Here is a 142,127-nt window from a genome sequence, read left to right on the forward strand (position 1 = left end):
AGCGGCGTCGGCGTCGCTCTACACGGCACTCAGAGGTTAGTGATAACGTTCTGTTGCCACTGAAACGCCCTGGATGTAGTGAGGGCGAGGGCCTTGGAAAGACAATTAAGGTCTCGGAGATGGAGACACAATTTACCTGTACTGTTAACTCTGTCACCCCCCCATGCACCTCATCACGGTCTGTTTTCTCGGGGGCCAGTGAAGAAGCTGCCTTTTCCATGCCTCTGACTGCTAATGTTGAAGGTGTTACTCCTGTGCCCACGTTGTGTTTTGACAACAAAGCTAAACTTTCTGGTGTTGGGCACGCTATTCTTGGGGAAGACACACTGCCATCACCGAACTGTGAAACCGACACTGCCAAACCGACCATAGACTCTTCAGTCCTGAGAATTAAACCAAGTGATGTACTGTTAAACCCTGGTATTACGTATGAGCAGGATGAGGGGGACATTAGCGAAAAAGGATGTACTAATGATTCTGCACACCCAGAACCTCCATCTTCCACTGAGAGGGCTTCTTTTAAGACCGCTAGGGCATTTGGGGCCTTATTTAAGACCGTGTCTCAGCCCCTGCTGTCTGTTAACCGCAAATCAAGTGAGAAAGCTTCTGATCTGACCAGTAGTAAGACTGTATTGCCCTTGGCTAGCACCCCCATTTCCGAGTCAGTTTACTTTGTTCCCGAGTCAAACAACAAATGTTCTGTTTATAAAACTAGACCAGCGAAAGAAGAAATGTCCAGTGTTGATCATGAAAATGTCTGTTATGATCCTGTGCTGATCGGTCCCCATGTTCCTCACTCTGCTGATGGTTTGACCAGAGTGAGTGCTTTGGAGCCCGACATCAGCGACTGCTTTTCTACACCAGTCCATTGGGCCGGGACGATTATTATGGGTCTGCCAGGTTTCCCTATGTCTGTGAATGACATTGCAATTTCCGTTAATACAACACTGAAGGACTGTTTAAGTTATGCTCCCGCATTATCCAATGACAAGGCTGAATTTCATGTTTCAAAGGCTGTCGGGGGGGAGCGCCATGCTAGCCATTACAACCCAGCTAGCCCTTTAACTGCACCCCTGGGCCAGGACCTTTTGACAGCAGTTAATGAACTGGCCGATCTAAAGACAATTCAGCCGGATGGCTCAGAGCCAGCCCACTATGTTTTCTGTGCAAAGCCAGGTCCATGTGCATTCCACTCACTAGCCTTCCACAGCCGATTAGTGTGTGTGTGGCTGAACCCCCCCTTAACTCAGTCTCGCCTACGGGGGGCTTAGACTCCAATAAGCGTAGTTATTTCCTATGTGACTGCCAAATTATTATGTTAAAATCATCTGCACATAGTCCTGGTTGTTTTATGTGGGTTCATGAATCATGTCTTGGCCTTAAGAATCATGCTTCCTGGGACAGTATAACTATCACTTGTGTCACTGAGCCAACTTATTTCAGGTCTGAAATGTTGTTTGAATCATGCTCCAAGACAGAAGATGTGTTTAGCTCCCCAAGAAGGGCAACTAAGGACAATTTGGACTATGTTAAGGGCTTAGAGACTTTAAGGTCTTTGTCTGTTGTTGCTCCTCTGCTTGCACCTGACAAAGTCAATATCTGGAACTTTGTGCTCACTCCCAGGGTGGCTGTGGCGTTGCCTGACCTCTCACCTGCGTCTGATCTCCAGGTAGAGGCAGGGGTCACCCAGCCAGCACCTGAGCTAGTTCTCACCACTGGGGTCAGGGCAGCCGTAGGTCAGCCATATCCTGCACCTGCATCTGCACCTCAGGTGGGAATGGCTGCCGTCCGGTTTGTTCCTACACCCAGGTTGGTTCCCAAGGTTATGCCAGTCAGTGCACAGCTGAGCTCCGCACCCAGCCTAGGCACTCGGGTGGGAGCGGTTGACACTCTGCAGGCGCCTGCACCAACTGATGCTTCCATTATAGGCCCCAGGGTCTCATCACCGCCACAATGGCCTCATGCCTCGTCCGCTGGAGGGCCCGAGGAGCCCGTTCAGCCTCACGCCACGTCAGCTGGAGGGCCCGAGGAGCCCGTTCAGCCTCACGCCACGTCAGCTGGAGGGTCCGAGGAGCCCGTTCAGCCTCCTGTCTCCGCTGGAGGGTCCGAGGGGCCCGTTCAGCCTCCTGTCTCCGCTGGAGGGCCCGAGGGGCCCGTCCGGCCTCATGCCACCGCTGGAGGGCCCGAGCCGCCCGTCCAGCACCATGCCACGTCTGCTGGGGGGCCCGAGCCGCCCATCCAGCCACCTTCTGCTTCTGCTCCTCCTGGTCCAGCTCCAGCCTGTGCTTCGTCTGCTGCAGCTCCAGCCTGTGCTTCGTCTGCTGCAGCTCCAGCCTGTGCTTCGTCTGCTGCAGCTCCAGCCTGTGCTTCGTCTGCTGCAGCTCCAGCCTGTGCTTCGTCTGCTGCAGCTCCAGCCTGTGCTTTGTCCGGCCCAGCCTCAGAGTCTTCGTCCTCGTCTGGCCCAGCCTCAGCCTCTGCAGCGACACCTGGTCCGGCCCCCGCATCGCCATCGTCTGGTCCTGCCTCGACTGGTCCTGTGCCCACCAGGCCATGGCCAGCACGCCTGAGACTGGAGAGCCGCCGCTGCCTTCCGCGCGGTCGGCCCCCTGAACTGCTCCGTCGTCTCCTTCGCCGCCGCCGCTGCCTTCCGCGCGGCCGGCCTCCGGACCAGCTCTGTCACCTGTGCCACCCGCCTGGTCGGCCCCCCGACCGTGTGACCCGTGAACTCTTGTGCCTGTGGGCTCTGGGTCGGCCCCCTGAACCTTATTTGGACTATAGTCATGTGCTCCTGTGTTTTCTGTTGTTTGTTTTTGTTTCCCGTTCTGGTCCCTCCGTCCTGGTCCCCCGCCTCCCGCCCTGGGTGGGTTGTTTTCTGTTTTTGTTTTGTTTCTCGGGTTTGGGCTGTCGGGAGCCAGCCCTTTAGGGGGGGGTGATGTCATGGTCCTGGGCCATGTGGGCCCAGTATTCTTAGTTTTCATGTATTTTTGTATTTTGTTCTTTATTTAGGCCATGCTTCCTGGGTTGATCTGTTACGTTGTTCCTTATGTGTTTTCCCTTCGTGACTCTTACCCCCTGTGTGCCCCTCTGTGTATTTATGAGCCCTCGTCTCTCTTTGTGTTTTATTCTATGTTTTCCCCAGCCCGTTATGTCTGCGTTCTCCCCGTGCTCTCTCTCCTCCTGTTTGAACCTCTGTGTACTTCCTGTTTTACTTTGCCCATCTCCCATCAGTGTTACGTTCACTCCTGCCGTGTCTTGTTATGATTATCAGTGTCACCTGTGTTCCCCGTGTGCATCCACTTCCCCTGATCATCCCTCATGTGTATTTAGTCTCTGTGTTTCATACAGTCTGTGTCGCGTCGTCTGTGTTCCCACCCTCCATGTTTCCATGCCCGGTCTGTTGTATTCATAGCCTTACCTTAGTTCATTCCCAGTTTAGGTTTCTGTTTAGTTATTGCTTTTGAGCTGCCCTTATTCTTGTTTGTTTCTCTTGCGTTACCAGCCACAATAAAAGGCTCGCTTTTGTTTAAAGTTTACTCCCGTGTCACTCGTGTCCGCACCTGAGTCCTCCACGCACTCTCCACACGGTCTGTCACAGCGGACCGTGACAATCTGCTTCTTTCTCCTCAACAATTAATCTTTACAGTCTGATCTGGAGCTTCAAGGACCTCTCTGCTCCTGACTCTGTGCTGCTTTCATTCACATTTAAACCTTCTTCATCAAACCATCAACACTTCCGTGTGTGAGGAGTCGTCAATCTGTTTAAACACCGAAAGACAATTTAAAGATTCACAGAGTTATGCTGAAAATGACAAATTTAACAAACTACAAAACTGTGACTGAAAACAAACTAAAATCTGTTAGAGGTGCTCTGAAAGTTTTATATTTACAGTTTTTATAAAACTTAGAAAATAAACTTTGTCTCTGTTAGACTTACTCATTCTTTGCACCTCAAAACCACAAAAATCACTAGGATCAGCACGAAGCAGACAACTACCACAGCAATGATCAGTCCTGTCCAGACTTTACCTGAAGATGCAACAGACAGTTAGAGCAGCACAGACACAGAAAAACATGATTCAATGTTTATATTGTGTCAAAAGTAGCACGGTGTGATTATAGAGTGACGACCCAAATGCAGGACTGAAAGATCAGGCTAAACTTAACAGCAACTTTAATGCTGGAAGTCCTGAACTCATACAAACTTAGGCATGAATTTATAAACATAATAAAAAAAAAACTAGAAAAGCCACTACACTGAAAACACTGGATCAGCTGACCCAGGACTGTGACATGGTGTTTATGAAAAGTAGCTTCGTAATATATATTTTTTAATGAGCAATCACAGGGTTCGATTTAGTCTCCCTCCCAGCAACCAGAAAACTGAACATTGTCTCATGTTTATAGATTTTTTTTTTTATCAAACCCAGTGTGCACTGTGGACTAAGGCTGTAGTTAATAGATATATTTTTGTGTTGTTTACATTATGATTTATTACTAATCTGTTTCTGACATGAATCAGTTCCACTTCTTTCACCTCTCATCTCTCTGTGAGTAAAAACTGTGTTTTTTTTTCACCTTGAAGAGAACCATCAGGACATCTGCATGAGCACATCTGTCTCTGACTTAACTCTGTTCAGTGAGCAGCAGCACTTTCACCTCAACTATATACAGACTCAGTTTCACAGACGTGGATTAATCATAGTGCTCCTTTTAGTCTGGAACCAGGATTAATCCATGTCTGAGAAACTGTTTTACCTTCTTGTAAAAAAAATACAGCTGTGAATTTTGGTCTGCATTATGTAGTTAATCTGTACTCTACATAACAACATATAATCATAGTGTTTTTAAAAGTTATAAAGAATTCACTCTTTTCTTCACCTGTAACTTTGGTCTTTTTATTCGCATCTGGTGTTTGAATAATTGTGGGTTGAGTTGTTTCTGTCGCCTGTGGTTCTGATATAAAAACAAAATACACATATACATCAATAATAAGTAATAATACAGTGAAACAAAGTGACTTAGTAGTCTCACAAATGGAGCTGCACATTCATGATAACATGTGTGTATAGTCAGCATAATCAGCTTAGTAGAAAAGTGCATGAGTGCAAAAACAGTTTTGTGAAGAAACAGCAAAGTTGTTTGGTCAAAAATCCAAAAAGACATCTCAGGAGGAGAGCCACTCCACAGTTGAGCTCTGAGGGCTTTCATGGTACGCTTACAATATAAAGGTGTTTCCAGAGCCACTCATGGAAATGAGCAGGACCCACAACTGAAGTCATGGCAAAAATATGTGCCACCAAACAATGAATATGAATTATTTATATTTTTATGGGAATGAATTAATTTAAAGTTTATTCTCTAGACATATTAAAGTTGATGTGAAATTATTTTAAAACCAATTTGCCCTGATGTTGTGTTTGATCCATTTATACTTTTAGATTTGCGTCACATAAAATTCAAGTCAGTAACATTAGATAATGTTAAAATCTCCAACTTTACAGCAGAAATAAAAATGCTGACATACTGGTACAAACGCTTACTTTATAACAACTCTGTAGCTTGTATCTTATATTAATTACTGACAGCTAATTACCATTTGGTTTATGTTTTTTTGCCATTCTAAAAAACTAAATGTAAGATTTACAGATATCTTTTTATGTTTGGAGTCAACCTTGATCTTCTTTAACAGCTCACAGTGATCACATGTGTATAAATGAATTGTCTTACCAGAGACGGTGACTCTGCAGCTGTTGTAGCCGCGGCCATAACCTGTGTCCACCTCACACAGGTACAGACCCGAGTCCTCAGTCCTGAGTCTGGACAGCTGGAGTCTGATTCGTCCTTCTCTGAGGGCGTCTTTGTCACTCTGGACTCGTCCTGAAAACTCTTCATCCTCTTCATCCTCTGAGAACTCGACACCATCATGGAGAAAATAAAGAGTCCAGTATTTCTGATCAGTTATCAGGCTACAGCGGATCTTCAGTGCTGAGAGGGACGTGTCTGGTTTGGTGGTGAACGTCCACTCCAGTGTGATGTTGTGGTTCTCCTCTGCCTGATAGCTCTGTGTCACATCCACTACAAATGATCCTGTTGAGGAGACAGAGAGGAGCAGACACACTCACAACTTTATACAACATCAGAACTCCTTTCACAGTGAGTCAGAGGCAACGCTGACAAAAATCACTGCTGTGTTGGTTGATTTGTTCAAAAAGATAAAACACACATCTACAAATTACAAAATAAACAACAACAATCTGATGAAGTTCGGCTGTGACAAACATGGAAACAATGATTTTTCCTCAGCATGAAGGAAATAATGAAACCATCAGAGAGCTGTGCTGCAGGACGCCTTTATTAAGGCTGTGCCATTAATAGAGTTCATTATTAGTTACTTATTAAAACAAGATCAACTAAATAAAACAATTATTGTGTCTCATTGTTCTGAGATCAGTTTCTGTATTTCAGGCTCTCTAAAAGTCCAGATTCAGTCCCTGACATACTGTGGCAGCATCAACTGACTTCATTTATTTTGATTTTGTTTTTTAAATTCAAATTAAAGTTCAAGAAAATCTGATTAAACAAACTGAGAAGTTACTTAAAGTTTAATGTTAAGCCACCTGTTAGACAATTGACCATCAACTAATAACACAGATGTTACATTTATCAGCCCAGTTTGGAGCAGTGGCGTGTCTAGAAAATTTTTGTTGGGGGGGCCAGGTAGGGGCACAGATTTGGAGAAGGGTGGCAGATGTAATTGGCAGATAATGTTTAAAACAAATTCTACCAAGCATTAACCATAATTCAATAATCCTGTAAACCTAATAACCGAATGCGCTTTTAACTCTTATTAGAATGAGATTTTAACCACTACGGTGCAAAGTTTTTAGATACTGCGTTGATAAAGTACAAGAGATACAATCAGTGCTTTGTCAGTGTTTACTCAGCATTCAAGGACATCAATATTTGCATAGTATTTTTACTGCCATGTAGTGCACATATGTTTTGGGCAAAAACAGTTTTTAATATTAAAATACGAACATTTGTAACAAACAATTGACAAATTAGCCAATGCCAATGCAAAACTTTATCTGCCTGTTAAAAAAAGAAGATAATCTTCTCACAAACTGGTGATTTTGAAACAGGAAAAAAGTGGAGAAACAACTGAAAAGACTTACATTTGAATAAAACCTGAAAGCAAGTAAATACTTTCTCTGCTGCCTTATGGTAAACATCTATACATTTTACGTCAGATAAAAACTTTGGTTGTAAGATTCAGATAATTATTTAAGTTTTAAGAATAACTCCAGCTTTGTGTCTTTTTCCATTCTAGCTAAAGTTCGGGACAAACTGCGTCTCTTCTCAGCTCAATACGAAACGTGTAATATTTTCTCTGAATGAGGGACCATTCCATTTTTTAAGGAGCCGTTGGCAACTCTACTAATTAACCTTATGAATAAAATAAAGTTCACTATCAGTAACATCATAGCACCCACCCAGCTGTATAAAAACTCCGTCAAGCTGGCTAGAACGCAGTATGAGTTATTGCAACTGACAGTAAAAAGTCAGCACAACGAAAATAAACTGCACCTAAACCTGGTTTATATCTGACCCAGATAGACTGCAGGTCATAACTTCTTACCTGAAGTTCAGTTCACCTGACACTCGGACTGGCGGCTGCCTCGGGGCTCTCCTCCTCCTGCCTCCCCTTCCCTCATCCACCTGCTGGCCTCTGTGGAAGCTCCGCCACAGCCACCACCAAACAACTGAGTTATTTCTACACATCGACCTGCATCTGGCCAATCCACCACCTCTCATTGTTCATGCCATTACAAAAAAAATAAAAAATAAGTCAAATAAGCCCGATGGCCAGTCCAGCTATGTTAACCTGCAACCAAATCTGCAGCTCCATACAGCAATGTTACGACTTAGATGATATCTTATAACTCATAACTCTTATGTTAGCTGCCCTCAGCAGCAAACTGTCTGAAATATTCCACGGCTGCGATAATTCTTTAAGTGTTATTTTTTCCTTGGTTTTCTAATTTCACCGAAGTTTACTAAACTCAACAAACTTAATATTACTTACCGGGACATTTATTCTGTCCTCATTTTCTTTCACCGAAAAATTGTTTCCTGCAGTGACGTCTTTCGTGCTTGGCTCTCCTACCTTTGCTAACATGATGCACATAGCGCAGAAGCGATGCTGCATTCACTTACACTCGGATATCTGAGCTTCACCGTGAAAACATAATCGTACATTTGATATTTGATTGAATTTTATTGTTTTGCCTTTGGGGTGGCACCTGGGGTGGCCAGTCTGGTTGGGGGGGTGGCCTGTGCCCCCCCAGGCCACCCCGCTGGACACGCCATTGGTTTGGAGACACAGAGACTCTGAAGTTTAAGGATTGTCCTGCTGGAGAAAAAAAAACTACTGCTGTAGTTTAACATAGTCATGAGGTGTTTGCTGACATCTAGTGGTCCTATTGTGAACTCCTTGTTGCAACTGCCTTGTGCGTTATGCTGCACCCTCACTGCACCTTATCTTAGCTGTTAACCTGACAGTGTCTCCTTGGTGATTTTGAAAAGTGGATGGTTGTTAAATTCCATGTGAACATTAGAAAGTAATATTGGAAAAATATCTCTCAGCATTACATACCAGTTAAATACAAAATGAAGTCAAAGTAGAGTCTGATAGAAACAGCTTTATTTACCTTTAATGAAACTGAAGCAGAGAATGGGGTGGCTGTAGCTCAGGTGGCAGAGCAGGTCAGCCACTAATCAGAAGGTCGGTGGTTCGATCCCAGGCTGCATCCTGGCTGCATGCCAAATATCCTTGGGCAAGATACTAACCCCATGTTTGCCTACTGGTGGTGGTCAGAGGGCCCGGTGGCGCCTGTGTCCGGCAGCCTCGCCTCTGTCAGGGCAGCTGTGGCTACAATGTAGCTTGCTATCGCCAGTGTGTGAATGTGTGTGTGAATGGGTGGATGACTGAATGTAGTGTAAAGCGCTTTGGGGTCCTATGGACTAGAAAAGCGCTATACAAATGCAGGCCATTTACCAGAATGAAAATCCAGAGGGAAACAGAGGGAAACCCCTCCATGGAGTAAAAACACGCCAGGCAAATGTCCAAACACCCTCATAAAAGTGCATCCGTGTCAGTCTGCAAACGGAAGAGGACAAGATCTCGAGCCGATTGGCTAAAAAAAAAAATAATAATTTATCCTATTGGCCAAACACTGAGTGCTTGGATGGACTCTGTACTCGCTGTACTCCTTAAATGCAGATATTCTTATTTGAATGCACCATGTACATCTATCACTGCTTTTACATCACTGCTAATAATAACTGTAATTATAGTCATAATAATATATCTGTATTTCTAAATGACACACTAAAGAGGAGTAATGTTATATAAATGATGAATTAACACGTTTTAATACCTTATTTATGCTTAATAGTGTGGCATTAATAAAAAGTGCAACCATTGTTTTTAATATATCTAAAAGAAAATCAGGACTCGTACCTCTGAGTTTCTGTCCCATTAATCAAATGGATGATTTCTCAATGACAATGACAATGAGAGGAGGAAGTGAACCCACAAGGTACCTACTTAAGACAACACATGTCATCAGTTTGTCTAAAATAAAGATGTGCTTCATCTCTCATCAGTTCAGCAGCTTTTTCAAACATGAATTTATCAGATTTAAAACAGACAGAGGTGATTTAAAGTAGGAAGCAGTGGACGTTGCTGTGATGGTGGAAGAATCAATCTGAGAATGGAAGTGATACCATTTCTATAAAATCCTCGACACTCACAGTGCTGCTTCATTTTAAGATCTGCAGATGAACAAGAACCTGATTTATATGGGTGTATAGAGTGGAGCAATGTCAACAACCCAACAAATTTTGGCTTACATCTGAAACCATTAGGTCAACTTACAGCCACCCCAACAACTGGGGTGGCTGTAGCTCAGGTGGCAGAGCAGGTCAGCCACTAACCAGTTGGTCGGTGGTTCGATCCTAGGCTGCTCCAGTCAGCATGCCAAATATCCTTGGGTAAGATACTAACCCCATGTTGTTCTCCGATGCATCCATCGGAGTGTGACTGTATGTGAATGGTAGACTACTTAGGTCAGAAAAAAGTGCTTGTGTGATTTGGTGAATGAATTAGTTGTATAAAGCACTTTGAGTGCTCAGACAGAATAGAAAATATAAGAACAAGTCCATTTACTTAATGATTTATTGATGGAAGTTTGACACTCACCACTCAAAGTGTTTCCAACCACAATTTAGATTTTATCTTCATGCAGCACTTTAATCTGAACACTTCAAGCACTTTAGCTTGAAGTGTTCAGATCCAAATTAGAATAACTGATGAACCTAAGAAGGACATCTTCAAAGAGGAAGCTCCACACAGAAAGAGCTGGGATTTTTTTTTCTTTTCTTCGGCCTGTCCCATTTGGTTTTTTAGCCATCAGAATTGTTGTCTGAAGACCAACAAGGATACCCAATGGATTTACTTTGCCAAATGGATCATCGTGGCATTGCCGTATTGGTCCATTTGGTCGATCTTTGTTTTTATTATTTATTATATTTTATTTTCAGATGTTACAGACGGGACAGACATGAGTGAGGGATAGGAAAGGGAGAAAGAAAGAGGAAGGAAAAGAAAAACAGAAGGGGAGAGGGACAGTGAGAAAGGGGGGGAGAAAAAAAAATAAAAATCTCCTGGATCACCTGTTGAGAGAAGAATAGAAAACAAGCAAAAAAGACAAAAAAACAAAACAAAGCAACATACTAAACACAACACTATCGCATTAATCTAGCTAAGTGTAAACAGCAGTAAATACTAAATATTCAATGTTGTTGTGCAGCACGCAGGACAGATGTGCTTCGAAGTAGCAGCCAAGAAAGGTGTAATTTAAGTCTACGAGCAGTGAACACCTGTGTGCATACCTGTGTGGATCAGCGCGCTTGTATTCCAAAGGTTTCTCCATGTAACGATCTGCTAGGGAGTGTGGGGGGGCCACAGCCCCGTCCTCCAGGGTGTGAAGCAGGTATGGAGGAGATCAAAACTCCAGACATCCAGAGGCCCCCAGAACACAAGAGACCATGGAAGACCAACAGAGGGGCAGCCGCGCCACTGTTCCAGTAAGAGCTGAGGAGTGTCCCAGATGAGGGCTCACTCAGCAGCCGCGGAGCAGAAGCCAGGGGGAGTTGCAGTGACGCGCCCGTGAGCTCCGCCGGCCGCCAGCTGTGCCTGAGTGACCGAGCCCCAGGCCGAGAGGCCGGGGGCACCCCACCTCCGAAGGGGCCCGAGCGAGCCCCAGGCTCCAGGCCCCGATAAGCGGCCGCCAAGGAGTGAGCCGGTGTGTACCTGGACGCCCACCCCCAGACACAAAGAACCACCAACGCACCGACACCTGAGGGAGTCCGCCACTGGCAGGGGAAGTGGTGGTGGGTGGAGATAGGCCTCCAAACCTTGGAGGGCCTGAGGTGTCCCCAGAGAGGTGGCGTCTGATACCCAACCTGACATATAGACACAGACATACAGGCACACACAGATACAAACATCCATTCCCCCCCTCATGCTCTCATATGCACTTACTCCACACTCAACCAATGTGGAGACAGACATAAAGAGACGCTGTACACATGATCACAGTCCCCAAGCGTACTCTACAAACCAGGTCTAGGTACCCTTGCCCCTGGAGGGGGGAACTGCACCCAGACCCAGGTGGTGTTACCCTTTTCCCTGCGGTGGGGAGAGGCAGACCACCCCGACTCCGCAGCAGCAGGGAGGCCCCACACTCCAGACCGCAGTCGGACGGCCAACTCCTCCTCCTAGCCCTCCCGCTCCAACAGGCCGCAGAGAATGGGGGTGGGAGAAGACTCCAAACCTCCCTCCACCCGCTCATTGTAGTGTTGATGCATGTGTGTTCTAAGGTGCAATTAAAACCCAGGAGGGCATGGAGCTACCTGCCAAGGAGCAGCAGGTAAGCGCATAGTCCCTCCTGATAGCCCTCAATGTCTACGTGTATTTAACATTGAGAGCTGGGCAACAACGCCAGGGGTGAGGTGTACACCCTGATGGTAATTTGGACTCCGTGATTGTGCCCACCCCCAAGACCCTATATGTATGTGTAATGAGAGTGTGAATAATGTGAATGTCTAAGTTGTGGGATAAAATTGAGGCAGAGGCAGCCAGAAGGGGAAGGGGGGTAGCCTCCTCTGCACCCTGGTGACATACCCCTACTCCAAGGCCCTGCATGTGTGGGTGGTTGTGATGGAGCGGTAAGAGGGAGGCAGCTGGAGATGGGGAGGGAAGGAAGGGAGGGGCAGGTAACCCCTCCCTGGGGCCAGCTCCCCCGCTGACCCCAGTAGGCACTCCCACACTCCGTGACCCGCCAGGTAAAGGGGGCCCAGGCCCATCCAGACCGGGGCCCAGTGCAGCAGCGCCTCCCGGCCCCACAGAGCCCGGGACAGTCCACCCAACCCCACCACAGAGAAAACTGTACCCACCCCACCATCCACTCATCTTCCAGACTACATAAGACAGTAAACGCCCAGGCTGAGATCTTCCTCCACCTCCAGAGCTGGGATTTTAACCAGCAACCTTTTTGCTGTGAGGCAACAAGCTGACCGCTAAGCGTCAAATCAACATATGGACCATCATGGTGACTATTTTCTGATTTTACTGTCTAGTAAATAAACTTTGGGCAAAAAGGAATGATAGTAACATCAGCTCACTTATTGTATTTAAATAAATAAATTCAAGCTCGTGCCCAACTCCTATTTTAAAGTCATTAAAGATGAATGTAGTAGATGAACTGTAGAGTTCAAAGAAATCATTAAAACCCATGCAAAATACAGGGTTAAAAAAATCCCTTTTCATCATCTAAAGCTATAGCCTATTCTTGTCACAACGGCGCGCTTTGATGCTGTTTTGTTTGCGATGAACTTGCGTCTCATGCACAGGAAGTGTTACCTGTCTCTTCCTGTGAGATCTAATGGCGGTTAAGTGTGTCGGAGCGCAACAGGAAAATACCTCAGTATGCAGTGCTACAAACCAGTTAATGACACCAAATTGTTTTACATATAAATGCTAATAAACTACTCTTTTATTAGGCCCCGAACTCTGACCACAAAGGGAAAACGTCTGTCGAATTATTTGTGTTGGAAAATCCCAGTGAGTCACATGCCTTTGTTAGCTACCTGTTAAGTTTAGATAATGAATTTTACTATCCGAATAAGCTCAGAAACCTCTGGAAAAAGGCCAATCTGGAGCTATGAGAATATAGTGTGTTGTTTTACGTATCTTGTTCTTCTTTACAGTGTGGTATAAGTGCGGTATATGTTCTAAGCTAAGGATGTTTTACTGCCGGTGTGATGCTAGCTGTATATCCCGATATCACAATCGGGGAGGTATTCAAATATAAGTACTAGCTCTGTTTATATTAGAATGGTTCAGTCTTAATAGAAACAAGCATATTTCAGGTTTTAATAGTATTTGTACTGTGAATTAAGTTACATTTGCTTGTTAACACACAGACATGAAACTCTTATTTTTAGATCAGACTGAACTTTTACTTCCATTTCACTTGATAAGTATTAACAAATAAACCTCAATGAAGGCATTAAACGATGACAAAGAACAGTTGCTCCTTTTGAATGCAGAACTTGTCTGAGAAAAAACGCGTTTAAGTTTTTCATTGTCAAAGTTACTGACAGCTGTCATCAATATGAGGGCATCGCAACATAAACCTGTTTACCTTGAAGCATCCAGACCATGAAAGCTGAACACGAGAGACAGTCCGAATGAAACAATGTAAGAGACGAATGGTACCACCCACCTGTTAAAATAAAAAAATAATCATGAAAACTATTTGTATGTTTTTTTCTTGTGACTTTCAGTGTGTTTCATCTTCTGTTTTGTCATCAAACTGCAGGCAGCCTGTCCAGTATATAGATATTTATTGCAAAATAACAGCATATGATACTGTTCTCACTTTTTAGTGTGACCTCTGTTTCTGAACATGCAGAGCTTCTCCATATCAAAGCTGTAGAAGTCACTTTAACATTCATGCAGGACTGCAGAGAGTGATCACTCAGGAAATAGTGCTGCTTGGACTTCATGCAGTTCATGTCTGATAAAACAGCTCACATAGGTATTTGGATCCAAGGATGGACTTGACTCTGAACTTTGGGACTTTCAAAAACCTTTCTGTGCACACAAATGTCTTCAACTACATGTAACATCTCCCTCGCTCACACACAACACGCTGATAGCTTTGCACAGATGCTCAAATGCTTAGTGTGAAACAAATGTGTGCAAATCATTTGATGAATTAATCACAGTTGTGGATCATATCGTACGCATTTGCAACCCTTTGAGACATATTTCTCTCCATACGAAAAGCAGACATGTTTGTGTTCACTTTAATATCAGAATGGCAGATTTACCACACCACAGCTAAATCCGGGAACAGAGAAATGACCCAGATATCATCAGATCTGATGCCTGTTAACAGAAGTATGTTCAGACCTCAGAGCTGTGAAGCAAGAGTCTGAAGCAGTTGGGAAAAAATGTGGTTGGGAAAAGAGAAGTGAATGTGCGTACGGTTGTGCATTCTGATATGGTCATGATCTGTGTGTGTGACAAAGACAAAAAAGGGGTAGATGTGAACATAAACCTAAACATGCTGCTAGCAGTCTGATAGATATTAAGAGTTTATTGTTTATTACTTTTTGTCATTGCCATTGAACCATTGCTTCACTTCTCTTATTTGTTTAAGTGTTATGGTGCAGTCATGTTTGTTCTGAGCTGATTAGAAAAAGGTCCACCCGGCATTTGTTAATTTTTATATATGTCACCTAAATTCAATGAGTAAATAAAATCAAAACACACATTTTATTTTTAGTTTTCTGAGTTATGGAATAATTTAGTTCTGTATATTTTGCTTCAAATGACAAGACTATATTTTACTTATTTTTTAATGTTCAATAGTTCTACAAACTTTCTAAAGGTCTTTAAAGCTTTGTTGGACATGTTGGCTGCTTTTTCACTCAGTTTTCTGTTCTTGTACCTGACCATTATCAGAGGAATGTTGTTTGTTTGTTAAACCACTGAAACGGCCAATAAAGCATTCATTCAATTCAATTCAATTCAACAATGACCTCTAACTGACTCAACCATAAAAACTGTACTCAAGAGATTAACCACAGTTTTTATCCACAATACATTTTTTTTAATCGTCGCTTTGTTGTGTAGGTGTTAGAGACCAAGACGATTCTTTTTATTAATCTTGTCACATTGGTTCAGTCAATACTCTGTTTTTAAAAAATGTTCAAAAGGGGCTGTTTAAAAACAGCTTGATTGACGACTGATCATTGTCTGTGTCAGGGTTCCTGGGTCGGTGACCCAGTGTTTTCAGTTTTGTTCATGTTCAGTTTATTTTGCCACTTCCATGTTCTCACTTCCTGCTTTTCCTGTGTCAGCTCGTCTTGTGTCATTAGCCAGATTATGTTCAGCTGTGTACTCACCGGTCTCTCATTATCATCCTCATCAGTCTGTGTATTTAAGCCCTCTGTTTCTACTCGTTCACTGTCGTGTCATTGATGTTATCGTTTCCGCCTGCGTTCAGTCAGTCAGTCAGCCATTCAGTCAGACCTTTGTTCGTTCGTTCATTCATTCATTCATTCATTCATTCAGTCAGCCAGCCGTCCAGCCAGCCATTTCCTGCCTCTGTTCTGTTTGTTCACTCCATCGGCAATAAACATCCACCTTCACCTACCTACCTTTGAGTCCAGCATTTGGGTCCTCCTTCTCTCATCCACGACACTACTCCTGACAGTCTGCAAAAGACAAAACACAGTAAGAGATGGACATCTTATTGTAAATGTTATATCTTTGTTGTCTTTAGAAGTTCTTTTGGCACATAACTGTGAGAATGTTCAATGTGGCCACATTATCTCAGTGAGGAGCTACTTCATAGTAGATGTGAGGAAAAATCCAAGAAATCTGAGAAGTCACCATGTTAATAAAGAAGAAGGAGCAAGGTGATGAGTTTTTCCCATGAAGATGTTGATTCAAGATTCAACAAGTTTAGTGTCATATACACCACAAAACACAAGTGGTTACACATGGCAATGAAGTTCTTACTTTACAAGTAAGAATTACTTTCCCTTCATACAACAAAAAAACAACTAACTAAAATAAAGAATAAACTTAATTTTGAGCACAGAAAATAATAAATAAAGTAAAAAAGATGCTTATGTATGTAACTTATGTGTGGGTGTAGTCAGAGTTTAAAGTTCAAGTAGTTGCAACAGTGTCACAGTGGTAATATAATAAAACATAACATAATATAATAGTTTATGTTGTATTATGTTGTATATAAATAAACAAAATTGCAGATTTACAGGTTAAAGATAATCACAGTTTGATAATAAGTCAGTGATTCAGTAGCCTGACGGCCTGTGGATAGAAGCTGTTTTTTTTAGTGTGGTTGACGTTGCTTTCACACTCCTGTGGTGTTTGCTGGACGCAGTCATAGGTGAAGAGGGTGTACAGGAGTGGACTGAGCACACAGCCTTGGACAGTCCCTGTGCTCATTATCTTTGTACCTGATGTCCTTGTACCAACTCTGACTGCCTAAGGTCTGCCTGTGAGGAAGTGCAGGACCCAGTGACAGAGGGAGGTGTAAGTCCAAGAGTGGAAAGCTTTCCCACTAGTCTGTTTGGGATGACAGTGTTGAGTGCTGAACAGTAGTCTATATACAGCATTTGAAAATAGGTGTCCTTATTTTCAACGTGTGAGAGTATGGTAAGAAGCTACATTTCCGAAAGAATGCAAAAGCATTGACATATATTTTTCCTTCCTACGATAGCCCGACGGGCAGGGCAGAGATAGATTTTGGTAGCCCGACTGGAAAAATCGCTAGCCCCAGGACTTCGGGCTAGCGATATTGCGAGCCCTGTATCTGATTGAGGAATCACTCATCTTTGGAAAAGAGAGTTTATTACAGAGAAATGTCTCTTTCCAAAATAAAAGCTATACTATTCGCTTCTTCTGGGCTATATTCTCAGCAGCATATTAAACATATCAGGTGGCCATAAGGAGAATCATGTGCTAACGGCTGTCTAAATGACTCTGGTAAAGTTTGTAGCATGCGTGCTTGTTGTTTTCGTCTGCTTCCACTTGTCTTTGCACGATGATGATGTCAGCGTAAATGTGCAGCCATATTCGTTGTGTTCCCACTAGTGCTTTCAGGTTAATCTCGTTGAAATGACGTTAACGCCATAACGAGGCAAATCTCCGTTAACGAGCTACCCCTGATCGCCCCGTGCGTGGGGCTAGACGGCCAACACGTTAACGAGCTAACTGCACTAACACACTAGTTCCCACCCATGTAATTGAGCATTGCGTGGCACATCCAACATACTGTTTTACTTTAGTCCATGAAGCGCTTACCTTCAGGGTCATATGTCACATGAAAACCAAAATAATTCCAAACGCCAGATCTGAATGAGGGTGGGGGAGGTTCAATTTGCCATGTTGCAAGGAGAGCTTAACGTCTGCCTCGCTAGCTTGACCTGCGCTCCTCCTTCTGACGATGCTGTCTGTGTTGAGCACTCAGTGGATCTGCGCTCGACAGTGCAGCCTAGGCGGAGTAGTCGAACGCAGATTCACTGAGCGCTCAACACAGACAGCATCGTCAGAAGGAAAGTTGATAAAATAAATTACAATTGTTGTATTGTTCAATACATATGCGTACCGAACCGAAAGCACTGTATCGAACGGTTCAGTATCGATACGAATATCGTTGCACCCCTAATTTCTACTTGTAAATTATTTATGAATTACACCTGATTCTTGGACAGATCTACAAGCAGCAACACTCACAACTGGTTGTAGAAAAAAAAGGTTTCAAGTGCAAAAAGCAACTTGTTTTGATGACCAACAAGGGAGAAGTGGTACGATTATATAAACACTAAGAAAATAAATTCAGTCAAATTCAGTTTGATTTATAGAGCACTGATTTTAAAACAACAGATATCAAAAAAGAGATCAACAAATAAAAACAACAATAAATACAAGGTGAGAAGACATCACTCAGTCAAACTTAAAAGCAGAGGAATAAAAATGATTTCTTTTTTTGTTTTTACAATTTATAAAACAGGCACTGAGGGGTCATAACTGAAAAAGTCATTTTGGCCATTCAGTCGAATCTTTGAAATGACTCGTGCCACCTTTTTTCACTTTCCAGCAGCCCCTGTGTTGATGTTACTGTCTGGTTGTCATTAAAGAGAGTTATGTCCTTATTTTCTTCTTCTGTCTGTTCACTTCCATCGTTCATGTGGTCTACAAATACAAATAAATGACAGAGTTACCATTCATATAAATATTTACTTGGACATCGTTTGCTGTAATCTTGTAATTAAGTGTAAAAAGTAATGATCAGAAATATGAATAGAATAACATGAAAACAGTATTATTTCATTTTCTTTTTCACTTAAATAACAAACACATGTGTGTAAAATTATAATGAGGTTTTGAGTCAGTTTTAAATATAGTCCTCGATGGGGCTCCTCTTCAGTAATTTTTCCTTTTGTTTTTGATTCCTTACAATAGATTTCCTTGTAAAACACCTTCCTCCATTACTCTTGTACATTTGCTGAAATCATGGTTCTTTTCCCCACAGGAAATAACTTGTGATGCAAACAGTGATTTAAATAACAGTGTTTAAAAAAGGTCATTTCGCAGGAATAGAAATGCATTAAGCCTTAATCAGAGCCTGGTTTAACTGCAGCAATAAAGATGTACACCTATTCAGTATATTATAAAATATGTTGACTACATCATTTTAAATTTGAAAACACAGAGTAGTATTAATGTAAATCAGAAAATGAATCATCGACACTTCAATTTTACCATCAAAGTTTAAAGGGTTGAAAGGATTTTCCAGCATTTTTCAGTACAGAAGAAATCCCCATAAAAATGTTAAGGTTTTTAAATATGTGCTAATGAGGAAGCTGCATTAAACAGTGTCACAGGAATTTGATGTTCTCATTTAAAGTTTGACAAAGTGAATAAAAGGGAAATCGAATCTTACATAAAAACAAAATTGTCAAATGTCCAGCACCTGTACATATAGATGTATCTGATGCAAGATAAATTGATTAAGAACCAGTTTTCTTTTGTTTCAACTTCAATACAACAGGAATACTCAGCAAGCAAACAACCACTACAGCAGGACTGATACAGTGAACAGTGGATATGGTTTATATTGTCTAACAAGATTTAAAAAAATTTACAACTGGTCACAAGTTATTTCAAAGTAGAAAAAAAAAAAACAGGCAAAAAAGTTGTTTTTTTTCCTTACGTGATCAAGGAACTGACCTCACAGCCCATTGTTCATTCAGTTGGCTGGTTTCAGTCATTATGCAAATGTACTGTTTATAAGAGGGGTCCCCAATCCCAGTTCACGAGTGTTAGTCGTGTCCAAATTCATGGGCTGCAGAGGAACCCACCCAATGGATTAATAAAGTTTTATTTTATCTAATCTAATAACTTTAATCTCAGCCAAACCGATTTTCTCACGAACAAATAAAACACTGAAAAAAGCCAAACAATAACATTTTAGGTTGTCTAAGTGACTTATATATCACGTTTAACCTGAGTAGCGAAAGTCCGCAGTGATCTGAAAATGATGTACCGGGAGTTGTGCCGTTCTCAGCCGCATCAGTGACCCTCGAGCTCCCGGCAAGCTATTGAGCTGGTGGGTAGCAGACGTCTCTGAAAACGTCGAAGGACTTTTGCAAATATGTGATATCTTGATAAACCAAGCAGATATTTCAAGTTTACACACCCACATTCTCGCCTGTTAAAAGTTTATTTTGTGACCCAGAAAGATTAATAACAGTAATTTTAAAACTTGCCGGAAACTGGAGTTTGGCTATGAATTCTAGGATATGGTGGGCTACGAAGGACACACCTGACCCATCCTTCAAATTCGGGGAAAAGGAGGATGCATTTGTCGGCTGCATTCTACGAATTTGGACAGCGTCGCTGTGACGTAATCGGTCTACAAATGTGCCCTCAGGAGGATGCAGCCCATGAATTTGGACACGACCGTTGAGAAGGTAATTTATCTATTTAAATCAGCTGTGATGGATCAGGGACACATCTAAAACCTGGAGGGACACCGACCCTCGTGGACTGGGATTGGGGACCTCTGGTTTATAAGATTGGGGAAACCTGCAGTCAGCTGAGACTGAAGAAGTCACTTGGATGAGTGATGAAACGTTTCTCCCACAAAACGCTACGTTCAGATGAACAGAATCAACTATTTGGGATTTAGTTACCTGGATAATTGAGCACGCATCAAGACTTACATGTGAGTCATTATTACCTGGAACATGTATGTGTGTCTCTGTGCTCTGGTTGGTGTTCCTCTGTTCCTCTGTATCAAATGACATATCAATTTACTTATACACTTTACACATGTGATTGTGATCACTTATTGCAGATAATATTGACAATAACTAAAAATAAATTTCTGACTCACCACTTTGCTTTTGCTTCAGTTTCCATGTAACAAATGCCACTATAATACACACCAAGAAAGCTGCTCCAACAGTAATAATTAATGTGGCATCTCTGATGTCTTCACCTTAAAGGACAAAATCAACCAACCATATTGTGGATTAGAGGAAGTGTGTGTGATTTTACTGCTAGAGGGAAAAATGAATGTGACAAACTAATGTCAAAATAATGACATAGTTTGTGAATGTGAGTCATTATTACCTGGAACATGTATGTGTGTCTCTCTGCTCTGGTTGGTGTTCCTCTGTTGGACTCTGCAGGTGATGTTGTTGTTATGTCTCTTCTCCACAGTCACTCTGCTGCTGACAGTATAGAGGTCATCAGGACCTCTGAGGGTCTCTGCAGGTCCAGCAGAGAGGAGGTTTCCCTCACCGTCCAACCACAGCAGCTCAGGCTCTGGATACCAGCCTGCAGACTCACACTGTAACACCACCCTGCTGCTGACATTTGACATCACCTTTATGATGGGTGTAGATGCTGAAGCTGATGAAGGGGGAAGAAGGAATTGTAAACATCTTTCCACTGATTATAAAGCTTCTTTATATTTTAAATCAGGTTTGTTTAAATGTTTAGACTCACCAACAGTGAGAACAATGGAAGCTTCTTCACGTATCCAGGGAATGAAGCATCTGTACGTTCCTTCATCAGAGAGTTTCACTTTGAATATTTTAAGCGAGACGTTTCCTTTGATCAGTTCATCCACAAAGACTCGTGTACGAAAGTGATAAGATGGATTTTGGTTCTCAAACACCAGCCACATCTGGGTCCAGACCAGGTTTGATCCAGTTCACAGTCTCAGAATTAGCATCAACAGCAAGTTTAAGCTGACATGGAAGAACAACATCATCACCCAGCATGGCTACAACCTGAGATGGACACACCAGATGAGATTTTCCTGCAAAGAAACATAAGAAAACGGTAGAAGTAGATGATATTGTTACGTGAATATTCTTTGTTACAAAGCAACAACAACAACAACAACAACAACAAAAAAGAAGATTCCCTCAGCTGTTTGTTAAAGTCTTGTTTCCTGTCTGGGATCACATGGACAACATGATAGTTTGCATATGTCTGTGAAGGTTCTCAGTCATCCAGGTCATCGTAGTCAAAGGAGCTTGCAAAGAAAAGCGTCTGGACTTCTTTAAGTTGCTTGAAGACGTTTCACCTCTCATCCGAGAAGCTTCTTCAGTTCTAAGGTCAAATGGTGGAGAGTCCCAGATATAAACCTAGTGGGAGTATCCCCCCACAGAGGGACAAAAGGACCCCCTGATGATCCTCTAATCGCCTGAGCCAAGGTGTGAAATTGGGTGTGGGACCCAATCAGCCAGAGTTTCGGGTGTGTTCATTGTGAAACCTGGCCCCACCTTGTCATGTGAATTCCTGAGGTCAGATGGCCCAGGATGTGAGTGGGCGTTAAGGCGTCTGGGAAGGGATCTCAAAACTGGATTATAGATGGCAGAGAGTTGGTGTCGTAAACCCCCGCCTCTGTTCAAAGATGGTCGCTCACAGTGGACATAGATGGCTTCTTTCACTCCTCTTTCAAACCATCTGTCCTCTCTGTCCAAAATGTGAACATTGGCATCCTCGAAAGAGTGTCCTTTATCCTTAAGATGCAGATGGACTGCTGAGTCTTGTCCTGTGGAGGTGGCTCTTCTGTGTTGTGCCATGCGCTTGTGAAGTGGCTGTTTGGTCTCTCCAATGTAGAGGTCTGAGCATTCCTCGCTGCACTGTACAGCATACACCACGTTGTTAAGTTTGTGTTTTGGCGTTTTGTCTTTCGGGTGAACCAGTTTCTGTCTGAGTGTGTTGCTGGGTCTGAAATACACTGGGATGTCATGCTTGGAGAAAACTCTCCTGAGTTTTTCTGATACACCGGCTACATAGGGGATGACAATGTTGTTGCGTCTGTCTTTCTTATCCTCCCTCGCTGGTGTCTGGTCTTCTTTTCTGTGCCTCTTTGCTGACTTTAAAAACGCCCATTTAGGATAGCCGCACGTTTTGAGTGCTTCCTTTACATGTGTGTGTTCCTTCTTTTTTCCTTCAGGTTGAGAGGGAACATGTTCTGCCCGGTGGTGTAGGGTCCTAATTACTCCAAGTTTGTGTTCCAGAGGGTGATGGGAGTCAAAAAGGAGGTACTGGTCCGTGTGTGTGGGCTTCCGGTAAATTTCAATGTTGAGTTTGCCATTCTCTTCAATGTGCACAGCGCAGTCCAGGAAAGGCAAACAGTTATCCTTTGTGTCTTCCCTGGTGAACTTGATGTTTTTATCCACAGCGTTAATGTGCGCAGTGAAGGATTCCACTTCTTGTGTCTTGATTTTGACCCAGGTGTCGTCCACATATCTGTACCAGTGGCTGGGTACTCTTCCTTTGAAAGAGCCAAGAGCCTTCCTTTCCACTTCCTCCATGTAAAGGTTGGCTACAATAGGTGACACGGGGGAGCCCATGGCACAGCCATGTTTTTGTCTGTAAAAGCCTTCATTGTACTTGAAATATGTAGTGGTGAGGCAGAGGTCTAACAGTGTGCAGATCTGATCGGGTGTGAAGTTGGTCCTGTCCTCCAAGGAGCTGTCTTCTTGTAATCGTTTTCTGACCGTCTCCACGGCCTCCGTGGTGGGTATGCAAGTGAAGAGAGAGACTACATCAAAGGACACCATGGTTTCATCTGGATCCAGGGTAAGTTTCTGAACCTTTTCGGTGAAGTCAGTGGAGTTCTTGATGTGGTGTGGGGTGTTCCCCACGAGAGGCGCAAGGATGGTAGCAAGGTGTTTTGCAATGTTATACGTGGCCGAGTTTATGCTACTGACTATGGGTCTGAGTGGGACAGCTTCCTTGTGGATCTTCGGAAGTCCATAGATGCAGGGTATGGCATCTCCTGGGTAAAGGCGGTGATATGTAAGGCGGTCAATAATTTTGTCCTTTTCAAAGTCTTGAAGGCAAGCTATAACTTTCTTTTTGTAGCTGCTTGTGGGGTCTCGCTTTAGGGCTTCGTAGGTATTGTCGTCACTGAGGAGAGTAGTGATCTTTGCATGGTAATCTGTAGTGTTTAGGACCACGGTGCATCTTCCCTTATCAGCTGGTAAAACAGTGATGTTGTGGTCTTTGCTCAGGGAAGCAACGGCCTTCTTTTCCTGTATTGTGAGGTTGGATGGAGGGACTTTGGCACTGGAGAGCGTGGCTGAGACTTTCATCCTGATTTGCTCTGCTTCTGTCTGTGATAATTTATTAATCCGTATGGCAGATTCCGTGGCTGTGATGAGGTCCACTATGGGCAACTGTTGTGGAGAGATGGCAAAATTGAGTCCTTTGGCTAATACTCTCTTTTCAGGTTCAGTGAGATTCCTGTCTGAAAAGTTCTTCACCCATTTCTCCTGACTGACTTCAGGTGTGTTTTCTTCTCTGGGTTGTGTAGATTCAGGATGAGTAGTGTGTGTTTTTGAAAGCAAGGTGTGAAATTTCCTGTCTTTCTTTTCCTTTAGAGTGTTGGGCCCGCTGAGCCTTGTCCACAAACTTGTAAACCTCTTCTAAGATTGGAGAGGGTAGAAGGATTTCCAGTTCTTGCAGGGTCTGGCTGATCTTGATCTGGAGGGCATCTATGGTGAAATGGACCTGTCTTATCCTTTCACTTAAAAGGTGATTTTGTGCTCTCTGTAGAATCAAGTCTGCTCTGTATCCCCTGACAGTGGATCCAAGGCGCAGGCTCTTAGGAACAACTCTGCTTTGTCTACATCTTAGGTTGAAACGGAGATGGTTCCTATAATCCGCTAGTTTCCTTGATTCCCTTTCATACTCCCGCACCAGTTGAAGGGTGTTCCTCCCAAAATGTACGGCAATATGTCTGTGAAGGTTCTCAGTCATCCAGGTCATCGTAGTCAAAGGAGCTTGCAAAGAAAAGCATCTGGACTTCTTTAAGTTGCTTGAAGACGTTTCACCTCTCATCCGAGAAGCTTCTTCAGTTCTAAGGTCAAATGGTGGAGAGTCCCAGATATAAACCTAGTGGGAGTGACTCTCCACCATTTGACCTTAGAACTGAAGAAGCTTCTCGGATGCAGGTATCAGGCTTGTGATGTTCTCTTTTATTTTGAAGTGGACAGAATCTACCTTGACTGAGACTACCTTGAAAAAGCCTTGACTGCATTTTTAAATCAATAGCTGCATATAACACAGAACAAACACACATCTACAAACTACAATAACAACAACAACAATCTGATGAAGTTCTGCTGTGACAAACATGAAACAATGATTTTTCCTCAGAATGAAGGAAATAATGAAACCATCAGAGAGCTTTGCTGCTGGGCGCCTTTATTAAAGTCGTGCCATTAATGGAGTTCATTATTAGTTACTTATTAAAACAAGATCAACTATTAAAGTGTGTTTCATTTTTCTGAGATCAGTTTCTGGTTCAGTTCTGGTTCAGTTTTTCAACCTTCCAAAACGTCCAGATTCACTCTCTGACATACTGTGGCAGCTTCAACAGACTTCATTTATTTAATGATTTTGTTCTTTGAATTCAAATTAAAGTTCACAAATGACGAAACAGGAAGTACTGTTTATAGTTTCATCAGGATTTTCCCTTCTGCTGCTCTATGCACAATGAGAGAGTTCACAATCTTCAATGTGTCCCAAAGAGAATTAAAGGGAACTTAAACTGTTTGTAATGATGGTCACGGGAAACTTGGTGGAATCTTACACTCTGTCCCCTCGGTGATTATTAAAGACAAATAGACGGTTTATAAATTACATGTGAGCATTAAAAAGTCACATTGGAAATATTTTTAACATGTGAAACTGGATCAACACATACAGTTTAGTTATCAGTTAAATATAATTATTTAAAGTGAACTAAAAGTAGAGTCTCACAGAAACAGATTTATTTACCTTTGACTAAAACGAAACAGAGGATAAAAATCCACAGAGAAACAGAGTAAGAAGCCCACGATGCACACAGAGGATGGACGAGAGCAAAATCACAGTCTGAAGAGTGAAACATCTTGATTTGGCTGGTTTCTGTCTCCTCTTCACAATCAGCCTGCAGACATAATAACTCCATGAAATCTCAACACACACATATAAAACTTGTGTTTTTAGATTAGACTGAACTTTTACTTTGATTATACGATCATACTTGATTTTTACTGAAAATAAACCACAGTAAAGGCGTTAAATTTAAAAGAAAGAAGTCACTCATTTTAAGCTACAATTTCAAACAGTTTCAAAAAGTTCACAGTGAATTTAATTAATTTACCAACATGTGAATCAAATCTAGTTGATCAGCTGTGATAGTCTATAATCGACACAGCTGCTAATGTGACTGAGAGTGATTCTAAATAAAAGCTGTTTACCTTGAAAGCAGAAGAGCGAGTTTAAGGACACGACACAGATCAGTACAAGAACATAATGAGTGTGGGACGGAGCTTTGACTCTGGTACCAACCTGCAGTTTGTTGTTGAATTCCTCCACCTTCAACTGGGAATTGAGTGGTTTGAAAGTGAAACTGAGCAGAGTAATTTTGTCATTCTTTTCGTCAGCTGATGTGCAATGTCATGAAAAACAACTCGAGTTTAAAACATGAACTAATGATGACTATTTGATTATTCTGGGGGTTTTTTTGTTGCAAAGGTTTGTGGTTGGTAAAAACACTCATTGGTAACTTAAACTGAGATGAAAGTTAGTTTAATAGATCGAGCGGTTTGAAAGTGAGACTGGGCAGAGTCTACATTTCCTCTTTGCATTAGCCTTTTCACAATGTCATGAAAAACAACTAGTTAAATACAGGAACTAATGACTGCTTGGTTGTTCTTTTTTTTAAAATGGTGCTTCTTTGTTTAAGGTTTGTTGTGGTAAAAACACTCTTTTGAAACTTGAACTGAAAGCAAAGTGAATCACATCACAAATGATAAAAAACTTGTTTGGTCATTAATGATTTGTCTCTGGTTGAATGTCTGAATATAAAACATATAGATCTTAAACTATGATTTTATTTGTTGATTTTTCATGTGTCTTAAAACCTAACCATATTTGATTCTCAGCACTTTAAAGAAAAGCTTCATTGTTGGATTAACTGTTAGTCTGCTGGGTCACTGAAGCAGAAACTGACTTTCTGGACTTTTGTTTCAACCACATGAAACTACAGAAACATTTTTTTTTTTTACTAAACTTTATTGTGATGTTTTACTGTCTCGCTAAAGTCTGCAGAGTTCTGCCTGTATGATGTTTTTATGGTGAACATCAGCATCATTGTGTTTTTGTTCAAACTGCAGCTGACTTTGTTATTAAATATTTTTGTTTAAAACGTTATTGCAACAGATTAGAGGTTAAAATTGAAGAGCAGCACTCACTACAGTAACAGAGACTTTAGTCCATGAGCTCCTTGGTCTTGCTGACGTTTAGGAAGAGATTGTTCTCCTGACACCAATTCTCCAGGTTCGCAATCTCCTCAAGGTAGGGGAGGGGAGCCATAGCCCTGTCCCTGAGGACATGAAGCAGGTATGGAGGAGATCCAGGCCCCAGACATCCAGAGGCCCCAGAGTACGAGAACCCAAGGAGGACCACCAAACGGTAACCATGCCACCCTCCTGGGAAGAGCCCCAGATGAGGGGTTACCCAGGAACCACCGAGCAGAGGTCAGAGGGGTTTGCAGTGACATGCCTGCGGGCTCTGCCAGCAGCCAGCTGTGCCAGAGTGAATTTCATAATGCTGGATTAATCAAGGGCTCTTGGTAGTTTCCCTTATCTTCAGAGTCCAAGGAACAAATGGCCTTGTCATTCTGCTTGTTCAGAGCCCCTCACCACTTTCCACATCTCATGGACCAGGTGCTGCATTACCATTTTAAAAAGCATTTTGAAAATCAGTTTATTAAATTGGAATTCGAAAATGAATTTACAAATGCAGAATTTATTCTACAATTAATTATTAAGCACAGAATTCTTTCCATTTCGATGTGCGTGGCTCTTGTGGTCCTCCATATTGTTGATCACATTGGTCTCCTTTAGTCAAAAAACCATGTGTTTTGAAAATGTCAGTGAAATGACCATGTCCCAATTAAAAGTAAAAGCAAAACCTTTTAAGAATGGCTCAGACATAAATATGAGGGGTGGGGCTATGTGCTAAGTGTTGTTGTTATTTCACCATGGTGACAATAGTGTTGAATTCTCCTGTTTCCAGGAAACAAAAACAAACAAATACACACACCTTCATAAGTCACCAAGGTGTATGCTAAACTGATCCCCACCTCACTGAGTGACATTCCTGAACTTTTCTGAAATAATGTTTTTGTCATTACAGACTTCAGGTTTGGAGTCTGGGTAGTGGCTTCCCTGTTTTTACTTCCTGGTTTATTTGTGACTCCGCCTTCTGTTTCTTATGCAGTTATGCTCCACGTCTTTGTCTTGATGTCTTTTTGGCTCCTTCTGTCAATTTAACTGAGGCTCCTGTTTGTGCTTCTTCTTTTGTGCATTTGTTGTTTTCTGGCCTTCTACACTTCTAAAATCTCACTTGTTCTTTGTTCGACCTGCCTCCAGTGATTTGGGTCCTCCAAATTTTATTAATAGATCTAATAGCCTGTAGATTGCATGTCTGTAATTGCTCACCCAGCTACTCTTGTCTTCTTGTCTGGATGTTGATGTGTTGGGAAAAATCTACAGGTCTTATCTCTTGATTCAGAGCATGGGAATGCACAGCCATGCACATCCATGACAAAAACATGATGTGCTTTCTTCCACACCTGAGCAACAGGTGAACACATCAAAATATTTGTTTCCTTTTCAGTGTGCCAGTGTGCCGTCCATACACTGCATTAACATGTTTCTCTCTAAATTCTTTAAAACTGATTTGATGGCGCTGACTCTGAAGTTGTAACATGTCGATATTAGAGAAGAGTTTAGGTCTGAATGATTTTTATTGTGACCGTTTTTAATGACTGTCTCGGAAGACACACAAACTTAACACTTTTCTAATGTTTTCAGTGCTCACATGTGTTAAAAAACATTGCATGATGGTTCTTTTTCCTAAAGATTTGTTTCATACAGAATGACTCATCCTCACACACCAGTGCAAAGAACTTGATGAAGAAGGTCTGAGCATGAGGATCTTCTCATTCAGTTTGAGGACTGAAGTTAACAGGTGGACATCTTATGTTGTCCTAATGGAGCTAAAGGCCAGTTTCCCTGAAACCTTAAGAGAACGAATACACAGAGCTGCTGTCTCAATACCTCATTTCTCCAACTTATCAACCTGAACTATCTTCAGACCGTTTTTTTTTTGTTTGTTTTTTTACTGCATATTGCACTTTTAGTCTCATCCAAGCTCAAAGATTTGACATTTTGTAAACACACTCTTTCGTTGTCAATAACAGAGGTGTCAGAGTGTTATATCATTATGTTGTTACCATGTTACATGTAGGGAAGACCAGGGATAGTTGTAACATTTTTGACATTTCTGTCTGTAAATTGGAGCTCTTTTAAGGTAGTGGATTCAAAATGTAATGCAAAGTATTTACATGTCTCAGCTATTAAATAGTGCAGCTATTTTCTCTGCAGCACAATTACCCATTGCATGGTATGGTCTCAAACACAAAGAGTGAAAGGTTACAATTAACCCCATAGTCTGGGTTAGTTGTAACATATCCTGGGGTGAAATGTAACACAATGAAATAGGGGTACTAACAAAACATTAACATGTAATCTTTGTTTATTCAACACATGAATGCACTTACATCCATTTATGTAGCTGTGTGTGTGTGTGACAGAATGCAGAAATCTAACTGTTGAACATATTCCAACCTCCCAAAAAAGACAAATTATGGAATTTCTGCAACTGAATATTTCATTAATTTTGGCTGGTCTTCCTTGAGTTTGGCCTCATTGGATCAGTGGGCATTATAACCTACAACTCTTGCACCAATTTTGAACATAACAATGAAGCTGAAAAAATGTAGTTGTTCACCAGCATCGCAATTCCATTAGTTTTTGTCATGGCTTACCTTGGTGTGGTTTGCAAAGTGCTTCAGAAAGATGAGGAAATCTGTTTCTTGCACCCATCCTGATTTATTTCCACTACCAGTACTTCCTACTGGTCCATCTCTGACACAGTGGTCTGCATAATGTATGTGTGGGAACACAAACAGTGGAGGAATTGTGTTGCCAATGGCATTAACTGCATATACAAATGCGACCAGTGAACCTCTCTCTGCTGATGTCGTTCACAAACTTGTTTAATATAAGTTAAAGTAATAGTGTGGTAAGTTGTAACATCTGCATTATTGTTACAACTAACCCAGACTGTTGCTGTTACAACTGACCCAGACTCCTATAGCCATGAACTAGCTAACATTACAGCCAACAGCTAAAACATTAGCACTAAAGACTTACACAGAATATATCCCCATAGACATACAAATAACACAATTTAGGTTTGATGAGTTTAACTGCAAAGCAGATGATGCTATTAGAAATTGAAAAAAAGTAGAAAAACTTACTTTTTGGCATACAAATTACTTTATTTCGTGTTAAATTGTGTTTGACAAAATGTGCTGATTTTTCACATGTGATAGCAGAACTGAGTTGGGCATGCACAGGATGAGTCACATCATTTGAAACTTAGCCCTGATTGGAGAAATTGGAAGTGTTACAACTGACCCACGTTACAACTATCCCCGGTCTCCCCTACTAATTTATTTGCTACTAAAATGTTTTGTTTTCAGTTTTTCAGTTTTTTTTTCAAATGATTCTGTGTTAGGAAGTTCTGTGAGAAATGGCTCGTCGTGTCAGCATCGCCCAGTCTTGTTTTGACAAAGTAGCTGAAACTGGTTGAACAGGATCAAACAAATCCCTGTTGTGTGTGTATATCTGTTACAGATGGTTAGACTATACTTCATATAAGTCATGCAGTACAAAAATAAAATTTCAAGAGGTTTTAACACCACTAACTGAAACAAGTCACCAGCATGTGAACAGTTTAAACATTAGCCTAATAAAGATAAATAGACAGTCTGGGTTACATAAAGTGATGTAAAATATTTCTACATCTTATTTTTTTGGCTCACAAAGAAGTAGCTCCACTGTGGTCTACACAACTTCAATGAAAGCAGGTGAAATGTGGACAAACAGGCATTCTTGAAACAGCACCTTCATTCCTTAATCATCTATTTGTCCTCTGTCCCCTTCTGGCTGCCTCTGCCTCAATTTTATCCCACAACTTAGACATTCACATTACTCACACTCTCATTACACATACAGGATCTTGGGGGTGGGCACGATACACGGAGTCCAAAGTACCATCAGGGTGTACACCCCACCCCTGGCATCGTTGCCCACCTCTCAATTTTAAATACACGTAGACATTGAGGGCTAGCAGGAGGGACCATGCGCTTACCTGCTGCTCTCTGGCAGGTAGCTCCATGCCCTCCTGGGTTTTAAATGCACCTTAGAACACACATACACCAACACTACAATGAGCGGGTGGAGGGAGGTTTGGAGTCTTCTCTCACCCCCATTCTCTGCGACCTGCTGGAGCAGGGGGGCTAGGACTAGGAGGAGGAGTTGGCCGTCCGACTGCGGTCTGGAGTGTGGAGCCTTCCTGCTGCTGCGGAGTCGGGGCGGTCTGCCTCCCCCCACCGCAGGGAAAAGGGAAACACCACCTGGGTCTGGGTGCAGTTCCCCCCTCCAGGGGCGGGGGCACCTAGACCCGGTTTGTAGAGTACGCTTGGGGAGTGTGATCGTGTGTACAACGTCTCTTTATGTCTGTCTCCACGTTGGTTGAGTGTGGAGTAAGTGCATATGAGAGCATGAGGGTGGGAATGGATGTTTGTATCTGTGTGTGCCTGTATGTCTGTGTCTATATGTCAGGTTGGGTGTCAGGCGCCACCTCTCTGGGGACATCTCAGCCCCTCCAAGGTTTGGAGGCCTATCTCCCCCTACCACCACTTCCCCTGCCAGTGGCGGACCCCCTCAGACATCGGTGCGTTGGTGGTTCTTTGTGTCCGGAGATGGGCGTCCAGGTACACACCGGCTCACTCCTTGGCGGCCGCTTATCGGGGCCTGGAGCCTGGGGCTCGCTCGGGCCACACTCAGAAAAATTATGGTTCTTAAATGGTTCTTCAGATGTCTTCATGGTTCTTTAAAGAACCATCATACGTCAAAGAACCTTTTTATTTTGTGGATGGTTCTTCAGCTATTACAAATGGTTCTTTAAAGAACAAAAGGTTCTTCATCCTTAGCTATCTGAGTTTGTTGGTGTAAAATGGCATAAATAATATTCACTTTAATGAGGGTTTAAATTATACTGTGTGTTTTGTTTGTGTGCGGGGGGGGGGGGGGGGGGGGGGGGGGGGCAGATGGTGGGATACTGAATATTCAAATTAAAGTTAGAAACACTTGCTTAAAAATATTCTGATGGCAGGGGTGGGTGCCAAAGCCTGAAGACCCCCAGCACCCACCCTGCAAACCCACTGATCACAAATAATGTGGTAACAGAATATAGAATTTATTATTAAGCCGTTTATGAATATGGTGAATTTATAAATTAACAATCCATTCGGGGGATATTAGACAGATTCAGATACTGATCTATATCAGATCTCTCTCTCTCTCTCTCTCTCTTGCTCTCTCTCTCTCTCTCTTGCTCTCTCTCTCTCTCGCGCTCTCTCTCTCTCTCGCGCTCTCTCTCTCTCTCTCTCTCTCTCTCTCTCTCTCTATATATATATATATATATATATATATATATATATATCATAATGATAATACTAGTTACTGTGAACTTTACAAACCACCCAGCAGTATGTAAAGTCAAATTATAAAATAATATAAGTAAATAATAATTGCACATGTGATCTGAGTACTTGTTTATCACTGCGCAATTTATTATTATATGTGTCAAGCCAAATAAATGACAGGGAGAGAGAGAGACGTTAGAACACGTAGTACAACCAAAGGGGGGGGGGGCAACTGTAGGGATGCGCATGCGCACACAGATCGCGCGAGCCTTGAACTTTCTAACGGAAAGAAAACTTTCTCTCGGACGTTGCCAGTGGATAACAGTCTTCAGTACCTGCTGGTCTTTAAAGGATTCTGGATTCCTGGACTGTTGGAAAAGGTAAAACATTTTCATAAAACCTTTTTATTGTTTTGTTTTTGTTACTCGTCATTGTAGCTTGCTGTTAATGTTGTGCTAAGTAATGGTTAGATACGTTAGCCTTTGACGTTAACGCAGTTTAGTATCTGGTATAAAGAACTGTTTTCCTAACAAAACCACTGTTACAATTAAGTGAAGGTGCTCCCAATTAATTTGGCCTGGAAAAATATGTGGCTATATTGCGTGCTGCGTACATAAACTAATGTCAGCTAGACAGATATTAAAATTAATAATATGGTTAAAGTCACCAAAATGGCGCCTGAAGCCTGTTGTGTGAGCTCTGTGTCTGGTCTAGAAACTCAGAAATTCAGTAGCCTGTACTTTGAATTGTGGAGTAGCTGTATAAAATACAGCAATGCATAAGTGTTTTGAATAAACAGAAATGTGACACATGAGAAGTTGTCTTTGACTGTTACTGTATAACTTATTTTCAGAGTAGTTGACAAATTATGCTCCAGTCATTTGATGTTACCAAGATAATGTCCGTTTTTATTATAGTTAAATTTTTTTTATGTACATTTCATTTATCCAACATCATATATTAGGCAAAAAAGAGGTCATTATACTAACAAGACCAGATAATCGAAAGCATAAAATAATCAATATTTATCTGAAGAAGGCTTAAAAGTTAGAATAAACGGTGGTATAGTGGTTAGCGCTGCTGCCTCACAGCTAGAAAGACTCTGTTCAATTCCCGGGGTCAACCGGGTGCCTTTTTGTGTGGAGTTTGCATGTTCTCCCTGTTTCTGTGTGGGTTTCCACCCACAATCCAAACATACATATCTGAATGACGACCCTGCCATGGACTGGCAACCTGTCCAGGGTCTACCCCGCCTAAAAAAAACAGCTGGGATAGGCTCCAGCACCCCTCCGATCCTTATGATGATAAAGCGGCTTGGAAAATGAATGAATAAAAAATAAATAAGTTTTTGATGTCACAGAATAAAACAATGTAATGGCATTTTGTTTTGTTTTAACAGATCATGGCTCAGCAGTGGACTGTTGGAGAAGTATCTCTTTGGCTTGGGGAAAATGAAGTGGCAGATTATCAACAGGTCTTTGTAGGTGAGCATTTCTATGGATGTGCCATATCAGTGTCCACAGTGCTCCACAAGAAAACCAACATATGAAAAACTGCTGAAACATCAACAGATATACCATGAAAGTGAATGTGGATTCTTCATTGTCTGCAGACTAGAAGACTGTCCCAGAAAGTTTTTGTCTGTGAAATCTTTGAAAAATCACACAAGGAAGAAACATAAATATCAGAAACAAGGATTAGAGTCTGCCCCAGACTGTGACCCTGTCATCCAGGAAACTGTTGAATTTCCCCAATCATCTGAACGAACTCTGAGTGAACTTGTAGAGAACTTTACAGAGACTGTGAGAAAACAACTGGCATTGTTTTCCTTGAATCTTCAAGAGAAAAGTATTGTAAATAGAAAAGTTCAAACATTTGTTCTTATTGAAGTAGAGTCACTTTTCAAGTATTTTATTGAAAACTATAGGGAGATATTTTCTAAATGTTTGCAGACTCTTAATTTTGATATATCAAGTTTCCATTATATTGATGACAATAGTTTGGTAGAACATTGCTTCAGTGCAGTCAGCAACACATATCAACTATTGAACCTGTTGAATGTATCCTGGGGATAGATCCTTTTACTGGGAAACAGGACACTTTTCAGTATATGCCACTTCTAAAAGTCTTAGAATTAATATGTAATGATCCTAACATTTTAAGACAAATTTTTAGGCCAGAATCCCGTGCTCCTGAAACCTTAACAGATTTTAGTGATGGGAAAATTTACAAAGAAAGTGATTTTTTTAACACAGACAACCCACATTTGAGAATTCAGTTGTACAGTGATGAATTTGAAGTTGCTAATCCATTAGGATCAAAGAAACGTCTACATAAAGTGTCTGCATTTTATTTTACTTTGGGAAATATTCCACCAAAAGACAGATCTGTTTTAAGACATATTCATCTGTTGATACTTGTCAAACATAGATTGGTGAAAACATATGGATTTGAGAAAATATTAGAACCATTAATTTGTGACCTACAGGTTTTGCAAGAACGTGGATTACGATTAAAATTTGAAGACAGACAGTACTGCATCAAAGGTGGTCTGGCCACAATATCTGCAGACAACCTAACCTCTCACACACTTGCAGGTTTTAGCTGCTCATTCAGTAATGGTAGAATATGCAGGTTTTGTATGTGTCATTACAAGGACCTGTCTAGGATCATTAGTGAGGGAGATTGTGTTCTTAGAACAAAGACTGTTCATGCATACCATCTGCAATGTGTTGAAGATGACCCCCACTGTAGGTCAGTGTATGGTGTAACTGGCCCATGTGCCTTCAACAAGCTGTCATATTTTGATACCACAAATGCATTCCCACCTGATGTAATACATGATTTTCTTGAGGGGGTCATTCCTCTTGTTTTGAAGTCTGTTGTAAAAGCCTTGCACGAGGACAAAACCGTTACTATCCAAGAGGTGAATGACAGCATAAGGACTTTTAGTTTTGGACAGAATGACTGCACCTCCAAACCTGCTCTAATATCTGAGAAGGTAGCACTGGATGGAAATATCTCTGGAACTGCTGTTGAGAAATGGACATTATTTAGGACTCTGCCTTTCGTCATAGGCTCCAGGATTGAAAAGGGTAACAAGTTTTGGCAGCTTTATCTTTTGGTTCGAGAAATAGGAGAGATTATTCTTGCTCCAACCATCAGCACTGACTGGATTAGTAATCTACATGAACTGATCACTTACTTTTTGACAGATTTCATCAATCTGTTTCCTGGTGTGTTTACACCCAAGCTGCATTTTCTGCTACATTATCCTCAGCTCATCCTTGATTATGGGTCACTCCGCTCTCATTGGTGCATGAGGTTTGAAGCCAGACATCAATATTTCAAGACAGTAGCAAGAATCACCAATAACTATATTAATATTTGTCAGACTTTGGCAAAGAGGAATCAGCTTCGTCAATGCTGGGAGTGGCAGCCTGAACGGATCATCAGGAGCGATCATACACAAGCAGCAGTTAATAACTTATCACTTCAAGAACTTCCAGTGAACTTGCAGATTTGTTTGCAAAACTTGGAGACAGCCGTTACTGTGGATGAGAAACTCTGGACAAGTAAATGCATCATTTTAAACTCTGTAAAATATGCAGTTGGAGATTTCTTCATTTTGGAACTTGTGCATGCAGAGCAAATTCCACTGTTTGTGAAAATAGTCCTGATTGTGTATATCAGGGCCAACTGGTTTCTTGTTGGAAGACTTTTCACAACACTGGAGTTTATAAGACACCTTCAATCATACCACATCAGAGAGACTGATGATCTGTTGATATTCAAGCCTGGGGATGAGGTAGACTTTCATGCTTTGGACGCATACAGATGTGATGGTCAAGACTTCATTACACTGATCCACCGACCTTTTAAGGCAGTCCATACCAAAGTTAGGTAAGATACATCCTAAACCATGACTTTTTAGTTAGGAGTTGTCAACCACTGTTAAAATGATTTTAACCACTTTTTGGCTATTCCACAGGTCTGTCATCATCTATAGTCACTAATGAACTCATAGCTGTTTTTTTAGTAATGTTTTATAATATTTTTATTCTTTATCTTCGACATGCTCATTTCTGTTTTGATCGTGTCTTATTGTTTTTCTGTGCCACAGACAATGAAATCGATGGATCGACACTTCTGCAGATGACTGAAAGAATGAGTGAGCGTCTTTTTCCAAAAGTGAAAGACCAAGTGAAATTTTTGTCTGCTGTAGAGAAGCTGAAAGAGTGAGTCTTAAGTTGACTGGTTGATTCACTGAATTGTACATTCATACAATCCAGTGTTTCCCCTCCCCTAGGTTTATGGTGTTGGAGGGTGGGGGGCAAGGGGTTGACGCAAGCCCTGTTCTGTTTCTCCAGCGTTGATGTGCATCACACACCCATTTACTTTCAAATTGAAATGTCACAGCCACTCTTACTCTCTGTTATGATTCTGTTTCTGTAGTTCAGCAGCTGTTATTGTACGTTTTAAATATGCGGATATTCCTGATGCAGGACACAAGGACACGTATATTCATGTCTTGTGACAAACTCTAAACATACTTCTTACTTCTTCTTGCAGTGGAAGGCAACACAAAGAAAAGCATACTGTGTCAGCACTCCAACCTATGTTTAACTGCAAAGTGCAGTTTCCTCCAGCTGTGCTCACTGCGTTGACCAATAAAGATGCAGCACTAAAGTCACCCACCAAGAACAGACTCAAAAACATGCTTATTCAAGCACTGTTTGACCACTTGAGTAATGAGACAATGTAAGTCTATATATAATTAAGATTTGATCCATTTAAAATACAGTATGTACATCAGAATTTAAGTTCATCATTCAAAATTTGCAGGTATCCCTCTCATGTGCAGTATGTAGACCTTCTGAGGACTGTCCTTCTGAGTTTTCCTTTTTTGAAGGAGAGTTATGGCTCTGGATATGTAAGTATTCCTGAAAAGCAAACATTGATACAATTGTCCAACAAATTGTCTTTGAATTGCCCAATTATTGGCTAATGAGTGTAACATGCTAACATTTTCATTGCTACATATTCAGAGGTTATCTGTTCCCTTGTGGCCACTACAATACAAGTATTAGTATTGTGATTTTTGAGGCAGATGTCGTGCAGTATGGTCAAACAATAAATAAAATATCAATTGCTCTTTTAAATTAATTGTTTCATTTCTCTGTGAATTCTCAAGTGAATGGTGTGAAATTCAGCATTATATTAGCTCTGTTTGCCTTTGTATCAGGATAGTGTAGTTTTTGTATTTAAAAAATTTAATTTGAAAATAGGGCAGGGATAGCTCAGTAGGTAGTGTGGTTATCCCATGATCGGAAGGTCGGGGGTTTGAATCAACTGAACGGCTACCCTGAGGTACCCTTGAGCAAGGTACCGTCCCTACACACTGCTCCCCAGGCGCCTGATTAGTGGCTGCCCACTGCTTCACTGAGTGAATGGGTTAAATGCAAAGAGAGAAATTTCCCTGTGGGGATCAATAAAGTATACATTATTATTAAAAGGTAGAGGTATTAACATATAGACTGAAAGATCATGACGAGTATGCTTGTAGGACATATTGCCATTAATACTTTATCTACCTTTTATAGTGTATTTAGCCAATCTAAAGTGCTCCAAACCTTTATATCATGTGTTCGATCAACTCCTAAGAGTTAAAGAAGAGATCTGTAAATAGGAACTAATTAGGTTATGACATGATTACAGCAAACCTACCAGCTTTATGTCACTCAAAGTTTTCTGGTAAATGTCTTGCATAAAGGGAGGACCTAGTTGCACCTATTTATGAATAATTAGTTACATTTTTATCATTTGTAGGATGCTCTGCATGAGTCTCTCAGGAACAAGTTTAAAAAGGAAAGAAGACCACTAGTAGACGTAGAGGAAATTGAAAAAAGGAGACAGAAATACTCAGTTCCAAATTCAGGAAGAAAAAGATCATCAGATATCCAGCCCTGTATCCTTTTGAAAAAGTTAAATATGCTCAATGTTTGTTTGCCATTTTAAATTGTACATAAAAGTTAAAAGTATTGTTTATTTGTTTTTTCTCTCAATATTTGCTAAACTTTTTAATAACCAGGATATCAATCCTCTTGACGATGGGGAGGATGAAAGGAGCACCGACCAACATGTATCAGTGATTAAGCAAGAGTGCCAAAAAACTAGGCCAAATGTGGATGTCATTCAAACGCACCTCAGGAAAATACAGAAGTACAGAACACACTACATTCTTCAGCATACTACTGAAGAGGTTCTACAAGAATTCCCATGTCTCACTATCCCTGTTGTGGTGAGTGTTTTATCAAAAACTGCAGCAAAAAACAACAATAACAATAGTGCACAGCAAAAACACGAATATGTACTGATGTGCTGCACATTTATACAGACTTCTAATAATCATGTACCTACAGGACAGGCAAAGTGACTGACTCAGCAGATTTCATGAGTAATAAAAGTACACTAACAGAACACTAACAGAAATTGCCACATTGACTATGTCTTTCTCTTTGGTTTTATTTTCATGCTACAGGATAATTTTGGACTAATCTGATGCCAATGATAGTTTTTTGGGAAGAATAGTCTAAACATCCCTTTTGCACAGCAATGTGTACTTGAGAATTAAAGTAAACAAATGCAAAATTATAATTTCTTCTCTAATGATAATTGATGTGTGAAATAATGATTGTTCTGGTTTGCTATATAATGGTATATATTATGGTACAAAGCTAATATGTATATGTTTATCCTTTATTTTAGCTTCTTGAAGAGGCTTCCATGTTACTTAAAACTGATGTGGACAAAAAAGTAATCCGAGGATTCAGTAAGTTGGCAGCGAAGCTTGTGTCAATAGCCCCAAACAGCAACCTTAAAAGCCTCTGCTTAAAATCTGTTGATGAGAGCCAGACAGACACTGAAAGAAAAGGTGAGGGCACTTGGCAATAATGAGCAAAAACATTTTTAACTCCTATCTCAGATACCACTTTTTAAGGTTTCACATACAGCACATTAGTAAACACAGTGTCCCTTACAACAGCGGTCCCCAACCCCCGGGCCTCGGACTGGTACCGGTCCGTGAGTCGTTTGGTACCGGGCCGCGAGAGTTGAGGCTCAGGTGTGAAATGTATAGTTTTTCAGGGTTTTTATCGGTTTTCAGCGTTATTTTGTTATTGTTTTTATCGTTTACTCGGTTTTCCTGGGTCTTTTCACGTGTGTTATGAATAAATTTTCTTTTTTTCGGTACCGGTACTAGTTTTATTTTGTTGTATTTATCCGCGACACCTTAAAGGCCAGTCCATGAAAATATTGTCAGGCATAAACCGGTCCGTGGCGCAAAAAAGGTTGGGGACCGCTGCTTTACAATATCCACAGACTGACATTTCTCCTGTCTCGTCTCTGCAATGATGTACTTTAAGATTTAACTGATATACCCTCGATGCTATATGTAGCATCGTTACATATGTAGAGTCGTTACTATACAGTTCCACCAGTTCTTTGAAGGAGAGTAGGTGTGGATTTCATCAAAAAAACGATTAATTACACCATTATTCGAATAAGTCAAGGAAATACTCTATGAAGATTTTCAGTCATTCACACAATGTTTATCCCAAAAAATGTTCAGTGGCAGCTAGACTTGCTTTGCAAGTTCTTTAGGACTCAAATTATTTAAAGCTAGCAACTTACAGAACTGAACAACATTCTGGGGGTTTTGTATAAATGCTTAACATTTACACTGAATTACACTGAAAAGTTAATTAGGTATACATTTACTGCACTAATGCTTATGTTCTGCAAGACATTCAACTCCTGATAAAGGCACTCATATGGCCTTTACACCTTTGTATTAACAAAATTGGCCAGAAAATACTTACATATTTCTCTTTATTTTTCAGGTCAGATGGTAAACACAGCTGTTCTTCTCCTGCCATCTATTTTCAAAGAAAATGCCTCTCATCTCTTCGTCATAAATAAGGTAAATTTATATATTTTTTGGTATGGTGAGAGGGGGGGGGGGGTCTTGAACAAATCCAGTATTTTACAGGAGTTTTATACTTTCATTGGGACAGCTGTTGTTTATACTTATTTAAACTATACTCCTCATTTCAAGAATTTAATTTCTGTTTCAGGATCCACACAGCCCGATACCTACAATCGTACTCAGCAGCAGTGACGGCAAGCCCTTGAGTGATTCAACTGAGGTCAATGTCCAGATGGATGGACAAAAAAGGATTCTGGACAGTGGGGAAATGGACATTTCATTGGCGATGGGTATTGTCTTCTCCCTGTACCATGTCTACAATGTTGCCTATCCAAGTGAACTAAAAAAGACATTTTGCTTTTTGGAGGCATTTGTTCTCAACTTGGGAACTCTGACTACACCTGTACCAGTAGCTGTGCAAAGAGTGGCAAATGCATTAAATATCTCATAGATTGCCAGCATAGTGCAGGTGAGAGACTGAAATTATCCCAGTGTGGACTAACAAAGGACCATGAGTCTCACATTAAACTTAACTTACATAACTTAAGGCTGCAGTTCATTGATAATTTAAATAAAAAGATTGTTCTTGAAATAGTTTTACTGAAAATGCAAACATGCTGATGAAAATGTGTTGTTTAATTGTCTGTTATGAAAGTATTGCTATTTCTAATGTAAAAATTGTTGTTTTATCTATAGTATAATATTTATATGTATTTATAGTAAAGATATTTAATTATTACTGTTTAAATGACTTATATGCTATTATTAGTAGTGGTGTTGTGCTTAGCATTAAAATGTCTTTTTCTGTAATACAAAGTGCCAATAAACCATTAATATATGTCTATGTGCTTGTATTTATTTTACCCTACTCAAATTCAATTTATGATACATTTTATTTTGAAAGATTTAAAATGGTTCTTTAAAGAACCACTCAAAAAAGGTTCTTTAAAATGGTTCTTTTAAAGAACCATTTGAAGGATCTTTTTAAAAATGGTTCTTTGAAGAACCATTTCTTTCAGTGGTTCATTGAAGAACCTTTAAAGGTGCCCCAAAGAACCATTTCTTGATGGTTCTTTGGGGCACCTTTGAAGGTTCTTCAATGAACCACTGAAAGAAATGGTTCTTCAAAGAACTTTTGTTTGAAAGGTTCTTTGTGGCACCAAAAAAGGTTCTTCTATGGCATCAGTCTAAAGAACCACTTTTAATTCCAGTTGGCACCTTTATTTTTCTGAGTGTAGATTGAAAAAGGAAAAGCAGTATTCAGCAGTCGCCTCCTTGTTCTGACACACACAACTAAACTATTGACTACACTACACACTAACTACACAAGATTTGCGCTAAACGTCGCAAATCTCTCACATCTCAACCAGGGGCGGAGCGTGGGGGTGGCTTACGGGGCTTAAGCCCGGGTTGTTTTGTCAGAAGCCCGGGGTATTTTGGAGTGCAATTTTTTCATAGTTAGATGCCTGGCTGACAACTGTATAAAACAAAAAGTACACACAATATTCGAAGCACATAGTGCACACTGTGGGAATTTACGACTGTGCGTGAATCCCCCCCTGATATTGGTATGATCCGAGCTCAGGCACTAAGCGACTGAGCGAGGGGGTGGGGCAGCTGCTGCCCGTCAGTGCGCTGTTGGAGAGACGGAGCCAGCCATACTAAGGAGAGCTTAAGTTTGACCAGGTACCAAAGCAAATCATTCGTACCGTACAAATAATGTAAATATGACGGTGCATCACGAAAGATTGATATCAAACTGATCACTTGACCAATATTATTTTACTTGCTCTTCAAGTGAATCAACAAATGGCGAAATGAAAAGCCGAACAAATGCTATTTTTTTTTTAGAGATTCTTAGCTTACGTGTGTTTATTTCATATTTTCAGTTCTTACCCTCCCCGACTAAATCGGTTTCAGTTATGTACTGAAATATAAGAATGGACATTAGAGGGTTCTTTCAAAGAAAAACTCAGGTAAATGTTATTTTATATATTATGCTTTGTATGTTGTTCAGTATATTTCTATGCAAAACAAGAGGGATTTCAGTACACAGCAGGATATTCACATTTGTAACCAGATATTTACACTTTAGGGAGAAAACATAAAACATTTTTACTGTACAACATCAATTTAGAGTAAACTTTTGTTTTAGATAAATATTGAAATATCTTTTGAATTAGTTAAATGTCAGAATAAAGAGAAACAGAGCTGTCTATTTTTTATCACTTTCATCAAATTTAGGAGTACATGTACACTAAGTTTATTGTTAATTAATAAGAAAACTCCAGACGATTCCATTCTGAGCTGAAGAAGCTTCTGATAGGTTAGTAGAGTCCATGTGAGTAAACAGGTGGCACAGCTGTGGATGCATATAAGGCAAAACACAGAGCCTGTTTCTGTGACATGGGAAAATCAAGAGATGTCAACCAAAACACCAGGAAAAGAATTGTGGAGCTCCATAAGTGTGGCTCAATTTTGAATACAATTTGGTGCCATTTACAATTAAGAAATACAGATAGTTTCTCTCTTTACTCTTAAAGTTAACAAATATGTTTTTTATATTTATCAATCTAAAAAAATAAACATTTAGTCTGACTTGATGTTACAATTAAAAAGTGTTTGTGTTTTTATCTGAAGAGTTTGTAAATATCTGTATATTTGATGATTGTCAGCACAAAGAGGGAGAGAGGAACAGAGAGGGAGAGAGAGGAACAGAGAGGGAGAGGAGAATGAGGACAGAACAGAGATGAACAAGAGCAGGTGAGACACACATGTTAGTCAAATGTTTGTTTACCAAAAGTATCACCGTATCACAGGTACTCATGTATCTCATACCTAGTGTTTCTTTTTAGGTTTGTTATTTTTCAAATTCTATATTTATTAAGTTATGCAGGCTTGTTTGCACAACAAGGCTAAATAATTATATAAACCTTTCTCAATCTAAATATTGTACTTTGGTAAAATTAAAAAATAAATGTAGTGCAGGTCTATGATGATTTTTAGTGCTACTATCATCTAGTTCTGATTCTGGTTCTGTCTTGGTTAAGTCCCAAGTAGTCCTGATTTTGAACTGTTGTAGTCCTGTTTTAATTCAGGATCAGTTCTGGGTCTGGTTGAATTGGGGTTTAGTCCTCGTGTCTTGATACAGCCCTGATTTTGTTCTGCCTTGCTGCTTAATTAAAAAACTAGTTTAAGGTGTTCTGCACATGTGATATATATTTTTCCCTATATGAAGTCATTCTTTTTTGAACAAAACTCAAAACAGAGCCTATTAATCTTTCAGTCATTTCCCCCCCCCAAGGGAAAAAAAAATCCCACATGCATACTATCCTTTTGGGCTAAGCCCCGGGTGTTTCAAATGTCTGGCTCCGCCTCTGATCTCAACCATCGCATTATTGGCTGGACTAGGATAAGGTGGCATCGTTCTAAGCAGCCAGTCACTTACTGACTAGCACTGCAAAACAAAATTGTTAAAGTTTTAATATTAATTTCAATTCAGGTTAGATTTTTTTTTTTTTGCGCAACGCAGATTTTCTGTGCGCAGAGACCGTGCCAGCAGCAGTGAGCAATTGCGCACGCGCGCAGCTTAGAGGGAACATTGCTCGTTACCGTATCTGGATATTTGAAGACTAACAGGTCATTCATACATACATCCAGTGAGATCGAGGCAGGAGCACAGACAACCTCAGGTTTGATTAATTAATCCACGGACTCCGTGTTCTGTGCACCATGTCTGTCTTCTATTGTGGACTGTGGACTTCTATTCTGTGCTCGGCTTTCAGCGTGTGGACTCTGGCTGGAGGTAAACGTTACTGTCAGCTCACAGCTGTGTGTTCTTCTTCTCCGTGTCGCTGTGAGTGATGACAGTTATCAGTGAGTTACTTTGACACGGAAAGAAGTTTCAACGAGATGATTTAAGCAGGCTCTCCTTTGCGATGAGCGGCTTTACCCCGTTTAAGCGCTCACAGAGGATTAATTATAACGGACAACACTGAACAGGCTGAAAGTGTGAGTGTGAACGTGGTGTCTCTGTTAATACTGCAGGGCCGCGCGTGATTAAAGTGTAATAGAAGACACGTGCTATACTTTGCTGTTTGGCACCAACATCTGACAGGTGTGGAGATCTCCCGGTAAACGTTAAAACCGTCCGCTGAAAAAAAAGAGAGACTTAGAAGCCGCATCTGGCCGTATCCATCCATCCACCCATCCCATATCTATGGAAGCCCGTTACCACCACTAAGGAAAAAAAGGATCTATAACTCGAGTTATTTTCTCGAAATGTTGAGAAAAGTAACTCGAAATTTCGATTTTAGATACTTGATTTTTGGGTTGTTTTTGTTTGTTTGTTTGATTTTTTTTTTATTGCAAACGGGCTTCAATACGTATCCGTCCCATGAGTCAGTCAGTGAGTCACGGAGAATTGTTGTAAAGTATTTCATCAGTTAATCAGCTCAGAATTGATGTGACTGAACAAAAGGACGTTGTGACATTTAATAATAACAACTCATTTGTTTTAAATGATTAGATGACATTTGGACTTTCCAAATATAAGCAGCTCTGGTGATTTTGGTGACTTTGTTGTTTATCTGCCATGTAGATCATGTTTGAATAACCACCAATAATCAGTTATTGCCTGATATACGCAGACATCCATTTGTGTTAATCGGTTAGGCTTCTACCCTGCTGTGCTACACATCCTCCACAAAGACAGGTTATGAGTTAAATGTGAAAACAGCTCTGTTTTTTACTTTTAAACGCTCTCTGCTTCTTGCTGTTTCTTCATCTCGTCTTGTAACTCTTAGTACCCCAAAGACTGAAGAAATGGAAGAAGACAAAGGTGATTCTGTTTAAACTGGAGCTGAAACAAACAAAAAACCTTTGCCTTTCCTTGTCATGTCTAACGGTTGACATGTCTCTGGCCTGGGAGGGTTATCATGAGCATTTGATTAACAAATTAATGAAATTAAAGCCGCAGTGTTGAACAGTTTTGAAGAAGGAAATCCAACTTTTTTCATGTGTTAAACCAGTTTTGTTACTTGTGGCTTCCTTCAAAAACTTGATGGATGCTTTTGTTTTTGAAGAGGTGATAAAGAATAGAAGTTCAACGAAATTGACAGAACTCAGAAACTCGACCTGTTTATTTGCATGGTTAATCCCTAAAGGGCCGTCTCTCTAAAGAGGACTCACTAAAACTAAGAAATACTCATTGGTTATGTCTGAAATCTCTCAAACGTATAGTGAGTGTTATGGGCCAGAGAAATTTACTTTCTTGAAGTCTTTCGAAGATAGAAATGGCAGAACCTGACTTTATTGACCTTGTATTCCAGTTTCTTCACGTATAAAAGCTGACAGAGTCCCACATATTGAACCTTCAGTGGTGTTGTGACCTATGATGATGTGTAATGTCACTGTCACCCTGTGATCATATGGGTCCTTATGGACACATGAGCTGAGGTTTATACACAACCTCAGCCCATGTGAACTCTGAACTGAGGTTTACCAGGTCCCAGGCTCCTTAATTCCACTGACTCAGCATCACTTATTAGAACTAAACAAGGCTTTAGGGTGAAACAAATCTCCCATGAGTTCTCTGTTGGTTTTGGAAACATTGAGGAGGACTTGTTTCATTCAATAATTTAGTCCCAGAAACACCTCTGCAGTAACACCACAAAGACTCATGGGCCTGTTCATGATGTTCAGGTCTTCAGTGTGTAACTTTATAGAGTTATACACTGACGATCTGAGGATCTGTGGAAGTTCTGCAGGAGTTCAGGAGAATTAATTTTCCATCTGTTTCCAGGTGAGGTTCTGGTGATCGGTTCAAATCTTCCAATCATCGCTGCTCCGGGTGATGATGTCATCCTGCCGTGTCACCTGGAGCCCACGTTCGATGTCCAGGGTCTGACGGTGGAGTGGTCCAAACCCGACCTGAAGCCCGACCCGTCGGACCGGCTGAGCCGAGTGGAGTACGTTCACCTGTACAGGGACAGGCAGGAGGTCCCCGACATGAAGATGGCCTCGTACTTCAGGAGGACGGAGCTGTTCATGGACGACATGAAACACGGGAACATTTCACTGAAGATCCTGAACGTGTCGGAGGAAGACAACGGCAGATACAGATGTTTCATCCCCAAGCTGCAGAGCAGAGTGAAAGCTGCTGTTGTTGAACTTGTAGTCGGTGAGAAGATTTGTTTTGGCGATGTTTGTGGTTCCAAACTCAAATTTTTATTAACAATTTATGACTCTTATGTTTTTTTGTGTCTTTTAGACCCAAACTACGGGAAAATCTCATTGACAGAGACACCACTGCATCCCAGAAACGTCCAAACTCCAGATCCTGAGGACACGACTCAGAGAAACAGTGAGAAAAAAAATCCAGATTTATCTCTGCATCATTTCTGTTTTGGTGACGTTTTTGGTCCATTTGTGGTGACCTTTTTTCACCTCAGCAGGTCGGTCCAGGGTCGCTGTGCTGATCTCCATCATCATCACTGTTTCTTTACTTGTAGTCGCTGCACTTGCTGCTTATTTCTCTCGCCATCACACAAAAGGTACATCAGAAACAAACACAAACATTTTTTTGCTTCTTGTGCCGTCAGACTGACTCATTATTAAACTTCTTTTAATAGAAGCATTCGGGGGACCAGGGGATCCAAAGTCATAACAATTACTAGTGCTTTGCACAAAGGATTGTTGGTGTTAATGGAGTGGAGAGCGTTGGTTTATCTTTTCTGGATCCTGACAATTTGGTTGGGGATTCAAACAAGCAGCCACAGGAAGACACTTCAGTCCAGCAGCACTGAGATCATCACAAGGTCACTTTTACAAAAGTGTTTAACAACTATCAGATAAAACACAGAGTGAATGCTACACAGTATCTACACAGTAAATAAATGAAAGACGTTACATGTACGTTATTATTATCATAAATAGAATGAGAGCACGAAGCTCTGCTGAGGAAAGTATTTACTTAAAAAAAAAAAGTTTTCTATTTTGTATGTGTTCGTTTTGTTTTCTTTGTTTGTTTGTACTTTATGAAGTTTGCAAAGCAGTAAATATGTGATAATAATCTGACAGATGTTTACTTTGATTGCACAAACATTATGTAGGAGTCATGGATGAATAACAGGTATTTATTTGTAAATAACTGACTATATAAAACTTGAGCTGATTATTTAATTTTACACTATAGTATATTTCTGACTAACTGGGCAGCTTACCATCTTTCTCTGGGGTCAACTTAAAAAAGCTTTTATTTGGTATAGAAATTCACAGTTAACCTCGCTGATGTGAAGCATGCACTTGACCATAGATGGAGAGATGGTGTCTTTGATTTTTAAATGTTTGTCTTGACATTTGTTCTACTTATTTTTTATGAACTTTAGTGTGTTTCTTTTATTTGTCTTTAATGTTTAAAATCACCTTCTTCCTGCTCTTTGTAAACTTTGTTTTTAAAGTGTGTTATAAATAAATTATTCCGTGCCTCATATATATTTATTTATTTATTTATTTATCATTTCTGTGTGTTGTTTCCTGTTTGCATTTTATGAAGTTTTCAAACTGTTTGATTAGATGAAAGTTTGTATTTTTGTGAATTATTTTGTGTTTCACAGATATTAAAATGCTCTACAGAGTTTTATTATTCTTAGCTCAGTCTGATGCAGTCATCTCTTACTGCTTTACACACATACACACACTCTTACTCCTTTATGTCTCAATTAATGTCATGTATGATGAAGTTTTCATTAGTCTCATGTTTCTGACAGTTTGATGGGAAACATGCACGTGAGGAGCTACCTGGATTTAATTTGCCAGATCTGGTACGCCTCGTCTTGCTCCTTCTCACAAACTAGGTTTCTGGGCCTCATACAAAAACACTCTTAAGCCTCTAAAATAAAAACTAAAACTACATAAAAAAAGTGACATTTTAGTTAACTAAAATAAAATCTAAAAATTGTCAGAAAATGCAAAACTATAATAACTCTTATAGCCATCTCCAGGACTGTTTTTGTTTTGTTCCACTTAACACAGGTGCAGACTCGAGTCCTCAGTCCTGTATGTCACTGAATTTGTCAGAGACTGTGGTGGCAGACGATGGAATTGCAGGCGAGAAGTAGGACCCAAATGCAGGACTCTTGTGGTGAACAGTGAATTTATTTATAAAGTGCACAATGAATCACTATTTACAAGTTCCAGGCACTGGGGTGGCGTGGCGCTTCCACTCTGAATCCCACACAGTGCAAGTGTCCATAAAAAGTGAATAGTGAAAACAGCAAACTCCTACCAATACCTAGTGAAGACAAAACACATTGATGACTAGACGATCCTTACTTTAGCGAGGGTTTTCTAAAATAGCAGACCGCGGCTGTACTGACAAGTCAGAAGGAAGAATCGGCACCGACTGGAGCTCAGCCACACTCTTAAATAAGGCGCTGATGACGAGTGGCAGGTGTGGCTTCCTCCAGCGCAGGAACACTTGCAGGATCACGATCTGGCAACCCAAAACATCTGGGAGCATGGACACAAATACACACACAGGGAGACGGTTGAAAAAAACAACCAAAAGACTACACTCAGAAAAAAAGCATATTTATCCTGAAAGTACAAGTCACAGTGATTTAGTGGTCATTAAAATGTGTTCAGAACTGCTGATGGTTCATCTCAGACGCACGATATGATATCCTCGTGTTGGTGTTGTTGGCACATAGATGATGACACACTGCTCTCCCCTTGTGACTGCCGTCAGCAGCAGTTATGCAGTTTATGGTAATTTCATGGGTGTAAGTTACAATAAATACATTAAAGTACTTTCTTTTTAATAAATCATATTTAATGTATACATTTTTGGTTTAACAACAGACATTTAAAGGTTTTACAGAATGTTTCCAGGGTGGAACCAATGTTCAGTCTGTTGTTTGAGGTTGACAATATTTTCATTTACACGTCACACTCGGTAGAGAGCAGCATGCTTTCCTTTCTCAGTTGGTGGTAGAGCTATGTAGACGCATGCAAAGAAGTTTCCCGGCTATGGGGAAAGAGTGTGCACTGCGAGATGTGTTTTCATTAACCCCTTCAAGTTCATGCGGCCAATGAGGTTTGCAATTTGTGTTTTATATGTTAGTAGAAAAATTAGATGTTTGTTTGTGACAGAACTGTCAAGTTTATGTTGGTCATTGTAAAGGTCAAATTGTGAATGTTTTTTATGTTGTTGAATAATATGCTTTATTGTTTATTCTCTATGATAACAACTTATTGTGAAAACTGATCACTCTATGTTGTTTGCACAGTTCAAATGGCATGGTTGGTGCCACTTGTGTCCATTAAATGCAGTAAAAGTCAAGAATGCCTTGAGTCCGTTTTTCAACTTTGAGGAAGCTGACTTTATAATTTGAAAGTATTGGTACTGGTGTTGGCAATACTGTAGTTAATCAGTATTGAGTCGATACCAAAAGTTCGAGGATCACACAGCGTTGCTCAGAACTCTTCATCGTCACCATCATGAAGACCATGAAGAGTTGAGAGTTAATGATCGTTATTCAGGCTACAGACGATCCGCAGTGACATCTTGAACTTAGCTGATTTGTTCGTGAACCCGTGTTAAGTGTTCACATAGTAGACCCACACAGGGTCTCAGATGGATACGTTGATGCAATGCATCATGGGAGTTGTTGTTAATTCCTCCACCAAAACAGTCTTAAAGTAAAAAAAATAATAATAAAAAAATAGAAGTAAAAAAGTAACTTTTACTTTAAGAATCAGTGACTTACAAATAACATCCCTTCAAATTTGCTTGTGTCTAGACACGTAGGTGTGGGTAAATCCAGAGCCTGTCTGCACACTCACAACGTTACACCGATAAAAAGAAATGCTGAGTTCTGACTTCATATCAGGATCTGTTAAAGTTTTTTTTTAGCTAACCATAGCGCAGTGAAACACATCGCATATTCAGATGATTTAAATCATTTCACAGAAGAAGGATCAACACATCAGCGGAGACGTTCAGAGGGACTTTCAGCTGATTCAAAATGAATCCAAAGACAGTGAGATTAAAGATTAAATCATAGTAAAAATAAATAAATAAAATATAATCAACACAGTATTTTCAGAGGGGTCAGAGCGCTGAGAGAACAATCATGGCAGACAAACAGATGACCAAAGCAAATACAGCAGTATTTTGTCTTTCAGTATCATAAGAGGCACAGCAGTATTTTAGTTTTATGGTTTTATTTTGTTCGCTTTATCTTCTCCTGCAGCATGAGTTAGCATCAATGTTCTGAGTCATCAAAGTCATGAAGCTTGTGACAAACACCTGTTTTATCTGCCAGCTGAATCTAAAAATAATCACGGGGTAAACCGCGGGGATTTATGGGAGTTTTTGAAGACTTTGGAAACTTTATTTTTTCCCCTTCATCAAGTTACAGTTAAATATTATTGTTTGTTATAGATCATGTTTTTTTCTAATATTTCCGTGGTCCGAGCTTTTCTATAGCAATGAGTAATTATTGTTAACAACAAAGAACAACTGATCTGGTGATCATGTTGTTTGATAACGAACGTTAACGGGTCAAGGCTCCAGGTGTTTCCAGATGTTTCTGGATGTTTCACGTTTGGAGTTCCTGATTTAAAAATTCTGGCATTAAATTGCTAGAGTCAAAAACATGTTTATCTGCGATCATGAGCGCAGTGAGTTTACTGATAGACACGATGAATTGTAAGATTTATTTATTTATTCATTCATATATAAACGAATATCACCAGTTAGCCTGACCACCTGTTAAATCGCGCAAACACTGTGAAGGACAGAAATATGTTCAGCAGCGGAGCAAGTCAGCTGTTGCTGTATTCAACCAATCACAGACGAGTGATGCGGGAATTTAAAGCCAGTCTCGCTTTGACTGAGCAGGAGGCAGAAACACAGACCTGACTGACTCAGTCCGTGCTCTCTCTGCGATGTCTGTGTGCAGCCCGCTCTCTGCCTCGCTGTGGACTTTTATCCTGTGCTCGGCTTTCAGCGTGTGGACTCCGGTTCGAGGTAAACGTTACTGTCAGCTCACAGCTGTGGTTTCTTCTCTGTGTCGCTGTGAGCAAAGACAGTTATCAGTGACTTACTGACACGGAAAGAAGTTTAAACGAGATGATTCAGGTTCGCCCCTGTGATTTGCGGCTTCCCCCCGTTAATATAGCAGGTGGACTGTGTGAGTGTGAACTTGTCAGACTGCTGCTTCTGTTAATGCAGCAGAATTAAAAAATAAATAAATAAATATGTTTAAAAAATATAATAGAGCGTTTTTGTTTCTGACTAACACACAGGATGAAGTCTGTATTGTACTGAGCTGGTGTTCTATCATCACTGAGTGGAAACGACTTCATTTAGAGGGTGTATGAGGAGGATGTGAAGGGTGGAGTAAAAACAGATGATTAGAGTTGGGTTTAAAGGTTTGGGTGGAGCACTGAAGGTTTTATTAACACTCAGTTATTGTTTTTTTTTTTAATCACTGCTCTGTTACAGGTTATCTGAGGCAGAGTCACTGAGCCTAGCATGAAGTAGAACAACACAGCTTTAGTGTACTAAAGTAAGAGAGCTCTGACTGTAAGTGAAACATGCTCTACAGTCTGGTTCAAGCTGAACAAGCTGATTTGATAATAAATCAAACGAGGAGCTTTGACTTTAATAACTCATCTTATAAGACTAACCAAACTAATCAGATGCTCTGGTCATGATTCAGCAGCTAGCAATGCCATGTGTGAGTGACTCACAGGAACTTCTGCTCTCTAATCTCATCCATACATACAGTTTTAACTGATGTGTCTGCAGGAAAGGCGTCCGGTGTCAAAATCTGAGTCAGACCAAATATGTGGATCCATCTTGGAAATAAGCAGCTGAGTCTAGTTTCTAGACTTCATGTGTCTGCAGATCACAGGCAATTATTGCTGAGCAGCACGTGTATGTAGGGTTCGTTATATAGTTACAGAAACACATCCTCCACATTATGAGTCATTGTGAAAAACTGACAGAAGACAGATCTTCTGCTGTTTTGTTGGTTTGCTGTAAGACCACGTCCTGCTGATCCAGTTATCAACATGCTGCAGCTTCATCTCATGATCTTCTTAAACTCTGGGTAGTTCAAAGACTGTCACTGTGACACGAAGCAATGAAAAGAAGTCATGATGACTCAATCAGAAATCTGAATCTGATTAATTAGCACAAAATACTCCATGTCGTTGCTTTCAGTGCCTTTTGCTTTTCTTTGTCTCATCTGATAATCAGCTGAACGTCTCTGAGTTGTGAACATTAGTAAACTGAGCCTCGTCTGCATTTCCTTTAAACAGATTATCAGGCGTGTGTGTGTGTGTGTGTGTGTGTGTGTGTGTGTGTGTGTGTGTGTGTGTGTGTGTGTGTGTGTGTGTGTGTGTGTGTGCGCGCCTCAAAAATCTGACTTGTACCTAAAATGTTCAGTGTGACTAGAAATGTTTTATAGAAACACATTTCTAGTCATGAGGGTCTGTGGGAGTTCAAAGGGTTTAACTTTTTAATTTTCCATCTGTTTCCAGGTGAGGTTCTGGTGATCGGTTCAAATCTTCCAATCATCGCCGCGCCAGGTGATGATGTCATCCTGCCGTGTCACCTGGAGCCCATGTTCGATGTCCAGGGTCTGACGGTGGAGTGGTCCAAACCCGACCTGAAGCCCGACCCGTCGGACCGGCTGAGCCGAGTGGAGTACGTTCACCTGTACAGGGACAGGCAGGAGGTCCCCGACATGAAGATGGCCTCGTACTTCAGGAGGACGGAGCTGTTCATGGACGACATGAAACACGGGAACATTTCACTGAAGATCCTGAACGTGTCGGAGGAAGACAACGGCAGATACAGATGTTTCATCCCCAAGCTGCAGAGCAGAGTGAAAGCTGCTGTTGTTGAACTTGTAGTCGGTGAGAAGATTTGTTTGGGTTTTTTTTTAGCCATTTTCAAAGTTTCAGCCTCATTTTACAAACAGACGCTGACTATGTGTCTCTTTTAGATCCAAATGTCTCTGAAACCTCGACGATGGACATGCTGCTGCTTCCTAGAAACCTCCAAACTCCTGATCCTCAAGATGTGACTCAGAGAAATGGTGAGAAAACACTCCAACTGTTCTCTGCATTGTTTCTATTTTTGTGAAGTTTTTTTTCTAAACTGTATGTTTGTTTTGACCTTGTTCATTTCTACATCAGTAGGTCGTTCCAGGGTCTTTGTGGACGTCGCTTTCATGGCCTTAATATCAGTTGCTGCTTTTGCAGCATATTTTTCCCATCGCCTGGTTCAGAAACAAAAAGTGAGAACCAAACACAAACATGTTGTTGCTTCTTGTGCCCTCAGACTGACTCATTATTTAACTTCTTTTAACAGAAACATCGAGAGGATGAAGGGACCCAAAGCCAGCTATGACAGTCTTGCTGTATTTCTTAAGAGGCTGATGATAATATTTCATGAAGCATTAAAATTTATCTTTACAGGATCTTCACAGCAGACTTGTTAATAATTTCACCTCCTCACTGCGTACGACTCTGGATACTGTAGCTCCTGTGAGCTGATTTATCTTTGACCTGTTTACAGGTCAAAGATAAATCAACTCAAGACCTGCTGCAGGCTCATCTCATCAGTGAAAATAAGGGCAGTACGACTCTTGCACAGAGAACAGAGCCGGCAGCACCTGCTGCACATGAGGGAAGTTCACATGCAAAGACCACAGTGTTCATTTTCAGCTCTGCTCCACCAGCTCCCCCTGGTGGTTGGGGAACATACTGCCGGTTGGGCACAGTAATAACAGGAACTATTTATACTGTTTGTACGGTGCATAAAACAGTTACATATTTATGTAAACGTATTTATTTATATAAAAACTGAATTAAGCTGGACAGGCTGTGGTTAGTTTTTTAATAAAAATACACATTTGGCCTAAATTCACTGCTCTTGTATTGAAGTTTGTGTCACAGTGGGAGGCGGGTCACATATTGGCCTTAACACTTATATGACTGGGTAGCATTAGCAATTTACAGCCAGCAGATTCTTTTGTTTGTTTGTTTTCTTTCCCTCAAAAAAGGGATGGTGTGATAAAACGTTTTTTCAAGCCTTTACTTGGTATTTACTACAAAATATGTGTTGTTTTAATTGTTTGTTAATTTTCCCCAATTTCTTATTTTGTTTGAATTCACTGTTTTGCTTTTGTCTGTAGAAACACTTTGCGTTTTCTACCTCCACATAGTATTAGTATTAGTTACGCAAACCAAACAAGAAATGCAACAAGACATTTGTAATCTCTTTGTAAACCGGTGATTCATTGTTGTGACATCCCTCCTTTTGATATATACTTATATATACATGTACTTTATTTATTTTTTTTACTGTTTTAATATATACAAAATCATTCGTTGTCAGGTGACATTTAATTCAATCTGTCATGACAAAGATGTTTTTCTGAAAACAAAAATCACATGACAAATGGCAATTTAAAAAAAGAAAAGAAAAATCTAGAACTGTAAACAAATATTGCCAAGGAAACACCAAGCATACCAGTTAACCCGGAAAAGCGTATTGGCTATGTCATTTTAAGCCAATCAACACAGAGAGGGGTGGAGTTTAGATCCGCCCATATTTCCAAAACACACTGAGAGTATTTGAGCAACCGGCGGAGAGAAAATGTGTCAGAGAGAATATTCGGGAGCAGGAGGCAGAAACACAGTCGAGAGGAGCCTTCATTCATTCATTCATTCATTCAGACTGTGTACTTTATCCACCATGTCTGTGTACAACTCGTTCTTTGAGGACTCTTCGTTCCTGTGGACTTCTATCCTGTGCTCGGCTTTCAGCGTGTGGACTCTGGTTCAGGGTAAGCGGATATTTTAAACGTTACTCTGAGCTGCAGTTTAATAACATTTTATGAATCAAATCAGCCAAATTAACTATTATCAATTTTCCTTTGCCGTGTGGTATTATAAGCGATGACAGCTTTCAGCGAATTACTTTGACATTACATAATAATATATTAAATGTGATGATTCTCGGGTAACTTCTCTAACGAGCGGTTTATTTTCGTGATTTTATTTTGATCCACCGAACAGTCTATAACTGTGCGTGTCATGTCTGTGTGTGAAGGTTTAAGGCCGATACTGAAGCCACACGAAGCAGAACCCTGAGTTTATCACAATGTAAACAGTAACCATGTTTGTTCTGTTTACACACGTGCTTAGCAACACTTCCGGTGACGCGATAACTGTGGCGATTCGGGGAAAACCAGCATCTGGTTATCTGAAATAATGACGTATACACTAACTAAACATCCGGTTTGTCGCATGAAATGTTTTCAGAGACTCGTTTCGCGCAGTCGTTGCTGTGAAATTTACAGTTTGGAATGAGCCACCATCTTGTTTCAGGCTCAAACCTGAATCACGTGATTTTCGTCCAATCAGGGCGGCTCTAATGTGCTGTGACCTAGTCTGTGTGTGTGTGTGTGTGTAAATATATATTTCTATTTTTAACGTTAAATGAAATCGAATCAATTTACAAAAATTATTAATTAAAAAAATTTAAGTGGACTGGAATACATACATTAATAATATATGTTTCAAATTTAAAAAACTTGTAATCCCAAACAACAACCAATAAATATTTACACTTTAAACCGAACGAATGAAGCAAAGTCTAGATACTTATTATTCTTGTATAGCCCTGAGCTCAGCTTAATCTCATCACAGTGGATATCAGGTGGAGAATGAAGCTAAACAAGTAAATAATGACAGGATTAAAATGAATAAATTAAAAAATAATGAATGAATGAATAATTATCCAGTATGATGATCAAATGCTTGGCTGGGTTGCAGAAGATTCACATTAATAGTTAGTTGTTTTAAAACGATTAACCTGTAGCCTCTTATGGAGCCCTCCTTTGTTTTACATAATCAGGTAGTTCATCTTGGCAGAGAAGCAATGTTTGATTTGTATTGTGGTTTCTTTTTTCATATTTGATTGATATTAAGTTGTATATGTTGTAATCATATTTAAATTTTTGGCAATTATGATTTTGATATTTCCAATGGAAATTTAGAATTCAAGCGTCCTTGCTCTAAGTTTCTAAACAATGGGTTGATGACTTTGTCTTGTCTATTATTACTTTGACTTTATCAGAGTTACAACTAATGAATCACTGTTGTAGGTAATATTGGTCACTCTACATGATAACAGCACTCACAACCTGATATGATAAATTAAATATTACCTGAAAAAACTAATTCAATGAGTTTGAACTATTATTCTTAATTTTTTAAAAACAATATTAATATTCTAATTTTTTTTCATATTTTTCTTTTCACGATTCATGTTTTTGTCTATGGTTGCATTATAAACTCTGTTCAAACCTTTTCCAGTTTGATTGGACAGTTTAGTAAGTTGTGGATTTCTTTTTCCAGTTAATCTGATGTCCCTTGATAGAACACAGTGTCTTCTAGAAGTGTAGGAGTCACCTTCAGCAGCCATCGCGGTAACATGTCCACACTTTGATATTTGTTACACTGAATTTAAAAAGTTAAGATCAGTGCCTGCAAAAAATGCTATCAAGAAAGGAGGGCGAGCTAAACCACACTGTTTATTTTGAATGTTTTATATATGGACAATACACCCTTACTTTAGCAATTTTTATAATGAATCCAACTTAAAATAAGACAGTATTTATATTATCAGTGAAGAGACAACGTTTGGTCCTGTGTTTCATACACTGCACAGTTTCAGGACCGAGTGGTTAAACCTCAGCACTTAATAGCTTCACTTTAGCTTAATAGTTGCATTGTTTTTGCCACACAAACACCAGAAACTGCATCATACATAATTATAAATCTAGACACAGTCCCATGAATGTTTGTGCCCGCTATTACAGAAGTGTATATCTGTACAGTTTTTATACTCACCGTGAAAAGGGAACTTACACTAAGTAATTAGAGATTGCTTAATGTAAGCAGGTAACCTTAAAAAAGGAAAATATAGTTTCATTGATCAGAATTTGAATTCTCGTGAAGAGCCTTCTCTAAAGGCAAAAAGCAGATTTAAAACTAAGCAATGTATAATGAATATGTTGTTTATTCCTCCCTGTAGAATTAAACGGAGGGATTTCATATATTTATAAAAACAAAATAGTTTTACTAAGGATAAAAATTCATTCTAATCTCAAATGTCTTCAAATCTTTTACGTTTTTGAGCATTTATTGCTAAGATACATAATGTAAATCTTACCTTATATTTTATACCAAAAGAGCTCAAAAGGGGAATAAATGAAAAATAAGCTCAGAAAACAACAAAGAAATGTAAAAAAAAAAAAAGTAAAAAGCTTACGCTTAGAAAGAAAAGAGACTGGATTTCTTTAAGTTTCATGAAGCTGTCTCAGGAGTCCCAGGTTTTTTAAGCCATAGTGGGAGTTTTCCCTTAAGAGGGTTGTTGACACACTATTTATCATGTGCCTCATCACATGAGCCAAGATGTGAAAAAGAGTGTGGGTCATTATCACCACATGTTTCAGGTGAAACCGCTGTGAGACCTTGCCTCATCCTATCACGTGATCCATTGAAATCGACTGACGCAAGATGTGAGTGGGCGTTAAGGCGTCTGGGGAGGGATCTCAAAACTGGATTATAGATGGCAGAGAGTTGGTGTCGTAAACCCCCGCCTCTGTTCAAAGATGGTCGCTCACAGTGGACAAAGATGGCGTCTTTCACTCCTCTTTCAAACCAATGTGTGAACATGGATGACTGACAACTTACACAGATATAATGAACATTTAAATAAAGCTCAATCCAAGTATAATCCAGTGATACATTAATGAAATTAAAATATTTACTGTTTATAAGGCAGCAAAGCGTTTCTCTTTATTAAAGACACAAAGCTGAGCCTGACACATTTAATCTCATTACAAAGTTACAGGCAACAGTTCATCCTTGGGGGTGGGACATAAATATTAGATGGTAATCCAACCAAGACGATGAGATATTTCAGTCCAACAGAAATCAGCATTCTCTCTTTATAAAAAAAAATCACATATTTAAAAAAAAAAAAAAAATTGCATGTTACATAACAAAAAGGACATGACTTTGTTTATTCCCCGAATCCAAACGTTCCTTACATAAACGCTTGAGTTGAAGACAGTAGGAATGGTTTTGGTTCTTCGAAGAGGTCTTCTCCAGGTCTAAATACTGACAGGAAGTCGCAGGTATTTCAGCTTCGAGGTGGTCCTGTGAGTCGCTGAGCCACCCTACCAACATGGTTTATTAAGAGCCAAAGTGCCACAGTGTGAGTAGGATGTTCCAGGTGTTTCAAATAAGAGTTAAAGCATCCGCACGAACATAAAACGGGAAAAATAATTCTGGCAGCCTTTAACGCAAGGGCTTGAGACTACGATAATCTGGATGGCTGAAAACCTTCACAGATATGTCACTACTTCATTTAAACTGAAGGATTAAACAGTTCTTTTTACCAAATATACTGAGGAGTAGTTGTTTCATTTAATTTGGTCCCAGAAACACTTCTGCGGTAACAGCACAAAGACTCATGGGGCTGTTAATGATCTTCAGGTCTTCACGGTGTAACTCTACAGGGGTCTGTGGGAATTCGGGAGGTTTAATTTTCCATATTTCCAGGTGAGGTTCTGGTGATTGGGTCAAATCTTCCAATCACTGCTGCTCCGGGTGATGATGTCATCCTGCCGTGTCACCTGGAGCCCACGTTCAATGTCCAGGGTATGACGGTGGAGTGGTCCAAACCCGACCTGAAGCCCGACCCGTCGGACCGGCTGAGCCGAGTGGAGTACGTTCACCTGTACAGGGACAGGCAGGAGGTTCCCGACATGAAGATGGCCTCGTACTTCAGGAGGACGGAGCTGTTCATGGACGACATGAAACACGGGAACATTTCACTGAAGATCCTGAACGTGTCGGAGGAAGACAACGGCAGATACAGATGTTTCATCCCCAAGCTGCGGAGCAGATTGAAAGCTGCTGTTGTTGAACTTGTAGTCGGTGAGAAGATTTGTTCAATCCAAACTGAACTTTCAGACTTGGAATCATGCTTTGTGTATTATTTTAATTCATTTCCAAACTTTCAGTCTCATTTTATCAGCTTATTATAACTCTAGTGTTTATGGTCTTTTTAGATCCAAATTTTGCTAAAACCTCCACGACGGAGACGCCATTGCACTTCCAAACTCCAGATCCTCAGGACGCGACTCCAGCAAACGGTGAGAAGTCAAATTTTCTCTGTCACTTGTGTTTGGGTGACATTTTTTTGTCCATTTGTGGTAACCTTGTTTATTTCTCGTCTACGTCAGCAGGTCGATCCAGGGTCTCTGTGGTCGCCGTTGTCATCACCTTCATGTCGGTTCTGGTTGTCGTCGCTTTTTCTGCATGTTTCTCTCGCTGCCTTCATCAGAAATTAAATGTAAGTAAGAAACAAATAAAACACAAACATGTTGTTGCTTCCTGTTAGACTGACTCATTATTCAATTTCTTTCAACAGAAGCTTTCAGAAGGCAAAACGACCCAAAGCCAAGTATAACTATTCCAGGTGCCTTGCTAATGTTGGTGTTAATGGAGCTGAGACCATTTGAGATTTATCTTTTCTGGATCTTCACAGTCAAGTGGAAAATTTAAACCAGCAGCCACTGGGAGACACTCGGGCCAAGCAGCACTGAGGTCATCATAAAGGCAGTGGATTTATTTATCGAGCTCATTTTCAAAGAAAAAGAACATTTAAGGATTTAAGGACTTCCTAGTCCCTTTAATGCAAGACTGAAGAAAACCTCCTTTGCTCAAGATGTAGAAGGATGAAGATCATATTTATTTTTATGGATTTGTATTAACTTGAAGACTTAAAATTCTAACTTATTAAAGTTTTACACCTTACTGGTTAAGGACAAAGTAATTCTTCCTAAAAGCTACTAGTGATGGACAAATTAAAAGAGGAAGTCCTCCCTGAAATCGATTTGCTGCTTTATTTAGAAAGTTTTATTGGACATTTCCAGCTCAGTGTGTTGGAAAAAGATTTTTCTATCAGTGTGGATCTTGGAGATGCAGAAGATTGTAAAAACATCAACAGGATTTGATGTAACCATAAAGTTTGGAAACCACATTCAGGACTTTTTGTTTCTTCATGTTTACCAAATCAGTTTAATGCAAGTCTGAATCAAAACAGGTCGGTTATCGTGACACTGATGTGGAGAAAGTGTTTACTTACAAAGGCTGTCCTGGATGACATCATGTAACTGATTTTCACATGAGACTTTATGTTTTTAAACTAATTTATCAAATTTAGCTTGAAATTGGCTGGTGGGCAGATCTCTACGACAGAGTCAATGCATTTCTTAAGCTGATACAGAGCTCCGGTTTATGTAAGGAAAACTAGAAGTGTCTATATTTTTTCATTTTAAGTTACAAAATAAAGATACAAACAGATTCTGATTTAAATTTTTGTTGCAGTTATCAGTGATAATTTCGTCATGTACATTTGACCTACCTCTGGTAAACGACACAGCTAGCTCCCATTCTCCTTGTTTCTCATGGAAATGCAACAAAATATCAGCGCTTATAGAAGAGTAGAGCAGACGTGGACACGTTGATGCCAAGGAAAAGCAGACGCTTTGTGAACCGTGTGGGGCAACTCTCACACAAGCAGCACTTTATATGTTAGACAGTCAACTTTAGACTCAAAGATTTAGCTGCTTACTGGAAATGACTAAAACTACATCAAAATTTACTTTCAAAATTAACGATGACTGAGAGACTAATGCCTAGCTGTTATTTCATTCCTCTTTAACTGATGACCTCAGACAGATCCTTCACTGACCAGTCTAATAACCACTCCCTGAACACCAAACGCCTGCAGGCAGGGCACCAAGATGTTGTTTGTGCTGTTTGTTGTTTATTGCTGCTTTTATAGTTTATAGCGGTTATTTTGTATTAAGAGTCACAATGTAGCTCCATGTACCTGCGCTCTGCATTATAAGCTCAAACATACCCAGCAAACATCCTGAGAGCCTCTCTCAGGTCAAAACTGACCATAGTACGATTGTTTCAGTCAACTCAGAAGTTTGTGTGTTCAATTCATGTTTTAGGCTTCATTGGACCAATTTTTTCTTTTTGTATATTTTGTTTTGTTATAATTGATTAAGGAAGAGTAGAACACAATTTTAGGACACAAAATTTCTTATCGTAGAAAGCAACAACATCCAGGCCACGGATGTGCATTTTAGATCGAGGGCCACATACAGCCAACTTTGATCTTAAGGAACAGACTGGAACAGGTCAGAATGGAGTCTTTGTTGGGCCGATTCTGGACCCTGGGCCTTATGTTTGACTCCCCTTATCTAGGCGATGTTAAAGAGTAGATCAAAATGATGTCTGTAATGTCTACAACTTAGTTCAAATTTAAGTTTGGAACGTTTTTTTCTAACCAGGATAAAAAACAAAAAACAAGTTATTCAACATCAAAATGTTTGCTGGGTAGGTGAATATTTACAAAAAAAGGCCTTTATCTGCCTTTTATTATTTTTGCTTATTTTAATTTGTGTTTTTCGTTCCCTGCTTTAGCACTTTATTAACTGCACCTTACATTTATTTCAGCTCATTTGTCGTTAAGGCTTGACTTTCATTTTCTTTTGCTTTTGTGTAGAAACTTTGTACAAATGTTCCAGTTCTAATTAAAAGTGTTGCACGCCTCATCAAACTGGTCATATTTCATTACCACTGTTGTCTTGTGTGTTTCACAGACTGAAAGAGCCACTGCTTCTGCACTGAATTAAAGTTGTGTGTCTTTGTGTTCTTTGTGCATCTGTTCTGTTGTGTACAGATGGATACTGGGACTGTTCACAGTTTTGAAGATTTTATATAAAGTTCATTCTCGGATGGATTTAAATAAAGTTATTTTTTATATGAATACAGTGACTGTGTGTGTGTACTCATATTCAATTCTCTGTGAATATCTATTTTAAAATCATTGGTCTCACACGTGCTTTTTTACACCATTTGAAGCAGAACCATCATCTGAAGCCTTGTTTTTTGGTATTTACATGTCCTGTACAGTTTCTCGCTCTGTGGCGAGCTAGTTTTCCTCGCTTTGCATGCAGTTTAAAGACAATCTGTGACCCTCCCTGCTTCCCTCACAGCCTCTATGGTGAAAACACTCATATTACTAATAAGACTTACAGTAAAATATGATTGCTCACAAGAGTGACACTACTCCTGTTTTTCCCATGCATTATAATTTTACTAAACTTTAGGCAACATTACAGAATAATGGATGAGAAAATGTGCGAGGGAGGATAAATGCTTGGGCGAGACAGTCTGGGAAGAATAGTTTCTTGTTTCACGTGGGTTTTTATTCCACATGACTGAGAGTCGAGAGAGTTGTCCCGCCATCGTTCATAATGCCTGAGGTGTGCTGGTGTCCAGTACAGCCATTTGAGGGTCTCCGATGCTAGCCTCCCAGCCAGCCCTCACATCTCGGGGCAGAGGCCTCTGTCACTGGCCCTAGATCTTGTCCCATTTCTGGCCTACTCTGTGAACTCTTCATTTATGTTTTGACTTGTGTGCGCCCCCTTTGTCTTTTGTCCTTGTCTTTTTCCAACTCGCACACTCACACTTGGATAACATTTTAATCAGTGGGTTAACTTTTGGTAGGTAGAAAAGAAACAGAAGATGACACTGGACTGGAGATAGATAAAGCAGCAGTGGGATGGACTTCTCCATCTCCATATTTTGGTACCCCACAAAGAATGTGACGTTGAACAACATCCCAGCAGCAACAGGTTTGGTCCCAAGAACTACACACTTTGCCAAGAGTACTGCTGCTGATGTTGAAACTCAGAAACCAGTCTTACTTGTTATCATCTATCGTGCACCTGGGCCTTACAGAGTTTCTCTCTGATTTCTCAGACTTTATATCTGATTTAGTTCTCAGCTCAGATAAAATAATTATTGTGGGTGATTTTAACATCCATGTAGATGCTAAAAATGACAGCCTCAGCATGGCATTTAATCTGTTAATCATTTTCAGCTCTGCTCCACCAGCTCCCCCTGGTGGTTGGGGAACATACTGCCGGTTGGGCACAGTAATAACAGGAACTATTTATACTGTTTGTACGGTGCATAAAACAGTTACATATTTACGTAAACGTATTTATTTGTATAAAAACTGAATTAAGCTGGACAGACTGTGGTTAGTTTGTAATAAAAATACACATTTGGCCTAAATTCACTGCTCTTGTATTGAAGTTTGTGTCACAGTGGGAGACAGGTCACATATTGGCCTTAACACTTATATGACTGGGTAGCATTAGCAATTTACAGCCAGCAGATTCTTTTGTTTGTTTGTTTGTTTGTTTTCTTTCCCTCAAAAAACGGATGGTGTGATAAAACGTTTTTTCAAGCCTTTACTTGGTATTTACTACAAAATATGTGTTGTTTTAATTGTTTGTTAATTTTCCCCAATTTCTTATTTTGTTTGAATTCACTGTTTTGCTTTTGTCTGTAGAAACACTTTGCGTTTTCTACCTCCACATAGTAATAGTTACGCAAACCAAACAAGAAATGCAACAAGACATTTGTAATCTCTTTGTAAACCGGTGATTCATTGTTGTGACATCCCAGGTTCAAGGTACAAGGTTCTTTATTTGTCACATGCATAGTTATACAAGTATAACACACAGTGAAATGTAGCCGGACACGCTCCTCGATATGTGCAAAAATTTGGGGGGGGGGGGGGTGTAGAGGAAGAACATTATATATATATATATATATATATATATATATATATATATATATATATATATATATATATATATATATAGTATAGTATATACACTGGGTGAATGTGCAGCAGCTCCTGTATAGAAAATTCTGAGGATCTTTGGAGAGACCCTGAACTTCCTCAGTTGTCGTAGGTGATACAGGCGCTGCCTAGCCTTTTTGGTCTGGAAAATCCCTCCTTTTGATATATACTTATATATACATGTACTTTTTTTTTCTTTTTTTACTGTTTTATTATAATCATTCGTTGTCAGGTGACATTTAACAACAATTCACTCTGTCATGACAAAGATGTTTTTCTGAAAACAAAAATCACATGACAAATCGCTGACCGCAATTTAAAAAAAAAAAAGAAAAGAAAATTCTAGAACTGTAAACAAATATTGCCAAGGAAACACCAAGCATACCAGTTAACCCGGAAAAGCGTATTGGCTATGTCATTTTAAGCCAATCAACACAGAGAGGGGTGGAGTTTAGATCCGCCCATATTTCCAAAACACACTGAGAGTATTTGAGCAACCGGCGGAGAGAAAATGTGTCAGAGAGAATATTCGGGAGCAGGAGGCAGAAACACAGTCGAGAGGAGCCTTCATTCGTTCATTCAGACTGTGTACTTTATCCACCATGTCTGTGTACAACTCGTTCTTTGAGGACTCTTCGTTCCTGTGGACTTCTATCCTGTGCTCGGCTTTCAGCGTGTGGACTCTGGTTCAGGGTAAGCGGATATTTTAAACGTTACTCTGAGCTGCAGTTTAATAACATTTTATGAATCAAATCAGCCAAATTAACTATTATCAATTTTCCTTTGCCGTGTGGCAGGGCTGTGCAGAGAGGTTTAAAGGGGCGGGTGCTCAAAGTTAAAAAGGGGCACATTGAACCAGGCTGAATAACAACAACACACATTCATCAAGAATCTAATATGGGCAACAAGGCAAAGCAAACGTAGCCGATGCTTTACCTGATGGGTACAATGTTGCTGCTGATAGTGCTGGAGGGCAGGGCTGTGTTGATCTGAGACTGTAGACATTAAAAAGTCCATAGGAGAGATGGTAGCTGATTAAACAAGTCTCATGAGATAATAACAAAATGCAAAGATTGGTGACAGCGCTTGGAACCATAAGGCAACAAAAAACTGTGAGAAATAATTTAGGCTCTACCTGTGATTCACTCTTTGCTTCTCTTCTTCCTTCCATCCCATCATTTCATATATCACTCTCCACTTGCTGTCTATGTGAGAACAAGGCACAACTTGCTATTGCAATAAACTATAATCTAATTATCCACACCTAACAACTCCAGCACTTAATCTATAATAAAATGATGACAGAAAAATATTATAGCCCTGCCTTTAGTAGCCTCACACAGCTCCTACTGTTTCCTCCTCATGTCCTTACCAGCCATGTCTGCACAATGTTATATCCTGAGTAATATTTTTTTTTAAAAATCCATCTAAATAAAACAAACACATGCACGCACACACAGTGACATTTTAGACCTTCTTCAGAATACTGTATATACTATGGGCATCATGGTGCTGATCCAGAATCCTTACATTGTTATTTATTACTAGAGCTACAATAATAAAGCAAAGAGGAGGGGGAAGTAATAAATATGAAATAATGTCATTATGATGATTCCATTTGTTTCACTATCCACTCTGTGCAGGGCAAAGCTTATTACATGTTTAAACTGTAGATACAATCATTTTACTGCTGTAAAATCCAAATTTTGTCTTATTTAAAATATAAATCTAATATAATCTGCTTCTTAATGTATGTTCTTTAAAATACAGCGTGTGTTTTTAATATATTATAATTATAATAATGCATAATTATGTGGGCATGCATATTAGATCGTTTTTAGTGAAATATAATCCCTCCAGAAAGGCAGGAAAAGCCCGGAAACTTACTTTAAAACTAAATATGTTCCCTAAAACGGTGACAGAGCTACAGACCCATGACAGCCTTACACAGGTAGCCAGCAGCTGTGACCAGCACTACATGTGCAGTTAATAAAAGGACAGGTAATGTTTGTCGCGCTGTTGCACACACAGCACGCTCGTTTGTTTCAGTTCGTCAGTTGCAACAAGACAGCTTACCAACGTGTACGTAATAAGCTAATACTCCTGTGTGCTACACACTACAGTGTACGCTGTACACCTTCTTACTGGTTTTGTCGCATCAGTCTGTGTCTCTGAGTTAACTTGTGTTTCTCCTACAGCTCCGGACCGCTAAAAATGCGCGTGCTCTTTGTGAGCTCGTTCCCGGTGTTGTGCCAAAAAGTGATTGTCTGCCAGAAACTGATTGCCGTCCGCGGGAGCGCGCGCAGCTGCTTAAAGCTGCAGCGCCCGGATTACTTGCGTTGCCAGCTACTTCCGTGCAACTGATATAACGTGGGGGGGAAAAACCCAAACACATTTATGCCTTTGTTATTAGGCAAAGGTATGCATTTATGGAGCTTTAACGTTTCTTGTAACCGAATTATGACGCTTATCAGAAGGTTGCTTTCAGTGTGTATCGCATTCACGAATGACTACACGCATCACGATGGAATAATTAATGCCCACAGGTTTAGTATGTCTACTCTCGTTGTTCATATTTGTTATAAGACTGTCGAATAGTAGTTAAAACAATAAAGACCTATTGTGCCAGTATCACCATGACTCTTTCTTGTTTGTGCAGAATAACGACTGAGAACATGGCATTGTAGCGCTACCAAAAAGTGATTGTGGCCTATAACTTGTCACTGAAACAATATTTCGGCTTCAAACTTGTTGGGTATCATCCAAAAGGATGATATGTGGCACATCATATCCCAAACAGTCTCTAAGAAATCCTGAATAACTTTTAAAGGATCATTAATACCCATAATATGCCATTTTAAGCCTGCCAAAAAGTGATTGCCGCCTATATCTTGTCACTGAAACAATGTTTCTGCTTATGCTTGTTTATGCAATGTTTCAGGATGCTTATCAAAATGCTTATGAACTTGCAAATTAAAAACATGATGCATTTAAGGTAACCTTTTTTCATTTTTATTTAAGAGGCGAATTTGTTCTAGTGTGCGATGGCCGAACCTGTTGCTTTTCGTGGAGATAATTTCTCCTGCATTAAGGGACATCCCTTCACATGGCACAGAGGAGGCTGGAGTGCAGAGAAACTGGTAGAGATGCAGTTATACAGTCTACCTGGGCCCCACCAACTATCAGCTAAAGAGAATAAATACATTCAGTTGCTGCACATTTGGCAGACTAACATTTTCAGATTAATTAAACAATAAAATATTTTTTTTTACAACATTACATGTAAACAGTCAAATGGAAGTTTTCTAAAGTTATTTAATGATATTTATATTATGGAAGCAGATTTTTGACATTTTACCTTTTTCCCGTTTTCAGATATAATAAACACGCACAAAACAAAAGCAAACGGCCAGAACACAAAGCTGGAAAACCCACCCGATTGACAAAAATCAACTCAAAATACTCCCACACAACAGAACCTCCTCTATTCCTCGCTGGCTCAAAATCTCTCAGTAGAATGATCAGTGGTTCGCTATCTGTCACCATCAAAACACCACAAATCCCACGAATGATTCGCTTCCTTATAAACCATTGAATCAGATACCGAAGCAGTTAGGTTCTAAATGAAGCTTCGGACGTCACTGATCACGTGACTCTGGCCAAGCGAATCAAGCTTCGATACAGTGCTTCTGAAGCAGTGTGTTGATTTTTTTGACACACGCACCGGAGCTTCAGCTTCAAGCAGGCCATCACTATTATTAAGCTTTTAATGAAATTTTCAGATTGTCTCTGTCAGGGACCCTGGGTCTGACCCAGGCCGCTAAATTTGGACACAGGTATGAAACCGGACGCTGCTTCTTCTTCTTCTTTGGGATTTAAAAGCTGGCATGCAGTGCTGCCCTCTTCTGTTTCAGTTGGTTATTACACTCTTAAATCCTACTACTTATTCCTGTGTCTTTCAGGATTTTACAAAGCTTCAAATGACAAATTAAATTAGTTGTCGACATTTTTAATAGTCGACTAATTGTGGCAGCCCTATTGGTGAATATGTTTTTTTGCACTACAGTGTTTAAATATATGTTATATTCTAAACTATGCAATATATTTAACCTTGTTAATATAAAGTAATTAAATTAGTTGATCCTTTATGTTTCTGTGAGACTGAAGGAGACAAACTTTGAAGTCACTGATGCTTGAAATACTTCCCATGGGTGGTGCAGCAGATACTGGACAGCACATAAAATGTTCTGAGAACTTCAGGGGTCTCATCAAACAGCATAACTGCAGATCAGCCAGTAGATGGCAGCAATCTCCTAAATCAAGACCTGCTTCCACCAACTTTGATTTTTATTATGATTTCTAAATGGTTTATATTTTGTGCTGTAGATTGTTTTATGGTAACAGTGTATTCATAACAAAGTGAAGAGATGTTCATGCTGTCTGTATTATTTCATTTTTTTATTTTATTTATTATTTAAGTTTTTTTTTTCTTCACGTTTCACATCAGCTGCTGATTACTGACAGACATCCAGCTGTTCTGTCACATCTGTTTACTGAATGAACTTCAGCTTCTGATGAGAATGGGCAAGGATTTCAGTCTCTAGATGTGCAAAGCTGGTAGAGACATACCCCAAAAGACTGGCAGCTGTAATTGCAGCAAAAGGTGGTTCTTCAAAGTATTGACTCAGGGGGCTGAATAATTATGCACACCCCACTTTGCAGTTATTTATTTGTAAAAAATGTTTGGAATCATGTATGATTTTTGTTCCACTTCTCACGTGTGCACCACTTTGTGTTGGTCTTTCATGTGGAATTCCAATAAAATTGATTCATGTTTGTGGCTGTAATGTGACAAAATGTGGAAAAGTTAAAGGGGGCCGAATACTTTTGCAAGCCACTGTAGGCTTTCTTGACTTGACTTGACTTCCTTACAGGCAGACCTCAGTCAGTCAGAGTTGGTACAATGACATCAGGTACAAAGATAGTGAGCACAGTGACTCCCCAAGGCTGTGTGCTCAGTCCACTCTTGTACACGCTCTTCACCAGGATCCCCAATTATACATCAGCGGGATTCTGGTGGAGAGGGTGAAGACCTTCAATATATTTACAGAAGACCAATTATGAGCTATTGAGCCATCGGCCCCCGGGGGCCAACCCCCTGAACTTATAATAGCGTATAATGAACTGTTCCTTGAGCTCCTGTCTTGTTGGTGGACATTTGGTTTTGGACTGTTCCCTGTGCTCCTGTGCCCTTGATGGATATTTTGTTTTGGACCCTGGACCCCAAAGGTTTAATATGAAGTTTATTACACAAAGATGTTTTAGTGCTTTAGTGCATTGAGTTTTTAAGACTACAAAGCTCTTTATCTGAATGCCAACGAGATGTGGAGTCACCGCCGTCTTCCACCCAGGAACAGCTGAACTGTGAACTTTTGTGCTGTCGCTCCCACGTCGACCTTCTGATCTCTATGGACACTGCCTCCTTGGACTCCAGCATTTTTTTGTTTTGAACTGTTTTTGTATATTTCTGGACTCAGTTTTGGAAAGCTGTTGGCTTTCAGCCCTGATCGTGTCCGTGCCGTCGGGTGAGAAAGGCGACATCTCACTGATTCTGATGTTTTGGCAGGTCCGCGCTTTGTGTTTATGCCCTTTTTGCACTGATTCTATCATGAACTAGCTCTGTGCAGGCAGACAAGGACCCAAATGCAAAACTCATGAGCATGAGTCCAAAACTGAGAAGAAGGTCGACGCGGGAGCGACAGCACAAAAGTTCACTGAACTTTTGTTCAGTGAACTGCAGTTTCAGACACTCCTACAGCATATGACAGTTTTTTGTTTTTGTTTTTTTTAATAAGTTTTTTTTTAAACACGTGTTTTCAAAATTGGAGTTCAAGTTATTTTTACTTCCAACAGTGTTAACATACTACACAGGTCATGAACAAGATTTTTTTTAATTTTCATTGTAAGTGGGCTAAAGCAGTTAATTAAAAGTAGTCTAACATAAATGTAAATGCTGTAATTTGATTATTTCAATAAACCGTGCAACCTGGATGGATTTGATGCTGGCGTGACCACAGTGCACACGTCTGCTGTTGCTCACAGTGGTCCTAGGGACCGCTCAGGGAGTTTGTGTATTCGCTCAGATACATGAAAAATTAGAGGGAACATTACCTGGGTTCCCTCTTTACTCTGGCAACTGGTACAAAGATAACAGCGCACAGTCGTCATCAACAGTGTGTGATACAACTGCACATTCAATTCTCCATCTTGGGATTATTTTCTTTTGCTGAGGCATGCACTGTGCAGCGATTTGGGACCTGGAGTAACAATGGAGTTGCGGTATTTGTCCACATCAATTTTGAGGAAATTCATTAAGCTGTTTTCTAACTCTCTTAGACTATACTACACGCTACTATGTCACTGGTGATTACAACACAGCTTCAGTTATTCTGTTTCATGACACGGGGCACAAACCCAGTACACCTCAGTCCCAGAGCCACAAACAGGAGGTGTGGGACTTTAGCAACTGGATAAACCAAAAGAGATCTCGGAATGTTTTTGTTGTGTCCTCATGGCGACCAATGACACGCCCCAAAATTACGCATGACGTCTTAATAAGATCGTCTCCCTGACAGCCACTCAGCAGTCGCGTTTAGGAGCGGAGGAAGTCCGAGTCGCCCCGTCAGTCTCTGCTAGTGATTGGCAGATGAAGCTTCATGAAGCACTGAAGCTTTTCATCCAATTGGTTCACCCCAGTGCAAAGCTTCTTGAAGCTTCATTTGCTCTAGCAGGACACCTACTGGACGTAAAAATATTAGTTGGCATGAATTTGAAGAGTGTGGCCTTTTGCACACAGCCTGTAAATGTCAACAACAAAAGGAGTGTGTAAAACATGTATATTGTAGTGATGGCAGTATACTGTGTATATTTATACTGGCAGTATGGAAAATGATCATTTACTGTGAGGTGAGGTGTGGTTGGGTGTGGACAGTGGTTGTGCTTTTGTAACGTTGAGGTATGGACAGCTACACACTGAGGCCTCAGTCCTGCCTGTTCACATTTTATTCTGTAAAAACTAAATTTTCACTGCTTTTATGACCTTTTAGTGGGGAGAACATAGCTAAGATTTAATGATTTAACAAATCTTTTGAATCCTTTGTCCTCCACAATGCTAAATGGCTGGGAGTCCTCCATCACCATGCTGACCAGGTCTTCATCTATTTGAGATTGTTCTCCTGAGGAAAGACAATAAAGACAAAGCACAAATATAAATATCACACACGTAACTTATTACAGTTGTATAATATTGTTATATCATTTAGTAACATTACAGCATGCTATATTATCATTTCATTTGATGGCTCACCTGGTCTTGCTCCACAATCGGTGTTCCCCTTATTCTCATGCAAAGCTCTGTAGTGCCTAAGCATGGATGAGGTGTTGTTGTTATATCCCAGCTCCCTGGCACATAGCAAACACTTCACCTTGTACAAAAGTCAAGACAGCTTAACACAAATTGTATTGCACCATCAGTATCATGAAAATACATCTTCTGTAGAAATTTACATACCTTGTTGGGAGGAATAAGATCAAAATGTTCCCACACAGGGGAGGACATCCTCCTCTTCTTAGCTGGCTCCATTCTCTCCTGACTTTCTCTCTTCACTCTCATAAACCTCCAAACGGTCTCCAAACTCTCACTAACCGCAACTCTCCATCAAACACCCACATTTTTGAATGAAGTCTGAGGGGTCAGACTTTTCTGTCCTAGAGATAAATATCTATACAGACGTCACTGGATTCAACTGAATTCCAACCATTTGTTTAAGCTTTTCCCACTAATGTGCTGTTTATCAGAGATGAAGACGTCAGCTGCTCCTGCAAACACAGTTGGTAAAATCTTCTCTGCTGGAAAACCGTGATGATGTTTCCAGGTAACAGAGGTTCAGTCAGTTTCTTACACAGAATTTCATTTAGAAAAGAAAAACTTAGTTTTTTTTAATCCAGCAACATTTGATTTTTGTCTGATTTTGCCAGATTTGACCACACTTTCCTGTTCAGAATAAATAAAAACAGATTTATGATGGTTTGTGGGGATTTCTAAAGCATGTTCCTGTAAATTATCTCTGCATGCTGCTCACTGTGTTGTATTTTTCTGATTTCAGTTTAGTTTTCAATCGTTTTAGAGATTTTTAGGTGTTGCTCAGGATTCCCCTCACTCTTGAACTTAGTAGATTTCTGTTGGTTGTTGGTGTTGTTGCTCGCAGCCACCAGCTAACATTAGTAGTTGGTCAGTATCGTAGCGGCTGACATGCTGCTGAACATGCAGCATGTCTGTGTGTTGAGATGTAACAGTTATATTTTTGTCTGCAGCCTGAATGTGAAAATGAAGAAGAAGATCTGGATCATGGATTTCATGCCTTTCCTTGTGGTCCCACTGTGGACTTCAATTCTTCACTTGGATTTTGTTAAAGGTAAATAACGTTTCTATTACGTTCTAGTTCATTGGATTAGCACAGACTCTGTGTTTACCTTATTTACTGTATTTCCATGAATGTTAGCACACATTTCAATAAACCACTGCATCCATTTCACATTTTCCTACAAAGAATTGAAAGCAATAAAATGCAGCTCAATACTTCCACAGCTTTGTATTCACAAGCTGCACGGTTTATTTCGCAGACCAAATTTAATGCTGGGATATTTTAATGTAGTCCTTGCTACTGTCTTGCTTAACATAAGCATTCCTACCAGGTCATGAGTATTTGGTCTTATTTGGAACAAGTTCTGAATGTTGTGGGACAAAGATTTATTTGCTGCTTTGTACATTGTGCAGTTCTGACGTCAACCAAGTCTTTAAATTTAAGAATATTACATTTGAGGAAAAGTGGATTTGCTGGTTCTCTTGAAGTGGTTTTACTTATTATCCTTATTGCTCTTCTTTGCAGAATGTATGTGTTTCCCCACACTTACACAATATATAATTCAAGGAAGTCTAATGGGACAATACTGTGTGTGTGTGTATGTGTGTGCGTGCGTGTGTACATGTGTGTGTATATGTATTTATGTATATATATATATTTATTTTCTATTGGTCAAATATGTGGGATTCCCAAATATTATCAATTTTGTTTGTACTCAGTTTCAATGTTGATTTATTATAGTCAAACCAAGTTTGTATCCTCAGCAAACAATAAGATTTTCAATTAGTTTGAAATTTCACATATATGTCAGTAATGTACAATATGGACAGGAGCATGTCAGGAAAAAAAAGTTCTGATGTTGTATAAAGTTGTGAGTGTGTCTGCTCCTCTCTGTCTCCTCAACAGGATCATTTGTAGTGGATGTGACACAGAGCTCCTATCAGGCAGAGGAGAACCACAACATCACACTGGAGTGGACGTTCACCACCAAACCAGACACGTCCCTCTCATCACTGAAGGTCTTCTGTATCCTGAATAATGGCCATAAATCCTGGACTTTTTATCATCTTTTTGATGGTGTCGAGTTCTCAGAGGATCAGGACAAAAAGTTTTCAGGACGAGTCCAGAGTGACAAAGACGGCCTCAGAGAAGGACGAATCAGACTCCAGCTGTCCAGACTCAGGACTGAGGACTCGGGTCTGTACCTGTGTGAGGTGGACACAGGTTATGGTCGCGGCTACAACAGCTGCAGACTCACCGTCTCTGGTAAGACAATTCACTTATACACATGTGATCAATGAACTTGAGATAAGAATGTATATGTAAATGTTACACCAAATAAACAGAAGATTATTGGTTTCGTTTTACAGCTGTACCAGGGGTTATATTTCTTTGTTCTTTGTGTACATTGACTCGTTATCATGTGCTCGAATCTGATGGTAATTAGTGTGAATGCTTTATTATCTTTATTATTATTATTATTATTATTATATATTTTTTAAATGGTTTCTTTGAACTCTACGGCGTTTGTCTTTTTTTTTTTTTTTTTTTTTGGCCTGTCCCATTTGGTTCTTTAGCCGTCAGAATTGTTGTCTGAAGACCAACAAGGATACCCAATGGATTTACTTTGCCAAATGGATCATCGTGGCATTGCCGTATTGGTCCATTTGATCGATCTTTGTTTTTATTATTTATTATATTTTATTTTCAGATGTTACAGACGGGACAGACATGAGTGAGGGATAGGAAAGGGAGAAAGAAAGAGGAAGGAAAGGAAAAACAGAAGGGGAGAGGGACAGTGAGAAAGGGGGGGAGAAAAAAAATAAAAATCTCCTGGATCCTGGATGGAACAACTGTACTTCACTGGCTTCAGTCAGATTCCTGTCGTTTCAAGGTATTCGTAGGAGCCAGAATCTCAGAAATTCAAAACCTCACAAACAGCCAAGACTGGAGATACATCAATTCAGCCACAAATCCTGCTGATGATGTTACGAGAGGTAAATCCCTGAAAGAGTTCCTTAGCCCAAACAGGTGGACCGAGGGTCCCTCGTTTCTGCATGCACCTTCGAATAACTGGCCCACAGTTACAGATCTCCATCCGGATGATGATCAGACTGAGTTAAAGAAAGCCTACTTCTTTGGTATTGTCAGTATACCCTCCCATACATACACACCCAGCTTCAGAACCTATCAAGAGCTATTGGATTTCACGGCTCGTTCACTCTCCAACCAAAAGGGTAACATTCCTTCTGCAGCAGAACAAGAAATCCTTCGTCAGGCACAACTGGACAGTTTCGGTGAAGATTTGGCCCATTTGCAGTCAGACAAACCCCTTTCATCCGACAGCCGTCTATTGTGTTTGTCACCAGTGCTGTGCAAGAATTCTGAACTTATCCATGTAGGAGGCCAATTACGGCAAAGCCCAGACTTGGAATTGAATGTCATTCACCCAATAGTACTTGATCCTGCTCATCCAGTGACCAAACTGATCATACAAAAATTATAATGACAAACTGCATCATGCTGGTTCAGAAAGACTTTTTGCTGAACTACGTCGGAAATTCTGGATTCTCAGAGGAAGGGAAGCAGTACGCAGGCATCAGTATAGCTGCGCTGCATGTCAGAAATGGAGAGCACAGCCCATCATTCCAAAAATGTTAGACTTGCCTGCTGCTCGTCTTAGGTTATTCAAACCACCTTTCTACTCCACAGGAATAGACTGCTTTGGACCATACAAGGTCAAGACCGGCCGCAGATCGGAGAAAAGGTGGGGAATAATATTCAAATGTCTCACCACTCGGTGCATACATCTTGACCTCCTAAACAGCATGGATACCGACTCATTCCTCATGGCCCTCCAACGATTCATTTCTCGACGAGGAACACCCCTGGAAATCATATGTGATCAAGGAACTAACTTCAAAGGAGGAGATAAGGAACTATGGGCAGCCTTTAACAACCTTGCTCCGACTCTACAGCCGGTCCTGATGACTAAAAGAATCCATTTCAAATTCAATCCCCCGCATGCACCCCATTTCGGTGGAGCCTGGGAGAGGGAGATACGTTCTGTGAAGAATGCTCTGAAGAGAACCATTGGTGCCCAAATGTTCACTGAAGAGGTCTTAAGAACAGTCCTAATTGAGGTTGAAGGCATTCTTAACTCAAAACCCCTAGGCTATGTATCCTCAGACATTGCGGATATTGACCCCATAACCCCAAACCTTCTCCTTATGGGCCGACATGATTCGTCACTTCCCTTAGTATCCTATTCTGATTCTGACCTCCTAGGTCGACGACGATGGCGACATGCACAAATATTGGCAGATCACTTCTGGCGGCACTTCATAAAAGACTATCTACTATCCCTCCAAAGAAGACCCAAATGGCAGAAGGAGAACCCAGATCTCACATAGAACTCTGTTGTCATGATTATGGATTCACACCTTCCACGTGCCCTTTGGCCTGTAGGGAGAGTGACACGCTTGCTGAAAAGCTCAGATGACCGCATCAGAACTGTGGAGGTCTTAGTACAGGATAAAACCTATATCCGCCCTGTCTCCTGTCTGATCCCCCTGCCCCCGCTTCCTGACGAAGATCGATCCTGACCATATCAACATATTTCTCTCTAGAAAATATGGGGGCGGCTGTTGTAGAGACCCACCCTTTGGCAAATCCCAGCACACCCACTCACTTCACCAGATGCACCTTGTTTAGTTCTCTCACCTTTGATTGGGTGTGGTGCTTGTCCTCGATTGCACTCACCTGTCACACATTATATGTCACACATTATATAAGGACTGCATTCACTTTTGGCTCACTCTTTCTTCACTTCCACACGGGGCGGCAGCTGAGCTGTGGCAGTCCATGTGTGTCTTTGTTTCCTTCCTTCTTTGCCTTATTTATTTGAGAATAAAAGGAGAACCCTGAGAATAATTCTGAATTAGATGGCTGCTTATTCTTATTCTAACCGGATGAGCCCATGATGCTGATTGCTTAAGCCCTGAACCCTCCTTCCTTCAAAACAATTATCACCAGATGTTTCGGGTGAAACCGCTGTGAGACCTTGCCTCATCCTATCATGTGATCCATTGAAATCGACTGGTGCAAGATGTGAGTGGGCGTTAAGGTGTCTGGGGAGGATCTCAAAACTGGATTATAGATGGCAGACAGTTGGTGTCGTAAACCACCGCCTCTGTTCAAAGACAGTCGCTCACAGTGGACATAGATGGCGTCTTTCACTCCTCTTTCAAACCATCTGTCCTCTCTGTCCAATATGTGAACATGGATGACTGACAACTTACACAGACATAATGAACATTTAAATAAAGCTCAATCCAAGTATAATCCAATGAAAGTGATACATTAATGAAATTAAAATATTTACTGTTTAAAAGGCAGATTTAATCTCATTACAAAGTTACAGGCAACAGTTCATCCTTGGGGGTGGGACATAAATATTAGATGGTAATCCAACCAAGACGATGAGATATTTCAGTCCAACAGAAATCAGCATTCTCTCTTTATAAAAAAAAAAATCACATATTTAAAAAAAAAACCAAATTGCATGTTACATAACAAAAATAACATGACTTTGTTTATTCCCCGAATCCAAACGTTCCTTACATAAACGCTTGAGTTGAAGACAGTAGGAATGGTTTTGGTTCTTCGAAGAGGTCTTCTCCAGGTCTAAATACTGACAGGAAGTCGCAGGTATTTCAGCTTCGAGGTGGTCCTGTGAGTCGCTGAGCCACCCTACCAACATGGTTTATTAAGAGCCAAAGTGCCACAGTGTGACCAGGATGTTCCAGGTGTTTCAAATAAGAGTTAAAGCATCTGCATGAACATAAAACGGGAAAAATAATTCTGGCAGCCTTTAACGCAAGGGCTTGAGACTACGATAATCTGGATGGCTGAAAACCTTCACAGATATGTCACTACTTCATTTAAACTGAAGGATTAAACAGTTCTTTTTACCAAATATACTGAGGAGTAGTTGTTTCGTTTAATTTGGTCCCAGAAACACTTCTGCGGTAACAGCACAAAGACTCATGGGGCTGTTAATGATCTTCAGGTCTTCACGGTGTAACTCTACAGGGGTCTGTGGGAATTCGGGAGGTTTAATTTTCCATATTTCCAGGTGAGGTTCTGGTGATTGGGTCAAATCTTCCAATCATCGCTGCTCCGGGTGATGATGTCATCCTGCCGTGTCACCTGGAGCCCATGTTCGATGTCCAGGGTATGACGGTGGAGTGGTCCAAACCCGACCTGAAGCCCAACCCGTCGGACCGTCTGAGCCGAGTGGAGTATGTTCACCTGTACAGGGACAGGCAGGAGGTTCCCGACATGAAGATGGCCTCGTACTTCAGGAGGACGGAGCTGTTCATGGACGACATGAAACACGGGAACATTTCACTGAAGATCCTGAACGTGTCGGAGGAAGACAACGGCAGATACAGATGTTTCATCCCCAAGCTGCGGAGCAGATTGAAAGCTGCTGTTGTTGAACTTGTAGTCGGTCAGAAGATTTGTTCAATCCAAACTGAACTTTCAGACTTGGAATCATGCTTTGTGTATTATTTTAACTCATTTCCAAACTTTCAGTCTCATTTTATCAGCTTATTATAACTCTAGTGTTTATGGTCTTTTTAGATCCAAATTTTGCTAAAACCTCCACGACGGAGACGCCATTGCACTTCCAAACTCCAGATCCTCAGGACGCGACTCCAGCAAACGGTGAGAAGTCAAATTTTCTCTGTCACTTGTGTTTGGGTGACATTTTTTTGTCCATTTGTGGTAACCTTGTTTATTTCTCGTCTACGTCAGCAGGTCGATCCAGGGTCTCTGTGGTCGCCGTTGTCATCACCTTCATGTCGGTTCTGGTTGTCGTCGCTTTTTCTGCGTGTTTCTCTCGCTGCCTTCATCAGAAATTAAATGTAAGTAAGAAACAAATAAAACACAAACATGTTGTTGCTTCCTGTTAGACTGACTCATTATTCAATTTCTTTCAACAGAAGCTTTCAGAAGGCAAAACGACCCAAAGCCAAGTATAACTATTCCAGGTGCCTTGCGAACGTTGGTGTTAATGGAGCCGAGACCATTTGAGATTTATCTTTCCTGGATCTTCACAGTCAAGTGGGAAATTTAAACCAGCAGCCACTGGCAGACACTCGGGCCAAGCAGCACTGAGGTCATCATAAAGGCAGTGGATTTTATTTATCGAGCTCATTTTCAAAGAAAAAGAACATTTAAGGACTTTCTAGTCCCTTTAATGCAAGACTGAAGAAAACCTCCTCTGCTCAAGATGTAGAAGGATGAAGATCATATTTATTTTTATGGATTTGTATTAACTTGAAGACTTAAAATTCTAACTTATTAAAGTTTTACACCTTACTGGTTAAGGACAAAGTAATTCTTCCTAAAAGCTACTAGTGATGGACAAATTAAAAGAGGAAGTCCTCCCTGAAATCGATTTGCTGCTTTATTTAGAAAGTTTTATTGGACATTTCCAGCTCAGTGTGTTGGAAAAAGATTTTTCTATCAGTGTGGATCTTGGAGATGCAGAAGATTGTAAAAACATCAACAGGATTTGATGTAACCATAAAGTTTGGAAACCACATTCAGGACTTTTTGTTTCTTCATGTTTACCAAATCAGTTTAATGCAAGTCTGAATCAAAACAGGTCGGTTATCGTGACACTGATGTGGAGAAAGTGTTTACTTACAAAGGCTGTCCTGGATGACATCATGTAACTGATTTTCACACAAGACTTTGTTTTTAAACTAATTTATTAAATTTAGCTTGAAATTGGCTGGTGGGCAGATCTCTACGACAGAGTCAATGCATTTCTTAAGCTGATACAGAGCTCCGGTTTATGTAAGGAAAACTAGAAGTGTCTATATTTTTTCATTTTAAGTTACAAAATAAAGATACAAACAGATTCTGATTTAAATTTTTGTTGCAGTTATCAGTGATAATTTCGTCATGTACATTTGATCTACCTCTGGTAAACGACACAGCTAGCTCCCATTCTCCTTGTTTCTCATGGAAATGCAACAAAATATCAGCGCTTATAGAAGAGTAGAGCAGACATGTTGTGATTAAAGTTGTGTGTCTTTGTGTTCTTTGTGCATCTGTTCTGTTGTGTACAGATGGATACTGGGACTGTTCACAGTTTTGAAGATTTTATATAAAGTTCATTCTCGGATGGATTTAAATAAAGTTATTTTTTATATGAATACAGTGACTGTGTGTGTGTACTCATATTCAATTCTCTGTGAATATCTATTTTAAAATCATTGGTCTCACACGTGCTTTTTTACACCATTTGAAGCAGAACCATCATCTGAAGCTTTGTTTTTTGGTATTTACATGTCCTGTACAGTTTCTCGCTCTGTGGCGAGCTAGTTTTCCTCGCTTTGCATGCAGTTTAAAGACAATCTGTGACCCTCCCTGCTTCCCTCACAGCCTCTATGGGGAAAACACTCATATTACTAATAAGACTTACAGTAAAATATGATTGCTCACAAGAGTGACACAACTCCTGTTTTTCCCATGCATTATAATTTTACTAAACTTTAGGCAACATTACAGAATAATGGATGAGAAAATGTGCGAGGGAGGATTAATGCTTGGGCGAGACAGTCTGGGAAGAATAGTTTCTTGTTTCACGTGGGTTTTTATTCCACATGACTCATTATTTTAAGATCTTTAGCTGATAATGTTTAGCACCTTCAGGCGAGTGTTGTTGTGATTTGGTGCTATATAAAAAACATTGAACTGAACTGAACTGAGAAAATAATGAACTCAGTGTTTTACACTCATCTCCCTCAGTCATAATGTGACTCATATATTAGTTCAAATGGAACAGTAAGAATTTACTTTCATAAATTCAACCTCAAATTTAGCTTGGATCTAGCCTGGAGCTGTGGTCGGCTTCCCAAAAGAGAGTAAGCCTCCTGGCACTTCACAGAGTTTTATATGAGAATGTTCATCTTTCTATCCAGTTAAATCTTGTGGGGCGAAGCTTGTTTTGCAGGCCCTGAGCTACGAGGTGGCCATGACGGATATCAGGCGCCAGTTTTCGTGTCTACAGCTGGCCCTGAACATTCCTTGATATATCTGAAGGTTTCTAATTATTCAATCAGTAAGAAGCTGAAGATTCTTTTAATCCCAAAGAAAAATCAAACCCAACTAAACACGCGGTTTTAGAAACACGAGACTAATTAAAAGCCACTCGAGTTATAAAATGAGGAAGAGTCAGACTGTGACAGCTAAAAGATTTACGGCATGAACACTGTGATTGAAACCTCCCCATTCACAGCCTGGATGTTCACATGAGCGGTAAGGAGGGGCTGCATCGTTTATTAGTAGGAGGCAGACCTGACTGCAGCTGTACAGAAGAAGAAGAAGAAGAAGATTTGCTTCTCTCAGCCACAGACTGTCTGAGCTTGCTCTCATCATGTGTGTCTACAAATCGCACTTTGAGGACTCTTTTTTCCCTTTTCCACTCTGGACTTTAATCCTGTGCTCGGCTTTCATCGTCAGGACTCCTGTTCAAGGTAAATAATGATCTTAATTAAACGTTGCACAACAAATAACTTTAAGAAAGATGTCATAACATAATAGCTGTTTGGGCCAGATTGCCAGATTCAGTAGAGCCACTACTTCTTACTGTGGCGTCACTGAAGGTGATGACAGGTAACTTCTGCATTCATGATGAGCAAAGTTTTTCTGTCAAGTTTGGTACTTTTATGGAGGTTTAATGTCAATAAACTTCAAACAATCAAAGATTAAAAACCGATGATCATCTGAAAATGTGTCGTGTCTTTGTGTCCTGATATCTAAGGAATTTACAGCTATCTGTGATAGAGACCTTCTTTCCAACTTAATAGCAACATTTAAAACATACAAAAGTCATAAAAGCACAAAAGTAAGTAATTGTCTTTTTAGAAAGAAAGTTTAGCTTTAGAACATGTGCATTTATGTATTATAAAGGACTCCAAGTATTGAATCTGAAGAAACCAAGAAAACTCCCTCACACATTCAAGCAGAGCTAAAAGCTTCAAAAAATACTGACTAAGATGAATGTGCACGTGTCTCATCTCAGATGAATCTGTAGCTGCTCAGAGATACTCGTTCAGTTTGTTGGCTGGTCTCAGAGATGTGTGTGACTTATTTTCTTCAATATTTCAGTGTCACATCATTTAGGCTCCACATGACTCAACAGTTTAAGTGTGAAGTTTATATTTCTCCCAGAGGCAGCAACTGTCATCAGTTTAAAATAAAAGTTTACGAGGCTGGAACCGCAAACTACTTTTCTACACAGTCATTTAACAGCTAACACTGTGTCTTCAGTCACAGTTGACAGCTGTTATTTAAAAGAGTTAAATGAATGAGTAACATCACAGAGTGTCTGTATTTACTGCACAGACTCCTATAATAACAGGTTATTTGCTGAGGTTAAAATCACACATTAACGAAGGCAGTCCAGTGGTGAGACTCGCTAATGTCAGGATGCTAACATGAGTTGTTCAGCAGTAAAAACAAAAAGGTGACCATAACACAGTTAAACATAATTCATCTTTATGCTCTTTATGAGGCTGCACCTCCCTGAGCCTGGTTCTGTCAGAGGCATCTTCCTGTTAAAATAAAGTTCTTTTTTTTTATTACCAAGTGCTTTTTCTTAGAGGTTCTTTTGATTTCTCCGGATCACTGTAGAGTTTTCACTTTACAGTATAAAGTGGCAGAGCCAACTGTTGTTAGCGTTTATTTCGTCAGTGTGTAACTCTACAGGGGTCTGTGGAGTTCAAGACGTTTAATTTTCCATATTTCCAGGTGAGGTTCTGGTGATTGGTTCAAATCTTCCAATCATCGCCGCTCCGGGTGATGATGTCATCCTGCCGTGTCACCTGGAGCCCATGTTCGATGTCCAGGGTCTGACGGTGGAGTGGTCCAAACCCGACCTGAAGCCCGACCCGTCGGACCGGCTGAGCCGAGTGGAGTACGTTCACCTGTACAGGGACAGGCAGGAGGTCCCCGACATGAAGATGGCCTCGTACTTCAGGAGGACGGAGCTGTTCATGGACGACATGAAACACGGGAACATTTCACTGAAGATCCTGAACGTGTCGGAGGAAGACAACGGCAGATACAGATGTTTCATCCCCAAGCTGCAGAGCGGAGTGAAAGCTGCTGTTGTTGAACTTGTAGTCGGTGAGAAGATTTGTTTTGGTACGTTTTTGTTTTCAACTCATTTCCAAACCTTCATGTGAACAGATCATGACTATATTTTAGATCCAAAGTACGCTAAGACCTCTACGACAGAGAGTCCCGTGTATCCTAGAAACTTCCAAACTCCAGATCCTCGTGAGATGTCTCCAAGAAATAGTGAGATAACAACCCACATTTTCTCTGCATTGTTTTTGTTTGGGTGAGATGTTTTGTGTGGTGACCTTGTTCATTTTTTTTCTTTTTTATATATCAGCAGGTCGGTCCAGGGTCTTTCTGGTTGTCGTAGTTACTGCCTTTGTGTCGGTTGTGGCTGTGACTGCGTATTTCTCTCGCCGTCAAATAAAATGTATATCAGAAACAAACAAACACAAACATGTTGTTGTTTCTTCTGCCATCAGACTGACTTATTATTCAACTTCTTTCAACAGAAGCATCAAGGCGACAAAGTGACCCAAACCAACCATAACAATTCCAGGAGTTCAAAGGAGGGTTGGTGTTAATGGACCTGAGAGCATTGGAGATTTACCTTTTCTGGCTCTGCTGGATCCTGATAGTCAGGTTGGAGGTTCAAACCAGCAGCCACAGGAAGACACTTGGCCCAGCAGCACTGAGACCCATCATAAGGTCACTTCTATAAACGGAGTCTGATTTAAACTTCGACCTCAGGTGAAGACTCAAGTGTTGTATCAGAAAAAACACAGCGTGCAAAATCTGGATATCTAAACAGTAAATATATGAAACAAGCCACATGTAGTTATTCTTTAAATTGGATTCAGATGCAGTGAAGTAGCCAGTCTAAAACCAATGGTTAAATTATTTTCCATTCCTTGTCAGCAACATTATTTCGATCTAACCCTAATGATTGTTTAAAAACCAACATGTACACTGAGCTAATGCCAAGCAGGGGTGAAAATGCCCCAAACTGCAGTTCATCTACTCAAGTCAGCCCTCACAGACTGTCATGTTAAAAGCCAGCAGAAATCCACGTCTTCATAGCCAGCTACAAAAACAGTTTCAATTTCTATGGATGTGTTCATCCTCTATAATTGTACACTAGTTGAATATTTATTGCAACTTTTAACTTTTGAGTTCAAAGGCTCAAAGGAGGATGTGCCAGCAGAGATGTCCAAGCTTCACCTCTTTGTAGTTGTGGTGTGGTTTGTGGCTCAGCTGCAGGGGAGGGGTGGAGCAGTGGGTTCAGGGTGTGGTGATCTGGATGAGAGACTAGAGGCTAGTTTGAATGTGACTCTATCATGTCGTTGCAGTTTTGTTCTTTGGTCCATCTCTTTCACCCTCTTTGTACTTTCTTTTTTCACTTGTAGCTCTCTGTCCAACACTGGAGGACTGCTTGGACTTCATTAGAGACCTGAAGTTCAGTCTGGAGATCAACACTTAGCAGGATAAAGAGCATTATTTATTACTGTCAGGTTTAATGTTCTCATTTATTTAAATTGTACATCTTGCTGGTCAAGGTCACCTTGAATCTTTCAGTAAGCTTCTGAATGACCTCCAGTGGACAAATTTAATCTAGGACCTGGCGTCCACATATGTGAACATCACATTTTGGGTTATTTTGAACAAAATACTCAATTTTTCTTTACAAGGGCCTGATATTCACTTATGAGGACATTATACTGCTACTGTTCTATTGAAATTTTAAATAAATATGCTCGTATGTGGCTCTCATTTTTCTTAGAAACAAAAATCAGGTAAAGAAAAAGTCTGGTAAGTCTTTGTTTTTACATTCATCGGGTCCTAATCAGCCCAAATATCAAAGAGAAATTAAAAATGCATGCTGTGGAAGAGTTCGGGTCTTAGGAGGTTAAGTGGGAAAGTCCTTCATGGTTTTCACTGTGTTGAACTGAAATGAACATGCTGGTTTATTGGTCACAGTTTACTGGATATTTCCAACCCACAGCCTTGGAAAGACATTTTCAGTGGGAACAGTTCAGTCACACATCATGTGGAAGGACTGAAGTAGAAACTGAGTCGAAAAACATGTTGGAGACATTGAAGACTGGAAGGACACCAAAGACCTCTGAAGTACCAAAAACATAATTTATGGAGACTCTATTAATAGATTATACATTGGAATTAAAATTTTAATTAAAAATAGCTCAGTGATCATGAATCTAAATCAAACTTGGTCTCACTACTCCTTTTATTCATGGTTGCCCTCAGACCCACCCTTTAGGGTGTGAACGGCCATGAACTGAAACTTGAAACTGCAGATATTCATTTGACGTTCTGGATCCGCCAACATGTAGACAGTGCAGCTCCATATTTATGCTGTTTGTTGTTTGTGCTGTTTATTTCTGCTGCCTTCTGTGAAACTTAGGCAAAAAAATAAGTATTATATTATTATTTAATTATTGCCACGTTTGTGCTGTTTAATTTATTTCAAAGAATGTTCCTCTTTAATCTCAGAGCTGACTCTTTCTGCTGTTGTTCCAAATTAAAGTTCTTTGTGTTCTTTGTATTTCTGTTCTGTTGTGTATCTTTCATACATGACATTGATAATGCCCACAACCCTAAAAGGCTAGAAAAATGCAGCATGACGAGACTGAGGAACCAAACATTTATCCAGCATAGACAAGAGCACTCAGAGTTATTAGCCTAAAACTTGGCATGTGTAGGTGGGTTGTGCAGTTTATGCCTAAAAAGGAAACGCTCCACACCCAGCCGAGTTGGAAAAAACTGGCCAAGTGGAGGATGAAAGAAGTAGTGGCAGGCCTAAAAAAATATCTACAGCAGACTGAGCTGAAATAGGACCTGAGACGCAACTGTCTGTTGATCCAGCTACTGTTTCCTGAAGCCCTCATCAGATATGGTCTCAGTGGAAAGGTGGCTGTCAAGAAGCCATTAGGTAGGGAAACAGGCTGAAGCATGACAAACTACACAAAAACTGGACAAAAACAGATTCAATACATCTTGTGGAGTGATGACACCAAACTTGAAATGTTTGGTTTAAATCATTGTCAATATGCATGGAGGAGTGTCTGCAGTTATCTGTGAAACACGGTGGAGGCTCTACCATGGTTTGAAACTGCATTTCAGCCGGTGGTGTTGGAGACAGAGAATTACCATCAGATTTGGATCCACAATGTTAGACCACCTGGAAATCATCTGACTGGTGCTGACAATTGACTATTAGTCATGGATTGGCCTCCCCCAAGGAAAATATCCTTCAAAAAGCCCGGAGAACAATTCGTGAAACTACTTAAAGGAAATAAAGTGGCCCAAATTTCTTACTTTCCTCCAAAATATAAAAAAATTAAGGGTGACTCAGAACTTTTGAACAGTACCGTAGCAACTGCTTCCATGTGGAGTCGATTCTGCTTCCTTGCTTGCAGCAAATGTCTCTTCCCACAGGCCTCTGTGGAAAAACCTTGTATGATTACTAAGAATTACAGCTTATATCTGCTATAAACTATCATTACCCAGAGAGTGGTGCTTTTCCCATGCAACCTGATTCTGCAGTGTGTATTCAGTAAAGACTGTGTTTAGTGTGAGACACAGCCTGTGATGTTTTCATGGGTTGCTATAAATACAAAACTTTCTGTCACAGTGGATCAAATTTAATCTCTGACCCTGTTCTTTAGGGCTTTAAAAACTGACTCCATGTTTCATTTAGTTTGACCTTAAATGAGAGACTGAGCCCATAAACTTACCAGGACAACATTTACAAAGCTCGCTTCATGCTTCGTCACAGCTGACAGCCCGGTGTTGGAGGCGTGATGATTCAGGCACCTCACAGCTATTGAGTTCAACATCAATTTCTCTGTATGCCAAAGTATTATATTAAAGCTTGGCTGAAACTGGATCATCAGGGAAAGTGATCCCAAGCACAGCAGCAAATCTACACCACTGAAAGTGAAAAGAACCAAAATGCAGCAATGAGCCGGTCAGTCCAAACCTCAGCCTGACTCAAATACTGTTGTGGGACCTTCAGAGAGCTGTGCATGAACAAATACTTGCATGTCAGGATGTAAAGATGACCCATAAAATCATACCAAAACTATTACATCAAGTTAATCCTACTATGTGTGGTACTGAATAAGAGTCTGTGCTCAGTTTTTTGCAGGACTGCTTCTGTAGTTTGACTTATTTTCTATTAAATAAACAACAACAGGGCATAATATGTGCTTTTGTTTATTTGAGGTTTTATATTAAAAAAAAAATTAAGAGCTTTTTTATTTTTTGTATGTCCTGTTATGTAACCCTCAGAATGGACAGCGTGTGTACTCTCTGTTCAGTGGGTGTATTTAGTCAGACATAAATACTGTCACAGCTCGACTGTGGAGGCAGAATAAGGGAGTAACTTAGAAACTTTATTTACAAAAACAGAAATCATTTACAAAACCAAGAGAAACAACACAAAAACAAACACATAGTGCCTGGATGGCCCATAAATGTGGCTTTAAACAGGAGGCAATGACACACATTAGAAAAAACAGATGAAAACATGTGTGGCACACTGTACCATTAAACAGTAAAGGAACTTTACTCCACACTGACTCATTTAAAAATACACACTGGTGTCTTTGGGATCATCTGATTGTGTTGGCATCAACAAATCAACAATCACGACCCTCTAACCATCCATCAGCTTTGACAGAGATACAGTCGACGCCCAAAGAAGAACCACAAAACCAAATGCACAAGAGGAAGGTCACATCAACAGGAAGTTCCACATTTTATATTTCTGAACATCTTTTCATGTCCTCTGGCTCTTTGCTGTGCTGTAAACACAACCTGCTTTATCCTGGTGTCATAGCAGCAGATTGCTCTGTAGCTCCCTCTAGTGGGAACACACAATGTAATGTGTTAACCTGGAAGTTAACTGCTGATGTGATTTGATGCTGCATAAAGAAAAGTGAAATGAATTGTCAGCAGATAATCAAAAACAAAAAAGTAACTGAAAGTGAAATGCAATTAAAAACATCATGAGTTTGGACTTTTCTATCATCTGATCGTCTCTGTGGGTCATTGCATCTGTAAACACCAGAGCTGGAAAAGTTTGAATGACTTCTGATAAAACTTTTCAGGGATTCAGAGTGGGGTCATGTTTGATGGTTTACTGATGGAAAACTAACAAAAAAGAGTTAAACTTTATGATTCTTACAAGTGTGGTGTGTATCGTTAACATATAATAATAATAATAATGGATACTTTATTGATCCCCATGGGGAAATTACTTGTTTTTTCTCTGCATTTGACCCATTCACTCAGTGAAGCAGTGGGCAGCCCACTAAGCAGGCGCCCAGGGAGCAGTGTGTAGGGACGGTACCTTGCTCAGGGGTACCTCAGGGTAGCCGTTAAGTGGATTCGAACCGCCGACCTTCCGATCATGGGGCGACCACTTTACCTACTGAGCTATCCCTGCCCCTAAAGTATATAGAAAGTACATTTAAAATATGATGTCAGTTTTGACCTCTGACCTCACTTTTACATTTCACATCTGTCTTTCTTTCACGTTGACCCCAAAATGTGTTAAATCTTTAAAGTATTGTCAGGAGAATGAATGAGTTAGTTATAAATATAATGCAGTACAATATTACATAATAAGTTCAAGTCATTAATGTCCATTTATTTTCACATACTTATTATCCTACTCCAGTGTAATGTTATATAAAAATACACTATTCTTGCTTAAAAGTAAGCACTGCACAAACAGCGAGCTGCCTGAGGTTTGTGCTCTCAGAGAGCTTCTTGTTCTTTAGTTTTCACTGCTGGTTAAGGCTGACTGTGCCGTACTCTGAGTCTCTGTTTCCTGGTTTTCCTCGCCCTCTTTGATCACCTCACTCATGTCAACAGCAGATGTGTCGTCTTCCAGCTGTTCTGATGGCGGCTCTTCTTTTATTTCTTTGTTCTCGGTGTCGTCACCACGAGCTCTGCTGCGTTTTTGTTTCATTGTTTTCAGCTCAGTTTCATTCACCTTGGTGTCTAAACACAGAAAGGAAAAGTGTCATACATATACATGTGTTTGTGTGTTTGAATACAGCTTTCCTATTGTAATTTTTATGTGACCATAAAATACCTGTAACTGTGTGGGAACATTAAAATAAAAGTACGCATTAGTCAGAGCAATTATCATGCGTTTGTTGATTTATATTCCTGTTTAACCCCACTGACACTCCCTCTGGTCCCTCCTGCTGGTTAAGATCCTGTATTGTCTGTGAAGGTTCTCAGTCATCCAGGTCATCGTAGTCAAAGAAGCTTGCAAAGAAAAGCGTCTGGACTTCTTTAAGTTACTTGAAGACGTTTCACCTCTCATCCGAGAAGCTTCTTCAGTTCTAAGGTCAAATGGTGGAGAGTCCCAGATATAAACCTAGTGGGAGTTTCCCCCCACAGAGGGACAAATGGACCCCCTGATGATCCTCTAATCGCCTGAGCCAAGGTGTGAAACTGGGTGTGGGCTCCAATCAGCCAGAGTTTTGGGTGAGTTCATTGTGAAACCTGGCCCCACCTTATCATGCAAGGTGGGGCCTTAAAGAAGTCCAGACGCTTTTCTTTGCAAGATCCTGTAATGTTACATTCATCCCTGAACCACAGTGTAAAAATACTGAGCAATCATAAACTGGAAACTGAGCAGTGTGAGAATAAAATATTCATTCAGGTAAGATAATGCTGAAATGATCACTTGTTAATTTCCAAAGTCCAGAGCAGCATTACTGTCCATGAACGAACATATTCAGACTCCTATAAAGGGAAACAAAGCTGACACTGTGCTCAATTTAGTCTCAGAAATTCAGCCTTTCATACTCCAGAAAATATAGAGAAGGGAAACAAACGTGTGACGCACCAGGTTTTTTTGATAGCATGAAATTCCAAACGAAAGCGATAGCAGCGCCAACGTACAGCAGGCCAATGATCACGATGATGAAAGTGGCCGATGGTTCCTTCCTGACAGCAGAGCCTTAAAACATAAAGAAATAGAAGAATATTCCTGTAAAACTAGCTCTGATTTGGTTCAAACTGCACATGATGAGGGTGAAATAATAAAATAGTTTGTTTCTGAATGTGAGTCATACCTGGAACATGTATGTGTGTCTCTCTGCTCTGGTTGGTGTTCCTCTGTTGGACTCTGCAGGTGATGTTGTTGCTGTGTCTCTTCTCCACAGTCACTCTGCTGCTGACAGTATAGAGGTCATCAGGACCTCTGAGGGTCTCTGTAGGTCCAGCAGAGAGGAGGTTTCCCTCACCGTCCAACCACAGCAGCTCAGGCTCTGGATACCGGCCTGCAGACTCACACTGTAACACCACCCTGCTGCTGACATTTGACATCACCTTTATGACGGGTATAGATGCTGACCCTGAGGAAGGGAGACGAGAGAAATCATTGAGCCATTGCATGCAGGGTAATTGGATAGACCTTTTTCAAAGCTTTTTCTTTAATTTCACCTCATTCTTCACAGTAAAAAAAGAGTTTGATGTCTCTAGATGCTTCTATAATTAGTAAAATAAATTTTTTAAAATAAAAATATTACCATTGTTACCTTGTGTTACGCCTCCAGCAGAATTGATCTTTTAGGGTTCATATGCAAAAAAAGCCAGTTTTTGTCTCACACATTGAAACTTCTCCACTCCGTAGAGCTTTATAAGACGGGTCCTGGATGATATGATGAAGAGCAAGATGTTCATGACTGAGATTCTAAAAAGTGCCAAACAACTGCTCACAGGTCTGTTCACTCGTTTGAGGCTGAAGAGATATGCCAGAGAAGCAGAGGCCTGGAGAGTAAATAGGCTGCTCTCCAAATATTAGTCCAAGGTGTACTCTCAGCTTCAAGAGAAGACTAGAACAAGGTCTGCAAGAACATCTGGGAGAAGGGCACATCACAGAACACTAACAGCAAGTGGGTGGTGGACCTAAGAGTAGACCACAGAGAGTCAGTCAACATCAGAAATGCAGACAACTAACAATGAGTCTCCAGAATGAAGAGCTGGACAGCATCAGGACCTGACATGTTTTATACATACTATTTCATAACAGTCATAAGATACTCAGCTGCAGTAACAAAATCATCACATGAGAAGATATATGTGACTGATGTAAAGACAGATACAGATTATTATGCGTGCAGGATTCCACCCAAAGTCCAGCATCCTGGTGCTCTATGAGCAACAGAGAAATGGTGAGAATTCATGTGGCAGAACCACAATCCAGGATTAAACACGAACAATCCATGAATACATCAGGAAAAAGCCCCCCTGAGATCAGCTGCTTCAAGACTCCATCAGCTAGCTGAAGAGGACAATGAGGAGGAACAGGACAGAAACTGTCATGGACGACCAAACACCTGCATGGGATGTACCATCGACAGATTGAGGAAATGGCTGGTATCAAGAAATCCTACCAGTGGTTGGAAAAGACCACCTTACAGGACTGTACAGAGGCTCTGATCATGGCAGCACAAGAAGAGGCCCTAAGATCAGATCCATAGAGCTAAGACTCTACCACAGCCAACAGGACCAGAGCTACAGGCTGCCCCAAGGTGTCCCAGAGACTATCTGACACATAGCAACATGAGGTAAGGTACAAGCTGGGAATGAGCACAACCAAGTGTCTGAGATAGTGTACAGGAACATCAGAGGTTTACCTCTGCAGAAGAGAAGTGTTAGAAGCACCAAAACAGAAGTGACAGCTGACGGTCTCCAGAAGATCTCCTGAAGAGACATCCTTCGCTTCTTATCTGAAAGTCAAAACAAAAGGCTTTTACTCTCTTCAGCTCTCAGTGAAGCATGCTAACGGTCTGATATTGTGAAACTGATTCGGTAATATAGTTATTTCTAGAAAAAAAAAACCCTTCCCTTTTACGTCCATTCTAAATTTGTTTTCTATTTTTTAATGAGTGATGTTCAGTCTTTATAAAAAACAAAACAAAATAAAGGTCATTCAAAAGATCATCATTACTGCATTTAATGAAAAGATATGATCAAAATTATTCATCAGAGATTTGGGAAATTTTTTTGTCAGTTCAAACAAAATGATTGAAGTAAACACAACAACACGTGTCTGAACTTTCTCTAAGTGAGTGCTCAAACACATTTTAAAGTTGTTTGTTTCTGAAATGTCACTCCTGGGTGAGGTTAGGAATGTTGACCGACCAGTAAACCAACAGCTTACAGTTTTCTCTCAGGCCACATCTCTGCAGACGCTGCACCAGTCTGTCGATCCACTCTCACTGCACTGCTATAAATAGAACGTTGAGATACTTGAACTTGTCCACTTAGGTGTTAATTTTCATTCCTCTCTCTCAACACTTAACTGCAATCTGCCGCAGAACGGAGGCTGAAACTGTCTGTAAATATTATAATCAGAACTGTGACATGTTTCCAGCAATGGAAAGGTTTCAGACCCTCGCTTAGACATCAACACTGGGCCTGAAACCCCACAGTCTCAGAGGTTACATGATGCACAAACCCTGTTTTATTTTTGATTCAATATGAACTTATCTTCATATGAATATAAGTTCAAAATAAAGTTCAACATGGACTGATGAGAACATATTTTATGTCTTTCTTTAGTCATCGAAATATGACTAAAATATGTCATATATGTTTGGTCGGCCCTCTCTGAGTCTGCTTCTACAACAGGTTTTCTTCTTCTCCCTGTCACCAAGTGCTTGCTCATAGTGGATCGCCGGGGTTTCTCTGTATTATTGTAGAGTCTATACCTCACAATATAAAGTGCGTTGAGGTGACTGCTTAAATTAATTAATAAATGGATCAAATTAACTTAGACACACATCTTTCATGCTTTTATTCTTTGCCATAGAACACATTAGCATCTGTCTTTCACCACTTGCCCTAATGCTTCTGTTTTCATCACAGACCTCCACCCAGAGAGTGAAAGGCAGACATCAGCCTGTTATGGTGTCACTGGGATGTTGTAGGGCATCAAATTGAAAAAACTAAAAAGTGTGTCGTATGGCTCTCTCCACGCCTTTTCATATGAGATATTACTCAAGATGGTTTCTTGAAATAATTTTCCAAGGTTAACTTTGACTTTGGGTGCAAGAACAATAAAGGTCAAGGTTTAAATGTTTAGCCAGCCTAGCTACTCATGACCCTGAAGGCCTAGTTTATTGTGGCAAAGTTTGAAGATAACGCATCTTGAAACCTGTGAACGGTGGACTATCAAACAGACAGAGCTGATTAATCTCACATTAATAATGATAATAAAAAACAAACAAATGTAAAACAGTCTGTGCTCATATTGCACGTGAGCACAGAGAGACACCGGTTTGCATCTTGTATCAGTAAGCCTACATATGGAAACATTTAATGTCCACTTAGGTGTTACCACAATATCACACTGACACAACGTGAAGCGAGACCACAGAGTGTAAGTGTAACTTTAACAAATGTAAATGTAAGATGTGCATAGTTAGAGTTGCTTTTAATTTAATGACGACCTCATGAGCTCGGATCATGGATCAAGGATCGTGGCTCGTGTTAACAATGATGTCACAGTCCGACACAGGCAAGTGTGTACTCTGTATAATGTGATTTCTTTGCATGATTTTAGGTCAAATAAACAAACCTGATCCACCTTCAATCACTGGAAACAATTTGAACCAAGACGAGCAAAAATAACAACGTAAGCGTGGGAATCTGACTCCACCCCAGGACGCTCTGTAAAGCAACAGGGTGGTTTTATAGGGTGGGTTTGTGTGTTATTCAGAGCGCCAATAAAAGAAAAATATCTGGAAAAAGAAACAGTTCTGTGTTTTGTGTCTTTTTGACAAATTACTTCTAGTAAAAATCAAAGTAATGTGGACAGAAAGTCTGACTTTATAAGAGAAAATTTGTTGTTAAGACCATAATTCATATTTAAATATCGTTTTTAGAACATGTTTGTTTATGATGCTGCTAATGCTGAAACATGTCCGCTGTGTTCACCTGTTCATCGGTCTGCTAAAGCTGGACGTGCACCATCACACTCACCAGGAACTCTACAGCGAAACAGAGACACACAGACACATTATTATATATTAAAAAAGGCTTACCGCAGTGGTGCAGACTGTAACTCCTGTTGTCCTGAGTTTTACAGTAAATCGGTCGTTATAAAGTCGTTATGAGAGTTTGCTGGAGCTCAGCAGAGATAAAAAACCAGCAGAAAGGCAGCACGTCATCGTCTTTGGGCTCTGCTGTGGTCAAACTGGATGCTCTGGTAAGTTGGCATCAGATTCTGAATGAAACAAGTTTTTACTTGTCTTAACTGCACAGTCTGGCTTCAGATTACACAAACTAACAGAGACTGCTGCAGGTCACAAATCTCACAGATGACACACTTACTGATCAGTGTGTTTTGTGTCTGATAATAAAACCATCAAATCCAGTGATCGCCGTCTCTGTCTTACACTGTGAGTCTGTTACCTGTGAGAGTGACCCAGCGTGCGTCACACTCTGATCGCCCTCGCTGTAATCACACCAGAGTTTTAGATCCAGCTGAACATTCTGCTGAACTGAAAGTAAAACTGCAAAACTAAAGCCCTGTACACATGGACATCATACACACCGCGTATTTTAATATTGCATGCAAATACTGTACATCTTGTAATTGGTGTGTGTGTGTGTGTGTGTATTGTATATACAAATACATCTACACACATAGTTTACACTTTGGATTAGATGCTAAACTTCATTTCATTATGTTGTACACTTTTCAAAGACACTACATGAATCTAATCAAAGCCAGGCTGTTGCTCTTCACTCTGAGAAAGGTTGTAAGGTCACTTCCAAACAATCTGAAGTCTTTCTGCAGTGGAAAGTGGAAGCTTGCTGCCGACCCCTCACATCTCAGTTATAAGCTGTGACACTGGTTTGTGCACAAACTTAAATAAATGTGATTCTGAACTTCATCAGTTGTGCAGCACAAAGCACAACATGAAACTGGATGGTCGATAAACATGGATGTAAACTGAAGGCAATGACACACATGAGGAAAATAACACACTAGAAAAGCTGAAAGCACGTCCGTCTGTTGAGTCGCAACAATCATTAACTTCCTAACATCCTCCAGATAATGCGGAGGTAGCTGACAGACTCAAAGAAGCAAACGCATAAGGAAGGTCACATGACTCATTTTACATTTCTGAACTTCCTCTTTAAAAGTGACCCACAGGCTGACATGCACTCTGCTTTATCACAACAGTCAGATCTGTGGTTCCCTCCAGTGGGTAAAGCCTTTACCACACGATGCAGTGTGTGAGTCTGGAAGTGCTGCGAAACAAACTGCAGGGTTTTTAGTTTTTTCTGTGACGTCACTGCAGTTCCCTCATAGATGAAAACTCCTGAACACATCACAAGTTTGATGTTTTCCGTGATGTGATGATGAAGTGACGGTGAGCACAGAAACAGAGTGTCAAACATGTTTGGAGTCTTCCGTGTCTCACGTCATGCACGTTATGGCGTCAGCTCCTCGAAACATTGGATGCAGCATGAGAGCTAAAGTTCTGTTTTTAAGACAAACGGTCGTCAAATTTGAGCTTTTTTCTTTGAACCACTTATTCTGTACTTCTGTTTCTTCTGTTTCTTTTCCTTCTCGTTTTCTTTGATCTCCTCAGCAGCAGATGTGTCGTCTTCCAGCTGTTCTGATGGCGGCACTGCTTTTATTGCTATGATCTCGGTGTTGTCAGCAGGAGCTCTGGTGCATTTTTGTTTTGTTGTTTTCTTCTCAGTTTCAATCTCTTTGGGGTCTGCACACAGAAATGACAAAATAAGGAGGATTCTTCCTATTAAAAGGGAGTTTTTCCTCCCCACTGTCACCAAAGCATTTGCTCATAGGGGTCATATGACTGTTGTGTTTTTCTCTGTATGTATTATTGTAGGGTCTACTTTACAATATAAAGCACCTTGAGGTGACTGTTGTTGTAATTTGGTGCTGTATAAATAAAATTGAATTGAATGTGTTTGGTTGTTATCAAAGACTTTTATAGAGTGGAACAAAGGTGACGCTCTGCTTAGTTATTTCAGCTGAGTATCATAAATCCACAGTGTCAAAAAACATTGTCTGATTATTAATGAGAGGGGAAACAAACGTGTGACGCACCAGGTTTTTTTGATGGTATGAAATTCCACACAACAGTGACAATGGTACAAATCCACAGCAGGCCAACGATCACGATGATGAAAGTGGCCGATGGTTCCTTCCTGACAGCAGAGCCTTAAAACATAAAGAAATACAAGTTATTTTTGTAAAACTAGCTCTGATTTGGTTCAAACTGCACATGATGAGGGTGAAATAATGACATAGTTTCTGACTGTGAGTCATTATTACCTGGAACATGTATGTGTGTCTCTCTGCTCTGGTTGGTGTTCCTCTGTTGGACTCTGCAGGTGATGTTGTTGCTGTGTCTCTTCTCCACAGTCACTCTGCTGCTGACAGTATAGAGGTCATCAGGACCTCTGAGGGTCTCTGTAGGTCCAGCAGAGAGGAGGTTTCCCTTACCGTCCAACCACAGCAGCTCAGGCTCTGGATACCAGCCTGCAGACTCACACTGTAACACCACCCTGCTGCTGACATTTGACATCACCTTCATGACGGGTGTAGATGCTGACCCTGATGAAGGGAGACGAGAGAAATCACAGTAATCTGCTGCACTCAATTTACAAGAGAACATTTGGATATCTACTAACTGTGTGTGAGATTATCAATATCGTTACTTTGAATTATTTATCTACACTGGAAAAGACAAATAATGTCACATATTCCAGAAAACTTTTAAAAGATTCTTTTGTGCTAATAAACTTTGATAATAGGAATTAGTCATAATAAAGTTAAATAAAATAATCTTACCAACAATAAGATGAACATATGACATTTGACCCAGTTGTGGAATGAAACATCTGTACGGTCCTTCATCAGACAGCTGTACTTTGGAGAGAGTCAGTGAGACGTCTCCATGCTTCAGTTTATCAAAAGACAGTGAGGTTCTTCCAGCGTACGACGGCTCTTTCAACTCCACATTTTCTTTATTTTTGTCCCACATGTAGATAAATCCTGGTGTCAGGTCAGTTCTTGCCCACTCCAGCTGCAGCTGTGATACATCCACAGGAGTTGTCAGGAAACAGGGTAAAACAACATCATCACCCAGCAGAGCCACTATTTGCTTTGTTGGAGCTTCCTGAGAATAACCTGCAAAGAAACACATCAGATTTGATTTACTCCTGTAGGATTCAGATGAAAGGCTGATTGAAGCAACACCTCAGACATGGATGGATCTCTGCACAGATGAAGTCTAAAAGAGTCTGTTCTTTATTTAAACTCAGAGAGTAAATGACACAAAGAGCAACAACAATGCAAATAAATTACATTTGTACCATTATGTTAGTAATTTTGTCCCATTTTTCTGTGTTTTTTATTGTGTAAAGAGTCTCTCTGTGTACATGACCAGGGCTCGACTCTTTCATAATCTGAAGATGAACATGTTTTTTCAGCCTGTAATGGTGTGTTATGCCTCTAAACTTACCTCTGCAGAAGAGAAGAGTTAGAGACAGGGCAGCATTAATGAAGGATGAGAGTCGAAGTGTAAAAAGTCCAGAAATCTGATAAAGAGCCATGATTCACCTCTGAAAATTAGCAAAAACAAATGCTCTTTATCTCTGTCTTACAGGAAGCAACAGCACAATCCTCTGAAACAAGAAAAAAATACCTCAAAGAAACACTTTTAGAGACACTGGAAAGAATTTCTTCTTTGTTCAAAGACTTTCTGTACAGATTTCCTCTCTGGTGCTCTTCTTCACCTGCTTCCTGTTCCCACAGCAGCAGAGAAAGCTGAGGGTTTGTGTGAAGATCAGACTGAGCTCCTGAAGAGCATTGCTCATTACTGTGAAAATTAAAAAGAAAAGCAAGCTTCCTGTTACTATTTTCTCTGTCAAAGAAACCAAGACAACAATGTGTTTTGTAACGTAGCTTTTTCTAAACCCTTTAAAATATCAGAAAGTACAGGTGACAGCTCCTACGCCTCTACGTGTACTTCTGGGTTTTCATGGCTGATTGGATTTGAGGATTGGCTTATTTACACACATTTGGTTAAATGAGATCGTTCAGATCTTTGTAAGTTTTTATGCTTTTCAGATTTTCTTTTGTCTGTTTGGGTCTAACAGAGCAATGCTGAGCAACAACTGTCTCTCACTGCAGTTTTCTAGTAACTCCTCAGAAGGAGAGTCAACAACTCTTCAACAAAGTCTAACAATGTGGACACAAAATGGTACAGACTAATCCATTGCGGTCAATTCTACAAAATGGTGCGAAATTCAAAACCTGGTAAAAACTGGAGTCTCTCTCCCAACACTCACTGACTTCACCCGTAGTCTTCATACAGACTCTAGTGGTGGGTGTTTACTCACTCAAGCTAAGTGGCATTAGACAACAGTGGAAATTCATGAATGTGATCTTGAGCGAAATGCTCAAACCACTTTCTGTCACACTGAAACTGATTCTCTGATAAAGCAAGAAGGAACAGCTGATTATTATTATTGTTGGTCTGTGGCAGGGATGTGACGATACAGAAAATAAGAAATCCTACCTCGAACAAATGTTTTTCAAAGCACTGGAATAGCAGCCTCTGTGTCTCCTGCTTCTTCTAAGTATTGTTGTTGGACTTTGAACAATTATAGGTTTTGCTGCTCAAGCCTGGATTGACTCATACATTTGTACAAAGGTTCCTGAATCATTAATCATTACAAAGTTATGAACTCAGAGATTTGTTCTCTTTTTATATCATTGTATTTAACACACACGCATAGCCACACACACAGAAAGTTGTGTTTTCATATTTTTGTGGGGACATCTAATTGACATAATGCTTTCCCTAGCTGCTTACTATAACCATAACCATAACTCTAACCCTGACACTAAAACCGCATTTTGAGTTTCAAAAATTCCTTCAGACTTATGGGGATGGTGATTTTGTCCCTATAAGGGCTGCTTGTCCCCAATAGTACAATAAAATGTTTGGTCCCCACAAAGATATTTAGCCATGGTACACACACACACACACACACACACACACACACACACACACACACACACACACACACACACACACACACACACACACACACACAAACCAATTCAAAACTACATATTGTATATTTTGGAATGTTTCAATGCAAATTTCAGAAATGTTATGAACTCTTTATTGCTGCTCTGATAAGAGCAGAATTCCAGACTGCAGATAAGATCTGTGCACTACTGACAAGTGAGTTTACGCCCTGTAACAGTGGCATAAATAGGTTATTAAAGGTCAGAAGTAACAGAGTCAGAGTGATACGGTGTGATTCTGAGTTTAACCAGTTTTGAATGTGTTTGTGTGGTTGTTGTTTGTTTGTTTTTTTGTAGAGTTTAGGCAAAAGGGTGGAAGACTTCAAGAAGTGTCTTTTAGGAAGTGTGGAAAACTGTAATATAATAGGTGTAAAGTTTAGGTTGCACAGTGTGCAGTAGTATAGTTATGTATTGCGCTACAGAGACCACTTCAACATGATTAAGACTACAAGTCGTCAAGTATTTCACCTTTTAACCTTTTCTGACTTCAGCTTTTTTCTTGTGCTTTTCTCATGTTACCACACCATCCCTGCTTACACCCCAGTCATCAAGAGGATTAGAAAGGTCACCAAAAACATCAAGCAGTGGACAGAGGAAAGTATCCTCACCCTACAAGGATGTTTTGAAGCCACTGACTGGGACAGCCTTCTTTCTCCCTCTGATGACATCGGCGAACAAGTCAGCACGGTGACATCATACATCTCCTTCTGTGCTGACAACATTATCCCCTCAAAAACAGTCTCCATCTACCCCAACAGCAAACCCTGGATCACCAAGGAACTCAAGGAAATCCTTAATGAAAAAAAAAAGAGGATTTTCTTCACCGGCTCTGCTCTGGACAAAAAGGAGGTCAACCAGGAGCTCAAGAGGGCCTCACTCAGCCTGGCAGGGCCTCAAAACCATGGCCTCTGTGAATACTATGGTCACCACCCCCAGAACCATCCAGGTGGAGAGCGGGAACCCCTCCTCCCTCCCTGACGACCTCAACACTTTTACACCAGGTTTGAGATGGTGGTAAGAGATGGTGGTGACCTTCTCCAGTAGGCAGAGGGATCTGGCTGCTTCAGTCACCACCACCGTCCACGGGAAGCCAGTGGAGGTAGATGAGGAGTACAAATACCTGGGAACCATCTTTGACAACCTCCTGAAATTCTCTGCCAACACAGAGGAGATTCTCAGGAGGTGCCACCAACAGCTATACCTCCTTAGGAAACTCAACTCCTTTGGAGTCAGCACACCCATCATGATGACTTTTTACTACGCCTTCCCGGAAAGCATCATGACCTTCTCCATCACCTGCTGGTTCCACCCCCTCAGCCTTCAGAACAAGAACAGACTGCAGCACACTGCATCAGTGTGCTCTAATATCATTGGCCTGCCTGTCAGAACTCTGGCACAGGTTTTCAGCCAACAGGCCCTTAGACAGGCAGCCAAAATCATCAACGACCCCTCTCACGTTCTTCACCCTGCATTTCAATGGCTGCCCTCTGTGTGACGCTTCTGCTGCATTTCCTGCAGGACTGAGAGGAGGAGAGCCACCTTTGTCCCCAAGGCCACTCTGCTTTTTAACTCCAGCCGATAAGACCATTTCCCACACCAGAAACAAAAACTACTCTACACTCTTCTTATACTACCGACAATTTATTCACTCTTAGTCACTTACAGTTATGTATTCACCTTTCAGTCACTTTAATTTTAAACTGTAATTTTAAAACTGTATATTCTGTGTATTCTGTTCTTATTGTTCTTATCTTCAAGGTTATCTGCTCTGTTGTATATTAATTGCCCCTTGGGGATAAATAAAGTCTTTCTGATTCTGATTCTCATGTTTTAAAGTTCTTAAATGGTGTCCAGTCCACGTATTTTGTGTCATTTTCACTTCTGAGATTTACATTTTGGACTGTTTGTAGAGACAAGGATGTCAACATGTCTCACACGCTTCCTCTTTTTTTAATTACACTCTAGTCATTAGGTTCACAACATATCACCACACAAACAGGGCCCTGAACGCCTTGGGAGGTGCATTAGTTAGAGGCTGGGGGATGTGGCTGCTGCAGTAGCCTCATTCACACCATTACTGCTACCTGCCCCTCAATTTTATCTGCAGGTTAGACATTAAGGGTCTTGGGGGTGATCCCTACGTGTTAACAACATTCTAGTTTTCGCACAATCATACTTACCCAAAGTAGTTTGAATATTTATTTTTAAGGATGTCGTTCATTTCAAAACATAGCAGAAGGTGTTAAAGTAAATATGAGTCAAATAAGAATGCGAAATTTAGACAGCAGACTTCAGCGTTAACTACATAACTCAAAAACACAACGTGGAATTAATTGGTGGGATTACATGAATGAATGACCAATTTTTAATTATGAATCAAAAATATGCCTTTTAAAAAAGCACGGATGAATGTAGCTATTCTAAAACAACAAACGAGGACGTAAACGTAAAACAAGGAAATAACACTTCTTGTAATTTTATTAAATGAAATTGATTATTCTTAAAGTGACAACTCGGTTTTGGCCAAATTCACCAAACTCTAAAAGTGTCAGAGCATCGCATCATCCACCACACCATGGAAGCACCAAACCAGCATATTAGAATAAAAATACAATAAACGTGTTTACAATAAAACAAATTTAAAAAAAAAATTGTGATACAGCACACAGTGCCAACTGTTGCAAATGTAAATTATTAACATACTGTACATATATACACACACACACACACACACACACACACACACACACACACACACACACAAAATAGAATACACACTTTTAATTACAGACACACACATCTGGCTCAGAGGCATCTGCTGGTTTAACATGTGGCTAAAACACAGCTGTACCTTCAGTATTTCACTGGTGTCCTGGTGGATGTTAACAGGCTCATCACATACAAACTTCTACATTTTTGAAGTGTGTGACACATTTCTAGATCATTTTTAACTTTGTTCCACAGACTGAAACACATCGTGTTCACTTCAGGGTCTTTCATTTCCTCTGGCTCTTTGCTGCTGGATGGCAACATTTTGATGTGTGGCTCCCTCTAATGGTAAAACCAGTATTACACAAATCAAACCTGTCAGAGATTTTTAGCAGATGGACCTGAGGCACTATTCTGAAAATCCTACGTCACCTTGTTCTAAAGTTATGACGTTCACACCGCGTAATTTACATGTGAGCACTAAAAACATGTCACGTTAGAAGGATATCTACGGAGGCCCTGAGAGGCCAAACGGACTGCAACTTCAGAAAACACTTGCAAAAAGAAAAATGCTGCAAAAAGAAAAACGCTGCAAAAAGAAAAACACTGCAAAAAGAAAAACACTTGCAATTGCATTATAATACATTATAAATAATATAAACCATTATTTTTAATATATATAAAAGAAGATGTGACAAAGTAAAGCTAGTTTTCGGCTACGGGCCCAACACGGAACCTGATCAACCAGGGACCTCTAGCTGATGTATTAGCCAGAGGTCCCTTTACTACGGTTCGGAGCCGCGGACCTGTTTTATATACGCGCGGAATAGTTTTCTATACGAGATCGCTGCAAAAACTGCAGCCTTACCTAAATAATTAATTAAAAAATGTTTTTGACACATTTAACTAATTGTCTATTTATTTCACATTTTAATTAATCATTGCCACATTTAATTAATTATTTAATGGTGTATTTAATTAATTCATTATGGCAGTCCTGGCATTCCATAGTTTATCACTAAGCAATTTGTTAATATGTGTTTCCAGCCAAATCGTTGGGATGCGCATGACAGACAGATTGCGCGAGCTGCGGGTCTTGAACTTTCTAAGGGAAAAAAGACTTTCTCACGGCCGGTGACAGCGAAGCGGATAACAGTCTTCAGTAGTGATAGGATTTCCGGCTCTTTTTAGAGAACCAGCTCTTTCGGCTCCGAACCGGCTCTTCGGGTTGTTTTGTTGCTTTAATTAATTTATTATTAACGATAATATAAAATTATGCACAAAAGGAATCACTAATGCAAAAAAAAGTGGTTTTATTTATATATGTTTATATATAAATGGCACAGCAATGTTGCTGATGAATGATCCCCATAAGGGTGGGATATCATCAAATTGATGATTACCTGTCTCTCTACAATATGGAAGCTCCTTAAAGGTATCATAGCTACCAAGCTGAATACCCACATGAATCAATACATGAGCACACCAGCAGGTCAAAGCACCAGCTCCTGGTTGAGAGAGCAGTACAACAGGACTCTTAGATCAGGCAGAGGAACCTGACCTGAGCACTGCCTGGATTGACTACAAGAAAGACTACCGCTCATTGCTCCACGCATGGATCTTGGAGTGCTTAGCACTGTACAAGGCTAATGGTGTATCGATAACCTTTGTTAGAAACTCGGGGTGACCACACCAGAAGCAACTTAAAGGTAATTGAGGCTGGAAGAGCTGGGCACCACTGCGACTTATTTACCTCTGATCAGCAGCACATGGCTCAGTGGGATAAACATAAATAATGGCTTAGATTTGGTTGAATTCTGGTTGGGAAGATCCGTATGTGCCCAACCTGTAACTGTATATATTTACCTCTGCAGAGGAGAAGTGCTAAAGCATCAAAACAGCAGTGAAGGCTGAGAGCCGATGTGTAACAAGCAGCATGATCTCCTGAAGAGACATCCCTGACTTTTAAAAAAATAAAAATAAAAACTAAATGATTTTTCTCTCTTCATTTCTCAGTGAACCAAAAAACAGGCTCTCAGATAAGATCGCATTCATTGATGCACACTGTGAGGTGAACAGTGAGCACTGAAAACACAGACTGATATGTAGAAATGCCATCACATTTGCCACACTGACTGTGAATGGTGTGGAGATATTAGCATCAACTAGACCGGTGATGACGCACAGGACTGTGCTGTGCGTTGAATTGTTGTTTGTACTGTATCTCGTGTGTTTGTTAAAATAAGTGGAAGTCCAGCATAGCTACTGTACACCTGACTGTAAGTATTGCAGAATTCAAAAGGAGCTGATTCACCAGATCCAAAGGTCCGATTGGATTTCCACCACAGGATTGTGTGTGTTTAACACAGTGCTGCCTGAGGGCCTGACCATAAACAACATTGAGTAATGATTTCAGCTTCATTAAAAAAAAAAAAAATCTGTTTTTCTTATCATTTTTCACAGTGTCTGGGTCTTAAAACAAGAAAAAAAAAGGAGACTTACAAATCCAAGCAAAAGAACTGAGTAAAACTAAATACATTCAACAGTGATTAAAACCATTTTAAATACACAGTTAATTGGTTTAATTTAGTGTAACATGGAAAATATAACATTATCAGCTGAACATATTTACAAACACCTGGATTTGTTTTACTGGCCGAGTATGTAGATATGCAGAAACCTTCTTTTTGACACTTAAACAATGCAGATGATATAGGAAATGTGTGCTTTATTTATTAAATGTCTTAGTTTTAGCTTATTATGAACTGTTGCCCTGAGATAACTTACAAACATTGCTGTTTGATGGTACACCTGATGTTATTAATCTGCCAAACAGACTCTTTGTTGTGCTCTCCGGTATCTCCTGTGACACCCTCAGGTGTATTTTTATCCATCCATGATGTCAGACTTTAATTGTAACATATTAACTATAATAGTTGTTTTAAACTAAACACTGCAGTACAAAAAATACATTCAACAATAAAACATTGATTTCAGTCAGTGAATCTCAAGCGGCCATTTATGGAAAGTGAAACAATGCACATAAAAATGTTCAAGAAAGAAATGAATAAATAATAAAAGCTTGACGTATGTCGTCAGTGAAGGACCTTTCTGTTTTTGATTTTTTTGTTGGTTTTCACACGTTGAGACCTTCTTCATTAGTCACTCTGCTTAAACACAGAAAGACAATTTAAAGATTCACAGAGTTATTCTGAAAATTACAAGTTTAACAAACTTGAAAAATGTGACTAAAAACAAAGGTAAACTAAAATCTGTTAAAAGTGCTCTGATTATTTACATTTACATTATTAATAAAACTTTCAAGAACATAAACTTTCTGTCTCTGATGAGTTACTCACTCTTCACGCTTCTTCATAAGCAAACATCCACATCCTCACACCAGGATCAGCGGGACAAAGAAAACCACAGCAGCGATCAGTTCTCGTCTACCTGTCAAATACAATAAAACATTGATTGCAACATGAATGCACAATGGCATGAATGTGATTCAGTGTCAGTGTTGAAAAAGAGCTTAATATATATATAATATTTCACAGACAGGAGGTGGAAATAGGAAATAACCAGTTTTATTCAGAAAGGGGGGCACAGGGCTTTATTTATATTTGACATTGTGCTGATTTTTAATCAAACCCCAACTGTGTGTGCTGTAAACTAAGGCTGTAGTTACAAGGATATATTATTGCCTGTTGTTTACATCACAATATATTTTCATAAGCGATCTAAGATGAGAGAACAGTTTTCATATTGTCACAGTTTGATGTTACATTATCTAACATCTGTTTCTGCCACCTGTCACCTCTCTGTGACACCACCTTTATTTGTTTCATTCACATTTAAACCTCATACTAACAGTAACCATGTGACACACTGCTCAGACCTTTAATTCAGCTTAGATTTTTTAAATTATATTGAATATACTTTAAAAAAATTTTTTTTTAAGTTGTAGGCCTGCGTTTCTGAGTAGATTCAAAATTGTAGTGGTCCTCATGGACAGCTGCTACAAACCAGCTGCTTAAATGTTACACTTGAGTATTTTTCACCTGTGTCTTCGGTCCCTTTATTCACAGGAGGTGGTTGGAGGTTTCTGGGCTGCTGTGTTGTTTTTGTCTTCCCAGGTTTTGGTTCTGAAATGGAAAAAAGTATGCCAGTATGAAAAATATGGAAGTGAATTAAGTTGCTCTAATCTTGTATTTGATTTTCTCTGAGGATCATGTCTCGTATGCATGTACTTCTCAGAATACAAATACAAATCAATATCACAATATAATTCCACCCTGTAGTTAGCAGAGATTATTTTGCTACCTTCAGGACTGAAAAATGAAGCCTGGACTGAGGAAGGACAAACTGCAGTTCATCTAATGTCCACATGATGCACTAGAAGTGACTCAGGCCTCACAAACTCTTTTGAAACTATAAAAATAAACATTTTTACAGTCTGCTAGAAAAAAATGTTTTTCGTCATTTTCACAAGGCCCACATACCGCAAAGAATGACGGCCCTTTGGTGGCCCAGATCTGGTTTGCCAGATGTGGCCCACACATGGGCCAGCACAAGGCCAGTTGCAGACACACTGCTGGTCCTCTGCTGGCCCATCTATCGTGCTCTATCACGTGATGCATACTGCTCCGACGTGCTAACGTTATGAGCTGAGTTACGCCATGTCGCAAGTTTTGTGAGGTGCTTTCGTGATATTTAATGGATCGGATTACATTTTTTATTTCTTTCCGATACCCGAACCAGTAATTTAGGTCAGTACCGACCAATACCGATACATAATATCGGATTGGTCCATCTCTACTCGCAAACATGTCAAACCTGCATTTGAAACGTTTGCTACCATAGCAGGATATATAAATATCCTGGCCAGGCCTGTTTTCTATAAGCCTGGGCCACATAAACCAAACCATAATCGGGCCAGATATGGCATGCCATCACATAAACAGTGGTGTCATTGCCAGACCTGGCCCACATCTGGTTGACATACACTCTGCCATGACACCAGTCAGTCAGAAGTGCCAGCTTACCGGATCCCGGCCAGACCTGTTTTCTATGCGCCTGGGCCATATACACCAAACCACAATCGGGCCAGATGTGGCATGCCATCACATAGACAGTGCCATCTATGCCAGGCCTGGCCCATATCTGGATGACATATGTCTTATCATGCCAGAAGTGCCGGCTTGATACCAGATCTGGGCCAGACCTGCTTGCTATGTGGGAACATGATGAAACTCAGTTTAGACAGTGAATGGACTGATTCTTATATGGCCTTTTTCAACTCTCCCAGATTACTGAAAGTGCTCTTTACAACATGCCACATTCACCCAACCACACACTTTCTCTTAACTGAGCGCTCCTTAACTACATTCATACACATTTACACTCGCGGCATGCAGACTGGAGGAGCCAGGGATTGAATTACTAACCTTCCGATCAACAGGTGACCTGCGCTACCGCCTGAGCTACAGCCACCCACTTGCAAAGATGAGTAAGCCCTCACTAGGTTTTGGATAAAGTGTACACTCACAAACCTGTCAAACCTGCATTTGAAACGTTGGCTACCATAGCAGTATAGTATTGCAACATGGCATTTTGGTCTTCTAACTAAAATAGGAAAAAAGGAACATAAATAGTGTCATCATTGCCAGACCTGGCCCACATCTGGTTGACATACACTCTGCCATGACACCAGTCAGTCAGAAGTGCCAGGTTACCGGATCCCGGCCAGACCTGTTTTCTATGGGCCTGGGCCATATACACCAAACCACAATCAGGTATCTGGATGACATACCACCACCATGCCAGAAGTCAGCCAGCAGTGCCGGCTTGATGCCAGATATGGGCCAGACATGTCTGCTGTGTGGGGTGTGTTCTCTTGTGCTCATCACTGGTCTGTCTGCGTGTCATCCCTGCATGTTTTCCTGTGAGTTATGGATTTATTATGGAGTTATTAGATTTTCCCAGTTTAGGTTTGTTCTTAGTTTCCGTCCCATCTTTTCTCTGTCTGTATCATCACCTCATGTAAATAAAGCTCACTCATCGCATCTATGTCAGTGCCTGCGTTTGGGTCCTTTTCCCTTAAACTATTATTTTCAGGTATCTGTAGCTTACTTGAGTATTATTTTTCGGCTAACTTTTTATTTTTACTCAGTACATTTAAGCACAAATATTTGCACTATCTACTCCTTAAATTTTCAAAAAGAGAGTCATTGCTTGAGGTTGAAAGTGGGTCAGAAGGAGTGCAGGTTTCCATAAGTTGTTTTTGTGGTGCTTCAAAAACCTACTTAGCACTAGCCAGGAAACACAAAGGGAGTTATTGTTTTTTTTTTAAGTAGCAGGTAAAAAAAAAAAAAAACAGCAAACAAACAAACAAAAAAACTCTGTTTGCAGTTTGTGGCACCGTGTGTTGTAGCTAAAGATCCAGCTGCCGTATTTCACATGAAGAGAAAAGAAAGAGAGCTAACCTCACTCAGAGATGGAGAAAGATAAGAAAGCAAGACAAGAGAGGAAGAAAGAGGGTTAGACTTGGTAGTAAGGACTGCTCAGTGGTGTTTGATAAACTAGACATTTAAAACTTACATTTAATGTAATAATTTCAGTCATATTGGATATTCCTACCAAAAATAACTAAGCTAACTAGATTTTGTCATGCAAATATTACATGAAAATACTTGGTGCTTTCTATGGGATAAATACGTTTATAAGCTTGTGGTACTGCCCTAAATTTATTGTAAAGTACAGTGTTGGACTGGTGCGCAGAAGCTGTGGTGCTGGTTTATATCAAGTGTAGAAGTGTAAATTTAAGATGATGATGGTTAGATTAATTCACTGAATTTCACCTTTATACCAACTGTATACTGTCTGATATAAAGACATGGACATCAGATCTTAGGGTTTCCCCACCTGCTGAATCCCATTGTGACACCTGACTGTACTCATTTTACTATTTGTATTGACCCTCTACAATGGAGTCATTACAAACTAGGTACTCCGCCCTCCACAGCGTTTTCCTTTAACTGCAGCTGTACTACATAACAGACAAACTGAGAACATTTATTAGTATCAGAATTTAGATTCAAATATTTGTATTATTCTGTATTTATATTAGTTTATTATTATATTAATACAGCACAGTTATCAAATACCTTTGTACAAAAATAGCTGGTAGAAATGTCCTTCGGGATGTATTTTTTAACCTAGGTATTTGTACTTAAGTAAAGAACGTCTGTACTTTGCCAACTCTGCTTAGAGTTTATGGATGTTATTAACCACAGTTCTAGTCTGATAATTCAATTAAATGCTTTAGAAAGCATTGATGGCTGTCAATATATTGAGGATCAGTAAACAGTAATGAGGGCTGAAACTATTTAAAGAGATAACAGCTTGTATTATTGTTATTTATTTATTTATTTATTTAGATATGTTATTGCAAATTCAAAAACTAAATGTAAGATTTACAAACAAAAATCTCAGGATCCAACCTTGATCTATTTTAACGGCTCACAGTGATCACATGTGTATAAATGAATTGTCTTACCAGAGACGGTGACTCTGCAGCTGTTGTAGCCGCGGCCATAACCTGTGTCCACCTCACACAGGTACAGACCCGAGTCCTCAGTCCTGAGTCTGGACAGCTGGAGTCTGATTCGTCCTTCTCTGAGGGCGTCTTTGTCACTCTGGACTCGTCCTGAAAACCTTTCATCCTGAAACTCTGACACCTCAACACCATCATAAAGAAAATAAAGAGTCAAGAGTTGTTGATCAGTTATCAGTCTACAGCGGATCTTCAGTGCTGAGATGGGCGTGTCTGGTTTGGTGGTGAACGTCCACTCCAGTGTGATGTTGTGGTTCTCCTCTGCCTGATAGGAGCTCTGTGTCACATCCACTACAAATGATCCTGTTGAGGAGACAGAGAGGAGCAGACACACTCACAACCTTATACAACATCAGAACTCCTTTCACAGTGAGTCAGAGACAACACTGACAAAAATCACTGCTGTGTTGTTTGATTTGTTCAAAAAGATCAAACACACATCTACAAACTACAAAATCAACAACAATAATGTGATGAAGTTATGCTGTGACAAACATGGAAGCAATGATTTTTCCTCAGCATGAAGGAAATAATGAAACCATCAGAGAGCTGTGCTGCAGGACGCCTTTATTAAGGCTGTGCCATTAATAGAGTTCATTATTAGTTACTTATTAAAACAAGATCAACTAAATAAAACAATTATTGTGTTTCATTGTTCTGAGATCAGTTTCTGGTTCAGTTTTTAAACTTAAACTTGAATAAATCCACTTTGTTTCCACAGTCAGTGAAATGAAGGCGATCTCAGTACTGACCAAGATAACTGTGATGATGATTTTGTTTCCATGACTTTCATCATGAATCTGTTGATCAGACTTATTCAGTATCTCTGCAGTCAGCACAGTTAAAAGTGTAAAGTAAAGTAAGTAAAGTGTGCGTGTTAGTCCCCATAGGGAAATAGTTCCTCTGCATTTAACCCATTCACCCAGTGGGCAGCCACCAGTGCAGCGCCCGGGGAGCAGTGTGTAGGGACGGTACCTTGCTCAGGGGTACCTCAGGGTAGCCGTTCAGTGGAGTCGAACCCCCGACCTTCCGATCATGGGGCCACCACTCTACCTACTGAGCTATCCCTGCCACAGTTTGCAGCCACAGTTTGATCATCCACCAAAATCTAAAGTCAATTTAAACAGCTCACAGAAAACTTGATTCACTGAGAGGTTTTGAAATCATGAAGAAGAAACTGGATGGTTGTAATTTACATGTGAGCACTGAAAACATGTCACATTAGAAGGATTTCAGCCTGTAAACATCCACAGCAAACATCCACTCCCACTGAGATCTGCTCCATGATAAATGTGAGAGAAACTAAACACTGATGACATTTTAACTTTGTCCCTCCTGCAGATGGAGCTCAACATCAACTAATAACACAGATGTTACTTTACAGTTTTTTCTGAATGCTTAAACCCTAACTGTGATTCCTGTAGCACAATCTCTAAAACTATTCAGACTTATAGCAAAACCACTCACTGAGTTTGCAAAACTAAAAGCACAAAAACTGCTTTGCACTCAGTTTGCAATTTTGTAACACACATTTTGCAAAACTGTAGGCACAATTCACTGCACAACACTCAATTACCAAATTTCCAACACACTCCTAGCAAAAGTATACACATGTATGGCTATCATTAACACTAACTTGCCAACTGTCTGGCACACTTTCACATGTGAAAACTTTTTTAGATAATTAGTTCACTTTGCAATCAGCCTAAGCACTATAATACAGGTAAGCTGTGTGTGCGGAGTACAATGGAGGGAGCAGAAAGAGTGAGAAGTAGAGGAGGCCGAGGAAGAGGACGTGGAGGTGAAGAAGTAGGATGAAGAGGACGACAAGGACAAGGAGGAGCAAGAGGAAGACGAGGAGGGGGGAGAGGAAGATGAGGAGGGGGGAGAGGAAGGGTAGGAAGAGTAAGAAATAGAATTGCTGATGACATCAGAGCTACAATAGTGGACCATGTAATCAACCGTGGAATGACCCTGAGGGTAGCTGGCCAACGGGTCCAGCCTAACTCGAGCCGCTACACTGGAGCAAGTACCATAGGGACATTTTGAAATGAGAATCGGTTAGTACAGTCACTTTGCACAAAGATTTGTAGCACTGCCAAATGCCAATGAGAAACACACCAATACCATTGATGTAAAAATACTGAAATTGTACTTTACAGAATTGCTAGATGACCAGATGCTGGGGGCAGAGGAAGCATGTTCACTGCAGACCAAGTAACCCATATAGTCATTATAGCGATTGCAAATAATCCTATACTTGGAAATAAACACTTGTGTTTGTTTTGATGTGTTTGAATAAACACCAGTACTTGAAGTTTGGATCCCTCTATGCTTATGGATCTATGACAGAAGTATGAGCTCAAACTGACATAGCCTACCTTGTGCACAGAGAAAGCAAAAGCCAGATGTGTTTTGTATTCATACCATCAGTGTGCAGTTGGCGCATTGTGTGCTTAGTAGATGATGGCTTGTGTGTACTGTTTGATACGGAAACACCATTTTTATGAAGGTGTGAAGAGTTAATCTAGCTGTGTTTGCTTTTGCAAGAGAACTACAATGTTTTGATTATTGGGTGACAGGTTTTCTTATTTGTGTGAAGAGTTTTGCAAAATTAGCCGATAGTTACAAAAAATGTGCTTAAGCAATCAGAAAAAACTGTAAACATTTATCAGCTCAGTTTGGAAACACAGAGACTCTGAAACTGTTTCAGGATTGTGCTGCTGGAGAAACAAAGCGGCAAAACGGAAACTACTGTTTATGGTTTGATTTTCACTTCTGCTGCTGTGTGCATGCTGATGGAGTTCACTGTACTAAATATGTCCTTTTACACATTCATATTTGCTTAGGTTTTTTTTAAGAAAGTGAAACTGGATCTACTAGTTGCCACAAGAAACTTGCTTCGCTTTTTTTTAACTAAAGAAATAAATGGTTTCTAAATTACACGTGAGCATTAAAAAAGTCCCATTGGAAACATTTCAACACAAAACTGACTCAATGTTTTAAACCTACTCATCAGTTAATTATTTTTTATCTAAAATGATCTCAAAGTAGAGTCTGTTAAAAACATACTTATTTACCTTTAACAAAACCCAAGCTGAGAATAAAATTCCACAGAGAAACAGAGTGAAACCAGTCCATGATGACTGCTCAGATGATGGACGAGAACGAGCCCACAGTCTGAAGCCTGAAGTCAGTACACGTCTCCTCTTCACAATCAGCCTGCAGACAGTTAATCACTCCATGAAATCTCAACACACAGATGTAAACCTCAAATTTCTAGAAATATTTTTGAAAATAAAATTCAATCTCAATGTTAAACAGAATTAAGTTGCTCCTAAAAGTGCAGAACTTGCCTGAGAAACATCAGGTTTTCAGCTCCTTTTAGTGTCAAAGTGATTCACTAACAGCTGTTATCATTGACACATCAAACAGCAAAGAAGAAATGTTCACAGTAAATTTAATTAATTTACCAACATGTGATTAAATCTAGTTGATCAGCTGTGATAGTCTATAATCTACACAGCTGCTAATGTGACTGAGAGTGATTCTAAATAAAAGCTGTTTACCTTGAAAGCAGAAGACCGAGTTTAAGGACACGACACAGATCAGTACAAGAACATAATGACTGTAGGACGGAGCTCTGACTTTGGTACCATCTGCAGTTTGTTGTTGAGCTGCTCCACCCACATTATTGCGGTTTGAAAGTGCGGTTTCAAGCGATTTGAAAGTGCGACTGAGCAGTGTCTGGTATTTCCTCATTCTTGACCCACTTCGTGGGTCCTTCCTGCTTTTTTGATATTTCAGTAACTGTTTGGGAAGTTTAGGAGACAGTGAGCCTGTCACTATAATTTTGCTGCCACAAATTTCAACAAGTTTTTCTTGAATAGAAATTCTGCCGAGGCACAGCCATGAAAAATCATGCTCAGCATTTCATTGGGTTTCTGAATCTGAACCATTTGGTTAATAATACCACTACTAATAATAAAAGTAATAAAATGGAATGTGGAAGAAGGTCCCATAATCAAAGACACCCAGCCACCTCCACCTAAGGCCCTGACTTCTAAAAAAAAAAAGAAAAAAAAGAAAAGTTATTAATATTTCCAAAACATGAAAACACTCAAATACTCCCTCTGTAGTTCAGCCCACTGCAGAAACACCCCCACTCCCCCCACAAAGGTTTAAGCAGACTTTTTCTCCCTTGAGTGTTTTACTTCTAATACAATTTCTCTGCAAATGCCATCATTATGTTTGCTGTCAAGAAAAATGGACTTGATTTAATAAAACCATGGTGACATCCAGTGATTGACACATTTTTGTCTTAAGATGTGACTCAAAGTTACACAAAAAGGCAAACTCCTTCTATAACGATGAGATCTACAACACAGAAAAGCAATGAGGGTGCTGCTGTAAAGCTAATAACAGCCCACCCAGATCCAGACTTCCTGTAATGCTGAGAAGGTGATTGGCTGCAGACTCCCATCTCTGCAGGACCTGTACACCTCCAGGACACTGGTGCGTGCAGCTTGGATCACAGCTGACCCTTCTCACCCTGGACACAGTCTGTTTGACCTGCTCCCCTCAGGCAGGAGGCTCCGGTCCATTCGCACCAGAACCTCGCATAAGAATGTTTTTTTCCCTCTGCTGTTGGACACATGAACAAAAACCACATAACTGTTCGCACCACAAACACATGACCCTACACTTTGTTCACTGCAGTCATTCCATTTTTGCACTGCTCACCACCAGTGTTGGTCAAGTTACTTGAAAAAAGTAATCAGTAACTAATTACTGATTACTTCCCCAAAAACATAATCCCGTTACTTTACTGATTACTTATTTTCAAAAGTAATTAATTACTTAGTTACTTTTTAAAAACACGATTTACAACCTGAATAGATGATAAAGCGATAGATCTTTCAGCCCAATTCTACTTTTTCTGCATAATCCATCATACAAAATGTAATCAAATGGAAAAGTCTCTCTTTTTAAAACTTGTTTTATCAGTTTTAATCTTTTAACTTTATGCATCAAACAAAAATTTAATTATATGCAACATTCTCTGACTTGAATAAATTAGTTTAACATTTAAACCTATTTTCTGCACATTCCAGCACATAAAATAAAATATTTTTTGTGTTTACACTCACTCTTTCAAATAGATGCAAGTAAAACACAGCAGAAAATAAATAAAGTCAAAGACTCAGCGGTCCTGTTGCTCTATTTTCACCTGTAAAGCAGGACTGCGGTAGGCGGAGGTTTACCCTGGTGCAGGTGTGCCGCGGTCAGTTGAAGAATCCGCGAGTTTCTCTGTGAGTTTCCCATTACGTCGTTGCGCACTCGGTGCTTGCTTGGAAGTTTAGGGGTTTTTTTCGCTGTAAAAAGAAGTTTTCTTCCCACGCACGATGGACACTAATGTTTTTGTCACTTTTTATGGAATCAAACTCAAAGTAAGGTCAGTACTTCCACGCTGCACGCTCATACTCTCTCCCACAATCGATATGTGATCCATTGTTGATCTGCACACAGCTGTTTTCACTAACAGCGCACTCGCTTACGTCACTGTCGTGAGACATTCTCGCAAAAAATCACGGTTTTAGTAGCGCAGTAATGCAGCGTTCCTACGGGAAAGTAACGGTAATCTAATTACCGTTTTTGCAATAGTAATCCCTTACTTTCCTCGTTACTTGAAAAAAAGTAATCAGATTACAGTAACGCGTTACTTGTAACGCGTTACTGCCCATCTCTGCTCACCACCTACATTCATGTATATATTTATCTACTTAGCACTTTTAATTTTTATGTTTATTTAAGCGTTGTCTGACAGTAACCTGCTGTAACCTGCTCAACATTTGGAAATAAAACCCTTTCTGATTTCTAATGCATAGTAAAAATATTAATGTGGCAGCACGAGCTTGTGCAGAGAAATAAAGAAAAGAGCAAAGAACCAATGATGTCACACTCACACACTAAAACTTTTACAATTCAATGAAAACCCTGGCAATGTAACCCTGGGAATAAGGTCAGTTATACTTGAGACAGACGTGGTTCAGTGTAAAATAAACATTTTGACAACATTTTGGTCAAGTCAGGTGACCGAAGAGCTGGATGTGTACAGCAACAGGTGAGTGAGTCAGGGATGCTCAGATATCTAATGTGATTAGCTACTAACAGTGGCTAATAATGCAATATTGAAATACAGTACTCATTCTGCTACATAAAAAAAGACTGTAACAAAAGTAATGCTAATATGACGACAAGTCAGAGTTACACACTGATCAAATAGTGTTCCCCGAGTCTACAAAAAAAGCAACAAATAGTTTTCTGCAGCTCCACCTGTAAACAACTCAAATATTTGAACTTATAATATATAAAAGAGTAAATGACAACAGTAATTTGTGGAGGAAAGGCTTCTAACCAAGTAAGAATCCACAGGCTCAGCAAAAGCACAAGTTGAAGTTCAGGATATTTAATTTTCCGTCCATTTCCAGGTGAGGTTGTGGTAATTTCAAGATTTGAACCAATCATCGCCCAACAGGTGATGATTAGTGTTAGATTAGATTAGATTTCCGGCTCTTTTTAGAGAACCACTCACTAAAAAGAGCCGGCTCTTTTGGCTCCGAACCAGCTCTTCAGGTTGTTTAGTCTCTTTAATTAATTTATTATTAACAATAATATAAAATTATGCACAAAAGGAATTACTAATGTAAAAAAACCTTTGGTTTTATTTATATATGTCATGATCCGGAGTTTGTGACTCCGTGTTAATGTTTTAGTAGTTATTATTATTCTGGGTTTTGTTTTCATGTTCCTATGTGTTCCCCAGTCTGTGTGACGTTTTTGCGTTGTGTGTATGTGTTTCCTGTTTTATTTTGAAGGTCTGCATCTTATGTGAGTGTTTTCAGTTTGCCTCCCTAGTCTCGTCACGTTAATCACTCACAGCTGTGTCCCCCACCTGTGTTTTTAAGTCTTGTCTTCTGTCTTAGTCGTTGCTGGTTCGTCTGTGTTGTTTCCCCTCGGTCTCCCTGCGTCTCTCCGTATGTATTTTCCCAGACCTCTCTGCATCTTCGTTTCTGGTTTGTTTTGTTAGTTTTACCCAGTTTTGGTTTCCGGTTTCATGTTCACCCACCATTGCTGTTTGTACCCACTCCTGTAAATAAATACTCACCTGCACCAGAGCTGCCGCCTTTTGGGTCCTTTCTACAACTCCACACGTCTGCCACACCGGACGTGACAATATATGTTTATATATAAATATATGCGGTGGCCCCTAGAAACAAAGCACGTATAAACTCCAAAACACATTTCTAGCATTAACTGAACTTCCAAAACAGAGCTACTAGATCACTTAATAATCCCCCAATTTGTCCTAAAAAAATGGTCACACTATTGGTCCTAAGGCCACAAAACGGTCCCGCCCTAAAAAGTGCAATAAAAATATTATATATTCATTTTTTTCCACTTTAAATTGGTCAGTCTTTTAAAACTACTTCTCCCTGAAATATTCATATAAAGTTTTAATTATATTTTCGTTGTTTTAACCCTTTAAATCCCAGTTTAATTACATGAGAGCACTGTTTTTTAGCCCCAAAAAACAAAAAAAATTAATATTTTCAAAAAAAAAACATTTGAAGTAATATTTGATTGTTATTATAATTAGGCCTTTAGATGGTCCAAAGATTGGCACCAACATTCATTTTGACCTGCCATTATTTTTTTTGCAGGAGCACATTAAAAAAAATGCATCCTAAGGACAATTCCCCAAAAAGTGCTATAAAAACTTTATATATTCATATTTTTTTTTCACTTTAAATTGGTCAGTCTTTTATTAAAACTACTTCTCCCTGAAATATTCATACAAAGTTTTAATTATATTTTCGTTGTTTTAACCCTTTAAATCCCAGTTGTATTACATGAGTGCCCTGTTTTTTTAGCCCCAAAAAACAAAAAACTAAATATTTAAAAAAAAAAACATTTGAAGTAATATTTGATTGTTATTATAATTAGGCCTTTAGATTGATCAAAGATTGGCACCAACATTTATTTCGATCCACTTTTATTTTTTTTTGCAGGAGCAGAAAATGGTCCCCAGGCGGCCAAGCTGCTGCTGCTCCCCGGGAGGAGTGTCTCTCCCGCGGGTCTGTCTCGAGCAGCCCTGGGGCATATGGTTGGGTCTCCTTGTCCCCAGCACACACGTCAGATACCACGTGACAACAAATATATAATTTTCTGTTGATTAAAAAAAAAAGCACCCTCTAAAAGCCCTAAGGGCAGAAAATGGTCCCGCCCGAGCAGCGGGCCAAGCTGCTGCTGCACACCGGGAATGAGTCTCCCTCTCCCGCGGGTCTGTCTCGAGCAGCCTGCTGGAAAGGTGTATTTTCGAGCAGGCGTCAAATGTGAAACAAGAGCGCCACCTGGTGGACAAATAAAAAAAATTACAACTCTAAGGCCCCTAGTCCAAAACGAAACTGAAAGTGGAAACATGACGATTACATTAGCGGTAATTATTTTGCAGTGAAAAATAGCGTTTATAATGGGTTTCAATGGGGCACACATCGACCACTTGGCACAATAGTGTACGTTTATCTGTAGCTTAGCCACTGAAGCTAATTTAAGGAAGTCAGACTGAAATTTTAAAATTAAATGTAACCGAACTTTTTTTTGGGAAATTTGGCTATATTCCATTCAACACAGTGCAAATGGCTTGGATACGAAAAACACAAAAGCCACAAAAAGGTCCCAAGACAATCTACGGGTTTTAAATTACACAATTGAAAGCATATGTGTATTGTTTGTATATTTATACACAAGCACTCATATATATTCAAACAATTTTTAAAAAAAAAGTTCATTTACCTGTTACTACCACACACCAAACCCGGTCGTTGGTACTTGTGTAGCCACTAGGTAACTGTTTGACCTGCTCCCCTCAGGCAGGAGGCTCCGGTCCATTCGCACCAGAACCTCTCGCCATGAGAACAGTTTCTTCCCCTCTGCTGTTGGACTCATGAACAATAACCATATGACTGTCCCCACCACTAACACATGACCCTACGCTGTGTTCACTGCATCAATCCATGTTTGGCACTGATCACCACCTGCACTCATGTATATATCTATCTACTTATTTTTATTTTTATGTCTATTTAAGCGTTATATGACAGTATGTCTGCACTAAGTACCGCAGCAATTTCCTAATGTTGTAAACCTGCTCAACATTTGGCAATAAAACTGATTCTGATTCTGAAACAAAAGCTCAACCCTGCGCCTAGCATCATGGAGCACTTCTGTCTGGTTTTGTACGTGCTTTGGAGCTTTTACGTGTTTTGGAGTTTATACGTAAATATACTTTTATTTATACACTTCACATAAAATGTAATAAATAAATAAATCATATAATACAAAACACAACTATTTACATTTCAACTTTTAACTATTTAAATTTCACCTTTTTCCTTTTAAACCAATTTAAAGTGAAACAACACAAAACACCTTTTGTCCCTCTGTGGGGGGTCACTCCCACTAGGTTTATATCTGGGACTCTCCACCATTTGACCTTAGAACTGAAGAAGCTTCTCGGATGAGAGGTGAAACGTCTTCAAGTAACTTAAAGAAGTCCAGACGCTTTTCTTTGCAAGCTCCTGAGATTTTAAATGAGTCAAAGAAATAAAAGTCACTTGTCTTAGAATCAAGCTGAAGACCACAGCATTATCATCAATGTTCCCTCTAAGCTGCACGCGTGCGCACTTGCGCATTGCTGGCACGGTCTCTGCACACAGAAAATCTGCGTTGCGCACAAAAAAAATCTAACCTGAATTGAAATTAAAATTAATACTTTAACAATTCTGTTTTGCAGTGTTAGTCAGTAAGTCACTGGCTGCTCCTGTATGGGATTAGAACGATGCCACCTTATCCCATAGTCCAGCCAATAATGCGATTCACATTAGTATATACGCAGCTAATCAACGTCGCTGACAGGCTATGACAGCGTCCTTATGTGCCGTCACCGGTGTTTTAGCTATAGCAAAGCGGCGTGGCTGATGTGGAGTGAAGCCACATAAATGACAACGACTACAACCATTGGAGATGTGAGCAGGACAGACGGAACAATTGACGGAAAACGTGTGGACTTTATACCAGTTTTTAAATTGTGTTGATAGGCCACGTAAAACCAGAGTTATGATAAAAATATGCAATGTTTGGTTTTCTTCCTAAATCCTATCGTTGTTCATATTTACTGCGGGAAGAAACGGTAAAAACTGCATTTTATAAGGAAAATGCTCAAAAGTGCTCCACCTGTGAGCAAAAACAAAACCAAAAAAAACCCCACCCTTTCAAAAAATGTACCATGTCGACCAATCAAAAAATGATATGACAACATGGCATTTAGGTGTTTAGGGAGGGGGGAAGTTTGAGGAGTGACGGCGGTTATGCCGGCTTGTACACATACACAAGAGACACGAGAGTTCTTCTTTACTGATGTTTACTGTGCTTCTCTTAACGTACAAAGGTACACCGTAGAACTGGTGAATACAAATGTACAAGAAAATTATATTTCAGCATTAAAACATATTGCAATATAAAATTCACAAAATATAAACAAATATACCACATTGGCCTGCAAGTAGACAAATTGGAACTTAGGACTTATTTCTTCCTTAACATTCACACGGCTGGACCGTCACCATGAGCAGCTTCTCTGACCTTACTTCCCAAAACAGGAGGTGACCTCTGCCCTTACCTTATACTTATAAAATTAACCAGTTATTTTCCATGTATCAAATTAACTGTACACCAATCCGGTAGGCAAAAAAGGAAAATGTTTATGCTCAACATAAAAATAAAACATACAAAATAAAATGTGTTAATTACATTATCATTACAAAAGCTCTGCCTAGTGGTCAAATACTAACATTTCAACAGCTGTTACAAATATTGTGCACTGTACAGTTTCAGACACATTTACAGTCTATACTGAGGCATAAAACTCAAACGTGTGTCAGCCAGTCAACAGGTAACCTGGTCTGTAAACTGTTTGGAAATTATATCATTCATAGAAATAACAGTAAAAAGTGCTACAGAGTGTCTATCTTAAACAACACCTCAAATCACTTTGTCTTTCTGTTTCCGCGTTCTTCTCGTTCTGTTTGATTGTCTCACTTTTATCAACGAGAGGTTTTCCAGCTGATCCGATGATGAGTTTCCTTCTTTTTCTTGAATAATGGGTTCTATGTTGTTCATATCAACCAGACGGTGTATTTCTTCTCTTAGGTCAGTTCCATTGTTTCTGTTGTCTGCACATAGAAATAACAGAAATATGTGTTACTAAATACAAAGTCATGTGGCGTGTCAGTTTAGTTTTTATTACTTTACATTTATCCTGAAACTAAATCTTTTAAAGAACCTTGAACACAGTGTGAATTATAGTGATATATACAGGTTGTAATAGGTAATTACAGTGAATTACAGATAGTGTGATGTTACAGGCCCCACTATGATGGGCGCGTAGCCAGATTACGATCCTGTAAAACAGGAGAGAAAGTGAACACAGGAGACATGCTGTCGTTCGCCTAGTCAGTCTTGCCAGAATTTATTCATACAACACAAGCATATCTGCTCCACTCTTTTGTTAACTCAATTTCACAATAACTGCTCATTCCCTCACATGGCTTGTTTTCCACCAGTACATTTCAATATTAGTCCACACTACTGGCATAAAACAACAAAGGGTTTAAATGAATGAAACAAATGACAACTACACCTCTTTACCCATAAATGAGATAAACAAAATAATTCACATCATCATGGTAGTGTCTTATCATAGAAAGGAAACTCTACTTTCAACATTACTGCACTACTTTCCTTGCCAGCATTTTTGTTGGCCGTACTCTTATTAGCGCTCTCGCTTCATATGTCTTTTTCAGACCAGTTAGATTCTAACACTGAAACAGCCAGTTTACACATGACTTCAGGCGGGCTCAGAACACTTTACACACACGTTATACAAAACATTTGTCATGAACACAAAGCTACAAGTTTATCAGGAACTGTAAACCCAACTGGGTTGGTGCTTCTTATTATTATATGGAGTATTATACGCAGTTGCAACAGCTTGCTAGCGTTACCCAGGCATACAGCCTAGCTATAACATCCTACAGAGCTAAAGTAGCTCACATAGCGACAGTATAATACATCACATATCACAGACCCGTCTTATGTCATGAAAGTGTAAGTATCACAGTGTCCAGCTGTGTATTTCTTTATGTTTTTGACCATGTTACTGACCTGTAAAACAGGAGAGAAAGTGAACACAGGAGACACGCTGCCGTTCGCCTGGTCAGTCTTGCCAGAATGGAAAACTTACAGCAGCTATGCACCCGACTCAGTTCCCAAAGCACGCTGCTGCCCCCTACTGTCCAAAGTGTTATACACTCTCCTGGCAACAGGGAACTTACATGACATTGTGGCTTTAAATTACACCAATAAACCAGCAAAATAAAACATGCAAAATAATCTCCATATATCACGACACTTAACTCACAATTGTGACCACATTTCTGTGTGGATCACAGCTCCCAAACAAAAAAAGATGGCTCCAGACATTTCAAGAAAATACACAGAAAGTTCACACTTATTAACACTTTAACTCTCTCACCTAGAAACAGTTCTTGATCTTCGTATTTCAGAGCGAAGGTATTTCGTCAGTGTGTATATCAATATGGGTATGTGTATGGTACAACAGTGCAGGGGAATGGTTGGTATGGGATGTAGTGTGGCACAGCGAGGGGTGGCATTCCCCAGACAGGCAGGGCCTGTACTGTACAAAGTCCAGCGGGGTTAAGTGACCCGTGTGCTCGGTAAGATGGCTGGCCCAGGGACTCGTATGTGAGAACCCGAGGGGGTTTCCTGCCCCTGGCGGATCTCCTCACTGTGGCTTCCTGAGGAGTCAGCGGTCGAGCCTCATCACCCTCAGTCATTGTCTCTGGACACTCCTCCGCATCAAGGTGTTCTGGATCAGCAACAGAGCAGTCTGCAGTTTTGTTTTCACCTTGTTTCTTGTTCAACTTCTCTTTCAGGAGAAGTGCCTCTGAGTTGCTCTGCCATATCGCCTCCTGACCGTGGCATGTATATTTGTTTTCCAGGGACATTCTGGGCTCCTTCAATATTTCTCTGGGACTGATGCATTGGTCTCAGATTCTTTGTTTGGTGTTGAGCCTGTGGTGATACTCTGAGCCAGTACTGCACTCTGGGTGCTTCCCTGTCTGAGTTTTCAGAGTTGCTGCTTTCGGGCGTCTCTATCCCGTCATGTCCCACAGCAGGGTCACTCCTTTTCCTTCGAGCCCCTCTGGATGGCAATGGCCCCCTCTGCAGGTCAGGTAAGTCCACAGGTAGATTATTTACAAGGTGTAGGAGGTTTCTGTGAAGTATGCGGGTTTTAGCACCACCTGCCTCAGAGCATACTTTGTAAATGGGACTGTCACCCACTTGTTCCTTGACGACATACACAGTTTGCTCCCAGTAGGGTCTCAATTTTCCAGGTTCTCCCCTCTCACTCATATTACGGACTAGGACCCTGTCACCAGACTGGAGAGTGACTGTGTTCTGTATGTGACGATCATAATACTTCTTACCCCTTGCACTGGAGTGCTGGCTGTTCTCAGCTGCAATACGGTAAGCCTCCTTCATCCGTGACGCCCACTTTTTGGCATAACTCTGAGGTATTTCAGATTGATCTCTGGTTAACAGGCCGAAAATTAGGTCTACTGGGAGGTGGGGGTGCCGACCAAACATGAGGTAGTGGGGTGAAAAGCCTGTGGCCTCATGCCTGGTACAGTTGTAGGCATGCACTACAGGGAGTGCAGAATTATTAGGCAAGTTGAATTTTTGAGGAATAATTTTATTATTGAACAAAAAACCATGTTCCCCATGAACCCAAAAAAATCATTAATATCAAAGCTGAATGTTTTTGGAAGTAGTTTTTAGTTTGTTTTTAGTTTTAGCTATTTAAACCAGTACTCCACCTCCACCTTGCTGGCGTCTGAGTCGGACTGGAGCTCTCTGCCCTTTACCATCCAGCCACGGGCCCATCCATCTGGCCCATCAAGACTCACTCTCATTTCATCAGTCCATAAAACCTTAGAAAAATCAGTCTTGAGATATTTCTTGGCCCAGTCTTGACGTTTCAGCTTGTGTGTCTTGTTCAGTGGTGGTCGTCTTTCAGCCTTTCTTACCTTGGCCATGTCTCTGAGTATTGCACACCTTGTGCTTTTGGGCACTCCAGTGATGTTGCAGCTCTGAAATATGGCCAAACTGGTGGCAAGTGGCATCTTGGCAGCTGCACGCTTGACTTTTCTCAGTTCATGGGCAGTTAGTTTGCGCCTTGGTTTTTCCACACGCTTCTTGCGACCCTGTTGACTATTTTGAATGAAACGCTTGATTGTTCGATGATCACGCTTCAGAAGCTTTGCAATTTTGAGACTGCTGCATCCCTCTGCAAGATATCTCACTATTTTTGACTTTTCTGAGCCTGTCAAGTCCTTCTTTTGACCCATTTTGCCAAAGGAAAGGAAGTTGCCTAATAATTATGCACACCTGATATAGGGTGTTGATGTCATTAGACCACACCCCTTCTCATTACAGAGATGCACATCACCTAATATGCTTGCTTGGTAGTAGGCTTTCGAGCCTATACAGCTTGGAGTAAGACAACATGCATGAAGAGGATGATGTGGACAAAATACTCATTTGCCTAATAATTCTGCACTCCCTGTATCTGGGGTAGGTGCTCCTTCCAGTTGCTCTTCGCCCTCTCCTCCAGCGTCCTTAGCATTTAGAGCAGCGTCCTGTTAAATCGCTCGGCTGGGTTGCCCTGTGGATGATATGGTGTCGTCCTCGAGTGAGCAACCCCAGCCAGGCGTCGTAGGGCCATGAACAGGTCATTTTCAAATTCTCTGCCCTGGTCATGGTGTAGCCGCCTTGGAAATCCAAACCTGGGGATGAAGTCATTGAATATCTTCTCCGCCGCCATCCTTCCCGACTTGTTTTTCGTGGGGTAGGCCTGAGCAACCCTGGTGAAGTGGTCGATGACTACTAAGATGTACTCGTATCCCCCCCTACTGGCTTCTAGGTGCATATAGTCCACAGACACCAGTTCAAGCAGTGCAGAAGTGGAGATTGATCCCATCGGGCTCTGATCTGTTTGACCGGCTTCTTTTTCTTAATGCAGGGGCATTTCCTGGTCACATACGCTTCAATGTCCCTCTTCATAAAAGGCCAGTAAAAACGGTCCCTTGCCAAGTGAATGACCCTCTCTGCCCCAATATGACCCAGGTCATCATGAAGATGTTTTAGCACTAGGGGGTGATATTGTGTTGGAAGCACAAGCTGTCTCCGCTGTCCTGCCGTGCGATACAGTAGCTGGTTTTCGATATTGAGCTTTCCCCACTCGTGCATCAACTTCCTCACAGGGCCGCTGGCGCTCCTTCTGTCGTCATTCGTTATTACTGTTTTTGTTTCTTTCAGTTTGATCAGTTTGCTGATAACAGGATACCCCTTTGTGATGTTACCAGATCACTGTGACAGACTGTAAATGGTGATCCGTTCACAGGTGGCTCCGGGCATGTTAAGCTCAGGGCAGCAACATATGCAACGTCCTCTGTCTTTGCTGACTCACAACCCTCCCAGGCAGCATGGACAGCCTCTCCCGTGAGCTCTTCCGTACACTTTGTGAGATAGGTGTCGATGTCAAGTGGGAACCGGGAGAATGTGTCCGCATCTATGTTCACCTTCCCCGGCCTGTACTTGACATCGAACCGGAAATCTGCTAGCTCACCCACCCAGCAGTGGCCCACCGCATTAAGCTTTGCAGTGCTCAGCACATAGGTGAGGGGATTATTGTCCGTATAGACTGTGAAATGGGGTGCATAAAACAGATAATCCCTGAATTTCTCACATGCTGCCCACTTAAGGGCGAGGAACTCCAGTTTCCCTGAGTGCAGGTTATAATTTTTCTCAGCAGGGGACAGAGTTCTCGAGCCATAAGCGATGACCCTCATTCTTCCACCCTGGCGCTGATACAACACAGCGCCTAGTCCCTCCTTAGAGGCATCTGTGTGGAGTACAAACGGGAGTTCAAAGTCTGGATACGCCAACACGGGTGGGTGCGACAGAGTGTCTATCAGCTGCTCTAGTATCCTCTGGTGCTCATCTGTCCACACGATAGGTGTCTTTGATGGCAGCTGGGCCCCCTTTCCCTTCGTGAGCTTTCCACTTGCTACTGCTGGGGCGGTTTTCACATTCAGCAGCTCGTAGATTGGCTTAGCGATGCTAGAGAAGTTTTGGATGTATATTCTGTAATAGCTCAGGAACCCAAGCAGCTTCCTCACCTCACCCACTGTATTGGGTGTTTTCTTTTGCAGCAGCCTGATCGCATCAGTGTCTTTTGAGTCAATCCTGACACCATCAGCTGAGACCAGCCTCCCCACATACCTGACCTCCTGCCGGAACAGCTCACATTTTGTGGGCCGAAGCTTGACACCATGGGCTTTTAGAGACCTCAGGACCTGACGTACTCCCTCGACATGCTCGTCAAAAGATTTTGCGTAGCAGAGGATGTCGTCGAGATAAGGGATGCAGCAGCTATCACGCAGGGAATCTAACATCTCCTCCATGCTGCGTTGAAAAGCGGCTGGGGCATTGGAGAGCCCAAATGGGATCCTCGCCCATTCATAGAGACCCCAAGGAGTGATGAATGCTGTCATGTGTCTGGATCCCTCTGCCATGTAGCCCTGGTGATAGGCTTTGCCTTGATCCAGGATGGTGAACCAGCTGTGGCCTCCTAGTGTGTCTATGAGGTCCTGGATGCGAGGCAGTGGGTGGCGGTCTGGTACAGTCTTTTGATTTAAAAGCCTGTAATCGATACATAATCTCAATGTTCCATCTTTTTTTCTGACACACACGACAGGTGCTGCGTACGGTGACGTTGACTTAACTATCCACCCTTTGGCAAGCAGATCTTGGATGTATTCTTTAACCTCTTTGTAGAGGGGTTTGGGCACTGCAGCATAGGTTCGCTGTACTGGAATGTTGTCCTTTAAATTTATGGACATTTGCAGGCTTGGGATACACCCTATGTCTTCGTCATTACAAGCAAAGGCTCCTGACTCCTCATATAGCATTTGTTTCACCTTTCTCTGTTGCTCATCACTTAGGTGACTAACATCCACTGGCGGGTGCCACAGTGTGGTAGGGGGCAGGTCACTCATGGAGCTTGGTGGCGGGTCAGTGTTGCCCCGGGCTTGACTGTGCTCGCCGCTTGGGCTGCCTGTTCCTATTACTCCATCAATAGCTTCAATGGTGCCTAGGACCGTGGAGCTGGGCAGGACCACCGTCTCGGTAGAGTGGTTGGAAACTGGTACCTTCACGAAGGGTCTCTCATCCTGCTGGATTGCCAATAGCCCTTCACCTATACTCAGTGGCAACAGTGGTGTGTCATCTAGGTTAGGTTCAAACAGCACGAGTGGGCTAGAGTCACTAATGTCTAAAGATACTCCACACCTAATATACGCTACTTGACCAGGATTAATAGTGGCACCTTTCCTGCCCACCTTTACAGTCGCATTCTGTTCTACTTTTGGTTTGGTTTGTATGAAGCTTAGAATAGCCTCTGCATTTGCACTGTTGATCTCTAGGGCACCAGTCAGCAGGTTGACGAGGATGGACATGATTTTGGGTCTGCTCTCGTTACTCTTGATGAGTTCTTGGATGACATTAAAACCAACCAATGGTCTTTCTAAATCTAGCCAACTAACTAGAAAAGGTACTCTAATGGATAGATCTGGATCGCCTTGCAGGTTTACCACCACTTCCATCCACCCATCATATGGCACTGCCTCCCCCATGACAGCAGTTACACTGAGTTCCTCATCCATTAGTTCACTCAGTGGGCGGATCTCTTTTTCAGGAAGGTACTTGTTCTTCCAGGTGTGGTCTATGATGCTCACATTTGCCCCGGTGTCTAACATGGCAGTCACTGCATAGCCGTTCATGCTGCATTTCAATAGGGATTTTCGGCCAATCAGTGGGGCAACTTTCTCAGGTGGGGGTAGGTGGTTACCCATCTGTAAGCTCATAGACTGGTCCCTCTTTCCTAACTCTAGTACTGTGGCATCATGGGGCTGGGATTTGTCCCTTGAATTGGTCAGGGGTTGCCCCTCAGCCCTGACCGGCACTCGTTTCCCGACTGCATATTCCTTTTCAAGCAGCCAATAGCACGATGGCCTACTTCTCCACACGAAAAGCAGTGGTTACAGCTTGGCCTGCCTTGGGCTACACACTGTGGACACCCATATGATCTTTGTGTCTTTCTGTCCGATTTGGTCTTGTCAGAGGCACTCTGTTGGACAATTTGATGGGCAGCCCCGGGCACCAGGGCTGGAGCAGTGAGCTTTCTCAGTGTCTCCATGGCCTCCGTTAGAGCCTTGACCTGAGCACTCAGTCTCTGAATTACATTGTCTTTACCTTTGACTCTAGTCTCGCCCACAACGCCGGTCATTCCCTCTGGCTCTGCAACTGTGCTGTGTACTTGTGTGAACTTCCGGCTGGTGCTACGCCCCAGTCTGCGTTTTCTCTCGTTGTCCTCCATCGTGGTCTGGATAGCCTGTCTTAAGAGAGCTTCATCAGAAACAGTGGGGTCAGCTAGGAGCGGCTTCAGGTCCCGCCTGAGGTCCTCGTGCCTTTCTCCCATGCCTTGATAAACTGCGTTCAGGAACACGCCCTGGAGTGTGGAGGCATCATACTTTATGACTGAACTTGCCTGCTTGGATGTGAAAGTTATTCTCTGTTTCAGTCCGATCATGCGATACAGGAATTGCTGTGGAGATTCGTTCTCGTGTTGTTTAGCACACATCAGTTCCTGAAAGAGCTCGGTGCTGGTTTTCTCTCTCAAATGGGACTGTAGGAAACTTTTCAGTTCTGTAACTGTCAGGTCTTCCTTGTTCACAAGCATGTCTTTAAAGTTTCCACCCTTGATTACGAGTAGGACTCCTCTAATTATGTTGTCATCTGTGTGTTGTTCCCTGCGACCGTCATCAATCTGTTTGCAGATACTGTTAAAACTAATGTCCGATGCAGTATCAGTTATTTGCCCACCATGTATTTTGAATTCCTTCCTCTGTAACAGGGGCAGGTCGCAAAGGGCAATCACACTGTCGTGGGCTGGGGCAGGCAGTGCCCCCGCAGCCATGTGGTGTTGCTGGGGAATCAGTGGATGTCTGATGTCAGTTGGTGGTGAGTTAGTGGCATGAGGCCCGCTGATGTGACCGCAGCTACCCGTCCTACACTGTGGTCCCTCTGGGTCAGGTGCGTTGATGCTGTGTCTGTGAGACTTGTTCTGCCCCTCCACTGAATCTGTGAGCAGTTGGTGTATGTCAAAGTTGGGGGTTGCCACTTCGGGACCGTAGCCACCCATGGGAGATATATGTTTGCCATTAATGTTATCACTGGCTGGTGGCATCACAGGCATCCCTTCACCACTAGCCAGATCTTTGGGGGGTGGTCTACCCTTATCCTGGTTAGTAATAACCAAGTCAATAGTGTCTTGTAAACATAACAACATGACCAAGCCCTCATCCTCTAGCTGTAGGAGTGTGGAGCTGTTCATATAAGCAGTGATGTATCAATGCAACCTTCCTCATCGTCCTTGTTTAGCCTTTCTGAGTCCAGTTCAGCCACCGGGTCAAGGTGAGTTGCAATGTCGTATGCTTCATCAGCCGTTAGCTGGTAGAGTTTCTTTTTGATGGACCAGCTGAGTCTTCTCCTCTTGTCGCCTGACATGACTTTTGTTACAGCCTGGTGGCGTTACCGGTCCCACCCTCTTAAGCAACAGTATCACTTTGGGTCCAATGATCACTGGATCAGCCGGACGTGCTCCTCAGACGCCGCCGATCCCGGACGAGCCCCCAGAAATCTGTTACAGGCCCCACTATGATGGGCGCGTAGCCAGATTACGATCCTGTAAAACAGGAGAGAAAATGAACACAGGAGACACGCTGCCGTTCGCCTGGTCGGTCTTGCCAGAATGGAAAACTTACGGCAGCTATGCACCCGACTCAGTTCCCAAAGCACGCTGCTGCCCCCTACTGTCCAAAGTGTTATACACTCTCCTGGCAACAGGGAACTTACATGACATTGTGGCTTTAAATTACACCAATAAACCAGCAAAATAAAACATGCAAAATAATCTCCATATATCACGACACTTAACTCACAATTGTGACCACATTTCTGTGTGGATCACAGTGACAGCGAGGAGGTTAACAAGAGGAAAGAGCAAACCAAAAGTAACCTTCATCAGACTGAGGCCTGTTTCCATTCAGTGACACACTGATGAAGATCCTTCACTACACTTACACAAACTGTCTAAAAACACAGGTTGATCATGGTTGATGTGAATATTCAATAAATATCAATCAGAGTAATGAAATTCAATTCAATTCAATTCAATTCAAATGAAAGACTGTAAAATGAGAATGGCAGCAGCATTTTTGATGATGTAATAATATAGAAGAAAAATAACTACACTTTTAATTTCGACACAACAGAGCATCAGTACTGAGCAGCTAGTGATCCAACTGAAAACTGAACTTATGCTTCAAACTTCAGCAGAGCAGAACAAGGCAAATAATTACTGAGACAGTAAAAAGTGACTGAAGCCTAACACTCATGTTACAGGTGATTCCTGATCTCTTATTGAAGATAATATTGACGATAAAAAAAAGAACGAATTTCTGACTCACCACTTTGCTTTTGCTTCAGTTTCCATGTAACAAACACCACTATACACACCAAGAAAACTGCTCCAACAGTGATACAGATAATTAATGTGGGAACTCTGATGTGTTCACCTTAAAGGACAAAACAAACCAAACATATACTGGATTAGAGTTAGATGTGTGTGATTTTACCACTAGAGGGAAAAATGAAAGTGAAAAACATTTTTAAAGTCAAAATCATGAAATATTTTTTGAATGTGAATCATTATTACCTGGAACATGTATGTGTGTCTCTCTGCTCTGGTTGGTGTTCCTCTGTTGGACTCTGCAGGTGATGTTGTTGCTGTGTCTCTTCTCCACAGTCACTCTGCTGCTGACAGTATAGAGGTCATCAGGACCTCTGAGGGTCTCTGTAGGTCCAGCAGAGAGGAGGTTTCCCTCACCGTCCAACCACAGCAGCTCAGGCTCTGGATACCAGCCTACAGACTCACACTGTAACACCACCCTGCTGCTGTCATTTGACATCACCTTTATGACGGGTGTTGATGCTGAAGCTGATGAAGGGGGAAGAAGGCATTGTAAACTCTTTTCCACTGATCATACAGCTTCTTTATATTTTAGATCAGGTTTGTTTAAATGTTTTGACTCACCAACATTGAGAACAATGCAAGCTTCTTCAGGTATCCAGGGAATGGAGCATCTGTACGTTCCTTCATCAGAGAGTTTCACTTTGAATATTTTAAGGGAGACATTCCCTTTGATCAGTTCATCCACAAAGACTCGTGTACGAAAGTGATAAGATGGATTTTGGTTCTCAAACACCAGCCGTCCATCTTTATGAAGATGAACAACATCTGGGTCCGCACCAGGTTTGATCCAGTTCACAGTCTCAGAATTAGCATCAACAGCAAGTTTAAGCTGACATGGAAGAACAACATCATCACCCATCATGGCTACAACCTGAGATGGACACACCAGATGAGATTTTCCTGCAAGGACAAATAAGAAAACAGTAGAAGTAGATGAGATTGTTACGTGAATATTTTGTGTTCCAAAACAACAACAACCCCCTCATTTACTGTCAGTGTTTAAATGTTTAGCTTCCATTGAACAGTGGCTTGGTGACAACTACTTACAGTTGAACTCTGAGAAGTCAGAAACATTAATTATTGCCCCCGACAACCAGATATCTCTACTCAAACAGCATCTTGGTTCTCTTGGCTCATCTGTTCACCTGAGTCTCAGGTACCTTGGTGTGATGTTTGATTCTGCCATGTCCCTAGAACAACACTCTCGCCAGTTAATTAGGAACTGCCTTTTTCAGCTAAGAAACATCTCCAAACTGCGAACTTTGCTGTCTAAGTCTGAGTTAGAAATGGTTATTCATGCTTTTATTTCATCTCGCTTAGATTATTGTAACAGTCTTTTAACTAACTTTTAACTAAGACACGAAAAAGAGAGCACATTACACAAGTGTTACATTCATTACACTGGCTTCTAGTACATTTCAGAATTCATTTTAAAATCTTGGTACTGATTTTTAAAGCTTTGAATTGTGATGCCCCTGCTTACATTTCTGATCTTTTAGAACCTCACGCTCCCTCTTGCAGCCTGAGATCTTCTAATGAAAGGCTGTTGGTAGTCCCTCGGACATATTTTAAAACCAGAGGTGATAGATCTTTTAGAGCGGTGGCCCCCAGGTTGTGGAATGCTCTCCCTCCATCATTACGTTGCCTTGATTGTATTTATTCTTTTAAAAAGCAACTTAAGACTCATTTATTTAGATTGGCTTTTAATTAGATTTGTGCTGTGTTTTATTATTAATGTATTTTATGTATTTCTGTTTTATATTACTGTGAAGCACTTTGTGGTTTTTATCCTGTGAAAAGTGCTATATAAATAAATTGATTTGATTTGTTTCCTGTCTGCAGTCACATGGTCATCTGACATCATAACGGACAACATGACAGATGCATGTTCATTTGTATTGCAGTGGAGTGGATTCCCATTCATTTCCTATGGCGGTCACATTTGACATAGATATCAGAAGGTTGATTAAAACACTCAAAATTCAATGAAATAGTTGATCATCACTTTTATATGTTCATGTGCGTAGTGTGGAGGATGTCATAAGGCCTTGAGGCATTCAGATGTAAAACACAATATTTATAAGTGTTTTAAGTTGTAAATGAGACAGATTTGACTCAAACATGACAGAAAGGCTAACTGTGCTTCTCCTTTTTCCACTGATCCTCCCTGTGTGCCAGTAGTAAGTTCAGGGATTGCACTGTTTTTTTTGTTGTGCCTTGGTGCTCAGGCAGACAGTCCATGCTATATTATCTTCAGTCACAGACTGGATTGGCTTTCCATTAATGAAAGCGGGCTGGGATCCCCATATGGAAAAGAAATAGTAAAAACTTATATGATTTACTCATGAACGTGGCCACTTTCTCATTACTTTCATATATTGTTTTAGTAAGTATCCAAAACATACAAGTTTCATTATATAATTTTTCAAGGGATCTTATATCTGTTTTAACTCTTGTATGCTTTTCATACAAGTTTCGCACAAGACAGATACAAACTTTATAAGATTTATATATATCTTTTCCATATGGGATGATTTACTTTAGTCTTTTTCTTTGCGGTGTTGAGGACAGGATCTGCCCTCTCACACTGTTTAATGAAATGTTTAAGAACTGGCTTATATGCTTTCTCTCCATGATTTAGTAGATTCAATAACTCTGTGTACTGAATAAACCCACAGAGATAAAACACAACCCTGTGGGAAGCCTGTGGAAGTGGTCAGTTTGTCTGAAAGGAAAGTTTCTGCTCTCACCTGCTGTGTTGTGCACACCAGAAAAAAGAAAATCAACAGTCCATAAAATCAAGCAAGAAAAATCTTAGACACAATAAGATTTTAGACACAAGTGTGTGTGTGTGTATATTTCAGCCAGTGGTGTTGGAAAATTGATGGAATTATACAAAATACAGAAAAGTGTCATTAGATTTTGATCAACCATGCAGTAGCATCTGGAAATAATCTGATTGGACACAGCTTAATTTTTCAGCATTACAATGATCCTAAACCAATGACTGTAGAAAAGATGGATGACGCGACAACACCTCCTGCCATTGTGCAAAAATGAAGCCAAAATATCCCGCTTGTGGAGGCTGCCATCTTGCAAATTTGGAGCCAGAGGCTGTGTCCCAATTACAGTTTTTTCTGATTGCTTAAACCCTAACTGTGATTCCTGTAGCACAATCTCTAAAACTATTCAGACTTATAGCAAAACCACTCACTGAGTTTGCAAAACTAAAAGCACAAAAACTGCTTTGCACTCAGTTTGCAATTTTGTAACACACACTTTGCACAACTGTAGGCACAATTCACTGCACAACACTAAATTACCAAATTTCCAACACACTCCTAGCAAAAGCATACACATGTATGGCTATCATTAACACTAATTTGCCAACTGTCTGGCACACTTTCACATGTGAAAACTTTTTTAGATAATTAGTTCACTTTGCAATCAGCCTAAGCACTATAATACAGGTAAGCTCTGTGTGCGGAGTACAATGGAGGGAGCAGAAAGAGTGAGAAGTAGAGGAGGCCGAGGAAGAGGACGTGGAGGTGAAGAAGTAGGATGAAGAGGACGACAAGGACAAGGAGGAGCAAGAGGAAGACGAGGAGGGGGGAGAGGAAGGGTAGGAAGAGTAAGAAATAGAATTGCTGATGACATCAGAGCTACAATAGTGGACCATGTAATCAACCGTGGAATGACCCTGAGGGTAGCTGGCCAACGGGTCCAGCCTAACTCGAGCCGCTACACTGTAGCAAGCACCATAAGGACATTTTGAAATGAGAATCGGTTAGTACAGTCACTTCGCACTAAGATCTGTAGCACTGCCATATGCCAATGAGAAACACACCAATACCATTGATGTAAAAATACTGAAATTGTACTTTACAGAATTGCTAGATGACCAGATGCTGGGGGCAGAGGAAGCATGTTCACTGCAGACCAAGTAACCCATAGAGTCATTATGGCGATTGCAAATAATCCTATACTTGGAAATAAACACTTGTGTTTGTTTTGATGTGTGTGAATAAACACCAGTACTTGAAGTTTGGATCCCTCTATGCTTATGGATCTATGACAGAAGTATGAGCTCAAACTGACATAGCCTACCTTGTGCACAGAGAAAGCAAAAGCCAGATGTGTTTTGTATTCATACCATCAGTGTGCAGTTGGCGCATTGTGTGCTTAGTAGATGATGGCTTGTGTGTACTGTTTGATACGGAAACACCATTTTTACGAAGGTGTGAAGAGTTAATCTAGCTGTGTTTGCTTTTGCAAGAGAACTACAATGTTTTGATGATTGGGTGACAGGTTTTCTTATTTGTGTGAAGAGTTTTGCAAAATTAGCCAATAGTTACAAAAAATGTGCTTAAGCAATCAGAAAAAACTGTAAAAGACTGCACGCTTGAAGTACGCATTTCAAGTGCGGTTACGTCACCGCCACGCGACGACGGCTGTCCCAATTCCAAGTGTGGTTCAAATGCATACTCCAAATGCGCCGTCGATTTCTCCAAATATCAAGCATGGTCCGGTGCACGCTTCGTGGTCCCATATATCCCACAATTCATAGCGCGGCAGTGGGTGTGGAGAATTGTGCCGCAAAATACGGCAGAAGGGAGCGGCCGAAGAGGTTGTTTTTTTCTTTTTCCAAACTTTATTGAAATCATAAAGCAAACAGTCAGTCATTCCAGTTCAGTTTGTACAGTAGACATACAAGGCAAATAAGAGTAACAATATACAGTACAATGAAATAAGAAGGATAAATAAATAAAGGAGAAAAAAAGAAAAAAAAAGGGGGGGAGGGGGAATGTGACAGACTTCATAACAACTTTGTACTTGAAAGTTGTGACAGCTCATTCGTTGAACATTTCTGAATGAATTTCAATCAATGATAAACCTTTTTTATTGGAAGTTAATTTAAGAGAGTTTAAGTAATATTCAATTTCAATCAAAAACAAATTAAGTGATGGGGTTGAGTTTTGAAATTTACATTTATGTATATGGAATTTCCCTAATAAGATGGAGCAACCGAAGAGTGAACTGTCAAAAGTACTGAATATGACGTCACTTATTTATGTGCGAATGTTTAATAATTAAAGTCAGTCATATATCCACAAACACAACAAGCTGAAAGTCAGTGATATATGTATATGTGTATATATATATATATATATATATCATAATAATCTGACAATACTATAATATTGGCCATATTATATTTACATTGCCACAGTGAGATGACTTTAGTCTCATGAACAACATTAACTAATTGTTATTTACTAACTAATCTTAAATGACTGTTCAGCACAGAAATGAAGCCCAACAATCATGTTTTACAGTCCCGTGGTCTCAGCCTCAGATACTCAACTAATCAAAGTGATGTCATGACAAAAATGAATGACCAACAAATCATTTTTCTCCTTCATTTCTGTCAAACAAAGCTGTATGTAACGTGTCTCGCGGTTAGTATCATGGTTGCTAGGCAACCTGAACAGCGCGACGAAGCATATACCGTCCCATTTCACAAGCCTCTCACTTCCGCACTTCTCGTACTTATAGTACGCACCGTACGTAGTACGCGTACTTCAAGCGTGCAGTCTCTTAATTGGGACACAGCCAGAGTCTGCGCAGTAGTGACTTGAGGTGGAGCGACTGTGCCAGCCCACACACCTGCTGGATGTGACCGCAAACACGCCCCTCTACACTTTTTACGTAGCCCGGCGGCTCGAGGTTTTTGCTGGTTGACCGTGACTGACGACTCGTTTAATTAAGGTAAATACAACTATGTCACTGTTATAAAAAAAAGAAACATAGCTTATCATCTTATAGTTCTAAAATCACTCTGTTGTTAATTCGTTCGCTAGATTAGCCGCCAGCATACGCACTGTGTTGGAGGCTTGTTGCTAGCTAGTTAGCGATGCTACACACCTGTTACTCTAATAGTCTGTGTTATTGAAGGATTCAGCACTTCTTAGGTTTTTTTTTTTAATCCATTTTTAGAGAGTGATGAGATCATCTGCACACTCCACAGAGGCCCAGAGTTACTGTTAATATCAAAAATATAATGCTGTCCTTTGAGATTTTAACATTTAAGACTGTGAGTGTCATGGATCTAAAACTGTTTAAATCTTCAGAGCCCTCTACAGCCTGGTAACATGGAAACTTTAAAAACATCAGCAGAACATTTCAATAGTGTAGTCTAATTTGTTCTTTTCATTTAATAATAGAGTCCATATTATATCAACAGCTACATTCACCCTGGAGAGAAACTAGTGAGGGAGACCATCAGGACCAAGCTGGGTTTCCTGGGTCCAGAGGTTTGGAGAAACTTCTTCCCTTTCTTTCATCACAGCTGTCCTGTGCCAGAAGTTCTGTTGACCCACTGAAACAGGCATCATTTAGGAAACAACAGGAACACTGAAGCTCATCGCATTGATCAAGCAGGACTCGTGATCTTCACCAGCAGCTCCCTTACAGGGAAATCTTCAGCACTCCTCCGTAGGCCCACCCCAGGAGATGGATAAACCCAGCATTTCATGAACACTGTGATGGAGACCTTTGGTTTGTGTAATGTTATAAATACTCAGATATTCCCCAGAGGCTCTGGACTTTTACATAAAGATATTATATTCAGTCCTGTAGAAAGTTATATATTTAAAAATATATGATCCTCTCTGGTTACTCTGGTATGAATAACTCTGAATCACTTTATGGTAAATAACACACTATCTGCAAAAAACTGTGAAAGAATTCCAGATGACAAGTTTGTAGTTAAACATACAAGTGACGACCTTTGACCTTCATCAGGTTTTATTTAATTGTGTTAGAGAAAATCTCATACGCGCTTCATGCAGCTGAGCAGAGATGGGCAGTAACGCGTTACTGTAATCTGATTACTTTTTTCAAGTGACGAGTAAAGTAAGGGATTACTATTGCAAAAACGGTAATTAGATTACCGTTACTTTCCCGTAAGAACACTACGTTACTGCGTTACTAAAACCGTGATTTATTTTTTGCGAGAATGTCTCATGACAATGACGTAAGCGAGTGCGACGTTCGTGACAACAGCTGTGTGCAGGTCAACAATGGATAATATATTGAGTGCGGGAGAGAGTATGAGTGTGCAGCATTTAAATCGTGGAAGTACTGACCTTACTTTGAGTTTGATTCTATAAAAAGTGACAAAAACATTAGTGTCTTTTTACAGCGAAAAAAAACCCTAAGCAAGCACTGAGTGCGCTACAACGTAATGGGAAGTTCACAGAGAAACTCGCGGATTCTTCAACTGACCGCGGCACACCTGCACCAGGGCAAACCTCCGCCTACGCCACTCCTGCTTTACAGGTGAAAATAGAGCAACAGGACCGCTAGTCTTTGATTTTATTTATTTTCTGCTGTGTTTTACTTGCATCTATTTGAAAGAGTGAGTGTAAACACAAAAAATATTTTATTTTATGTGCTGGAATGTGCAGAAAATAGGTTTAAATGTTAAACAAATTTCTTATAGTAAGAGAATGTTGCATATAATTAAATGTTTGCTTGATGCATAAAGTTAAAAGATTAAAACTAATAAAACAAGTTTTAAAGAGTCTTTTCCATTTGATTACATTTTGTATGATGGATTATGCAGCAAAAGTAGAATTGGGCTGAAAGATATATCGCTTTATCACCTCTTCAGGTTGTAAATTGTGTTTTTAAAAAGTAACTAAGTAATTAATTACTTTTGAAAATAAGTAATCAGTAAAGTAACAGGATTACTTTTTTGGGGAAGTAATCAGTAATTAGTTACTGATTACTTTTTTCAAGTAACTTGACCAACACTGCAGCTGAGTACATCAAGTGTTTAAAACAGAAGCTGTGCAGGTCTGAGATACAAACTGAGGGCCTGTTAATGCTGATATATAGTGACACAGTTACATGAATGATTAATCCTTTTGTTTTTTTTTGTCTTTAACTTTATCAATAAAGCTGCAGCCTTCACTGACAGCACATGTGGTACTTTAACCTTTGCACTGTTTTCATCAGTTCATTTTGCAGTTAACATGTGAACATGTTGGATGATCTGTCTGCTGTCACTGGGTGGTGCTGAGGTCTGAATCTGAGGGCAGCTCCTGTAATCACAAAGACAACAGAACCATCAAACTCAAATATAAATTTTATCCCTCAAAATTGAAATAAAGCTGATTCTTCTGTCCTCACACACTCAGGATCTGAAGTTCTTCTCTTACATTTTTTCAGTATTATAGTACACTACAGTACTTTAACCCATAGTTCCTGATTAATGAGGAGTTACTGAAGTAAAAGCTTTTAAAAAAATGTTACTGTCTTTACAGATGTGGCAAGAGACTGAAAACATGCTGTTGTTTGCACATATTTAATATTCAGCTCTGCACAGGAGCTGCAGCAGGGTGCAGCCTGCTGTTTTTAAAGTATAACACTTGTAATAAAAGTACAGTGACGTTAATTAATGACTGAGCAGCCCGAGGCGTTTCTCTTGATTTCTTTAGTCAGGGTAAATTCATTCACCTGCACGGGTTAGCTAAACGAACCCTGACAGCTAAGTGCTCATTTCAGCTAGCTAGGTCTCAGGAGCGAGCTAAGGACGGTAGTTACGGATTAGCTTACAAACACATTTAACTTACCGAAAAAGTGCAGCGGGGCCTGGGGTCCTTCTGTCGGGTAGTCCAGTTTACTGAAGAACACCTCAGGCTGTCAGGTTAAAACACTCGGTCGTGTTTTCGTAACGTAAACGCTGGCCCTCCTCTCAGAGGCTCTATCTGCTATTCCCGAACAGAGATACGCAAGTGACTGCAGCTGTCAGTCAAAGCTGCTATGATGATGTTTCACCCCAATTTAACATCATCATGGTAGGAATTAGAATCAAACTTATGGGAGAGGAGCGCTCTTGGACATAAATCAGCGTGATGAGAACTATTGAAAACAAAAGAAAGAATCTTTGGAAAAAAAATTCCCATCCGCTAACATGGAGGAGGTGGGGTTTATGACCTATACTGCAGCCAGACACCAGGGGGCGATAGAGACGTTTTGGCTTCATTTTTGGGGTGCTGTCGCGTCGTCCATGTTTTCTACAGTCATTGTCCTAAACACACTGTAAAGTTCAATCAAAAAATGTGCAATGAATCACTATTAGTCACAGATAGGTCTCTCCAGATTATAAAACCTCAACATCACTGAAGCCGTGTGGGATCATCTGGACAGAGTACAGGAAAAAATGCAGAATCGTCCAAAGAAGAGCTTTAATTAATTATAAGGCTGTTTTTGCATTATATAAACTGTATTTATATATATATATATATATATATATAAACTGTATAAACATTGTATAAACTGTATTTCCATTTATGTTTGCACATGCTCTAATAAACCATTAAAAAATTCATATTTCTGTGCAACATATAAACAAACTAGAGGTGGCTCAAGATTATTACATTATTGTATTTGTATATTAAACACCCAAAGCTATTATTAGAGGGACTGAAGGGGATAAAAAACATGAATGAACCTCAGATTATTAATTGCCCCAAATTTAATACCATTATTTTGGGAAAACATTTTCATGAATCAAATGTTCATACTTGCAAAATGTCAGAATGCCACATCGTTCTCTAAGAAACTAAAATTGTAAAAATTCAGGATTTGAAATTATGTGTGTGACCTTGAAAACGAACTCATAATTAAATGTATGACCTATATTAAAGCCAACTTACCTACAACAAGGTCAACAAATGACTGCTGTGGAAGTTGAGGAATAAAACATCTGTACGGTCCTGCATCAGACAGCTCTACTTTGGAGAGAGTCAGTGAGACGTCTCCGTGCTTCAGTTTATCAAAGGACAGTGAGGTTCTTCCCAGATATGATGGCTGTTTAAACTCCACATTTTCTTTATTTTTGTCCCACACATATATAAATCCTGGTGTCAGGTCAGTTCTTGTCCACTCGAGCAGCAGGTGTGACGAGTCCATGGAAGTTTTCAGGAAGCAGGGTAAAACAACATCTTTGCCAACGTGACCCACTATTTGCTGCCAATGTCCACCTTGAGAATATCCTGCAAATAAATTAATCAGATTTTTAATTACTGCTGTGGTATTCAGATGAAAGGCTGATTGAAGCACTTCAGCCGTGGATGGATTTCTGAACACACCTCGAGTTCTTAAAGATTCTGTTCTTTACTTAAATTCAGTAAATAACACAAAGCACAACAACAACGCAATTAATTTACACTGGAACTATTATGGTAGGTATTTAGTCATTTCCTGTCTTTTACTGTGTAAAGAGGTCAATGTACATGTTCTATGTTCATCACGTCATAATATGAAAATCAAAATTTCTTCCATGTTGCAATTCTGCCTATATTTATCGATTTACTTACCTGTGCAGAAGAGAAGAATTTGAGGCAATACAGCAGCAATGAAGGCTGCAGGTTGAAGTGTAAAGAGCCCACTTGTCTCATAAAAAGACATTCTTACATCTGAAATAAAAAAAAAAGGTTTTAACCTACTTCGTGTCTATTTTAAAGGACTGTAAACTGTATTTTATCTATAGAGTTAACAGTATAACCCTTATATAAAATATTTATTTTCTAGAAATGTGACAGTAATAATACATATTAGGTCTGAATGATAAAATAATAATAATAATAATAATAATAATAATAATAATATTAAGCTTCTCGTGTTCCTTTTTCCTGATGTTGCTGTCCTTCATCTATCACTACGGCTGTCTTTCTTTGCTTGTACACCACTACTACAGTCAAGACCATAATTATTCAATTATTCATTTTTTCTGCTAACCATTTCTTCAACACTTTTATTGTGTTTGGGTCATTGTCATGCTGAAATGTCCACTGGTGGCCAAAGCCAAGTTTCTCTGCAGACTGCCTGATGTTGTTGTTGTTGTTGAGAATCTTCATGCCTTGCTCTTTTTTCATGGTAATGTTTACTGTAATTAGGTTCCCTGGTCCATTGGCTGAAAAACACCCCCAAAGCATTGGGTTTGAGATTCGGGATGGTGTTCCCAGGGTTAAAGGCTTCTCCTTTTTCACATCGAATGAAGAAACCATCATTGTGGCTTTTTTTTTTCATTTCACCATAACACGGAAGACCAGAAGTCTTCATTTTTGTCCAGATGAGCATTTGCAAATGTGTCTTATCTGGAGAAGTGGTATCCTCCTTGGTCTGCATCTGTGAACCCGAGCAGTGTGCTGTGTCCATTGGACTGTCTGCCTTGGGACATTGCCACCAACAGAGCCCAGATTCACCAGGATGGCCTTGGTGGTGATCCATGGATTCTTTTCCACTTCTCTCACTATCCTCCTGGCCAGAACAGGTGTTACTTATGACAGCTGACCACGTCCTTAAAGACTATTTGGAATGATATAGAACTTTGGATTTTCCAAGAGACTCTGACAGTTTTTGAAAGGTTGAATAAATTTGTACATGACACGTTTTGCTGAAATGGGATTTCTGCACTGCTATTATGAGCTGTGTCCCTCTCCTATATGCTCTTCCAATATTGTGCTGTCTCCAGCCTTAGTGGTACTGTTCTCATTATGTTCACCTGCCACTGAGATTAAACCTTGGTTGGTTCCGTAGAGAACAGCTGGCTTATTTTCCTGCCTTCTGTCTCTCTGGTGTACCTCTTCAAGCAGCTGGCCAAGGCCGTTCAATTTGTAGCCAAATTACTTGTGTAGTAGCGTTCCAACAAACTGAACTTTTAAAACAGCAGCTGAGGATCCAACCTGTCCTTAACAGAAAAATCCATCTAATCACAGCAACAAAACTGCAGGAAATGTTTCATACTTAAATAAGAAATCACGCCTAGCACAGTGCTGTTTAACACACCATCAGTGAAGTAGAGTCATTTAGTGAATTATTGATCTTGGTGTGTTTTCTTGTCGTGTTTTTATGAGCAGACAAACCTATAAAACCCAACCTGTGTGGATGAAGATAAACAATAAAATCCGAGAAGTAATAAATGTTATCAGTTAAGAAATGACAGTTTCAGTATTACTGACTGGTTTTGTTTCATTTTGATGGCCAATAACACCAAAAAAGAAGTTGATAAATAGTTA

At 40.4% G+C, this 142,127-nt stretch overlaps 10 protein-coding genes across 22 annotated transcripts; 6 read left to right on the forward strand and 4 right to left on the reverse strand.

The window, feature by feature from the left end:
* Window positions 1-18,016: 18,016 nt before the first annotated feature.
* LOC101467587 (butyrophilin subfamily 1 member A1) lies at window positions 18,017-26,203 on the reverse strand. The gene is given in 8 exon segments (XM_024799914.2): window positions 18,017-18,364; window positions 20,415-20,465; window positions 20,571-20,675; window positions 20,810-21,091; window positions 21,188-21,363; window positions 21,365-21,503; window positions 25,487-25,637; window positions 25,951-26,203. Coding segments are annotated over 7 exon segments (1,008 nt in total). The 5' UTR covers window positions 25,599-25,637; window positions 25,951-26,203; the 3' UTR covers window positions 18,017-18,221.
* A 6,390-nt stretch (window positions 26,204-32,593) lies between these two features.
* On the forward strand, window positions 32,594-41,218 carry LOC143415111 (uncharacterized). Its single transcript, XM_076880520.1, has 8 exons — window positions 32,594-32,698; window positions 33,718-33,802; window positions 36,442-36,556; window positions 36,891-37,079; window positions 37,164-37,251; window positions 39,087-39,252; window positions 40,220-40,299; window positions 40,454-41,218. The coding sequence occupies exons 2-8, from the start codon at window positions 33,721-33,723 to the stop codon at window positions 40,754-40,756; spliced, it is 1,023 nt and encodes a 340-aa protein (XP_076736635.1). The 5' UTR covers window positions 32,594-32,698; window positions 33,718-33,720; the 3' UTR covers window positions 40,757-41,218.
* A 2,641-nt stretch (window positions 41,219-43,859) lies between these two features.
* On the forward strand, window positions 43,860-47,827 carry LOC106676732 (myelin-oligodendrocyte glycoprotein). Of its 2 annotated transcripts, none has more exons than XM_076880523.1 (5): window positions 43,860-44,110; window positions 46,109-46,486; window positions 46,577-46,669; window positions 46,758-46,859; window positions 46,938-47,827. In XM_076880523.1, the coding sequence occupies exons 1-5, from the start codon at window positions 44,038-44,040 to the stop codon at window positions 46,970-46,972; spliced, it is 681 nt and encodes a 226-aa protein (XP_076736638.1). In that variant the 5' UTR covers window positions 43,860-44,037; the 3' UTR covers window positions 46,973-47,827. The 2 variants fall into 2 exon arrangements, with proteins under 2 accessions (XP_076736638.1, XP_076736639.1); XM_076880524.1 differs by having other exon boundaries at window positions 46,761-46,859.
* Window positions 47,828-48,609: 782 nt separating this feature from the next.
* Window positions 48,610-54,266, forward strand: LOC106676734 (myelin-oligodendrocyte glycoprotein). 5 transcript variants are annotated; one of them, XM_014413929.3, is made up of 5 exons: window positions 51,240-51,340; window positions 52,861-53,238; window positions 53,328-53,420; window positions 53,521-53,621; window positions 53,696-54,266. In XM_014413929.3, exons 1-5 carry the CDS (start codon window positions 51,259-51,261, stop codon window positions 53,732-53,734), a joined length of 693 nt encoding a protein of 230 aa, XP_014269415.3. In that variant the 5' UTR covers window positions 51,240-51,258; the 3' UTR covers window positions 53,735-54,266. The 5 variants fall into 5 exon arrangements, with proteins under 5 accessions (XP_076736683.1, XP_014269415.3, XP_014269416.3 ...); XM_014413930.3 differs by having other exon boundaries at window positions 53,524-53,621; XM_076880568.1 differs by lacking the exon at window positions 51,240-51,340 and adding an exon at window positions 48,610-49,402 and having other exon boundaries at window positions 53,521-54,265.
* A 541-nt stretch (window positions 54,267-54,807) lies between these two features.
* On the forward strand, window positions 54,808-62,254 carry LOC106676733 (myelin-oligodendrocyte glycoprotein). Of its 3 annotated transcripts, XM_024799698.2 has the most exons (6): window positions 54,810-55,175; window positions 56,752-56,822; window positions 58,966-59,343; window positions 59,478-59,561; window positions 59,652-59,761; window positions 59,840-62,254. In XM_024799698.2, exons 3-6 carry the CDS (start codon window positions 59,067-59,069, stop codon window positions 59,876-59,878), a joined length of 510 nt encoding a protein of 169 aa, XP_024655466.2. In that variant the 5' UTR covers window positions 54,810-55,175; window positions 56,752-56,822; window positions 58,966-59,066; the 3' UTR covers window positions 59,879-62,254. The 3 variants fall into 3 exon arrangements, with proteins under 3 accessions (XP_014269411.3, XP_014269412.3, XP_024655466.2); XM_014413925.4 differs by lacking the exon at window positions 56,752-56,822 and having other exon boundaries at window positions 54,808-55,175; XM_014413926.4 differs by lacking the exon at window positions 56,752-56,822 and having other exon boundaries at window positions 54,809-55,175; window positions 59,655-59,761.
* A 2,495-nt stretch (window positions 62,255-64,749) lies between these two features.
* On the forward strand, window positions 64,750-79,805 carry LOC143415116 (uncharacterized). Of its 4 annotated transcripts, none has more exons than XM_076880546.1 (7): window positions 64,750-64,840; window positions 72,521-72,621; window positions 73,477-73,836; window positions 77,708-78,085; window positions 78,220-78,303; window positions 78,394-78,503; window positions 78,582-79,805. In XM_076880546.1, exons 2-7 carry the CDS (start codon window positions 72,534-72,536, stop codon window positions 78,618-78,620), a joined length of 1,059 nt encoding a protein of 352 aa, XP_076736661.1. In that variant the 5' UTR covers window positions 64,750-64,840; window positions 72,521-72,533; the 3' UTR covers window positions 78,621-79,805. The 4 variants fall into 4 exon arrangements, with proteins under 4 accessions (XP_076736661.1, XP_076736672.1, XP_076736644.1 ...); XM_076880557.1 differs by having other exon boundaries at window positions 78,397-78,503; XM_076880535.1 differs by lacking the exons at window positions 77,708-78,085; window positions 78,220-78,303; window positions 78,394-78,503; window positions 78,582-79,805 and adding exons at window positions 72,005-72,081; window positions 75,283-76,510 and having other exon boundaries at window positions 64,766-64,840.
* Window positions 79,806-80,898: 1,093 nt separating this feature from the next.
* On the forward strand, window positions 80,899-85,279 carry LOC112431152 (myelin-oligodendrocyte glycoprotein-like). 3 transcript variants are annotated; one of them, XR_013095750.1, is made up of 6 exons: window positions 80,901-81,128; window positions 82,405-82,782; window positions 82,864-82,956; window positions 83,054-83,146; window positions 83,229-83,466; window positions 84,123-85,279. XR_013095750.1 is itself a non-coding variant. In XM_076880602.1 (5 exons), coding segments are annotated over exons 1-5 (663 nt in total). In that variant the 5' UTR covers window positions 80,899-81,028; the 3' UTR covers window positions 83,231-85,279. The 3 variants fall into 3 exon arrangements, 2 of the variants coding, with proteins under 2 accessions (XP_076736717.1, XP_076736711.1); XM_076880602.1 differs by having other exon boundaries at window positions 80,899-81,128; window positions 83,057-83,146; window positions 83,229-85,279; XM_076880596.1 differs by having other exon boundaries at window positions 83,229-85,279.
* Window positions 85,280-88,201: 2,922 nt separating this feature from the next.
* On the reverse strand, window positions 88,202-90,103 carry LOC143415141 (butyrophilin subfamily 1 member A1-like). The gene is made up of 3 exons (XM_076880605.1): window positions 89,835-90,103; window positions 89,606-89,719; window positions 88,202-88,746 (listed from the first exon to the last, which is right to left on the reverse strand). The coding sequence occupies exons 1-3, from the start codon at window positions 90,085-90,087 to the stop codon at window positions 88,520-88,522; spliced, it is 594 nt and encodes a 197-aa protein (XP_076736720.1). The 5' UTR covers window positions 90,088-90,103; the 3' UTR covers window positions 88,202-88,519.
* A 4,209-nt stretch (window positions 90,104-94,312) lies between these two features.
* Window positions 94,313-98,470, reverse strand: LOC143417024 (butyrophilin subfamily 1 member A1-like). The gene is made up of 7 exons (XM_076882665.1): window positions 98,337-98,470; window positions 97,461-97,634; window positions 97,278-97,377; window positions 96,605-96,943; window positions 96,086-96,367; window positions 95,858-95,971; window positions 94,313-95,504 (listed from the first exon to the last, which is right to left on the reverse strand). The coding sequence occupies exons 3-7, from the start codon at window positions 97,366-97,368 to the stop codon at window positions 95,284-95,286; spliced, it is 1,047 nt and encodes a 348-aa protein (XP_076738780.1). The 5' UTR covers window positions 97,369-97,377; window positions 97,461-97,634; window positions 98,337-98,470; the 3' UTR covers window positions 94,313-95,283.
* Window positions 98,471-104,205: 5,735 nt separating this feature from the next.
* LOC143417025 (programmed cell death 1 ligand 1-like) lies at window positions 104,206-112,397 on the reverse strand. Its single transcript, XM_076882666.1, has 5 exons — window positions 112,259-112,397; window positions 109,122-109,481; window positions 105,625-105,708; window positions 104,923-105,013; window positions 104,206-104,730 (listed from the first exon to the last, which is right to left on the reverse strand). The coding sequence occupies exons 1-4, from the start codon at window positions 112,317-112,319 to the stop codon at window positions 104,958-104,960; spliced, it is 561 nt and encodes a 186-aa protein (XP_076738781.1). The 5' UTR covers window positions 112,320-112,397; the 3' UTR covers window positions 104,206-104,730; window positions 104,923-104,957.
* Window positions 112,398-142,127: the final 29,730 nt, after the last annotated feature.

Source organism: Maylandia zebra, linkage group LG3 (genome assembly GCF_041146795.1).
Source record: "Maylandia zebra isolate NMK-2024a linkage group LG3, Mzebra_GT3a, whole genome shotgun sequence".
NCBI classification, from domain to species: domain Eukaryota; kingdom Metazoa; phylum Chordata; class Actinopteri; order Cichliformes; family Cichlidae; genus Maylandia; species Maylandia zebra.

Excerpts from the sequence above, each read along its gene's own strand:
- LOC143417025 (XM_076882666.1), bottom strand. The coding sequence starts at position 112,319 with ATGGACTGGTTTCACTCTGTTTCTCTGTGGAATTTTATTCTCAGCTTG. Across the intron at positions 105,709-109,121 it reads CTGCAGAGTCACCGTCTCTG|AACCAAAACCTGGGAAGACA; the intron begins GTAAGACAATTC and ends TTTCCATTTCAG. Across the intron at positions 105,014-105,624 it reads TAAAGGGACCGAAGACACAG|GTAGACGAGAACTGATCGCT; the intron begins GTGAAAAATACT and ends TGTATTTGACAG.
- LOC143417024 (XM_076882665.1), bottom strand. The coding sequence starts at position 97,368 with ATGGCTCTTTATCAGATTTCTGGACTTTTTACACTTCGACTCTCATCC. Across the intron at positions 95,972-96,085 it reads GACACACATACATGTTCCAG|GCTCTGCTGTCAGGAAGGAA; the intron begins GTAATAATGACT and ends TTATGTTTTAAG. Across the intron at positions 95,505-95,857 it reads CATACCATCAAAAAAACCTG|ACCCCAAAGAGATTGAAACT; the intron begins GTGCGTCACACG and ends TTCTGTGTGCAG.
- LOC112431152 (XM_076880596.1), top strand. The coding sequence starts at position 81,029 with ATGTGTGTCTACAAATCGCACTTTGAGGACTCTTTTTTCCCTTTTCCA. Across the intron at positions 81,129-82,404 it reads CGTCAGGACTCCTGTTCAAG|GTGAGGTTCTGGTGATTGGT; the intron begins GTAAATAATGAT and ends CCATATTTCCAG. Across the intron at positions 82,783-82,863 it reads TGTTGTTGAACTTGTAGTCG|ATCCAAAGTACGCTAAGACC; the intron begins GTGAGAAGATTT and ends ACTATATTTTAG.
- LOC143415141 (XM_076880605.1), bottom strand. The coding sequence starts at position 90,087 with ATGTCAAATGTCAGCAGCAGGGTGGTGTTACAGTGTGAGTCTGCAGGC. Across the intron at positions 89,720-89,834 it reads GACACACATACATGTTCCAG|GCTCTGCTGTCAGGAAGGAA; the intron begins GTATGACTCACA and ends TTATGTTTTAAG. Across the intron at positions 88,747-89,605 it reads CATGCTATCAAAAAAACCTG|ACACCAAGGTGAATGAAACT; the intron begins GTGCGTCACACG and ends TTCTGTGTTTAG.
- LOC106676734 (XM_076880564.1), top strand. The coding sequence starts at position 51,259 with ATGTCTGTGTGCAGCCCGCTCTCTGCCTCGCTGTGGACTTTTATCCTG. Across the intron at positions 51,341-52,860 it reads CGTGTGGACTCCGGTTCGAG|GTGAGGTTCTGGTGATCGGT; the intron begins GTAAACGTTACT and ends ATCTGTTTCCAG. Across the intron at positions 53,421-53,520 it reads AGATGTGACTCAGAGAAATG|TAGGTCGTTCCAGGGTCTTT; the intron begins GTGAGAAAACAC and ends TTTCTACATCAG.
- LOC106676733 (XM_014413925.4), top strand. The coding sequence starts at position 54,986 with ATGTGTCAGAGAGAATATTCGGGAGCAGGAGGCAGAAACACAGTCGAG. Across the intron at positions 59,344-59,477 it reads TGTTGTTGAACTTGTAGTCG|ATCCAAATTTTGCTAAAACC; the intron begins GTGAGAAGATTT and ends TGGTCTTTTTAG. Across the intron at positions 59,562-59,651 it reads GGACGCGACTCCAGCAAACG|CAGGTCGATCCAGGGTCTCT; the intron begins GTGAGAAGTCAA and ends CGTCTACGTCAG.
- LOC106676732 (XM_076880523.1), top strand. The coding sequence starts at position 44,038 with ATGTCTGTCTTCTATTGTGGACTGTGGACTTCTATTCTGTGCTCGGCT. Across the intron at positions 44,111-46,108 it reads CGTGTGGACTCTGGCTGGAG|GTGAGGTTCTGGTGATCGGT; the intron begins GTAAACGTTACT and ends ATCTGTTTCCAG. Across the intron at positions 46,860-46,937 it reads CTCTCGCCATCACACAAAAG|AAGCATTCGGGGGACCAGGG; the intron begins GTACATCAGAAA and ends TTCTTTTAATAG.
- LOC143415111 (XM_076880520.1), top strand. The coding sequence starts at position 33,721 with ATGGCTCAGCAGTGGACTGTTGGAGAAGTATCTCTTTGGCTTGGGGAA. Across the intron at positions 39,253-40,219 it reads GACAGACACTGAAAGAAAAG|GTCAGATGGTAAACACAGCT; the intron begins GTGAGGGCACTT and ends TTTATTTTTCAG. Across the intron at positions 40,300-40,453 it reads ATCTCTTCGTCATAAATAAG|GATCCACACAGCCCGATACC; the intron begins GTAAATTTATAT and ends TTTCTGTTTCAG.
- LOC143415116 (XM_076880529.1), top strand. The coding sequence starts at position 72,534 with ATGAAGAAGAAGATCTGGATCATGGATTTCATGCCTTTCCTTGTGGTC. Across the intron at positions 72,622-73,476 it reads TCACTTGGATTTTGTTAAAG|GATCATTTGTAGTGGATGTG; the intron begins GTAAATAACGTT and ends TCTCCTCAACAG. Across the intron at positions 73,837-75,282 it reads CTGCAGACTCACCGTCTCTG|GAATAGACTGCTTTGGACCA; the intron begins GTAAGACAATTC and ends TCTACTCCACAG.